The sequence below is a fragment of the Corythoichthys intestinalis genome, chromosome 18 (genome assembly GCF_030265065.1).
Source record: "Corythoichthys intestinalis isolate RoL2023-P3 chromosome 18, ASM3026506v1, whole genome shotgun sequence".
NCBI classification, from domain to species: domain Eukaryota; kingdom Metazoa; phylum Chordata; class Actinopteri; order Syngnathiformes; family Syngnathidae; genus Corythoichthys; species Corythoichthys intestinalis.
This window is the reverse complement of record NC_080412.1, coordinates 11047064-11191242: the sequence shown is the minus strand read 5'-3', so window position 1 is coordinate 11191242 and position 144179 is coordinate 11047064. Positions and strand designations below refer to the sequence as shown.

General features: G+C 40.2%; 9 protein-coding genes across 12 annotated transcripts in view; 1 reads left to right on the top strand and 8 right to left on the bottom strand.

The window, feature by feature from the left end:
• The window catches only part of LOC130906999 (transcriptional coactivator YAP1-like), a 24596-nt gene extending 10554 nt beyond the window's left edge, over positions 1–14042 (bottom strand). For both annotated transcript variants that reach the window (XM_057821795.1, XM_057821796.1), the window contains exons 1-3: positions 13839–14042; positions 13314–13574; positions 3394–3614 (exon numbers count right to left, since the gene is read on the bottom strand). In XM_057821795.1, the coding sequence (XP_057677778.1) occupies positions 3394–3614; positions 13314–13529 (437 nt within the window). In that variant the 5' untranslated portion in view covers positions 13530–13574; positions 13839–14042. The remainder of the gene's footprint in view (positions 1–3393; positions 3615–13313; positions 13575–13838) is intronic.
• A 15723-nt stretch (positions 14043–29765) lies between these two features.
• trpc6a (transient receptor potential cation channel, subfamily C, member 6a) lies at positions 29766–38532 on the top strand. Its single transcript, XM_057821928.1, has 14 exons — positions 29766–29910; positions 30029–30345; positions 31523–31655; positions 31802–32102; positions 32614–32799; positions 32870–33034; positions 33106–33349; positions 34886–35244; positions 35328–35464; positions 35551–35746; positions 37527–37727; positions 37794–37850; positions 37915–37990; positions 38064–38532. The coding sequence occupies exons 1-14, from the start codon at positions 29792–29794 to the stop codon at positions 38186–38188; spliced, it is 2616 nt and encodes an 871-aa protein (XP_057677911.1). The 5' UTR covers positions 29766–29791; the 3' UTR covers positions 38189–38532.
• Positions 38533–40056: 1524 nt separating this feature from the next.
• LOC130906598 (E3 SUMO-protein ligase ZBED1-like) lies at positions 40057–47667 on the bottom strand. 2 transcript variants are annotated; one of them, XM_057821083.1, is made up of 3 exons: positions 47647–47667; positions 46349–47279; positions 40057–42041 (listed from the first exon to the last, which is right to left on the bottom strand). In XM_057821083.1, exons 2-3 carry the CDS (start codon positions 47220–47222, stop codon positions 41035–41037), a joined length of 1881 nt encoding a protein of 626 aa, XP_057677066.1. In that variant the 5' UTR covers positions 47223–47279; positions 47647–47667; the 3' UTR covers positions 40057–41034. The 2 variants fall into 2 exon arrangements, with proteins under 2 accessions (XP_057677066.1, XP_057677067.1); XM_057821084.1 differs by lacking the exon at positions 47647–47667 and having other exon boundaries at positions 46349–47044; positions 47113–47372.
• Positions 47668–52870: 5203 nt separating this feature from the next.
• Positions 52871–85709, bottom strand: arhgap42a (Rho GTPase activating protein 42a). The gene is made up of 24 exons (XM_057821535.1): positions 85171–85709; positions 82210–82305; positions 80813–80874; positions 71925–71996; positions 69384–69485; positions 69200–69310; positions 66992–67096; positions 66659–66788; positions 66489–66589; positions 66293–66402; positions 63300–63378; positions 63184–63223; positions 63024–63086; positions 62855–62929; positions 62687–62771; positions 62492–62550; positions 60771–60873; positions 60272–60431; positions 60060–60210; positions 57411–58016; positions 53800–53947; positions 53485–53565; positions 53333–53412; positions 52871–53251 (listed from the first exon to the last, which is right to left on the bottom strand). Exons 1-24 carry the CDS (start codon positions 85322–85324, stop codon positions 53163–53165), a joined length of 2862 nt encoding a protein of 953 aa, XP_057677518.1. The 5' UTR covers positions 85325–85709; the 3' UTR covers positions 52871–53162.
• An 8670-nt stretch (positions 85710–94379) lies between these two features.
• Positions 94380–96096, bottom strand: snrnp35 (small nuclear ribonucleoprotein 35 (U11/U12)). Its single transcript, XM_057821181.1, has one exon. It carries the CDS (start codon positions 95966–95968, stop codon positions 95288–95290), a length of 681 nt encoding a protein of 226 aa, XP_057677164.1. The 5' UTR covers positions 95969–96096; the 3' UTR covers positions 94380–95287.
• A 569-nt stretch (positions 96097–96665) lies between these two features.
• On the bottom strand, positions 96666–101911 carry bud13 (BUD13 homolog). 2 transcript variants are annotated; one of them, XM_057820999.1, is made up of 9 exons: positions 101654–101911; positions 101432–101519; positions 98644–98728; positions 97964–98562; positions 97679–97787; positions 97471–97609; positions 97144–97328; positions 96992–97073; positions 96666–96837 (listed from the first exon to the last, which is right to left on the bottom strand). In XM_057820999.1, the coding sequence occupies exons 1-9, from the start codon at positions 101833–101835 to the stop codon at positions 96744–96746; spliced, it is 1563 nt and encodes a 520-aa protein (XP_057676982.1). In that variant the 5' UTR covers positions 101836–101911; the 3' UTR covers positions 96666–96743. The 2 variants fall into 2 exon arrangements, with proteins under 2 accessions (XP_057676982.1, XP_057676981.1); XM_057820998.1 differs by having other exon boundaries at positions 96667–96837; positions 97949–98562; positions 101654–101905.
• Positions 101912–103593: 1682 nt separating this feature from the next.
• Positions 103594–105959, bottom strand: LOC130906916 (thy-1 membrane glycoprotein-like). The gene is made up of 4 exons (XM_057821639.1): positions 105714–105959; positions 104509–104565; positions 104107–104433; positions 103594–104047 (listed from the first exon to the last, which is right to left on the bottom strand). Exons 2-4 carry the CDS (start codon positions 104543–104545, stop codon positions 103953–103955), a joined length of 459 nt encoding a protein of 152 aa, XP_057677622.1. The 5' UTR covers positions 104546–104565; positions 105714–105959; the 3' UTR covers positions 103594–103952.
• A 4882-nt stretch (positions 105960–110841) lies between these two features.
• LOC130907093 (integrin-linked protein kinase-like) lies at positions 110842–126985 on the bottom strand. The gene is made up of 13 exons (XM_057821971.1): positions 126924–126985; positions 126713–126826; positions 118969–119134; positions 118796–118891; positions 117348–117444; positions 117143–117226; positions 116975–117057; positions 114232–114341; positions 113913–114040; positions 113710–113831; positions 113437–113536; positions 111890–112020; positions 110842–111800 (listed from the first exon to the last, which is right to left on the bottom strand). Exons 2-13 carry the CDS (start codon positions 126799–126801, stop codon positions 111651–111653), a joined length of 1356 nt encoding a protein of 451 aa, XP_057677954.1. The 5' UTR covers positions 126802–126826; positions 126924–126985; the 3' UTR covers positions 110842–111650.
• Positions 126986–127221: 236 nt separating this feature from the next.
• On the bottom strand, positions 127222–132635 carry LOC130906621 (trichohyalin-like). Its single transcript, XM_057821121.1, has one exon. It carries the CDS (start codon positions 132500–132502, stop codon positions 128111–128113), a length of 4392 nt encoding a protein of 1463 aa, XP_057677104.1. The 5' UTR covers positions 132503–132635; the 3' UTR covers positions 127222–128110.
• Positions 132636–144179: the final 11544 nt, after the last annotated feature.

Genomic DNA, 144179 nt, shown 5'->3' with positions numbered 1-144179 from the left:
ATTATGTGCGGACCTCAGCCATAGGGAGGCTGTATGGCATTTTGCAGAGAAGCCCTGACATTAATAGAAGAAGAGCGTAGTAGAAGAATAAAACTTTGTTACAATAATTTGTTTTTTGGCTGTGTCTAAGAACGTTTGAGAATAAATATTCATTGTTTTGAGGGTTGGAATACCACGATGAGATACCATAATTTTCAAACTATAAGCCGGTACTTTTTTCCTTCATTTTGAATGCTGCGGCTTATAGTCCAGCGGCTTATTTGTTGATTTATTTGGGTTAACAGGTAATACTTTATTCATATGTCATAAGACCGTCATAATTATTACATGACACTATCAGGGGCGTTACTGAATGCTTATGTCATTAAGTGTCATCCGGCAAATTATGTCACTAACTCCATTTATGTCCAGCTCGGATCTTTTACATCCATTCAAAAGTGAGATCATTTGCCAGATAACACTAAATGACATCTGTTATAAGCATTCATTAATGCTCATAACTGTGTCATGCCATAATTATGATTGTCTATTGACAGTCGTATGGCTCCACTGTCAAATAATGTGTTCCCAAATACCATAACTAGCAGTGGATGAAACAACTGGATAAGTAACTGAAGAAATAATTAGCACAGAACATGAATTTGTATTGTTATTTACATCTGTAGCGCTGCTATGCATGCTAGGAGGCATGTTGGACAACAACAGTGTTGACAGCAGGAGGCGGCATAGGTTGACTGTCTCCCCCAAGGGAGCAGTGATGGCCAAATGAAGCAATGAAGCATTGCAGCCAATTGGTTGAAAGTTTCACTGTGGTTCATTTGGTCTTATGACAGTCATATGATGCCACTGTCAAATAAAGTGTTACCGTATAATATCTTTTGGTGTAAATATCGCATAGTAAAGAGAAAACGGCTGCGACTTATAGGCCAGTGCGGCTTACCTATGAACAAGTGTCGTTTTCTTGTCAAATTTGGTGGGTGGCAGTTTATAGTCAGGTGTGCCTTATAGTGCGAAAATTACGGCACTAATTTTTGTTCACGCGATTTTTCTAAAACAGAGGGCCAAGAAGGGGCCACATGTAACCCTCAGGGGCCAAGTGTCGCTACCATCTTTGTTCAGTGTTTGTTTGGTCAACAAGGCAATACACAGATTATCCTGCATGTGGTAGTAAAACCATCTTTTCTTGACAGTGCCAAGCAAAGATGAACCAGTAAAGTTTGTAATAATTCAAATTTAATCATACTGCATGCTGTTGTAAGGATTGTAAGGATACAATACATGGAACAGTAATTTTAATCACTTTTTTCAAAAGCAATTTCAAACACGAAAACCAGCATTAATATTTAACATACTTTATAAACAACATTATTTGATTTTCTCTCACTTCAGAAAAGTAGGATTTGCCGATTGCCATGCTTTGTGCTAAAACGGGAACACTTTGGGGCCATTCAAATAAGAGGTGTAGCCAGTGCTCCCACCGCCACTGTTAACGCATCACTGGCATCTTCCATTATATATTAGCGTGACGCTAACAGGTTTTTGAGAACAAATGAATTTATGTTTCAATGCACAGAATAGTGCTGTACGATACGAAAATATACTGTATATCTTAAAAAATTGAGTATATCGTCATGATCGCCATAAATAGACCTGTTTCTGCAATCTGCGTTTTGGCCAGCGGATGGCACCCAATTTGCAGTGACTTGCTCCATTAATAGGACTGCATATGCCATATCAGTACCACCAATCGGCCTAAAAATATCCTCGTTTTCACTCAATAGTTACCCAATTGGATCCCCCCTGGAAACTACTCAAATAATGCACGCAAGACAAATGAAAATAGCAACGTACATAATCCACACAAACAACACAATGCGTTCCAACATGAATGTTAATTAGTTTACTATTAATTATTTTATGCTAACTTAACAGCCGTCTTGAAAGTCAAAACCACTCGTCACACGTAATAGTAAATAATAAGATATATTTACTTTTTATCAAAAATACGCATACTACTGTGCTGCTTATGTTAACTCTAGAAAGTTGAAGGTAGTAGCACAGCTTGATATGTTTAACTTGTTCATTTTATTAAAACGTATTTAATCCGTGTAATGTCTGTTTAATGTCAATTCAAAAACAAAGTCAATGGGGAAAAAGCTGTCATAATTGTTGTGAAATTTTTCACTGGATGTCTTATATTGTGGCATAGACTTCACTATCAGTTGGAGACAGTTCCTACAAACATTGGGCCACGACTTTCTGTAGGGGGCCAGGCCCGGCAGAGCGTCGGATTTAGGTGGAAACAGGACGAAAGTTTTTGTGCATACAAGCAGGCAGAAGTGTCTTAAGAGTGATTTGGTCGAGGATTTAAGGTAGTTGTTATATAAGCATAAGCAAGTATATAGCACCATGCATGCTCTTTAAAACGTGAAATAAAATTAAATGAATGGAAAAAATTAGTGCAACTTTAGCTCGAAAAAATTACGTAAAATGAATGATAACTGCCCATTTTTTTCTTTTAACCAAGGATCTAGACTCTTTTACGTTCATATCTATAAAACTTCCAGGATTTACGCATTTATTTAAAAGAATTTTCAACTTAAAAAGCTCTGTTTTGTGATGGCCGTCATGTTGGCTTTTGTATCCATACACAATAACATTACATTCAAATAATCAGGTAATTTTCAGCCAACTGCCAGCTTTTTTTGTCAAAAAACTAGTAATTTAGACATTTCTGTGTGAATACAAAGAAAAGATAAAACACGTAAAAGGCAAATTTATGTAACAATTCAACCTAAAAACGACGAGAGCCAGATAGCCAGAATCAGAATTTAAACTAAATAAATTGTTATTGTATATAGAAAAATACAAAATTTGCTTTTGTTGAGTAAAATAAAGATTATTCTGCATGCTTTCCTCAAATATTAAGTTTCTGATGTGAAAATGTAGTGATTTACTAGCTGTTGCAAACATTTCAAAATTGCGCTAAATAAAAATAAAAAAATTAGTTGCTATTTCGGGCAAAAACTGAATTGTTAAATATTGCTATTGATCCTGAAAATAAAAGGTGATTATCTCTGCATCTGGTGATTTTTGTGCATCAAGCGTAATGTCTGAGAATTTTATAGGAATTTTAAGTTCTGTTATACTTATATAAAAAATAATAAGGATTTTATAAGGGAGCTGTATGTTTAGGTTTTAGGTCACTAGTGGCTTTGGTTTTGAAAATATTTAAATGTTTTTGAAAATAGGCCCCAACAGAGCGGACCCGTACCCCGTTTCCTGTCAACTGGTAGTGAAGTCTATGACTGTGGTATATCTGTGATCTCGATAATAAAATTGTCCAGGCCTAATTTCGAGGCTGTGTTGGGGTAACCTCACTGCCGCTCTTACTTGAGGAAGTAACGTTGCCCAGCGGGCGTCTTGGCCATCTCCCAGCCGTGCGGAAGCGGCACATCGTCTGGTATGAAAGGCGCGGTAGCTGCCGCTGTGGCTGCCGCCGCAGCAGCTGCAACCACCGCATCAGGCATGTTGACTGGCAGAGAGGCCGGTGAGGAGTGGGCACGCACGTGGTGAGGGGTGAGGGATGCACACACACCGCCGTCCGAACTAGCCTGATAGAGTTAAAAAAAAAAAAAAAAAAATCAGTACCATTGACGGTGATAGATGTGCAATCATGTGGCATCCAATCATCCTTTTGCTGTGAATTTAAATCAGTTTATCACTAGCAGATGTCCGATCCATTTGAAGTGGGGGGTGGCGGGGGGGGGGGGGGGGGGTGGTAACGAATGAACGAATTAACTGCTAACCTTACCTTAAATCGATTGGACATTAATTGTTGTCATTAGATTACATGGTTTTAAGTAGTGGTGGGAGCCTCAAGGCTCACGATAACAATTATCGATACATGGGCCAGAAAATGAATCCATGATATTTTATTACGCAAATGACGAGCAACACTAGGTAACTTTTCAGTTTTGGTCGATTTTAGTGACGCCGGTGGACAAAGGCAGTCGTGTTTTGCCTTCCTTCTAGCCAAGTGTATCACATTTGATACACTCAGAATTTCATTATTTTGAGACTAATTTAGAATTTTGAAATAAAAAAATTAAAAAATGATGGATGCAAGTCAAAACATGCATCTGCAGGTTCCATGAGAAAAAAAAACTGGATTTAGCTAGGGTTATAGATATTAGAGCGCCTATTACACATACAGTATTCATTTTGATTTTTCTTTTTCTACAAATTTGAAAAAAGTATCATTAGGACCTTATTTTTTAAGTTTTGGGATTCTCTGACAATTGCTTCATGTTGCAGGCATTAAGGGGTTAAGGAAGACTGCGTTTCCCATGAGGACCAATGCACACCCGCACAGTGTCATAAAATCATGATCTCCCAGTCGCCTGCAGATCGGTTAAACGACATTTCTGTTTCCAGCAGCTGTGTAAAGGATGAATAGTAATAAGGTAATGAATCCAGTTGTGGCTAAACAATAGTATATGACCGTTAGCAACAGTGCGGCTTAGTGTGGCTAACCCCACCACCCAACCCGAACTCGTCAGCGCTGACGAGTTCGGTTGGTTTTGGTGAATTTTAGTGATGCCGGTGGACAAAAGCGGCAGTGTTTTGCCTTAAGTAAGACTGCGTTTCCCATGAGGACCAGCGCACACCCGCACAGTGCTGTAAAATCATGATCGCCCAGTCGCCTGCAGATGGATTAAACAACATTTATGTTTCCAGCGGCTGTGTGAAGGGTGAATAGAAAAAGGTAATGAATCCAGTTGTGGCTAAACCAAAGCATATGACGGTTAGCGACCGTGTGCCTTAGTGTGGCTAACCCCACGGTTGGGGGGGTGTCAAACCAGCGACTGAAAGCCGAGCTAATTTTTATTTTTGAGTATTCTTTTACCCCTAGTTGCCATCGACTTCCGTCTTTACAATGAAAGGTGGAAGTGACATATGCCGTACAACAGTCAGAACATTTGTAGGTTTTTTGTGTTGCAGGGTTCCTGCCACCCTCCTCAAAGTTAATTAGAGCCGGTGAAAGCAATACAGACCCCATATATACAGTACATATAAAAGAGGTGTCATTCAACTAGTTGTCAGCCGACATATAACAAATCTTATGAGAATATTTTATAGAGGTTGAAAAGTTACCTAGTGTTGCTTTTAAAAGAAAAATTAGCTATTTCATTAACAATGTTTTTTTTTCATTGTCTTCCTCACAGACTATAGTATATGACAATATTTTAATGCAACATTTTTGTAAATGAATACATGAACACTATTGCAACATTCTTGTGAAGAAATGAGAGCTGTAATGCATTGCTTGCCACTGGCAACAATAGATGTCCAATTCATTTCAGCTGAGAGGACTGGTTTATGTTGTTTGAGTGCTATTGACAGCGCTAAAGGTCCAATTCATTTTGCTGAGAGGGGGCGAATGCCAATGAGTTATTATAGACCCTATTCTAGGGGAAATTCTTCGTAGCGACATTTTGGTTCCCTATTTAAATGGTTCCACGGATAGAAAGACTTGTAGTTCTTAAAAGATAAACATTATGAGTTTTAAAAAATTGATATTGAAACCCCTCTTGATGTTTTCATTTTTATACAATTTGTAATATTAGTTTAACTAGCAGTAGTGCTGCAACGATTAATCGAATAACTCGAGTATCCGATTAGAAGAAAAGATTCTAATTAAATTATGCTCCTTTAAGTATTTGTTTAATTAAAGTGGCGTTGCAATGGTAAATTTTAAAGTGTTTGTATTTAGTTTTATTGATTTGGGTGGATACACTGCCCTCTAGTCTGTCTCATTTCATATGGCTGAATCCAGCTGCTCCATGTTAAGACCAACATAAGCCAAGTTTTTGTTTGAGCTAATGTTTTTTTAATACATTCGTTATTTAGTCTATAGGTATATTTAGCCGTTTTTTTTTGTAGGAATATGTGTCTAAACCATTAGTTAAGAGCATTGGAAAAAAAATTAGCGTTTTATAGCATTTAAGCTAGTAAACTTTTGCTATGTAAGTTAGCCAATTGTTCTTTTGTTGTACATAGATCCTTATTTATTTAATTTTCTTATACCGTTTGAGGCTCAGCTCAGGTATTTTAACTTTTCATGTTGCTCATCCGATTACTCGATTATTCGAACTAACTAGTTCATCGATAAATCGACTACTGAAATAATTGATAGCTGCAGCCCTAACTAGTAGGTCCCGATTGTTGTTGACGTCGCAGGGCGGTGACATCACATGGTTACGCTACCCGGGCTTCCAGAGTATGACTTTAGCAACATAAGCTTGTCATCTGTTCAACCCTTTCAATCTGAACCCGAGAGGAACATTAATGAGCATGACAACACTGTCGATATTTCACAAAACGAGAGCCAAAGCAAAATGAACAGGAAAGACGGGATGAGACGAGACGAGAGTAGGAAAAAAACTGTGTTCCACCAAAATGTGTTACAATGGCATGCTACGTATCTTACAAGAGGCGAATTTGACACCCAAAGTACTACCATACGCTTTCAACTTGTTTTGTTTATTTGCGTACAGAAAGAACATACTAAAGATGCCTTAAGATAATACTTAAATGTAGTAATATCAAATAAATGTGGTTTAAATACTCTAATGTGGTCAGCAGATCAACAATCTGCTACCACAACACAATGCTTAAAACTATGAGAGGGAAACACATGCAAAAAAGATTTTGAGGTAATGAAAAGGTAATAAAAGACTCAATAAAAACACAAATAGTAAGAACTCGCCGCTTTTAACTAGGCATGTGCTGGTTACCGGTTTCAAGGTTTGCCGTGGTATGAAAACGTCACGGTTTCAAAAACACTAAAATTTTCCATCATACCGTAGTTACGGTATTAGCTATTTTTGAGGTCCCAAAAATGTAGCAAGAAATCCTTAATTTGGAGCGGCAGGGCTCACCCATCCCCTTTCGGGTTGTTGCTCTGTGTGTGTCAGTGACACTACACCTTAGCTTTTCCTCCCGCAAATATAAACATAAGTCGCCAGTATGGGAGTACTTCGGCAACTGAAAAGAGACAGACGGCCGCGTCTTAGAGGAGGAAGGACAGCCGACATTCAGGCAACACCTCCAACATGATTTCACATTTACATGATCATCGTCCGTCACTTGACACAAAATTTATGGTAAGTAAACGTTGTCATGAACGTTTCCCACCAGCTACGAGAGTTCACTCAAGCTGGTTTAGTGTGTCTAGCAATGGTAAAACAAATACTATAACGTAAGCTTGTTAACATGGCAGATAACGTGGCTATTTACATGCCAAGACGGCTAACAAATTTTCTCTCTACCGTTAGAATACTCTTGCATAGTATTCCGCCATTGTAAACATTTGCCAATTTGCAAATATATTGGGGGGAAAAAAATCCTGTTCAATGGAATTAAAAAAATTTTTTTTTTAAACCCATACATGTCAAAATAACACATTTTAGAGCTATAATCGCAATACCGTGAAACCTCGGTATTTTTGCTTAAAGTGCATATAACACCAAAAAGAATGTTTATTTCATATTTCACGCGGTATTTTATGCTCCTGAATGAAATGGACCGCTTGGATGTGTGTGGAAGCAACCGTTTTAGTTCTTCAATTTTTTGAATCCCGCCCATTATAATGAATAACGTCCTGTTTTGAGGAGGAATGCGAATGTGACGTCACCCGGGTCAGCATCTCACACTACAGCATTGCTTTATAGCATGCAGATGGACTGCTAATTCAGCTGATTTTGCGGATTAATTCGTTTATTTTTCGCATCACGCCAGCCAAATGTGCTGCAGGGTTTTGTTGCTGCACCAGGGAGGGTGTGAGCCTTTTTGGGTTTCAAAAGGTTCCCATTCACCGCGGATATTGGCCAAAACAAGCCCTACTACTTTGGGACTGTTGGACTTATGAGGAAGTGAGTAAAAATCGTATTTTGTATGATGTCAAATACTGGGATCATGGCACACATTTTATTACGGAGGTGGCTTGCATTTTGTAGCTGATTGTCCACCGAGAATGCAACTCGCCCGACGACCGGCGGCTTGTCGCACACCCCCCTCGGTTCTTCGTGTGCCCGCCAGGAGAGCGCTATACTCGGCTTATTGCCCTCTTTGTGTGCCCGGTGTTATGTCAAATTTTCAACCCCATAAGTTTGTATTAAAAATGGCCACGAATACAGCAATTACAAAGTAAACACTACAAACTTTCTTTAAATAAAGGACTATTTACTTACATTTGATCATGGATGGACATGTATAAAGTTCTCCTCAGACACATCCTGCCATGTTAGCTGCACAAGAACTGCACACCGCTCTCTCACAGTTTACGTCTTCGCTGTGTGGTAAAGCATTATTTTACGCCATATTCGTGTTGACCATGTGGCAGCTACGAGTTTCTCCGACGTCGGACGGTTTGTCCAGCTGCTTCCCCGGCAAACGAGCTCCCCTGCCCGCAGCAGGGGAACGAGTCCGACAAGCTGTAACTTGCTCGCCGCCGGGCAGGTTGCCGATCAATCGACAACCCCGCCACTGTGACATGATCCTGGGTAGTTTTGTGTGATTTTTCACTTCGAAAGCCAAGAATAAGACTTTAAAACATCACTCGGTTCGGGTTAGCATGTCGGCTACCTGTTACACCTTCTGGTTTGTTTACACTCTCCGAAGCCGGGGCAGGGAAATGACAAATGCCGGACTAACTCCGGTGGCATAAAATATAGTTTGGGAGGTGCAAGAAGTGTACAGTTTTGACCATTATGAGTAATTTTTCCATATCGTACTGAATGAATTCTTATATTTCATATTCCATTTAGCACAAGGCTGTTATTTGCCATGACCATACCATTTATTTAGTAATTGGAGAGAAATACTTCGATAAAAAGAATATCCTGTAAAAATATTGGAGTAGAGAGACTGAAACAATAACATTTTGCAGCTCTCTTCGTCGCATTTTCCTCGCTATAAATAATTCCCCCTAGATGGGCTGAATTCTAAATCAGATGAAACCATGACCCTGCCGACGTCATCCTCCTGTTGGGGATGCTAGAGCCCTATAATGGTAGCCATGGCTAAACAGCAGATTAAAAGACTAATTTCTCGTCACCTGCACTTTGCCAAATTGATGTATATAGTCGAATCGTCTCAAAATATGATTCTAATTCACATAATAATGTTATTTAAGACTTTTTTTTATCCTGTCGTAGGCACTTTAAGGTTATCCATACACTTCATTAGCTATTGACGTGACACTTCGTCATTCTTTGCCTAACGCCTTATCAGAGGGGGCCGAGCTTCATTTAGTAATAGCCGAAGACGGCATGCACTCATGTCGGATTTAAGCTTGGATTTTTGAAGAACTACGAAAGCTGTACCGCATACAAACATGAAGGATTGTCTCCAGAGTGATTTGTCCAAGGATTCAAGGTAAATATTATATTTTTCGTACCATGCATGCGTGATTGAAGCATTTATTTGAAGGAATTTGCTTCTTTGTTTACACATGTAGGCGGCTAATTTTCGTAACTGACTAGCCTCATAGTTGGCAATATTTACACGAAATAAATGCTACCTGCACGTTTTGTTTTGCTTTTAACCAAGAATCGAGACTGGGTTACGTCGATATCTATGACGAATTCGGGGATTTAAGCATTTAGTCACAAGAATTTTCGCAAGAAAAGCTCCTGTTAACGCCAGGCGGCCGCTAGCCTCATTCGCTAACAGAGTAGCATTGTAATTCAACAATATACGTAAAATAAATGCTAACTGCACGGTTTATTTGCTTTTAGGCAAGAATCAAGACTGTTTTACATCCATATATATGAAGAATTCGGGGATTTAAGCATTTATTCACAAGAATTTTCGCCAGAAAAGCTCTGTTTACATTAGGGGGCCGCTAGCCTCATTCGCTGACAGAGTAGCATTGTACAGTATATAGTGTATAATGATTATAATGGACTATTCTATTCTATAATAAGTCGTGATTGTATATAAAAATTTATTAATAATCTATTTACATATTATTCATAATTGATTCTGCATGTTTTCTTCAAGTATTAAATTTCTGATTTTAAATTGATTTATTAGCTGTTGAAAACTTGCAGTAAAGAAAAAAAAACTTATATGTTAAATATTGCTATTGATGCTGAAAATATAGATGGTTTTCTCTGCATTTGGTGATTTTTGTGCATGTAGAGTAAAATCTGAGACTTTTATAGCCATTTTAAGTTGTGTTATACTTATATAAAAAAAATAAACGGGATTTTATAAGGGAACGGCTTTGAATTTTTCGATGCTCATGGAGACTCATATATGGCTAAGGTAGGTGCCTGCTTTGGTTTTAGGTTGGTAGCAGCTTTGGTTTTGAAAATATTTGAATTTGAAGTTTTTGAAAATAGGCCCCTTACGAATTGGCCAAGTTTCCCTTGTCATTTTAATAGATTATGAAGTCTATGGGTTATCATACAGTCAAAATCTCATACCGGCACATGCCTACTTTTAACCGATGAGCACATGTGTTTGACGTCTCACCGCCTAGAAAGAATTGCAGTTACCCGGTAGTCAGTGGCGGACTTGGCAATTTTGGGGCCTAAGGCGAACATATCCAGGGGCCCTCTTCATGGGTCAGGGGTTAAAGGGTGAGAAGGGTGTGGAGGAAATATATTCTGGTACACTAGGGCTGTCCTAAACGACAAATTTTCTCCTGATTAGTCAGCCGACTAGTTTTACGATTAATCGACTAATCTAATAATTTTCTTTTTTTTTTTTTCAACTAATTTAGCAATTAAATTTTTGTTGACGCTTATTAATTCACAAAACTATTTTGGAACACTTAAATTCTTTATTAAAGTACAAATAATCACGTAAATAACAATAATTAATCACAAATAAACAATGAAGTTAAATGCAGATAGCATTTACTAGTGCAAAAGAATGGAAAGTAAACAGATTCAGAACACTGACTTTGCCTTTCCAACATTATTCAAAAAAATTCTTTAAAAAAATTCTAGCAATGTTATTATAGTATATTACAATATATAATAGAATTATATAATAATTCTAATAATTATTCATTGCCAATCATATTTGTCATGAAGAGTGTCATTTGTAAGCTATTCTTAGTGTAGAATCTGTATTATGTAGTATTTACTCAACATATTATAATATTAATTCTGAAGTATGTGGGATTAACTCCAGAAATCATTATTTATATGACGAACATGACGTGCTTTTGCTGTTAACCAGCTGTTGAGTGTTATTGTATGACTGATTGGAACTGTACTACATCGTTTCGCCACAGGGTGTGCTGTCGTGTATTTTATGTTCCTTGTGAAGAAGAAGAAGAAACTTAAAAGCGGCATTAGAGGCCTGTTCTCAACTTCTCCCTCACTGCACATTGGCTCTCATGGAGAGCACGTTCGCTCATGTGTTCGAAATAAACGATAGCAGACGTGCAAAATAGCAAGTGAGCTGTAAAAATAGCGAGCTTAGTGGCGTGAAAACCGCGGGAGAGCTTAGTAAAGCTAACGAACAGCTAAGCGGAGCTAAGCGATGCTAAACGGCGCTAAATGAAGCTAAGCGACTGATACTCTGTCCGTCGTCGTGGTGCGTGTGTGGGGGGTGGGGGGGATAATATAAATGCAGCAATCAAATTTCTTTCTTTTTTGTTTTGTTATTTGTTTGTTTGGTATGCTGACATAATTATACATGACGAATAGTTGGGGGTGCTGCTGGCTCCGGTGGCCCAAGCAGTTGCTCGTTGGGGCAAGGGCAGCTGGTTTGGGGCCCCCTACTGGTTGGGGGCCTAAGGCGATCGTCTACTTCGCCTGAATAGTAGATCCGCCTATGCCGGTGTTCAGCCATTCCTTACTACGCAGCGAAACATCCTACACAATGCTCAGCACGCTTGCGCATGCATACACACGCATGCGCACATCGGTTAGAAGCAGCGAGTACTCACCATTTTTGTTTTTATTTAGTTATTTAGAACCTTTTCACTGTCTCAAAGATACTTTTTGCATGTATTACCCTCTCATACTTTTAACCATTGTGTTTTTTTGTGTTAGCTTTGAAGCAGTTGACCACATTGGGCACGTAGGCACATTTAAGTATTTTCTGCAGGCATTTTTTTAGGACGTTATTCCTGTATGCATCTAAACAAAAAAAGTTTAGAGCGCACGGTAGTACTTTGGGTGTCAAATTAATGTAGCACGTTTCGCCGATGTAGCAGATTTTGGCAGAACACCGGTAGTATTCGTCAAGTGACAGCGACAATCTACGTCAGACATGTCCAAAGTCCGGCCCGGGGGCCAAATGCGGCCCTTGGTCAAATTTCATCCGGCCCCCAGCCTCTGTCATAAAATCAATAACGTCTGGCCCGCACATACACTTAATAAATTGGTCAGCAGTACTGCTACCAGCATATGAAGTAGTTACACACTAAATGCTGCTCCTCATTTACCCACTAAAAGGCAGCATCTATCAAAGCAACATTACCCCGTGTGACCCTTTACTCCCAATTTAAAATCTAAAATGGCGACAATCAACAAAAAAAGTTGACCGCGACGGCCGACGATTCAAGGATTGGTGGAAATTGGACTATTTCTTTACTAAAATACGCAACAACTGTGTCTGCCTCATTTGCAAAGAGACAGTCGCTGTTTTAAAGAGTTCAATGTGAGGCGATATTACCAAACAAGACACGCTGACATGTACGACAAGATTACAGGGAAGATACATAGCGAGAAATTAAAGCAACTTGAAGCTAACGGTAGTTTAATTTTACAGCAGCAGTATTTTGCAACAGCCCGAGAGTCGAAAGAGAACGACACAAAGGCTAGTTGCGAAATTGTTGAAATTATTACATAAAAACATAATAATAAAGCAAATGTGACACACGGAATGGCTTGCTAAAATTTGCTTAAATATTTTGTTCTACGTAGAGCACGTCAGCCAAGGTCGGCCCCCTACATTTTTACCACACCAAATCTGGCCCCCTTTGCAAAAAGTTTGGACACCATTGACCTACGTCCATTGCGCGCTTAAAATAAGGCGCCCCCATAGGTCAAAACATGTACTAAATAATACAGCTTTTTAAATCAATGGCAATATTTTATGTGTTTCTCATAACATATTTTAGTAAAAGAGAAGAATGGTGGCTAATTAGAGCCTACAAGTCATTAAGTCTGAGGCTGCCTTTAAACAGTGACATCTTTCTTGGCGAGAGCATATCGATAACCTATTGGGATACATTATTATCGCGATATATCACCATCACAATATATTGTGCATTTCCCGACCTGTCTGGAGTGCGTGCGAGGGTCCGGCGGTTTGAAGAAGGAGTCGGGCAGCTTTCGCAACCTCATGGGCACCGATGCGGGCTGCTGGGCGGCCTTGCCGGGGTTCATGACCGCACTGAAAAGGGCATCCAGCTCGCTCTGGGAGTCGCCGCGGACGTGCACCACTTGCTGACCGACCGGGGGCGCGCTGCCGCCGCCGCCTCGGTGCGCGTCCATGTGGGGCAAAGGGGTGTCACACGCTTGACAAATAATACAAAAAACCTGTATAAAAACAAAAAATAATTCCAATTTTACGAATTGAAAGTCATGCTGGGAGGGGGTTGTGTGACAATGCGTGACGTGTTATGTGATCGGATTGTTTACACTACTCCCCCATTTTTCTCGTCTCCAAACAACCCACGCTGAACTTTATCGGAACTTCTTTAAAGAATTCTTTGAAAAGACGCAATCAACACGCGAGAAAGTTTGCGTGCGCGTGTGGAAAAAACAAATAGAAAAAGTGAGCGCAACGTGCCTCCCACATACCTTAACGCAGACAGTCGTTCTCCCCCACTCTTCGTCAAGACCTACGCTCAAAATGTAATAAAAGCCACAACAACCGAATCCCGCCGCTCCAAGAAGAAGAAATCCACACGCGCGTGAAGTGGAACAAAGTGCGTGGAAGAAATCACGACGAGTAGTCCAAACTTTTGTGTGCGTGCGTGCGCGCGCGTGCACATCCACGTTCTTGCGATAGTGCGCATGGGCGGGGTTGCAGCCTTTAAAGCCGCCGTTGCGCCAAATTTGCGCAGATTTTTCGCAAGGAAAACAGCCAATTTCGTCACGATTGTGCAAAAAACACCCGAGCTCAGAGTTAAGAGGACAAATCGGGGGACATTTATGGCAGAAAACGCATGGAAACGAATTCAAAAGTTGACAAATGTGATTCCCAATCGTCACTGTAACTACGTTTGAGTCTTTTTTTTTTCGAACCTGGGTTGCCCTGTGACATTCTGGCTAAATAGTACTAAAAGAACATATCCTCTCTGTTTAGGGGACCAGAGACAAATTGCGCCCCCAGGTGGAAAACATGCTTAATGCGCAATGAAAAAAACAAACATTTCAGACCCACGTTAATACGTTAACATGTATTTTCGTAATTCATTTATAATTTTCATTTTTTTTTAAATCGACATATTTTTTTTATTCCACCTGCCTCTAGAACTCACTGCCTGCCATTGACAGTGATAGACGTGAAATCCATTTGAACGTATGGTTGGCATTGAATAATCATGTTTTAGTGCAAATAATGGCGCTATATGTCAAATCCATTTTGACAGGTAGGAGCGAATGAACAGTCCAAATGGATTGGACGTCTAGAGCCGTCAATGGCAACCAAGGAGTTAAATTAAAAAACAAACAAACAAATAAATTAGTTGTAATTATGGTTTTTGCCTATGTTTTGTTTAATGTGTTTATGCATGAGGAAACAATTATGAATGGATATTAGTTTTGGGGAAATTTATTTTTGGTTTCCACACCCAAAAAAATCTTCAAAGAAAATGTGTTTTTCTTAAAAAATAAATAAATAAATAAAACATACATCACCTCACTGGCTGCCTCTCCTTAGTCCCGGTTCAAATCGATTGGACGTCTATTGTCGTCAATCAGGGGCGTAGGTTTGCATAGGGACGGTAGGGACATAAAACTACCAACTTTTCAGGATGCTGAAATTGTCCCCACCAACTTTTAAGCAACCTTATTTGCATTATATAATGACTTCAGTTATATAGGTCATTTAGATTGTCTTCCCATATGTTATAAGGATATACTGTAATTGACTCGACCATTATTAAGTGAATTACAGTAATTTCATTATGTTCGGACATAGACTTCATAACTCTAGATTATGAAGTCTATGGTTCAGCCTTAGATTTACCTCTTTTCACTTGCGGAATGTGCCAGTCAGGGGTCGCGTTTACCGAATATTTTTCCGTCGTTGACCGATTTTTTAAAACGGTGGCGGAAAAAACTGAAGTCCATCCGTCATTTTGACCGGTTGCAATTCACACCCCAGACCACAGGGTGGCGAGTGAGCTTATTAATTAGCTATTGTCTCTCTTGATGCATGAAGTCGTTGGCCATACTCTGAAAAAATGTCAAGGCAACTGAGTGTCCGAAGTTTCTTCAAAAAGCCCCAAAACGACGATGGTGTTGATAAAAGAGGTGAAAAAACAGGGACTGCACAAGCGGGCACGCAATTCAAGTCCATGCGCACCAGGAGGAAAGTGTGAGACTACGTTCAGGCCACAGCAGGTGAACTGTTAATTTCATTGTTCCATATGCTATATGATTATACAACTTTAACATTTGTTAAGAATACGCTCTGTGTGTAGTATCATCCATCGCTTTTCCTTTTTAAATGGGCACTTATAAGCGAACGCAAAAAGTAACAACGGGAACATTTTTAAACAGGCATTTCACGGGAGAGCATTTCGACTCTTCGGCCAATCATATAGCGAGAGCGAGTGGATAGTGAGGGGACCGCGCGCGGCTCTTAAGTGTCTCTGTCACGTGACTGTCGTAGCCGGTGTAGGCGCTTGAACCTACACCGGTAACGCGCTCGGCCAAATGGACACACAAGTAAGGAAGGTGAACTATGCCAAACAAAGGGTCACCACAATGTCATTATGATCATTTTAAAAATTTAAGTGACTGATAAAAATAAATTATGACCGGATTTTTATGACGCTGTCAGTCAAAATGACAGACAACGAAAAAGTCTAGCACAACCTCTGGCAGTCCATTTTTTCCCCCTGAAACGCACGTTTGATTGGCTGATGACTTGACCCCCCGCCCACACACACGCATTCATAGCCCGACAGGTATACAACATGCCGCCTCGTCCGCCCCTTCAAAGACAAGGGATATTAGTTTTTTTTCTAGCAGCAGCCACTGTACGTAATGTAAAAAGACGTCAATGTTGCGGAGGCGGGGAACACACCACTAATTTATCAATTGAAAGTCTGTTCTGCATCAGAGTTAGCATCAGTGTTGTTAATAACGGTGTTACTAACGGTGTTATTTTTTTCAGTAGTGAGTAATCTAATTATTTACTTTTCTCATCTTGGCAACGCCGTTAGCGTTACTGAGGATGGAAAGGCGTGCGTTACTTACTTGAATGATGCGAGAAAAGTCTGAGGGAGACGGACTCACCGAGACGACAGAGCAGAGCAAGAGTGGGGAGGGGGCAAAAAAGTTGTACGCCGAGCAAACGCGATGCTAGCTGGCTCCAATAATACCCGACTGTAGCCGATAGCCTACAAACTACGCACATGACATGGTAGACATGGTAGATATCACATACATATAGAAATAGATGCGAAATGACACGGCAGCGTTAGCAACAAGTAGGAACTAGATGCGTTAGTAAACAGCCACCATTTTAAAGCAGTAGACTTTTTAGGAAGGCTCTGTTGTAGAGAACCTTCCTAGCGAACCTAAGTTACTTTTTATTGAAAATACTCCTAAATCGGCAAAAAATGGGAGCAATTTTAACAACTTTTAACAGTTGATTCAGGGTAAAGGGTAAATTAGGGTAAAGGATTGGGCTAGGGCCAATTGTCCCAAAAACCTGTTAAACTTCACATAGTGTGACCTATGTTTTTTTTGGGGGAGGAAAAAAAAATAAAACATGAAAATTATCACCAGTTACTTTGCCAAGTAACTAATTACTCTTTCATTCAGGTAACTGAGTTACTAACGTAATTACTTTTTGGGAGAAGTCATTTGTAAATATAATTTTTTTTTTTTTTTAAAGTAAGATTAACCACACTGGTTAACATAACATTAATCTGTGTGAATTTCTCGAACTTGAGAAGGCAGCTGCATTGATATATCCTCCTGTATGTTTTCTATTGTTGATGTTAATTAAACTGTAAGAAATGTAGCGAACTAAGGCTTGCCCCCTTATAGTTAATTGATGATTAACAAGTTTGAATTTCTTGTGTATGTTCATGTAATTTGTGTTCAAATATTGCAACTTAAATTGGCTAATAAAATCCAGCACATCCAATACATTTATTCTGGGAGTTTTCAAAATGTTTCTTTAGTAATTTTTGAAAACAAAGATTTGAATCGAACGGTGTATCACCTGAACCAATACACATGAAATTTAGTTTAAGTCAATACAGATTTATTTTGCATTGATCATTCAGCTTATTCATTAATTAGGTTCATATTGGTGTGAAAGGTGGCCCTGACCCCCGTTCACCCGGTCTTTTTGGCCTTATAAATGTCCCGTCCCCAGCAAAAAGTGTACATGCAGATTATGCTGTTATATCGTCCCTACCAATGTTGAGACCAAACCTATGCCCTTGTCGTCAATGGAACTGAATGTGTTAATTAAAAAACAAAACTGAATGTGTTACTAAAAAAAAAAAAAAAAAAAAAAAGAATGCTATAAATGAACTTAACATAAGACGCATTTGGTCGTGTACCCCCCAGTGTGTTGGGTGGGAGGGCCCCGAGGCACTGTGGCCCCCGTCAACTGCTTTGCACATTCCACAGCGTTCCCCATCTTTCATTCAGTTGTTTTCTTTTCCGAGGAGGTGAGTGTCTCCATCTGGACTCCAGAATGTTCTCCCGCTTCCCGCTTTAATGGCCCAGTTAACTGGAGAAATTGGTCTGACCCTCCAGGAGGCGTTTTTCCGTCACATTGAGGAAACGTGACGCGTTTTGGGGACGCTAGGATGAGAGAGAGAATGAGGAAGGGGTGGGGGGTTGTGTCAAGATCCGACCTCCGTATTTCCCTCGCACATCTGGTTTCCATGAGCAGGAATCACGTCTCGCTCCCGGCGAAAGTGCAGATCGGCACAAATTGTCTGCGGCCTCTTATTCAGAGACGAAGAGGCTTTCTAGGGAATGCCATCAATCTAACACAAAACCCAAACCAAAACATCCTACAATATAAAATAAATAAAATAACAATAATAAATGGAAGATGCAATTTCTGGAGAATTTTCGTAGGGATGATTTGCTCTATTGGTTGGTGAGTTTACCCCACAATTATAATAATACTTTAAAGGGAACCTCGTATACGTAAAGACTTGTAAGTTCTAATAAACCACAATTGTCCTCTTTTACTAAGATATGTTATTAGAAAGACATAGACAACCCATAGCAAAAAGTATGGAATCACCAGTCTCGGACGAGCTCTCACTCAGAAATTTTATCATGTAGAACAAAGTCAGATAAAAAGCTTGAAAAATAATGAATTAGTTCAAAAGTGCAACTCTTTATCATTCAGAAACACTAAAACAAATGAATAAAAAACATTGTGGTGGTCAGTAAATGTTAATTTTAAAGCGTAAGTGCAGGGAAATATACAGTGCCTTGCAAAAGTATTCGACCCCCTTGAATCTTGCAACCGTTCGCCACATTTCAGGCTTCAAACATAAAGATATGAAATTTAATTTTTTTGTCAAGAATCAACAACAAGTGGGACACAATTGTGAAGTGGAACAACATTTATTGGATAATTGAAACTTTTTTAACAAATAAAAAACTGAAAAGTAGGGCGTGCAATATTATTCGGCCCCTTTACTTTCAGTGCAGCAAACTCACTCCAGAAGTTCAGTGAGGATCTCTGAATGATCCAATGTTGTCCTACATGACCGATGATGATAAATAGAATCCCCCTGTGTGTAATCAAGTCTCCGTATAAATGCACCTGCTCTGTGATAGTCTCAGGGTTCTGTTTAAAGTGCAGAGAGCATTATGAAAACCAAGGAACACACCAGGCAGGTCCGAGATACTGTTGTGGAGAAGTTTAAAGCCGGATTTGGATACAAAAATTTCCCAAGCTTTAAACATCTCAAGGAGCACTGTGCAAGCCATCATATTGAAATGGAAGGAGCATCAGACCACTGCAAATCTACCAAGACCCGGCCGTCCTTCCAAACTTTCTTCTCAAACAAGGAGAAAACTGATCAGAGATGCAGCCAAGAGGCCCATGATCACTCTGGATGAACTGCAGAGATCTACAGCTGAGGTGGGAGAGTCTGTCCATAGGACAACAATCAGTCGTACACTGCACAAATCTGGCCTTTATGGAAGAGTGGCAAGAAGAAAGCCATTTCTCAAAGATATCCATAAAAAGTCTCGTTTAAAGTTTGCCACAAGCCACCTGGGAGACACACCAAACATGTGGAAGAAGGTGCTCTGGTCAGATGAAACCAAATTTGAACTTTTTAGCCACAATGCAAAACGATATGTTTGGCGTAAAAGCAACACAGCTCATCACCCTGAACACACCATCCCTACTGTCAAACATGGTGGTGGCAGCATCATGGTTTGGGCCTGCTTTTCTTCAGCGGGGACAGGGAAGATGGTTAAAATTGACGGGAAGATGGATGCAGCCAAATACAGGAACATTCTGGAAGAAAACCTGTTGGTATCTGCACATGACCTGAGACTGGGACGGAGATTCATCTTCCAACAGGACAATGATCCAAAACATAAAGCCAAATCTACAATGGAATGGTTAAAAAATAAACGTATCCAGGTGTTAGAATGGCCAAGTCAAAGTCCAGACCTGAATCCAATCGAGAATCTGTGGAAAGAGCTGAAGACTGCTGTTCACAAACACTCTCCATCCAACCTCACTGAGCTCGAGCTGTTTTGCAAGGAAGAATGGGTAAGAATGTCAGTCTCTCGATGTGCAAAACTGATAGAAACATACCCCAAGCGACTTGCAGCTGTAATTGGAGCAAAAGGTGGCGCTACAAAGTATTAACGCAAGGGGGCCGAATAATATTGCACGCCCCACTTTTCAGTTTTTTATGTGTTAAAAAAGTTTAAATTATCCAATAAATTTTGTTCCACTTCACGATTGTGTCCCTCTTGTTGTTGATTCTTGACAAAAAATTAAAATTTTATATCTTTATGTTTGAAGCCTGAAATGTGGTGAAAGGTTGCAAGGTTCAAGGGGGCCGAATACTTTTGCAAGGCACTGTATATGGAATCACTCCATTCTGAGGAAAAAAATATGGAATCATCAGAAACAAACAATGAAATAACAATCAACAAACATCTCTAGTATTTAGTAGCACCACCTCTGGCTTTTATGACAGCTTGCAGTCTCTGAGGCCTGGACTTGATGAGTATTCTTCATCAATTTGGTGACAACTCTGCACTTGCTCTATAAAAGTAACATTTACTGGCCACCGCAATGTTTTTTATTCATTTCTTTTAGTGTTTCTGAATGCTAAAGAGTTGCACTTTTGAACTAATTTATTATTTTTTCAAGCTTTTTATCTGAGTTTGTTCTACATAGTAAAATGTCTGAGTGAGTGCTTGTCCGAGACTGGTGATTCCATACCTTTTTCTCGGGGTTGTATTCTTGCCATTGATTTAAAAATCTAGATATTTAGTACATGTTTTGACCTACGGAGGGCGCCATGTTTTATGCGCTCAATGCACGCTTGGGGTGATGACACGGTTGTGCTGGACTGGAAGAATAGCTGCGCGAGCTAGCAAGCGAAGCTAGTATGGCGACTGACATGATTTTGTCACATTCTGCTGCTGGTCAGAGTGTTTTGTTACAGAGATGTGGGATTAGTTCCCAATGTCGTTCCTGCATCCAATTCCAGCTCATCAGTTGTGTCTTCAAACCGATCTTAGGCGGCTTGCCGAGATATTGACTTGCTGGCATTTGACAATTTGTATATCCCTTTGTTGCTAGTTGCATCATTGCCTTGTTTTTTTCATTTGTCGGCCTCTCACTGCGGTTTTCCCTCGTTTTTTTTTTTTTAACTGATCCCGACCTACTGTCTTGGACCCTTTTTGGGTCTCCCTTTTTGCAATTGCGTGTTTTTTTGTGTGTGTGTTCAACAAACCCTTTTACACAATCCCTATGTTATTGTTGTCTGCTTGCTGTCAGAAGTGAGCCGCATTTTCTAATTCTGTGGTCAAGCCAGCCACACTTTCTTTTCAGTTGCGTTTTCCTTCCAGGTTTTACCAACAATGCATGTGGGTAGGGATTGCTCTGAAAGGAAAATCATGACTCTTACGTCACGCAAAAGTATATTCCTGTGGTGTCGCATGGGAATCGCAGGTTCGAATCCTGCTGGGGACCTTCATTTAATTGCTCCTGCTGCTCGTTTTGTGAAATACCGACAGTGCTGTCCTGCTCATCACTTTTCTGCTGGGGTTCAAATTAGAAGGGCAGAACCGACGACATGATCATGTAGCTAACGAGTGACACTGTGGAAGTACGGCAGCGCTGCCCAGTGACGCCACTGCCCAGAGTGCATTGCGTCGTCAACAACAATGACGACCTATTCGCTAAACTAATTTTTCAAATTTTATGCAAAAGAAAACATTAAGAGGGGTTTGAATATCAAATTATTATAACTCATACTAACATTTATCTTTTAAGAACTACAACGATGATGGTTCTGCCACAAACTTGATATTTTCTGTGGTCTTTAGTTCTCCAAGCAAGCATATGGCGGAAAACACTTAGTGTATAATACGTTTTTATACAACTTAAAAACATTTTTGAAAATTCCACTTATTTTTAATTTATGGCGGAAATCACTCAGGTGACTTGAAGCTCTGCTCTGAGACCCTCAATTTGGTCAAATTTTAAAATTGTCCGATATGCATGTGTGATACATCATTGGAAAGCTTAAAATCTCAATTTTTTGAGGGAAGAAAAAATTTGAACAGGAGGGATTCAAAAAAAAAAATTTTTTTTTTCAACAGCAAACTCTATCTGGAGGTGAGAGGACGCGAGAGCAGAATTACAGACGGCATGACTTTACGAGATATTATCGCGTACTTACTTTGTTTCGATCCAAAACTCCATGTAGCATGTATCACCAAGTGTCAAGACACAGCTGTGAATGGCCACAGTTGGATTTTTTGGGGATTTTATGGGTGAAACATGGTAATATAAAAAAGGTCGCGATGCAGAAATCGCAGACATCTAGGAGTGGTTGAGATTTTCTTCTTCAAATATTTACTCTTTTAAACGTTGTTTTTTTTTTTTTTTAAATTTTCTTTGTTTGGACCGATTATTTATCAAATAACATATCGGAGAAAATGCGACAGTTACAAAAAACAAATAAATAAAAATTAAGCGATAGTTATGAGGTAGATATCCGTGACTTTTTTTTAGAGACACCATTTTTTTCCTTGTGATGTAATGTGTTTAAAAGTTTAAAATATGCGAGTGAATAATTTTATAAAGTTGTTTTTTTTTTTAACTAAATATTAGACATCAATTAATTATTCTAAGCTAAAAATGACAGACATTTTGAATAAATATAATTAATTACATTCGTTTTATGGCTAGGTTGAAACAAAAGCGGTTGCGTGACATCTGTAAAAAGGGAGTTTCAGGGTAAAACGGACAAATTAAAAATAGTTTGGGGGCTTATTGCGCCATGAATCTGCTATGGCAGCATATAGACATATTGTTCTATCAAACACAACAGTTGTTTTGGCTTAAAATACAGCAGTTTATTTTAAAGAGGAGTGCAAGAGCAGAAACTGCTTTTTCAGTCTTGTCTGTGTTTTCCACCATATATATTTTGGAATTCCTCATTTCGCTTGAACTTTGTTTATTATTAATCCTTCCCACCCTTAACCTAAGACATCATAACCCTATAGCCCTGAGTAAGCAAATTGCTGCCCATTCACTGCTTAGCTCTGTCCAGGGAATGGCGTAATGGGAATTTACAAGGGGAGGAAAAAGAAAAAAAGAAAAGGGGGACGGGTGTGCAAGGATGAATCAGGAATGAGAGGAAAACTTAACTCATTGGATGCAATTGACGGCGATAGACGCCTAATCCATTTTGACTGGGAGGGGGTGAATGAACGTTCACTAATTTTGCCCTCTCCCAAACAAAAAAGTTTTTGCACAGATTTGTAATAAAACATAAGAAATGGCTTGAGGCTCGTCTCAATATTTTTGTCGAAAAAACAGCAGGTGGTGCTGTTTAACTTGCAGCGACAAACCAAATGGTCTCAGAATTCATAATTAATACTGGTTTATGCTTATTATATAAAATGCAATCTCTGAAGAAATTGCGTGGGTAGCTTTGCTGTACTGGTCAATAAACTTCTAATACAAGTACACACAGGTACAAAAATGTTTTGTACAAGTACACGTAAGTAAATGTACTTGTAGTACAAGTACATGCAAGTACACATACTTGCAGTACAAGTACACATAATTATTTTCTAAGTACACGCATGTGCACATTCTTGTCGTTTACAGGTACTTGTAATCAGGACCGGCCCAGCCTATACGCAGACTATGCAGCTGCTTAGGGCCCCTGACCACTAGGGGGCCCAGATATGGGGCAATCTGGCAATTGTTTAATTTATATTCTATTTTGTTTACTATAGTTTGCTTTTTTTGACTTATGTGAGTTTTGATACTTGATTACAAGCTTAAATAAATAAAAGTTCTTCCTTAACTTCTTTTTTTCCTGTTTTAGAAAAAGGTTTGGCGTTATCTACTGTAAGTACTGACAATCATTTAGGGTGAGAAGTTTGAAGAATGCAGTGCAACAAAATCTGATTAATATACAAAATATGGACATATAGGTTGGATTGCATGTATGGGTTTCACAGTACACTGTGACGAAATGGTGGGCCAAAAATATGGGTCCCTTGGCATTATTTTGCTTAGGGCCCCCAAATGGCCTGGGCCGGCCCTGCTTGTAATATAAGTACACGCGAATAGACATACTTGTAGTACAAGTACACAAAAGTACACATTCAGTGGTATGGAAAAGTATCTGAACCTTTTGGAATTTCTCACAGTTCTGCATAAAATCACCATCAAATGTGATCTGATCTTTGTCAAAATCACACAGATGAAAATACAGTGTCTTATTTAACTAAAACCACCCAAACATTTATAGGTTTTCATATTTTAACGAGGATAGCATGCAAACAATGACAGAAGGGGGAGAAATAAGTAAGTGAACCCCTCTGCCTAAGGAGACTTATAGAGCAATTGAAACCAAACATTTTAAGTCAGGTGTGTGCCCATTCACTGATGAGTGTCTTAAAGCTGCTCTACCCACTATATAACACACACCGGTTAAGAATTGTCTTGATGAGAAACATTGTCTGATGTGCATCATGGCTCGGTTAAAACAGCTGTCTGAAGACCTGCGATCAAGGATTGTTGATTTCTATAAAGCTGGGAAATGATACAAAACCATCTCTAAAAGTCTGGGTGTTTGTCAATCAACAGTCAGAGAAGTTGTCCACAAATGGAGAGGGCTTGGCACTGTTGCTTCTCTCCCAAGGAGTGGGTGTCCACCAAAAATGACGCTAAGAGTTCAGCACAGAATACTCAGAGAGGTAAAAAAGAACCCTAGAGTGTCTACTAAAGACTTACAGAAATCACTGGCAAAGTCCAATATCTCTGTGCACACATCAACTATATGTAAAACTATGGCCAAGAATGGTGTTCATGGGAGGACTCCACGGAGGAAGCCACTGCTGTCTAAAAAAAAAACATTGTTGCTCGTTTAATGTTTGCAAAAATGGACTTAGACACTCCCCAAAAGTTTTGGCAAAATATTTTGTGGACTGATGAAACCAAAGTTGAAAATTTGGGAGTAACGTCAATTGTGGAGGAAAAATGGAACCGCTCACTAACATCAACACCTCATCCCCATCGTGAAGCATGGTGGGGGAAGCATCATGATTTGGGGCTGTTTTGCTCCCTCAGAGCCTGGACAACTTGCAATCATTAAAGGAGGAATGGATTCAAAAGTTCATCAGGATGTTTTGCAGGAAAACCTGAAGCCGTCTGTCAGAAAGTGGAAGCTAAAAAGGGGATGGATGCTGACAATGATCCAAAGACTATGATCCAAAACACAGAAGGAAATCAACTTCAGAATGGTTTCAGAAGAACAAAATACACGTTCTGGAGTGGCTAAGTCAAAGTCCAGACTTGAACCCCATTGAGATGCTGTGGCATGACCGAGACACAGTGATTCATGTCAGACATCCCAGAAAACTAACTGAACTACAGCAGTTTTGTAGAGAAGAATATGCCAAAATTAGTCCTGATCGATGCGCTAGGCGGCTAGACTGATCTGCAGCTACAGGAAGTGTCTGGTTGAAGTTATAGCCGCCAAAGGGGGGCGCACAAAATATTAAATGTGATGATTCACTTATTTCTTTCTATATGAAAACCTATAAATGTTTGGGTGGTTTTAGTTCAAGCAGGCATTGTTTTTTTCATCTGTGCGATTTTGACAAAGCTCAGATCACATTTGATGGTGAGTTTATGCAGAAACGTGAGAAATTCCAAAAGGTTCAGATACTTTTTCATACCACTGTACTTTTCTGCACAAGTGTCATGAAAGCACAATTTCTTGTTGTACAAGTACACACAAGTCGATGTACTTGTAGTAAATATATCCACAAGTGCATGTAATTTTGTGTGAGTACACAAAATGTCCCAAAATTAATAGGAAGTGAAAGCAACCCAACGCAATTTCTCCAGAAATTGTATTTTCTAGTTATACATTAGTACTAGATTACTAATTCGTTTGGGCTGATAGCACGATTGCATTAAATTAAATTACATGCGTCAAGTTACTTTATTATATGAAGCTATGTTACATTAAGTTACAATATATATGAACTTATATTAAGCTACATTATATTACTTCTCAATTACCGCTGTTAGATTGTTACACTATTTTCAGTAGCCTTACAGTACATAAATTAGCCAGCTGGGCGATGAAACCGTAAAGACCTTAACCTCTTGTCAAGTGCTGACACATTCCACTCGACCCTCCAGGTGTTTGCCCGCACATAAACAATGTATACACTTGACTTTTACAGTGCTTACATTTACAAGGGGCATACGATACTCACACAGTTAACAAAAACTCACGCCATTGACGTTTATCGATGTTTGCCACCTTTAACTCCCAACTCCTTTCTTCAACACACCACTCCTCAAATAAAGCTTGATGCCATAAAAAGCCTAAAGCGTGCAATCTTCACCAATCAGGTCCTTAAAAGGCAACCTGGTGCTGCAATCTGTGCATCAGAGGCCTTATCAGATAACTTCATGTTGATGCCATGAGACATTTCTAATACTGTATTCTCAATAAATATTTATTGTGAAAAAAAAAAAGGTAATGAACACACTCCATTACCTGAAGAAAGCAGAGATTTCAAGTTAATGTTTAAGTATGTCTATAGTGCAAAGTGGGAAACAGTTTTCCCACAGTGGACTAGGATTTGTGCAGGGTGGGAGGACACAGGAAGCAAAGTCTGCTGGGAATTTGGACCCCAAGGAATCTCATCTGCTGTTCATCAGCCATCAGTCAACCGAACGCACACACAAACACACGCGTACGTACGTACATACATGCACGCACACACACGAACACACGTACAAACTGGAGTGGAGTTTAAAATAGCTGCACAATGTCTGAACAAAAAAAGAAAATTTACGAAGGGGGAATTTTTGGCCAATTGACATGTTTTCATCAATCTCACTATTAGCTAAGAATAGCAGAGAGGAATATGCACAATAGAAGATAATAGGATAGGATAAAATGCAATTTTATGCATCACTGCAAATTTATGATGGGTAGACTAGACATAACATGAATATTCAGGTTGTGTTATTGAATTATGATACAACCCCTAGCAAAAAGTATGGAATCAACCATCTCGGACGAGCACTCACTCAGACATTTTATCATGTAGAACAAACTCAGATAAAAATCTTGAAAGAATAATAAATTACGGGTAGTTCAAAAGTGCAAATCTTTAGCATTCAGAAACACTAAAAGAAATGAATAGAAACATTGTGGTGGTCGGCGAATGTTAATTTTATAGAGCAAGTGCAGGCAAATATATGTGGAATCTCTCCATTCTGAGGAAAAAAATATGGAATCATGAGAAACAAACAATGAAATAACAATCAAAAGACATCTCTAGTATTTAGTAGCACCACCTCTGGCTTTTATGACAGCATATATATATATATATATACTGTATATGTCAGAAAACACTCAGGTGAATTGGAGTTCTGCTCTGAGACCCTCAATTTGGCCAACTTTCAAAATTGTCCGAAATGCATGTGTGATACATCACTGGAAAGCTTATAATCTCAATTTTCTGGGGGAACAAAAATTTAGAACAGGACGGCATTTAAACAAAAAACAAAAAAAATTAAACAGCAAAACCCTAATTGGAGGCAAGAACACGTGAGAGCAGAATTAAAGACGCCACGATTTTAACGAGATATTATCGCGTACTTACCTTGTTTCGGTCCAAAAATTCCATGTAGCATGTATCACTGAGTGTCAAGACACAGCTGTGAATGGCCACAGACGGATTTTTATTTTATTTTATGGGTGAAACATGGTGATATAACAAGGGTCGCGATGCAGAAATCGCAGACAACAAGGAGTGTTTGAAATTTTCTTTTTCATATAGTTACCGATTTAAACGTTATTTTTCAATTTTTTTTTGTTTGGATCGATTATTTATCATCTAACATATCGGGGAAAATGCGACAGTAACAAAAAAAAAATACAATTCAGTGATAGTTGTGAGGTAGATATCTGTGACTTTTTTTTACAGAAGCCAAATTTTTCATTGTGACGTACAGGACTGTCTCAAAAAATTAGAATATTGTGTATTCTAATTTCCTGAGACAGTCCAGTATATATATATAAAAGCTGTCATAAAAGCCAGAGGTGGTGCTACTAAATACTAGAGATGTCTTTTGATTGTTATATATATATATATATATATTTATATGTGGTATCGGAATGGTATCGGCCGATACTGCACAGCTAGGTATCGATATCGGGGCCGAAAAATGGAATCGGTGCAACACTACAGGTATATATGGTAAAATACTGGAAGCTGTGGTTGCCAGAATGTTATCATTAAAAATATATGAAACTCGCAAAATACACACACACACACACACACATACACACACGCACACACGCACGCACGCACACACACACACACAAAAAGGCCAATTTTACAGTAGATTTTTGTATAAAAATTTTAACTGAAAATTATAGAATAAATAGATTTTTTAATTTTTATTTAATTGTTGTGCGTGTAGAACAGGGGTCAGCAACCTTGGATACTCAAAGACCCGTTTTGAGTGTCTTTCACCCAAGATAAAATACCAGGAGTCACAAAAGCCCTTTGACATCTAGGATTTAATGAACTGCAACAAGAAAAAAGAATGGAGTTTATCCATAGTTTGCCTGTTGGGGGGCAACTACTTAATTTTATTGATTGTATTAGAACACCATCTTCGAATTTAGAATTAGATTTAAAAAATGTACAATCTAATTGAATTTCAAATCAAATATTTGTTCACTCATTGGTTGCCATTGACAGCTATAGATGGATTGGAGGTCTACTAGTGATATTCATTTAAATTCATGGCAGAAGCATGAAGATATCTATTATCACACCTACCAACATAGCCTCAGGGCAGCCATGTTGGTAGGGGTGACATTCCCATCAAAATCAATACATTGACATTAAAATGAAGTTGTTACTAGCTTTATTTCTCAACTGATTATTTTATCAATGTCAAAACAGCTGCGATTTACTCAGTGCCTGCCATTGATGACAGTAGACGTCCAATCCATTTGAAGTTGGAGGGTGGCAGCAAATGAACGTTCATTCCCGTCTACTATTGATAAACTTGAAATTCACAGCGGAGAGATGATTGGGCGTCTATCATCGTCAATGGCACTGAAAAAGTTAATTGCCACAGTCAGAAAGAGCCACAGCAAAATAATCAAAGAGCCACATGTGGCTCTAGAGCGGCAGGTTGCACACCCCTGGTGTAAAACAACAACAACAACAGTAAAAATGTAGTTATTTCCCCCCCCAATTTTTTTAACGGTATAATTGACCATAACTGTGATTGTTTTTTTTTTCCCAGTGTAAAATTGCTCTACATGAATTTGCTCCCCATGAAGTTACTTTACATTATTTTACACCAAGTTTCATGATGTGACTTTAAGATACGTGCTTTTACTTGACGATACATTCAATTAGATGATTAGATTCTCATTGTTAGAGCCTGTTCATTTTGTATGATAATTTATGATACATTAACTTCAGTAATTGGCTCCATTGATGGTGATAGGCGTCCAATCCATTTGAACTGGGAGGGCGGGAATGGATGTCTACTAGTGACGAGCTCATTGAAATTCACAGCACGTTTATTTTAGGATACTTTCAATGTTTGTCTGTTGTTGTGGAATGTAAAGATCCTTAGGGCAATCCACATAAAAGTACAGCAGAATCTTAAAAGAAGCATTTTTCTCAAGGAGTCCAATGAAGAGGAGGGAGGGAGGGATAAAAGGATGTAGAGAGGGAGGGCAAAAAAAAAAGACTTACTATACTCTCACTGGTGGTGATTCGCTTAGTCTGTCTGATCTTCTCCCAGGATGAACCACAGGCAGTCGGTGGCAACGTCAACCACTCCTAGCCCGGACAGCCCACGGGCCAGAAGCCGGGACAACCTGCTGGCATATGATGACTTCCCTGAGGATAACAGATGGATTGGGTGAGTTCAGATTCATTTTAAGGCTTTTTGGAATGAAATTTAGCAGCTGGTTGGTGTCCTGTGTGTTTACAAGTCAAATGTGGCCAATAGATATGGCATGTTTATAACTTTGTGGCAGCCACAGCCAACTCCTGGCTCGTCTCAGCGCCGTCAAGCGCCGGCAGGCCCTGCGGGGCCCAGTTCACATGTTCACTGAACCGTCCGTTGGCCCGTCTGAGGTGGAGCAGCGCTTCCTGGAGGCAGCCGAGTATGGCAACATCCCCGAGGTGCGCCGCATGCTTCTACACGTCCCCCACCTGAATGTCAATACAGTCAACTACATGGGCCAGAACGCCCTGCAGCTGGCCGTGGCCAACGAGCACTTGGAGGTGACGGAGCTGCTGCTGGGGAGGCCAGACCTGGCGCGGGTGGGAGATGCCCTCCTATTAGCCATTAGTAAGATAAGTGTTCTAACCTCAAAGCTTGAGAACCTAGTCCTAAATTTTAATCTTAAACCATAGACTTCATGATATATTGACAGGACACAGAGCACGTGGCCGATTAATACGAGGCCTATCTCCGTCGAAGCTGACCGAGTGGAAACACAGACAAAGAGCTTTTTACGTTGAAAATTCTTGTGAATAAATGCTTGAATCTCTGAATTCTTCATACTAGATATGGATGTAAAACAGTCTCGATTCTTGGTTAAAAGAGCAAAGAACCGGGCAGTTAGCATTTATTTTAAGTAAATATGTCAAATGTGATGCTAGTCTTTAAGCGACTGTGGCGTCGCCGTATCACTACAAGGAGCTTTTTACGTTGAAAATTCTTGTAAGAAAATGCTTAAATCCCTGAATTTTTTATAGATATGAGCGTGAAACAGTCTTGATTCTTGGTTAAAAGCAAAAAAAAAAAGGGCAGTTAGCATTTATTTTACGTAAATATGTCGAATGTGATGCTAGTCTTTAAGCGACTGTAGTGCCGCCTTATCAGCACAAAGAGCTTTTTACCTTGAAAATTCTTGTGAATAAATGCTTAAATCCCTGAATTCTTTATAGATATGAACGTAAAACAGTCTCGATTTTTGGTTAAAAGCAAAAAAAAAAAAAAACGGACAGTTAGCATTTATTTTACGTAAGTATTGGGAATTATGACGCCAATGCCGTAGCGGTTAATTTCTCCCACTGGATTTTTAAAAAATGCATGCATTACATGAAAAATTTAATAATTACCTTGAATCCTGCAACAAATCACTCCAGAGACAATCCATCCTGTTTGTATGCGATACAGCTTTCGTAGATTTTCAACCTAAATCCGGTGTTGGATCCCTGCATGTGTTTGAAAATAGTAAGTTATGGCTGCCCAATAACACTGAAGTTGATTTTTTTCATATTATTCAACTCATTGCCTGCTATTGACAAGAACGCATGTCCAAGTCATTTAAACTGGGAGGAATAGCTGTGAAAGCGTGAATGCCATTTTTAGTGACACTGATGGCACTCGACGTCCTAGTGCCGTCAATGGCAACGAATGAGTTCCCTATTAAGGATTAAATTTCCTTCAGCTTTTTCTTTGTCAATCTTGCCTGTGCCACTTTAGATATTACAATTAAATGATTTCGTGGTTATTGTAGGTAAGGGCTACATCCGCATCACTGAGGCCCTGCTTGCGCACCCTTCGTTCCGAGATGCCCATCGTCTGACAGCCAGTCCTGCTCAAGTGGACATGCTAGATGACTTCTATGCCTACGACGAGGACGGGACGAGGTAGGATACATAACAGGGAAAGTCCTGGGTTGGACCAAGTTTTTTTCTGATTGTTGTTCTGAGTTCCTATCTTCCTCTGTCTTGAAAACTGATTTGTGGCCTCAGTCCAGTGAGAATTTCTTGTCTTGGCTTTTAACACACTCCAGGTTCTCCCACGATGTGACACCAGTAATCCTGGCGGCGCACTGCCAAGAGTATGAGATCGTTCACACTTTGTTGAGTAAAGGGGCTCGGATCGACCCACCCCATGACTACTTCTGCGGGTGCAACTCGTGCAACTACCAGCAGCAGTTTGACTCCTTCAGCCACTCGCGCTCCCGTATCAACGCTTACCGAGGGCTGGCTAGTCCGGCTTACCTGTCCCTGTCCAGTGAGGATCCAGTGCTAGCTGCCCTGGAACTCAGCAATGAGCTGGCCATGCTGGCCAACATTGAGAAGGAGTTTAAGGTGCTTTTCAAGTTATTTTGTGGTCCACCAAACGAGCCTTCTGTTTTTATTTTGGGAGAACTGCAAGAACAGCAACCGATAACTCTAAAAGGTTTCCATAGGTTTAACATGCTTCAAGAGGTTGACATAAGTTTAAAGTGTCTGGAAGGGGTAAAGCATTATATTTAAAAAGTTACTTTAATTGAAATGGTTTCGGTACTCCTATTTTCACCCATCACGGTTGGGTCTGGAATGTATCGACAGCAATAACATTGAGTTCACTATAGTACAAATTCCATTCAAATTGGCTCATCCTCAAGATTATAAACATAGAAAAAATGTTACGTTGTGCTCCCAAACTGACTGCCAGCTAAAGATGTGAGTACACGCAGGACATTTTATGAGGCAGACGAGGGCCATAAACAAATACCACGGCTCGATTTTATCTCAAGAGTAATGTTTGCTTAATGTATACGTGTAAGGAAATTCTTTGAGTGTTTAAACTTGTCATCTATTGCGGTGTCTTGCGTAGAACGACTATTGCCGCTTGTCCAGCCAGTGTAAGGACTTCGTGGTGGGCCTCTTAGACCTGTGCCGTAGCACTGAGGAAGTGGAGGCCATACTGAATGGGGAAACCAATTGTGAAGACAGCTACGATCCACCCGGTCGCCCTTCCCTCACACGCCTCAAATTAGCCATCAAATATGAATTGAAAAAGGTTGGATTGGAACAGACCCTGTGTGTTTGTCTCTTGCTATGCAACAATGCTCACGGTCATCATTTTTCAGTTTGTAGCCCATCCCAACTGCCAGCAGCAGCTACTAAGTATCTGGTATGAGAACCTACCAGGTCTTAGGCAGCAAACTACAGCTATCAAACTACTGGTTGTCCTGGCGGTGTCCATGGGGCTGCCTGGGTTGGCTTTGGCCTATTGGATCGCACCATGCAGTAGAGTAAGTTCCCTGAATCATCTAAAAAATCCAGTAGTCCAAATCCCTTTTTGACTGTTGTCTTTGTGGAGCAGGTGGGTCGGGTTATGCGCAGCCCCTTCATGAAATTCGTGGCTCATGCTTCATCTTTCACAATCTTCCTGGGCCTGCTGATCCTTAACGCTGCAGACCGTTTCGCAGGAACCGCTGTGTTGCCCAACATGACCCACCAACATGTGCCAGGCGCATCCCGACTGGGCACAGACCCCATGCTGCTCTACCGAATGACCACAACACCCTTCACCTGGATGGAGATTCTAATTGTCTCGTGGGTCATGGGTAAGATTATGACCATATAGAATAAAGATATGTTTAGCAGATTAGGGCTCCAATTCTAGCTCTGTCCTTCCGGTGTATAGTTTTATGTTCTCCACATCTTTGTGTGTGTGTTTTCTGATTTTTAAAGAATTTATTTGCAAATCATGGTGGAAAATAAGTATTTGGTCAATACCAAAAGTTCATCTCAATACTTTGTTATGTACCCTTTGTTGGCAATAACGGAGGCCAAATGTTTTCTGTATCTCTTCACAAGCTTTTCACACACTGTTGCTGGAATTTTGGCCCATTCCTCCATGCAGATCTCCTCTAGAGCAGTGATGTTTTGGGGCTGTTGTTCGGCAACACGGACTTTCAACTCCCTCCTCACCCCGTGGCGTCAAAATGATAACAAGAACGGTGAGCAAAAATCCCAGAACCACACGGGGGTACAGAGTGAATGACCTACAGAGAGCTGGGACAACCGTAACAAAGGCTACTATCAGTAACACAATGCGCCGCCAGGGACTCAAATCCTGCACTGCCAGACGTGTCCCCCTGCTGAAGAAAGTACACGTCCTGGCCCGTCTGTGGTTCGCTAGAGAGCATTTGGATGATCCAGAAGAGGACTGGGAGAATGTGTTATGGTCAGATGAAACCAAAATAGAACTTTTTGGGAGAAACACAGGTTCTTGTGTTTGGAGGAAAAAGAATACTGAATTGCACCATACCCACTGTGAAGCATGGGGGTGGAAACATCATGGTTTGGGGCTGGTTTTCTGCAAAGGGACCAGGATGACTGATCTGTGTAAAGGAAAGAATGAATGGGGCCATGTGTCGAGAGATTTTGAGTGAAAATCTCCTTCCATCAGCCAGGGCATTGAAGATGAGACGTGGCCGGGCCTTTTAGCATGACAATGATCCCAAACACACAGCCAGGGCAACAAAGGAGTGGCTTCGTAAGAAGCATTTCAAGGTGCTGGAGTGGCCTAGCCAGTCTCCAGATCTCAAACCCATAGAAAATCTGTGGAGGAAGTTGAAAGTCCGTGTCGCCCAACGACAGCTCCAAAACATCACTGCTCTAGAGGAGATCTGCATGGAGGAATGGGCCAAAATACCAGCAACAGTGTGTGAAAAGCTTATGAAGAGTTACAGAAAACGTTTGGCCTCCGTTATTGCCAACAAAGGGTACATAACAAAGTATTCAGATGAACTTTTGGTATTGACCAAATACTTATTTTCCACCATGATTTGCAAATAAGTTCTTTAAAAATCAAACAATGTGATTTTCAGGTTTTTTTTTCACATTCTGTCTCTCATGGTTGAGGTTTACCCATGTTGACAATTACAGGCCTCTCTAATATTTTCAAGTGGGAGAACTTGCACAATTGGTTGACACAATACTTATTTGCCCCACTGTATGTCCTTTGATTGGCTGGTGACCGGTCCACGTACTGCTTAAAGTCAGCTGGGATTGGCTCACGGTCTTTCAAGACTATAGTAGTATAGAAAATTGACAGATGGATGGAGCTGGATCGTCAGTTTTTGTTTGTGTTACAGGAATGATCTGGACCGAGGTCAAAGAGATCTGGAGTCTGGGGCCTGGGGAGTACCTGGTGGAACCATGGAACTTTCTGGATTTTGGGATGCTTGCGATCTTCCTGGCGTCGTTCAGTTGCCGCTTCTCCGCTCTTAGACACGCCAGTTTTGCTCAGACTTACGTAGACACGCATTACACCAACCTGACAAATGTCACACTGCCTCCTGAGATACTCTACTTCACGTTGGGTGACCGCGGTCTAACGTCTTTTCTGGCCAGCCAGGTATGCAGCCTTCCGGTATTGCAACACAATATCCTATCCTGTTTTTGGCAGCGAGGATCCACTGGTTGCCATCGGATCCCCAGCTGGTCTCCGAAGGTCTGTACGCGGTGGCAGTAGTGCTAAGCTTCTCTCGGATTGCGTACATCCTCCCGGCCAATGAGAGCTTCGGGCCTCTGCAGATCTCGCTGGGCAGGACGGTGAAGGATATTTTCAAATTCATGGTTATCTTCCTTCTGGTTTTTCTGGCTTTCATGATTGGCATGTTCAACCTGTACTCCTATTACCTGGGAGTCAAGCAGAACGACGCCTTCACCACGTGAGACTCTTGCATATACATGTCCTATGCCTGACAATCATAACCATAAAAATTGTCATTGCTTCGGTGATTTGTCTACACAACAGCCTGGAGGAGAGCTTCAAGACACTCTTCTGGGCCATATTTGGCTTGTCTGAGGTCCGTTCAGTTGTGATAAACAACGGGCACAAGTTCATCGAGAACATTGGCTACGTGCTCTATGGCGTTTACAACGTGACCATGGTCATAGTGTTGCTCAATATGCTTATCGCCATGATCAACAGCTCGTTCCAGGAGATCGAGGTATGACGATCAGACACCAAAACATGGGGGCGCATCACTTTTACTAATATTTAGACTAAGGAGAAGTAATAGAATTCATACTAAGAGAAAAAATGAGGACAAAACACATTCTTGTCATAACTCAAAGTTGTTATGGCATTTGGGATAAAGCATTTCCAAAAATGTCAGATTGGGGATAGGTTTATATTAGACCAGCGGTCTCCAAACTATTCCACATAGGGCCGCAGTGGGTGTAGGATTTCATTCCAACAAAACAAGACAACGCCTATGCACCAATTTGGTGTTTTACAACTGTAATCCAGGTGTTGCTTGTTTTAGCAGAAACTTCATTGGTTAAAATATCGGTACTCGATCGGTTAGAACAAAAACCAGGACCCACAGCGGCCCTTGAGGACCGGTTTGGAGACCCCTGTCTTAGACAGTTCAAGTCGATTGTTTTATGTACAGTCATTTGAAAAAATTAGGACACCCCATTAAATATTCAGTTTTTTATTAAGAAATGTTCCCATACTGATCTGATCTTGTTTTTCTTTATCTCTGGAAAAGAAAGTGATTTAATTGCAGGTAAAGAGATCTGGGCTTTGACTTGACCATTCCAGGACTCTCCATTTCTTTTCAGCCAGTCCTTGGTGAATTTACTGGTATGTTTTGGGTCATTGTCATGTTGCAGGTCCAGTTTCGCTTCAGCTTGAATTTTTTTACGGATGATCTTACATGTTCCTCAAGCACCCTCTGATACACGATAGAATTCATGGTGGATTCTATGATGGTGGGCTGGCTAGGTCCTGCTGCAGCAAAGCATCCCCAAACCATGACACTTCCACCTCTATGCTCCACAGTTGGTATGAGGTTCTTTTCTTGGGATGCTGTATTGGGTTTACACAAACATGTCCTCTTTTCTGGTGTCCAAATAATTCAATTTTAGAGTCATTTGTTCACAGAATATTATTCCAGAAGACCTGGTGTTTGTCTACATTCACTCAGGCAAACTTCAGTCTGGCCTTCATGTTCTACTTGCAGAGCAAAGGTTTCATCCTTGCACACCTCCCACGAAGGTTAAACTTGTGAAGTCTCTTTCTGATTGTAGAGGCATGCACTTTCACATCAACAGTAGCAAGAGCCTGCTGTAGGTCCCGTAATGACATTTTAGGGTTTTTGGAGACCTCTTTTAGCATCTTGCGGTCCACTCTTGGGGTGAACTTGATTGGATGGCCGGACCTGGGCATGTTGGCAGTTGTTTAGAATGTCCTCCACTCGTAGACTATTTTACGGACAGTGGAATGGCTGATCTAAAATTTTTTTTAGATTTTTTGAAATCCCTTACCAGACTCATAAACGTCAACAATCTTCTTTCTGAAGCCCTAATAAAAGTCCGTTGATCTCACCATGGTGTTCTCTCTCACTTCAACTTGAAACTTGAAAATATTCTGCTTTGAGGAATGGGGCAAACTTTCTTCAGCCCGATGTAAAATGGCTACAAAAAGCGTCTCACTGAAGTTAAAGGGGTAACACTAGCTATTAGGTGGTAGGGTGCCCTAACTTTTTCCTCAGTTAGAATACGCATTCTTGTTGATATTTTTGGTTTAATGAGTAAAACAATGTTAATTTTTGTTGTTTACCTGCAACTAAATCACTTTCTTATCCAGAAATAAAGAAAAACAAGATCAGACATTGACATGTGAACATTTCTTAATAAAGAACTAAATATTTAACGGGGTGTTCTAATTTTTTCACATGACTGTATTAATGTTTGGCCACCAACTTATCATTGCTCCACTAGGACGATGCCGATGTAGAGTGGAAGTTTGCACGAGCCAAACTCTGGTTCTCCTACTTTGAGGAAGGGCGAACCCTACCAGTGCCTTTCAACCTTGTTCCAAGTCCCAAGTCAATGCTGGGCCTTTCCAAAGGTGTCAAATCTCTGGTTCTGCAGTACATAAGAGGACATAATGAGGAAAAACATGAGACACAACTTGACAAGGTGACAGTTTCCTGTTCAAGAAGCCAACTTTCTCTTCCAAGTAATTTTGAATTATTTTGTCTTTAGATGGGAGAAGGGAAAAAGCCAGCATTCAGCGGTTCCACAAACCCGTCCAGATATCAGGTACCAACATCATAACTCTTTTGACTGGATGATTTTATAATAGTTACATTTAATATTATTGCAGAAGATAATGAAGCGCCTCATCAAGCGTTACATCATCAAAGCACGAGCCGACCGGGAAAGTGATGAGATTACTGAAGGTGAGTTCTCATATACAAGTACTGTAAAAGATGCTAAGACATTTCAATATTTTACAATTTATTGTTTGATTAGGTGAGTTGAAGGAAATCAAGCAAGACATATCCAGCCTCCGCTACGAGCTTTTAGAAGAGAAGTCGCAGAATACGGAGACGCTGGATGAGCTGATGAGAAGACTCGGGGACATTGCAACATCCTGAGCATACTTTATTATAAATTGTGTCATAGCTTGCTTCTAAAGATTTGTATAACTCTGCAGTCCAGCGGCTGATTCTGCACAAAGATTCAAATGGCCCTCATTTTGTATTCGTAAAATATAAAAGTGAACTAGTGTTGCACCGATTCCATGTTTTCTAGCTCCCATACCTGGCTGTGTGGTATCGGCTGATGCCGATACTATTCTGATTTTTTGAATTTGTGCCTTTTAATACTAAATTAGAATAGCCTGAATTGACTGTAACATAATTGTTATCATGGCTTTGTCAGACACTACTTCACTCATTTTCTGGCATTGACGCACTAGATGTCCAATCCATTTAAAGCAGGAGAGCTGACAGCGAATGTCTGAAGGTAAAATTGGAAATTTTAATATCCCTCGTTAGTCAGAATGCAAAGATGCAGTCAAAACACTCAACTTTTACTACGCAATAATAGACCACATAATTATATTGACGGGTCACATCCGTCACACACTGTGCCATGCCTTCAAGTAGGGGGCCTGCCCACATCAAGAGGAGTTATTCTCAAACACACGCATGCAGCAATCTAACGCTGGATTTAGGTTGAAAACGTCTGGAAGCTGTACCGCATACAAACAGGAGGGATTGTCGCAGGAGTGATTTGTTCGAGGATTCAAGGTCATTATTATATTTTTCATAGGATGCATGCATTTTGAAACTTTATGAACAAATCAATGAGAGAAATTAGCTGCAACAGCATTGGCGTTATACTTTGTAATATTTACGTAAAATAACTGCCAATTTTTTGGGCTCTTGACCAAGAATTGAGATTGTTTTAGGTCCATCTCTCTAAAGAATTCGGGTATTTAAGCATTTATTCACAAGAATTTTCAACGCAAAAAGCTCTTTGTTGTACTAAGGAGGCCGCCACATTGGCTAACAGACTGGCAGCACATTCGACATATTTACGTAAAATAAAAGCTAACTGCCCGTTTTTTTTTTTTCTTTTAACCAAGAATCATGACTGTTTTATGTCCATATCTATAAAGAATTCAAGGATTTATTCACACATATAAAAGCTCTTTGTTTTGACAAGGCAGCGCCATTATGACTTAAAGACAGCAGCACATTTGACATATTTACGTAAAATAAATGCTAACTGCCCGTTTTTTTGCTTTTAACCAAGAATTGAGACTGTTTTACATCCATGTCTATTAAGAATTCAGGGATTTAAGCATTTATTCACAAGAATTTCAATGTAAATTAAGCATTTATTCACAAGAATTTCAACGTAAAGAGCTCCTTGTGGTGACGAAGCGGCGCCACAGTGACTTAAAGACTAGCAGCACATTCGACATATTTACGTAAAATAAATGTTTTTTTTGCTTTCAACCATGAATCGAGACTGTTTTACGTCCATATCTATAAACAATTCAGGGATTTAAGCATTTATTCACAATAATTTTCAACACAAAAAGCTCTTTGTTGTACTAAGGGGGCCACCACATTGGCTAAAAGACTAGCAGCACATTCGACATATTTACGTAAAATAAATGCTAACTATCCGGTTTTTTTTTGTTTTTTGTTTTTTTTTTGCTTTTAACCAAGAATTGACTGTTTTATGCCCATATCTATAAAGAATTCAGGGATTTAAGCATTTATTCACAAGAATTTTATCGTAAAAAGCTCTTTGTTGTGACAAGGCAGCGCCATAATGACTTGAAGACTAACAGCATATTTGACATGTTTACGTAAATAAATGCTAACTGCCCATTTTTTTGCTTTTAACCAAGAATCAAGACTGTTTTACTTCCACATCTATAAAGAATTTAGGGATTTAAGCATTTATTCACAAAAAAAAAAATCAATGTAAATTAAGCTTTTATTCACAAGAATTTCAACGTAAAAAGCTCTTTATGGTGAAATTGCGGCACCACAGTGACTTAAAGACTATCAGCACATTTGACATAGCCACATAAAATAAATGTGAACCGTTTTTTTTTTTTTGCTTTCAACCAAGAATCAAGACGAATTTTCAACGTAAAAGGCTCTTTGTCTTGTTTCCACTCAGTCAGCTTTGACGGAGATAGGCCCCCTATTAATCGGCCCCGCGCTCTGTCAATATCATTATGATAAGTCTATGACACAGTTTTCCCAAACCTGTTTAATAAACCAACACAGAAAGGAGTGAAACAAACAAAACTTTCATAGGAAATAGTTTTTATAGAAAAAGTTTTAACTTACTTCAAGTTGTATACTGTATATACTGTACACATATTTAAAAAAAAAGTGAAAATAATAATGCAAACTACATTATTACTTCCTTTGAAAGTACTGCTTTGCAATCAGTAGTGAACATCTACCAAAACATTATAAAGTACATAAAACACATCAAAATTGCCTCAAACGTCCTTATTTTTACATTTAGGAATAAATGTACTGAGACATGATACTTTTTAAAAATGGCTTCAAGTGTCGCAGAGCTAATACAACAAACCACATCAAAACAATACACATTATGAATGAGAGAGGAAAATATTTTATGTACTGACTGTATAATACTGCCCCTCAGTGGTCAGGATGGACACACCAGCAGGAGCAGCACAACCACAGTGCAGCAAAAAACTGCTCTTCTGCTGTGAATTTAAATGAGTTTATCACTACTAGACGTCCAATCCATTTGAAGTACGAGGGCGGCTACGAATGAACGGCTGTTCAATCGCTGCCAACCCGTCCACTTCCAATGGATTAGACGACTATTGCTGTCAATGAATAAATTAACTCTTATTTATTAAAACTGTTTTGTTAAAAGCCTAACAAATATGATATTGCACAGCACTTGAAGGGTGCTACTTCATGGGTCATGTTTACAAATTTTGAGCCAGGAAAACCAGGCGATCCACAGCATCTGGTTTGAGTGCGGCCCTTTGACAAGGGACGACATTGCCGTCGGTGCTGAACACTCGCTCTGACGGAGCGCTGGTGGCGGGGATGCATAAGTACTGCCGCGCCAGCTTGGCAACGCGAGGGAAATTTGTCTGATGGCATCTCCACCAGTCCAAAGGGTCGGCGTCACTCTCCACCTCGGTGGTTTGTAGGTAGACAGTCAGCTCCTTCCTGGCGCTTTCCTCTTCTGACATTGTGCTGCTCTGTTTTTTGAAAAAGCTGGCCAATGTCTTTTTTCTTTTCACTTTCGGAGGTGGATCGGGTTCTTGTTCTGCTTCGGCACCAACCGCGCCTGGGAAAGTGTCCTGTTCGGTCTTCATTAGTGACACCATCTCTTCGACCGCTCTCGACAGAACCCGCTCCACCTTTTCTTCATCTGTATACTTGGTTCTAAAGCGTGGATCCAGAAGAGATGCCAGGTCAAGCAGTTCATCCGTGACCGGGTCCGAATAACTATCGTTCAAATCGGCAAGGATGTTTCTCTTCACGTCTTTTGTCAGCTGTGTGTCGCTCTCGTCCTCGGCAAGAATTGATGTGTTGAAGAGATTGAGCACCGGCTTGAGGTAGGAGACGCTGACGTACTGCTCTCCCGATAAAGCGTCCGTGAAGTCCTGAAGCGGGCTCAACACCTTGTTGACGGCCTCGAGAATGTCCACGTCTTGCCATCCCGGGACCAAGTGCCTTGATTTCTTGTCGTCTTTCAGAACGTGACTAATGGCCCTCTCTTGCTCGAGCACTCTTTGCATCATCATCTGGCGTGAGCCCCACCTGGTAGGCGTCTCTGTTGTCAGACCGTGGTTAGGAAGCCCCAGATAGTTCTGAACAATGGCCAGGTCCCTCTTTTTTTTACTTGAGCATGAGAAGGCTGACACTATTTTTTTGCACACGCCGATGGCACATTGTATGCTGTCGTCTTTTAAACCTCTCTCTGCAAGAATAACAAGCAATTGTATTAGTTTACTTTTGACCACACTGTTTTTTAAATTACAACCCACTACTTTTTTCACCAACCTTTTAAGTGGACAACTTTAATAATAAAACAGCTAATTTATGGATTTCTAAAAGTGTTGCACTGATACCATTTTTTGGCCCCCAAAACAGATTCTGATACCAGGATGTCTGGTATCGGCCAATCCTGATACTGTATCAATACCACGTTTTTTAAAAAATCCTGTTAATAGTAAATTACAGCATACTTACTTGAATATAAAATAGTTGCTATCATGGCATGGTCAGACACTGCTGAACACATTGTCTGCTATTGACGGCGCTAGACGTCTAATCTATTTGAAGTGGTTGCTACCACCTAGACATGTGCCGATTACCAGTTTGAAGGTATACCGTGGTATGAAAATGTCATCATGCAAAAATTTTCCGTCATACCGTCCCTACGCTATTAGCTATTTTTTATGTCCCAGAAAATGCAGGGAGGAATTCCTCACTTGCAGCAGCAAGGCTTAACCCTCCTCCACCGGTTGTTGCTCAGTGTCAGTGTGCTACACGAACACGATGGCTGGAGGACGTGAAACTACTGAACTTATTCCCCACAACAAAGAAAAACGAAATCGCTGGTATGGGAATACTTCGGCAACGGAGGAGGGCCAACCGACATGTAAAACATGTTTGCGGAGGAGGCAATACCTCCGATATGATTTTGCATTCATACAGAATAGGATAGTTAACACTACAGTGATCCCTAAGATCCACTATGAGGCTGACCCCCACACCTCTTCAATCTCTGCAGCAATGCTGACAGCACTCCTGTAACGAGTCACATGACATTTTGGAGGGAAAGTGACAAGCAGTACTCAATTTGGACATTTAGGGATGTACGTAGTTCCCATGCAGTGTACCCACTTTTGTTGCCAGGGGTTTAGATATTAATGGCTATATTTTAAGGGGAAAATAAATTGACTCTATTATAAAAGCTGTACACAGACTACTTTTCATTGTGTCAAAGTGTCATTTTGTCAGTGTTGTCCCGTGAAAAGATATACTTAGATATCTGCAGAAATGCGAGGGGTATACTCACTTTTGTGATACACTGAAGGTATCTCTTTCCAATGACAGATCTGAATACTTCGCGGTTTTGCATTTATCGCGGCGAGTTCTGGTCCCTATTAAAAACGAGGGATCACTGTATCATGAATGTTTCTCACTTGCTACTAGAGTTAACTCCAGTGTGTTTAGTGTGTCTAGCGATGGGAAAACGTGGTTTTTTTTTCTCTGGCAACTGTCTGTGTTGAGAAAGAGTGAGTGTAAAATGTAAAAATTATAATAGTCATGCACACGTGCTTTTTATGGAAAATAATTCAATATTTTTGTTCTGATGGTAATAATGTTGAGCTGTGCGGGCACCAACCCAGGGCCGTGGCCCTGGGTTGGTGCCCGCGCGGTCTCTCCGCCCGTCTGCGTGGCTGTCGCGCGCCCGGTGGGGCTTGCGTGCTGCTGGATGTGGTAGGGCATGCTCGGGTTGGGGGTTCCGGTGCCGGGATTGGCGATGCGGCGGCGTAGGGTTGGTCACCAACGGGCTTTCACTCATAAGAGATTCACACGATTACTGGGTTCTAGATCACAGAACTGATTTGTGTACACTCTACCCCTTTCAATCACTTAGTTTATAGTCTTATAGACACCCCCACCCCCATTCTCCTCTTTCACTGGCCAATAGGCCCCCACATGGTGTAAACCGGAAATACATCTCGCTGACGATAGCACCAGCATATTAGTAACTAGTTTAGATGTTCAATGTATTTCTTGTTGTTGTTTGTGTATGTGTTTCTTTTCTTTCTTCTCTTGTATTTCTTTTCTTCTGTCCCCCCATAATCCCTTCCTGTTCGCTGCTTTGTCATAATAAAACAGGTATTTTGAATGATCACAATGGGAGTATGTCAGACTCTCAATGTGAAACATTAAAACTGTTCAGAATCCGGGCACTTAGACTTCCATTCTCTGTGTCAAACAGCTGAACAGGACAGGTTTAAAAAAAAAACCAAAAAAAAAAATAATAATAATAATGTTGAGCTGTGGCTGTGGGTTTACGCTCACCTAAATGACCGCATTTATTTTATTTAGGGTATTTTTTTTTTTTTTTAAATTATTTTAACTTAACATTACACTTATGTTCCAATTTGCTAATATGTTTTGAAAAATAAAAATCCCGTTCAATGGAAAACATGTTTTAACCCAGATATCTCAAAGTAACACATTTTAGAGCTGTAATTGTAACCGTGATATTTTTGCTTAGGGTTATCATACCCTCAGAATGTCATACCGGCACATGCCTATTAGTACCCCCTAAAATGGATTGGACGTCTATTGCCGTCAATGGCAGCCAATGAGTTGAGATTGCAGTGATTTATACAGTGTATCACAAAAGTGAGTACGTCCCTCACATTTCTGCAGATATTTAAGTATATCTTTGACTTTGACTGACAAAATGACACTTTACACAATGAAAAGTAGTCTGTGTGCAGCTTATATAATAGAGTTAATTTATTTTCCCCTTAAAATATAGCCATTAATATCCAAACCCCTGGCAACAAAAGTGAGTACAACCCTTAGAAACTACGTAATCCCTAAATGTCCAAATTGAGTACTGCTTGCCATTTTCCCTCCAAAATGTCATGTGACTCGTTACAGGAATGTTGTCAGCATTGCTGCAGAGATTGAAGAGGTGGGGGGTCAGCCTGTTAGTGCTCAGACCATACACCATACTCTACATCAAATTGGTGTGCATGAGTGTCACCCCAGGAGGAAGCCTCTTCTGAAGACGGTACACAAGAAAGCCTGTAATCAGTTTGCTGAAGACATGTCAACAAAGCACATGGATTACTGGTAGTATGTCCTATGGTCTGATGAGACGAAAATTAATTTGTTTGGTTCCGATGGTCTCAAGCATGTGTGGCGGCGACCAGGTGAGGAGTACAAAGATAAGTGTGTCATGCCTACAGTCAAGCATGGTGGTGGGAATGACCCGGACCCGTGCCACCCATAAGGCGAGCTAGGCAAATGCCGAAGGGCACAGCAGCGTCCAAAAGGGCGTCAAGAAAAATATTCAAATAATATTTGATGATAGCAGTATTCGAAAAATTATACAAAACAATAATACAAAAGAACAACAAAACCGTTCATAATAAGTATTTATATAATAATGAAATCATTTTTCTAGTGTGACTTTTTGCCCGTTTCACTTTTTCCTGTGATGCGACAATTTCACCACAGACCCTAGTCTCACCACCCAGCAGACCAGCGAGCTACCTGAAGGTGCCATTTTCAGCCTCCGCAATTGAGCGACGTTACGGTGACAAGTCAACTTCATGAAAAGACAAAAGCCCTCCGGGTCAGAAGAAAAAGAAAGAAGAGAGCATAAACGTGAAGAAAAACAGAGGTTTGTTGTGTTTTTTTTTCAACAGCATAAGCACGTATACTTACATACACTTACATATACTTGCATGTATACTGTTGTTTTAGAAATATTTTCAGTATTAAGCCAGCTGTGGATTAGTTTCAGTTAAATTTACTCCCCCTCCCATTTTAGAGAAATTTGGACAAAGTGTATGGGGGACTAAAATTGTCTTGCTTATTTTCATGTGATGTGAACCACTTTTACCTTGTGTTAAATATTACTTTTCAAATAAATTTGCCTTGCGTAAAAGTGCCAAGGGTAATAAATATATCTTTAAATATGCAATGAATAATTTCAAAGTTCTGTGGTATGGGGGACTTAAAGTGCCACGGATTTAAATGCAAACATTTGTTATTAAAAGTGTCATTAATTCATTAAAATGGCGATCATGTTCATGTAAAAAAATATTCTATTTGTTTATTTTTCTATCATATGTTATGAGCACTAAGAGGCTGACCCCCACACCTCTTCAATCTGTGCAGCAATGCTGACAGCACTCCTGGAACGAGTCACATGACATTTTGGAAGGAAAATGACAAGCAGTACTCAATTTGGACATTTAGGGATGTACGTAGTTCCCATGCGGTGTACTCACTTATGTTGCCAGGGGTTTAAATATTAATGGCTATATTTTGAGGGGAAAATAAATTAACTGTAGGGATTATATAAGCTGTACATAGACTACTTTTCATTGTGTCAAAGTGTCATTTTGTCAGTCTTGTCCCATGAAAAGATATACTTAAATATCTGCAAAAATGCAAGGGGTGTACTCACTTTGTGATACACTGTAGGTATGGTGGAATGTTAGTAACAGAAACCTTGCTCACCTATAGCTAGTTGAAGTCTGTGACCAAAGCACTGGAGTCCCAACCAGCCATTCAATTGCACAGCTTTCTTAATATTGTCTCCATTATCTGTGGTGATGGCCATGAGCTTCTTGTCTGACAGCCCCCAGGAATCAAGCGCCTCCTGCAGTCCCGCTGCAAGTATCTCTTCCGTATGGTCGTCCGGGAAATAACTGGTTTGCAGACAATGGCTTTGTAATACCCAGTCATCAGTTATAAAGTGAACTGCAACGCTGAAGTAAGGCTCGGTAGTGCGACTGAACCAAGCATCGGTCGTTGCTGCGAAGAGGCGAACGCTCGCCAGGTCGCTCTCCAGCTTAGCTCGGTGCTTCTGGTACAGGTTGGGGAGTGCGACTTGGCTGAAGTACTTTCTGCTCGGTACTTCGTACCTAGCATCCAGCGTCTTCATCAAATGTTTGAAACCTTCTTTTTCCACCGTATCAAGCGGAAGCATGTCTTTCGCAAAGTGGTGGGTAATAGCGTTTGTGATGTCGAGCCAGCGTTTGCTTTTTCTGTCGTAGGCGTTCAACCTAGCGAAGGAGTCTTGGGGGGATTTGGGGCTCGCCGCTACCGACGTGGAGGGCGCCGACCTTAACTTCAAGCATTCTTCATATTCCGAGACGTGCTTTCGGCTCAAGTGGTGGAGCAAATTGCTCGTGTTGCCACCTCCTGCGACCACTTTAGAAAGGCAAATCTTGCATAAAATGGTTGTTTGGTCCAAGTCGGATTTTTTGAAACCGAAATACCTCCAAACAACAGACACCGCTCCTCTTCTTGGCACAAGTTCCTCGGGGTCCTGTTGTTCTACTTTTTCTGGAACCTCCATGTGGACGATACTCATGTTAAAAGTTTCCATTTTCACCGTGAATGTTGACGTTCGCCCCGCTGTACCGCCTCTCGTTCACAGTGTTTACTATGTGTAACGTTGAAAAAGGTCTTGATTGAAACATTGGCGCACAGTGCAGTGTTCCACACAAATACAACGTCACTGTAAATTTTTAAAATTTTTTCATATAAACCTCTGTTTCTCAAAAAATGTAAATGATTTTATTGAGTCTACTTTTTGCACTGTTAAAAATGCATATGGCGGACAGTGTTGTTAATAACGGCGTAACAATATAACGGCGTTACTAACGGCGTTATTTTTTTCAGTAGTGAGTAATCTAATTAATTACTTTTCTCATCTTGGCAACACCGTTACCGTTACTGAGGCGGGAAAGGCGTGCGTTACTATGCGTTACTAAGTTGGTTGAATAAAAAAAAGTCAGAGACGAACTCACGGAGACGAGAGAGCAGAGCAGGAGTGGGGAAGACGCCGTTGCAGACGCGATGCTAGGTGGCTCCAAAAATACCTGACTGTAGCCTACAAACTACGCCCACATGATACGGTAGATATCACATATTATAGAACTAGATGCAAATGACAGACAAGACTGCATTGGCAACATGTTTAAGGACTACATGCGTCAGTAAACAGCCGCCATCTTAAAGCAGTAGACCTCTCAGGAAGGCTCTTGTAGAGATCCTTCCTAGCGAACCTATTTTTTTTTTTTTTTTTTAAATCTAAAATGGTCCTAAATCGGCAAAATCTTGACTTAAATCTATCTTTAAATGATGAAACAGTTTTAAAACTTACACATGGTGAAAGTAGACAGAAGGGAACTAATGCAATAGCGGGAGCAATTTTAACAACTTTAACGGTTGTTTCACAACTTTAAATGACTTCCACACATACTGTAGCAAAGGTTACGATCTAGTTATCGCAATACCCTTGTGTCTAGTTAAGTGGAGGGTAAAGAATTGGGCTAGGGCCAATTGTCCCAAAAACCCTTTAAACTTCACATTGTGTGACCTTTTTTTTTTTTTTTTTTTTTTCCTGAGAAAAAGAAGAAGAAAAAAAAAGAAAATTATCACTAGTTACTTTGCCAAGTAACTAATTACTCTTAGATTCAGGTAACTGAGTTACTAACGCAATTACTTTTTAGGAGAAGTAATTTGTAACTGTAATTAATTACTTTTTTAAAGTAAAATTAACAACACTGATGGCGGACAACACAGACGAGACTGAAAAAGCAGTTTCTGCTCTTGCACCCGTCTTTAAAATAAACTGCTGTATTTTAACCCAAAAGAACTGTTGTGTTTGATAAAACAATATGTCCATATGCTGCCTTAGCAGTTTCATGGGGCATTAAGCCCCCAAACTATTTTTAATTTGTCCGGTTTACCCTGGAAACCCCCGTTTACAGACGTCGTGCAACCGCTTTTGTTTTTTCAACCCGGCCACAAAAAGAAGGTATGTAATTATATATATTATTCAAAATGTCTGTCATTTTTAGCTTAGAATCATTAATTGATGTCTAATATTTCGTTTAAAAAAATAAAACGACTTGAAAAAAATTATTCACTCGCATATTTTAATCTTTTAAACAAATGACGTCACAATGAAAAAAATGGTGTTTGTAAATAAGTCACAGATATGTACCTCATAACTATGGTTTGATTTTATTTTATTTTTTGTTACTGTCGCATTTTCCCCAATATGTTAGATGATATATAATCAATCCAAACAAAGAAAAATTTAAAAAAAATAACATTTAAATGGGTAAACATATGAAAAAGAACATCTCGACCACTCCTAGGTGTCTGCGATTTTTGCATCGCAACCCTTGTTATATTAACATGTATCACCCATAAAATCCCCCCAAAATCAGGCTGTGGCCATTCTCATCTGTGTTTTGACACTCGTTGATACATGCTACATGGAGTTTTTGGATGGAAACAAGGTAAGTACGGGATAATATCTCGCTAAAATCATGGCATCTTTAATTATGGTCTTGTATGCTCTCACCTCCAGTTAGGGTTTTGCTGTCTAAAAAATATGTATATATGGTGGAAAACACAGACAAGACTGAAAAAGCAGTTTCTGCTCTTGCACCCTTCTTTAAAATAAACTGCTGTATTATAAGCCAAAAGAACTGTTGTGTTTGATAGAACAATATGTCTATATGCTGCCTTAGCAGATTCATGGTGCATTAAGCCCCAGAACTATTTTTAATTTGTCCGTTTTACCTTAGAAACCCTGTTTACGAACGTCGCGCAACCGCTTTTGTTTCAACCCAGCCACGAAAATGTAATTATATTTATTATTCATAATGTCTGTCATTTTGAGTTTATAATCATTAATTGATGTCTAATATTTTGTTTAAAAAAACACACACATATTTTAAAAAGAAGAAAGATGAAAAAGATCATCTCGACCACTCCTCGATGTCTGCGATTTCTGCATTGCGACCCTTGTTATATTACCATGTTTAACCCTTAAAATCCCCCCAAAATCCGGCTGTGGCCATTCACATCTGTGTCTTGCCACTCGATGATACATGGTACATGGAGTTTTTGGATCGAAACAAGGTAAGTACGCGATAATATCGCGCTAAAGTCATAGCATCTTTAATTATGCTCTCGCATGCTCTGACCTCCAGTTAGGGTTTTGCTGTTTAAAAATGCCCTCCTGTTCATAAAATTTTCTTCCCCCAGAAAAAGGCTTTCCAATGATGTATCAGTATCACACATACAGTGCTGCTCAAAAGTTTGTGAACCCCCTCAACATTTTGGAATTTTCTATTATTTCAACCTGATTTCCTAATCAATCAATTCAGTAGTTTTTTTTGTTTTTTTAACAGTTGTGTTGTCGAGACTAAATTAAAAAGAGTTTTCATCAACTGATGTAGGTGCAAAATTGAACTGTTTGGTCACAACCAAAACCGCCATGTCTGGCGAAAAGTCAACACTGCATACCACCAAAAGAACCTTCTCCCAACAGTGAAGCATGGAGGTGGGAATGTCAAGATCTGGGCTTGCTTTTCATCCTCAGGACCTGGACAACTCCACATAGTCCAGGGAATCATGAATTCTGAGGAATATTGTCAAATCCTAGAACATAACCTGACGCCATCTGTTTTGAAGTTAAAGCTTGGCAGAAGGTGGATCATGCAACATGATAATGATCCAAAGCATTCCAGCAATACAACCAAGGAATGGCTGAAAAAGAAGAAGATTCGTGTTCTGGACTGGCCCAGTCAAAGTCCTGACCTAAATCCCATTGAAATGCTGTGGCGGGACCTGAAGCGAGCAGTTCATGCCAGACGCCCATCAAACCTCTCTCAACTGACTGCGTTCTGCAAGGAAGAATGGGCAAAAATCCCCCAAAGTAGATGTGAGAGGCTGATTAGGCACTACAGAAACCGTTTGGTTGAGGTAATCTCTGCAAAAGGAGGCGCAATATCCTATTAACTGAAGGGGTTCACATACTTTTGCACACATGATATCTGAGTTTTTCTTAAATCAACCACTTTTGTTAAATAAAGAATGACAATATAACTATTTCTTTTGTTTCAGTCCATTATTTGGAATGTCAGTATTGTGGATTTGGGTATAACTTAACATTTAATAAGGTTATTTTAGTTTTTTTTACAAAAAATCTGACCATCGCTGTGGGGTTCACAAACTTTCGAGCAGCACTGTACATACAGTATGGGACAATTTTGAAATTTGGCCAAATTGGGGGTCTCAGAGCGGAACTTCAAATTACCTGAGTGTTTTCTGCCATGTATTTGTCGTTGAATTAAAATTAAACGATTCATTTGTGTTCTGTTTCCTTTGTTTAATTAATTTTAATAATGCAAGTAGTGCTTTCAGAAAGTATTGGCTGAATATGCTTTCATGAACATAAAAACATACTGAAGTTGAATATTGAAAATGTAATTTGCAATTTCTTAAAATTTTGTATATTTCAATAATTGTGCTGTTAAAACATTTTTTTTTTTGCTAAATGTGAACAAATTACAAATAACTACATGATAAAATCAGGTTTGTGTAACGTAAAATTCAAAGGTGAGGTAAAAAGTAAGTATCTATTATGGTGTAACATGATTTTGTCGTGTGGAATATTCATGTTGGCATACCGTGATTTTATCGTGTGCAACCGATATCCATACTTAAAAAAAAAAAAATGTAAATCTAACTAATGTTTTTTTCAGTGCAGATCTAAATCCACATGAGCCTCTGTCGAACAAACTAAATAAAGTATGCCGTCTGAAAAAGCACCCGTCAAATCTGAGAGAATTGGAGCAGTTGCTCACGGAAATGAAGCCAAGATACACGATGAAAGGTGCAGAAGTCTTATTGAAAACTAAAAAAAAAAAAAATTCTAAGTGTTTTCATAATTATCTGATTCAATGATATTCCCAGCAGCAACAGATATCAAATCTATTTTAACTGAGATGGCTACGCCCACATACGTAGGCATCACATTTTAGGTCACGTCTAAAGAGGTAGATTTGTGCCTTTATTATTCAATAAAAAAGTTGCTTCAATCAAGAAAAAGTTGTTCAATCAAAATATATATTTTAAATAAAAAAAAAATCACTACCATAAGAAAAAAATGTGAATGCATTTTTTTTTTCTTGAAGTGAAGTTTTTTTTTTTTTTTTTGGATTAAATCAACTTTTTTGATTGAATTAATGTTGTTTTACGTTTGGGCCACATTTTGGCGAAGACATTTGTGTTTTTATTATTCAATCCCCCCCAAAAAAATGTTTAAATAATATTTTCAACAGAAAAATCACTTCAATAAAAAAAAAAAAATCAATCATAGAAAAAAAGTTCTTGAAAGCGAAAAAAATATTTGAGTCTAAAAAATGTTGTATTTGAACATTTCTCATTGAAAAATTGATTTCATTGAAAGATTTAATCTTTTTTGTGTTTGGGCCATATTATAGGTGGGAAATTTGTGTCTAAATCATCTAATCCCCCAAAAAGTTGTTTCAGTCAAAAAATATATATATATTTTCAATCAATGAACAAAATCATTTGCAAAAAAAAAGTTTCCCTCCCCTAATTTTTTTTTTTTTTTGCAAAAGTGTTCTTATTTGAAAATATTAATTTTTTGATTCAAGTGCAAAAGGTTTTGAACTCACTTTTTTTAAGTGCAAAAAGTTTTGAACTTCCTTCAATAAAAAAAAAGTTGTTTCAACCCCCCTAAAAAACACTTCAATAAAAAAAAAAAAAAAAAATTCAAATGCTTCTTTGAGTCTCAAATTTATTTTTGCATCCAAACACATTTTTTTATTGAAGTGACTTTTTATGTAATATATATTTTGATTGAAGCGACTTTATTTTGATTGCAGCAACTTTTTTTGGGATTGATTAATAAAGACACAAATCTTTCTTCCTACATGTCGTCCACAATATTAACACTTTGGTATACAAGTTTGGCCACGCTAGGTTAATGCTCATGTTTCAAGGGCCATTGACTATAGCCGGGTTTTTATAGAGCCGAATATTCCATTTACAATCGGATTATAAAACCAAACCAAACAAAACAATCTGAATAAACAAGCCACATCATGATGAAATTTCATTCCAATTCACAGTGGTGGAATAATCCTTTTCCCCGAACCAATTATAAGTATGTGCAAATGAAATAAACAGAAATGGGTAACAATAATGGAGAGTCGTGCTCGGGAATGTAAGTCCTTTATTAGGACATAAAGACACATAAGAAGACAACACAAGAGTTCACATTCACATATCCCACATGTGTGAACACTAAGACAGTTGATTTGACCCAGAGAAGCCACTTAAATTAAGCCAAAAAACAAAACACTGCTGTGGAACGAATACAGTAAAATGGATGAGAATCAGTCAAGATGCACTGTTCAGTGATTTCTGCTACACAGTATACTTTTTATGGATGTTTTCAAGTGAGGCAGCGGAGTGATGACATCACATACGTTCAGGTGTATGCGATGTAGTTCTCGGGTATGAGGCCCGTCTTGCCCTGGTAGGTCGCTTGGAGCCAGCCTGGTTCAACCGACGGGTGAACTGAAGACAGACAAAAAACAAATATGAAAATGACAATTATAATACCGGTACTCCTTTCAGGTATTAGTTGTCTTTTCTTACCATTTGAAAAGAGCGCTCCCTGCGGAAAACTGAGCTCATGGCTGTGCTCGGCCTCGCAGGAATACAAAGCTTTCGCTTCCCTGCGAGTTGAAAATAATTGTTTTTATGTATCTGCTAATGTACTATAATCTCCTATTTATGATTCCACAAACCTTCCAGAAGCACAAATATCCAAAGCTGAGGAGAACACGGAGCTTTCACGTTGTTGTTGGTTCTGTGCCTGGACTGATAACCTGAAACACACAAAAAAATGTGAAAATAAAAACCTTGTCACCATGACCAGCGTTGCCATTTTAACACTACTTCTATATACACTCTACGAGTATACCCCACTGATACTATTTTTTGGCTCCCAATACCAATTCCGACAACCAGCTGTGTGGTATCGGCCGATACTTCGTTTTGTTTTGTGTATGGGTACCGATACCCATACTAATATCAACAAAAATGTCAGATAGGATACCTACACTAATCCAGGCCTTTTGTAGCCGTTGGTCGGCAGTGCGTGGGAGGTCAGGTTGTTGATGTCTCGTCTTAAGTGGGAGATCTTCCGTGTAGCCTCTTGCGGGTCCAGCGACGCTAAACTCTGCACGGAACCATGGCAGCTTCTGTAGTCTGGAACACGAAACCATGACACGTGAGTTAAAGACTACTTTGTATTCTTCCGCACTTTAAATAAAAATTTAGGAAACCCGTACACATAGAATTCATAAGACTGTATATACAACACCTATTAAAAAGTATGGAATCACCAGTCTCGGACGAGCACTCACTCTAGACATTTTATCATGTAGAACAAACTCGGATAAAAAGCTTGAAAAAATAATGAATTAGTTCAAAAGTGCAACTCTTTAGAATTCAGAAACACTAAAAGAAATGAATAAAAAACATTGTAGTGATCAGTAAATGTTACTTTTATAGAGCAAGTGCAGGGAAATATATATGGAATGACTCCATTCTGAGGAAAAAAAATATGGAATTGGAAAAAACAAAGACTGCAGATTCTTGACTCATGACACCTTGTCCAACGCAAATTCTTGACTCTTGACAAGGTGATGGTGCTGGAACTTTGGTTTAGTGCTGTTCCAGTGAGATTTACAAAGATGACTGCCTGAAGAATACATCAAAATTCCTTCAGTCCTTGATGATTTGGGGCTGGATGTCCGGCAAAGGCACTGGAGAGATGGCTGTGGTTAAATCTTCAATAAATACACAAGTTTACACTGAAATTTTAGACAGCTTTCTTATCCCTTCAAATGAAAATATGTCATTTTCCAAGACGACAATGCATCATGCCAGAGAGCTAAAACTATTAAAGCATTCCTTGGAGAAAGACTCATTCAGTCAATGTCAAGGCCTGCAAATAACCCAGATCTCAACCCTACTGAAAACCTGTGGTGGAAATTGAAAAACATGGTCCACGGCAAGGCTCCGACCTGCAAGGATGATTTGGCAATTGCAATCAAAGAGAGTTGACACAAAATTGATGAAGAATACCATATTGGCCCGAATATAAGACGGCCCTGATTATAAGACGACCTGCTCTTTTTCAAGACTCAAGTTCGAAAAAAACTTTTTGAACACAAAATTATTTTTTACACAGAAAATAATGACAGTACATCTGAAACAAATGATTGTAACAATATATTTGAGAGAAAAAGCATGTTATTTTGCCTCATTCAAATCTTAATATCTGAACATTTAAATATGTAAACTAAAGTGCAATCACATTCGTAAATATATGGCCTCTGGTTTTTGAAATGTAAATATGGTAAACCAATCTATTGTGATAAAACAACAAAATTGCAATAACTGCATTAACCATTTAGTGAAGTCTAACTGTAACTGTAGTCTTGAAAAAAATCTGAATAAGGAAAAACAATGCAATTAAATAATGCAAACTGGTTAAACTGGAGAGTAGCTTAGATCTGTCATGACAGAACATCACTTCAATGATATCTGGCGCTATATAGCGTCGTGAATGGGTTTAATGTCTAGACCGCGCATATAAGACGACCCCCTCTTTTTCAGTCTTATTTCAATGCAAAAAACACCGTCTTATATTTGGGCCAATACAGTATTCATCGAGTCCATGCCTCAGAGATTGCAAGCTGTCATGGAAGCCAGCGGCGGTGCTACTAAATACTAGGGCTGTCCCAAACGACTAATTTTCTCCCGATTAGTCAGCCGACTATTTTTACGATTAGTCGACTAATCTTATAATTAAAATTTTTTTAAAAATTATTTACTAATGTAGCAATGAAATTTCTGTTGACGCTTATCAATTCAAAAAACATATTGGAACACGTAAATTATTTATTTAAGTACAAATAAACACGTAAATAACAATAATAAATCAAAAAATAAACGAGTTCAAATGCTGATAGAATTAACTAGTGCAAAAAAATGGCATGTAAACAGATTCAGAACACTGACTTCCTTTCCAACATGATTCAAAACAATTCTTAAAAAAACACCTCGCATTAATATTATAGTACAGTACTATATATAATAGTATTATGATAATTATAATTATTCATTGCCAATCAGATTTTTCATAAAGAGTGTCATTTTAAAAGTATTTTTAGTGTAGAATCTGAATTTTGAAGTATGTGGGATTAACTCCAGAAATCGCTAATTATATGAAGAACATGACGTGCTTTTATTTGGAAATGTTTACCGGAAGTACGTTCGCTAAACCGCTAACTTCAGCTTTACACTCAGCAAAAAAGCACTTTTTGTAATTGCAAGTAGTGTCAGTAATAGATTTTTTTGGGGTCATTTTTTTCGTTTGCAAATGTTGTTAACCAGCCATTTTTCCTGTTTGAAGTGTCACCTTTTAAACCGCAAGTTTGCTTTCACGAGACAACTGCCAATGTTTTAAAGCAGGCTAAAGTAAGTTGCCTTTTCCCCCCATTCACCTCAGTGTAGCAGTGCTAACGTTACAGTGTTTAATATGGATGGGTTTTCTTATTTTGTATGTCTGAACTTTAATTCTACAGCGTGTTGATAAGAGAAAGGAACTGGAGCCATCAGCACGCACGCACCAATGTATGCACGCACGCACGCACGCACGCAGCGATAAAAGGCAGCCGTGAAAATTACCGGCCTCATTTTTATTTGCCCTGCGATAATTGGACTCATTGCATATCGTGACAGGCTTAGCAACTTCAATAAAACATGTCGTTAGTTAGTTAGATGGACTTACAAACTGGTTGACGGCGCTTTAGGTGTTCATTCTCGGCCGACGTGCAGCCAAGCTTGGCATTGAAGAGACAGGACAAAACAGTGTACCCTCCTTTGTTTCTTTGAAATAAGTCAATGTTTTGGACACTCTGGTGCGCTTTTTTGTCTTTGTGCCGCTTTCCCCGCTTGCATACAGAGCGTCCGACATTCTGAACTTTCCACGCATATATTTTTTTAACCCTTCATTAACCGTCGACGGGATGTTTTGCTCGTCGACGGATTTACGTCATCGATGACGTCGACTATGTCGACTAGTCGGGACAGCTCTACTAAATACTAGAGATGTGTTTTGATTGTTATTTCTTTGTTTGTTTCTGACGATTCCATATTTTTTTCCTCAGAAAGGAGTGATTCCATATATATTTCCCTGCACTTGCTCTACAAGAGTAACATTTACTGACCACCACAATGTTTTTTATTCTTTTAGTGTTTCTGAATACTGGTACTAAAGAGTTGCACTTTTGAACTAATTCCTTATTTTTTCAAGCTTTTTATCTGAGTTTGTTGTACATGATAAAATGTCTGAGTGAGTGCTCGTCTGAGACATACTGTACATAAATATATACAGTACTGTGCAAAAGTTTTAGGCAGGACACCTGCCTAAAACTTTTGCACAGTACTGTATATATATATATGTATATATATGTATATATATATATATATATATATATATATATTTTTTTTTTTTTTATAACCAAAAATAGGCACTTGCCCTAAACCTTTCTTGAATGACGTATATATATATACTGTATATATATATATATATATATATATATATATATATATATATTTTCATCAACATTTTGAAGTGCGAGTGTATGATGTGGTGTACCTTCTGAGATGTGCAAGGAGGTGAGGGAGGACGAAGTGGACAGCGGGTATGGGAACAAGGATGAGGAGGAAGACGACGACGAGGAGGCCGTCTGGTACGCTGCTGTCCGGTGCTGCTGATGAGGTGACGAATACACCTTTGTGTCTTTGGTGCTTTTCAGGGACGAAACTGATGGCACTCTGAGGACTGAACGTGTCTCTCTGGCTGGCGACCCCGAGGTGGAGAGCTGCACGGTGGACGAAGAGGAATGAGATTTGGACTCCTTAGCGGAGGAGAGGGACAAGGTGGAGTCAGTCTGTTCAGCCGCAGATCTCAGAGACACCACGGATGATGCAACGGACGACGCAATGGACGACGCCACGGACACCGCAACAACTTGGGTCTCCTTGTCCATCATACATTTTTTTTCATCGCCATTGGAGGAACAGGAAGGAGTCGGCTGGACTTCAGCGGAGTGAGGTGATGCTGTGGAGGAGATGGGTTGGGCGGGAGGCGAGGATGGAGGTGACGATTGTTGTGCGGCGTTCTTCTCTGAAGAATGAGAAGACAGTGATTCCTGGCTGCCCATAGGTGTAGTGCCCGGGCTACCGCTGCTGAAGGTATCGCCTAGAGCCATAAGAACAAATATTTACACTAGAGATGTACCCAAAACTCAATGGCGGAAAATTTTCAGCTGAAATGTGGTTTCTGTTGTGGTCCGAAATGCTTTTTTCGCTAAAGTAACAACTGAATCTGCAAGTTGCAGCACCAGTGACATTCACTTCATAATTTCAGATCTTTCTTCTTCTTGCAGCTAAAAATGGGGCCACCAGGTTGTCTTTCCAGCTTTGGAAACATTTCTTTTGATCTTATTTCCAAGTGGGGGTAAGCTCTCTTTTCTCTCGGTGACTCGACCACAAGCACAACTAGAGTGCAAACAATAGCCCGGGGGTCAGCAACCTGTGGCTCTAAATCCACATGTGGCTCTTTAGCGCTGCCCTAGTGGCTCCCTGGAGCGCTTTCAAAAATGTTTGAAAATGGCAAAAGATGGGGGAGGGAAATATATTTTTAGTTCTAGTATGGTTTCTAGTGTGACACAAACATTATTCTAATTTGTTAATACTGTAATGAAGTTAAACTGCAGGGAAAATACACATGTACCGTATTTTCCGCGCTATAAGATGCATCGGAGTATAAAGCGTACCTTCAATGAACGACCTATTTTAAAACCTTTTTCAACTTTTCATGTATAGGGCACACTGCATTATAAGGCGCAGTAGTAGTAGTCGTAGTCGCAGTAGTTGGCTTTGTGTTATGAATCCACAAGATGGAGCTGAGCTAAATGGAATGACATGATTAACCAATATTGAGCCATGTATGAGGCACATCCATCCGTCCGTCCGTCCGTCCCTCCCTCCCTCCCTCCTTCCCTCCCTCCCTCAATCTGGGGTCGGGTAGCGGGGGCAGAAGCTTTACTAGGCTAATATAGATACATACAGAATGTGTTGCCTTCATTATAATGCTTATATAAGGCTTTCAATTTTTTTGTGGGTCCAGACATATTCTTTTTTTTTTTCTCCAGTATTGCTCTTTCAACATTTTGGGTTGCTGACCCCTGCAATAGCCACTCCGAGGAAGTTTAAAAATGATCCTTTCTTATCCCTAATTATGAAAAAAATAAACGCATACTTCAAATTTTCAATGTTTTCCTGGTCAATGATCACGACATTCGCCCAGATCTGCAGTGTATCACAAAAGTGAGTACACCCCTCGCATTTTTGCAGATATTTAAGTATATCTTTTCATGGGACAACACTGACAAAATGACACTTTGACACAGTGAAAAGTAGTCTATGTGCAGCTTATATAATAGAGTTAATTTATTTCCCCTCAAAATAACTCAAAATATAGCTATTATTATCTAAACCCCTGGCAACAAAAGTGTGTACACCCCTTAGAAACTACGTACATCCCTAAATGTCCAAATTGATTATTGCTTGTCATTTTTCCTCCAAAATGCCATGTGACTCATTACAGGAGTGCTGTCAGTATTGCTGCAGAGATTGAAGAGGTGGGGTGTCAGCCTGTTAGTGCTCAGACCATACGCCGCACTCTACATCAAATGAAGAAAGCCCGCAAACAGTTTGCTGAAGGCATGTCAACAAAGCAGATGGTGTACTGGAACCATGTCTTAAGGTCTGATGAGACGGGCGGGCTTACTTGTGTACCGTCTTCAGAAGAGGCTTCCTCCTGGGGTGACAGCCATGCACACCGATTTGATGTAGAGTGCGCCGTATGGTCTGAATACTAACAGGCTGACCACCCACCACTTCAATCTCTGCAGCAATGCTGACAGCACTCATGTAACGAGTAACATGACATTTTGGAGGGAAAATGAGAAGCAGTACTCAATTTGGACATTTAGAGATGTACATCGTTTCTGAGGGGTGTACTCACTTTTGTTGCCAGGGGTTTAGATATTAATGGCTATATTTAGAGTTATTTTGAGGGGAAAAATTGCCTCTATTATATAAGCTGCACACAGACAACTTTTCATTGTGTCAAAGTGTCCTTTTGTCAGTGTTGTCCCATGAAAAGATATACTTAAATATCTGCAGAAATGCGAGGGGTGTACTCACTTTTGTGATACACTGTATGTAAAGCACTCACTATCATTGTCTGCTAGGCAGAGAGTAGGTGGGTAGAGGCGGGCCTTTCTCTTCCCCGACGACAAACAGATGGCCTTGCTCCGTCGGGGCGTCGCCCGAGAAGACTGCGCCGGAGGTAACGGTAGTGTCAGGTCAGGACTCTCGCCAAATATCTGACAGCCAAAGCGTAACGTGTTAACGCATGTGTTTACTTTACTATGTGCATTTGCATACTTTGTCATGGTTCTCAATGATAATCTCCACCACGATATTCTGGAACTTGATGTTCATCATGGCGGCCACCGTCTCCTCCTGTGACCTCATCAGCGTGGGACCGAAGATCATGCCCAGGTTGGACACCGTCATCAGGTTCTGGGCGCAGTGGGATGACACTCTGCATACAAAAAAACAAATGCTTACCAATGACCTTTCCAGTCAAAATGGATTTGGATGTCAATCTATTGAACTCAATGGCTGCCATTGACAGCGCTAGATGTCCAATTCATTTTGACAAAGAGGGGGCAAATGAACAAATGTTCATAGCCAGTCCTCCCATTGTAAATCAATTGCACGTCAATTCTTTTCAATGGCAGGCAGTTACCATGAACTTTAACAAAAAATTTGAATCATTTTTTTAGTGTAGAATAAAGATGCAATAAAAAAACTCGAATTAATTCACAACATCGAGTTATTGCCCAAGCCTCCATAAAGGCACGTGTTCCTGTGTACAAACTTGAGAAGATGATTCGTCAGGAGGTCCAGCATGATCCGGTTCTTCTCCGGGAGCTTGTGGACCAGTGCATGGATCGCCTTCACGCGATATTGGTCGTCATACTCTGCAAAAAACAAAATATTTTATTCATTTGATACATTTGTAATAAGATTTTAAGAAGTGTTGCACCGATACTGATAACATCGGTACCAATACGGCGCTAAAATGATGTCATGGTATCAAGGAATGCTTAGATGCAATGCTAAGTACAATTTGAGATCTAGTTTCCAACCGCTAGTCACCCTATCCAAGATGATCGCTATCCTAGCACGCATCTGTAAAAAAGGAGCATTAGCCATAGACTTCATAATGATATTGACGGGACACATTCCCCAGACACTGCGCCACTCCTTCAAGTAGGGGGCGTCCCTCACTCCGCTTGAGTCGGTCGAAGTCCGTCTCAGATATTCTCAAACACATGCAGCGATCCAACGCCAGATTTAGGTTGAAAAAGTACAAAAGCTGTACGGCATACAAACAGGAAGGATTGTCTCAGTAGTAATTATTGTATTTTTCGTATCATGCATGCATTTTGAAACGTTGTGAAAAAAATCAATGGGAGAAATTAACCGCTACGGCATTGGTGTCATAATTCGCAATATTTACGTAAGATGCTAACTCCACGTTTTTTTAGTTTTAACCAAGAATCGAGATTGTTTTACGTTCATATCTATGAAGAATTCAGGGATTTACACATTTATTCACAAGAATTTTCGACATATAAAGCTCTTTGTGGTGATAAGGCACAATGGCTAAAGACTAGCAGCACATTCGACATATTTACGTAAAATAAATGCTAACTGCCTGACTTTTTTGCTTTCAACCAAGAATCGAGACAGGGATTTAAGCATTTATTCACAAGAATTTTCAACGTAAAAAGCTCTTTGTTGTACTAAGGGGGCCGCCAAATTGGCTAACAGACTGGCAGCACATTCGACATATTTACGTAAAATAAATGCTAACTGCTTGGTTTTTGTTTTTGTTTTTTTTGCTTTTAACCAAGAATCGAGACTGTTTTACGTCCATATCTCCAAAGAATTCAGGGATTTAAGCATTTATTCACAAGAATTTTCAACGTAAAAAGCTCTTTGTGGTGATAAGGTGGCGCCACAGTGGCTTAAAGACTAGCAGCACATTCAACATATTTACGTAAAATAAATGCTAACTGCCCGTTTTTTTTTTTTTTTTTGCTTTAACCAAGAATCAAGACTGTTTTACATCCATATCTATAAAGAATTCAGGGATTTAAGCATTTATTCACAAGAATTTTCAATGTAAAAAGCTCTTTGTCTGTGTTTCCACTCGGTCAGCTTTGACAGAGATAGGCCCCCTAATAATTGGCCCCGCGCCCCGCGTCCTTTCAATATATTATGAAGTCTATGCCCTTTTGCCCTTCCCAGATGATGATAGACATCCAAAGGTGTGGTGTCCAATGATCCTTCTGCAGTGGTTTCAAATGAGAGTATCACTAATAGATGTCCAATCCATTTGAAGCAGATTCCATTTCAAATGGATTGGACGTCTAGCACTGTCAATGGCAGCCAATGAGTTCAGTCAGTGCCTGATCAAGCCATGATAGAAATTACCTTACAATCTTGTGAGTATGCCGTAATCTAGTATTTATAAAATGAACAAAAAAACGTGGTATCATAGATGTTGGAATCGGTAAGAGGCCATCTTACTTGCAGCTTTGATGAATTCCTTGTGCAGTCTGTAGGTCAGCACAGGTTCTGCCAAGCACCTGTGTGCATTATTCAGACATTTAAACACATTAAACTAGAAGGGGCTGTCAGTGCTAAATCGTTCCCGGTCCAAATGGATTGGACCTCTAGTGCATTCAATGGGAGCCAATGTGCTCTATCAAGTGTGCACGTTACCTAAAATAATTCTTCAGTCCGCTGGTGATGGTCTTGTTGTCCCAAGCGTCTGCATCTAGATGCACGTCGCAAGCAGAAGTGGAGGCTGCAGGGAAGCAGATGTGCTTTCAGAATGATTCATCAGCCATTACCAGAAGAGGGGGAAATGAAGTCAGACCCAGTTCTTACAAAACACGCTTGTCATCAGTCGCTGAACTTTAGAGTTGACTCCCCCGGTCCGGTAAAGACCAAGAGTGGTGAGGCCTGTGCACATATTTGGATACAATTCAGCACATAGGGCGAAATGTACAGTACATTTGGAATATTTAACCGTCCTGAAGTTTTCATCGTTATCTACCTCTCGTTTCTACCAGCTCAATACAGCTCTTCACAAAGCTAAAGCCTGTCTCGTTGAGGAACGCTGTAAAACAAAAAAACAAACAAACAAAAAAAAAACACTTATGAAGCAAAAATCACATTAATCGGCAGCTCTTGAATTGAGAAATCTGGATTCTTACTTTCTTCCTTCTTGCTGAGTAGCGACGGAAGAGTGTAGATCTGAGCAGAGACCAAAATGTCAACACAAAATCACTCCAGAGAAGAAAAAAAATAAAAACGAAAATATGGCCCATACAGGTTCTTTCCCGTCCATGGCTTCCATCCAGAGTCGCCTGTTGGCCTCAGAGAGTGCTTGCAGAGTGATAACACCGTGTCTGTGAAAATGGAAAAAGGACAATTTAATCCGCTACATCGCCAACATAACATTTATGCAAAACTTCTGCAGTCCAAAAACTGCGAATGAATTAACGAACATTCATTCGCCCCTCCCAGTCAAAATGGATTGGACGTCTCGCGCCGTCAGTGGCAGCCAAATAAGTTACAAGTTTGACACCCCTGCACTTAGGCATGTGCCGGTTACCGGTTTCCAGGTTTACCGTGGTATGAAAACGACAAGGTTTCAAAACCACTAAAATTTTCCCTCATACCATCATACGGTATTCGCTATTTTTATGTCCCAAAAATGCAGCAAGAAATGGCTTGGAGTGGCAGCGCTCATCCCTCCCCATCCGGTTGTTGCTCTGTCCTGTGTGTCGGTGACACTACTGTTGGTGTCAAAACTACACCTGAGCGTTTTCAAAACTCCCTCAAAAAAGTCTAGTTTAGTATGGGAGTATTTCGGCTACTGAAAACAAATGGTCGCAGCTTAGAGGAGGAAGGACAGCCAACCTCCAGGCAACACCTCCAACATGATTTCACATTTACGTGACCATCATCCGTCACTTTACACAAAATTTAAGCTAAATAAACGCTGTCATGAACGTTTCCCACCAGCTACGAGAGTTCACTCCAGCGTGTTTTGTGTGTCTACCAATTTTAAATCAAATACTATAACATAAACTTGTTAATGAGGCTTTTAACGTGGCTAGTTAGCGTGGCAAGACGGCAAGTTGTTTTTTTTCTCTAGTAGCTTGCTTTTGTAAAGTCTTCCGCCATTGTAAACATCTGTACAAAATAACATTTTCTTAATACAGCCTTTGGTGTTTTTTTTCTCTCTAGCGACTTTCTGTGTCTAGAGAGGGTGGGTTTGTGTGTATAATGTGTAAATAATGATACGAGTCATACACATGCGCTGTCTCTTGCTCCTACTCTCCATTAACATTCAAGTAATTCATATTAATAGTAGTAGTGGTATGATAACCTCACATTCCTGCATCATAAGTTGGACTGAGTGAGAAATATGTACAAAATGGGCAAGTCTCTAAAACTCATACCTGTAAAGTTGTATGGTTTCGGCGTAATTTGTACAAGTGAGCACTGATTTTTAAATGTGTACGCCGTCCGTTCAAAATCTGTACGCTTTTCGTGCATTACGTTTTTTTTTCTCCGTTCGGATTTTGTCATCGTTTCGGCAACAAGACAATGTGCGTTACTATGCGTTACTACGTTGGTTGAAAGACGCAAGAAAAGTCAGAGACACGGAGAGAAAAGAGTGTTTGTTGTGACGCTGTAGCAAACGCGATGCTAGGCTAGTTGGCTCCAATATTTCCTGACTGTAGCCGACAGCCTACAATCTACGCCTAGATATCACATGCATATAGAACTACATGCGAAATGACAGACTCGGCGGCGTTAGTTAATGGCCGCCATTTTAAAGCTGTAGACTTCTCAGAAAGGCTCTGTTGTAGTGAACCTTCCAAACAAACCTAAATAACTCTTTATCTAAAATACTCCTAAATCGGCAAAACCTTGACTTGAATCTATCTTTAAATGATGAAACAGCTTTAAAACTTTCACATGTCAAAAGTAGACAGAAAGGAACTAATGCAAAAATGGGAGCAATTTTAACAACTGTAACAGTTGATTCACAACATTAAATGACTTCCAAACATAGCAAAGGTTACTATGTTTTTTGTTGATAAAAAACAAACAAACAAACAAACAAACAAACAAACAAACAAACAAACAAACAAACAAAACCATCAAAGGTAACACGAGTTACTTTGCCAAGTAACTAACTACTCTTACATTCAAGTAACAATTACTACCTCAATTACTTTTTGGGAGAAGTAATTTGTAACTGTAATTAATTACTTTTTAAAAGTAAGATTAACAACACTGGTCATAAAGATGACGTCTGCAGACTGAAAAGTGACGAAAGCAGAGATTTGATTCTGCCAATTTGTTGCCGAACACAATTTGCCCGCAACTATTACAGATCACTTCTCAGAATTAGCAAAAGAAATGTTCCCTGATTCAAAATTGAATCGGAAAGTTAATTTTATCAATTGACCTATTTAATTTATAATTGGACACACTAACGAACTACCTTCAAGTCAAACTGAATTGCGAGCTGAAGTGTCATGAAGTGCAGCCATCAAAAGACATAATAGAAATTGCCAAAAGTGCTACATACAATTATAACAAAAGTCGCTGTTAAATTTTAGTAATCATGATGTAGCTGAAGATATTGATTGTTCTTTGATTGCACCAGGTTATACATTACATTATTACCAATAAATTCATATTTTAAAAAATGAGTTTTATTTGTTTCATATTGCACGCTATACAAAACGTTGTAAGATTAGTCACCAATTTGTAAGGGCATACCTCACTATTTGTAAGATTGCCAACGGCCTCGGGTTGACAGGTATGAAAACTGTTGAGATGGAGCTTCAAAGTCAGTAAAGTGCCTGCAATATATATATTTATATATATATTTAAAATTTTATTTAGAAGTGTTTTTACTTTTTTATGGAAAATAATTATTTTTGTTTTAGCAACTTGAGATGTGGCTGTGGGTCTATAAGCTATATTTACTTATAATATTTAATTTTATTTAAAATAACTGTTATTTATTTTTTATTTTATTTATTTTAACATTATATTCATGTTGATTTTCCAATTTGCAAATATGTTGGTAATTAAAAAAAAAAAATCCTGTTCAAATATGAAACTTTTTTTAACCTATATATCTCAAAATAACACATTTTAGAGCTATATTTGCAATACCGTGATAGCGTGAAACCGCGGTATTTTTGCTTAAGGTTATCATACTGTCAAAATCTCATACATGCACATGCCTACCCGCACTACATAATCACTATCTAATAGTACACGTTCTATTACCTCTCCACCACTTCGATGTCGAAGCAGAAGCGCTTATCGATGGAGTCTGTCTTCCTTCGCACGCACGAGCGAAGCCGCAACATTTCCGGCGTCCCGTTGGGCACGCCGTTCTGTTAAAACGGAGGACAGCTCGTAACGTGAAAACACGGACATTAGGTCAATCATATCTCAAGGCAAGATAGTGATATGATTTTACCTGTCGGTTGGGTGGTCGCACCTCCGTGTTGCTCATGCTGAACATCTTGGAGCTCTTCTCATACGTGCAGTAGTATCTGGTCCACACGCTGCCCAGCGGACCTGAAGTAGAACAAGAGCACGCGCAGCAATGAGGATGACATATAATCAGCACTGTTTGATTAGACTTACGTTTCTCCTGTATGTACAGGTAGCCCTCCATTGTGAAGCAGCCAGGAGCTTTGAAGTCCTCCTCGGCCGATCGGATTCTCTTCATCAACCGTTCCACTTCAGCTCGGGTGCTTTCAAAGTTGTTCCTGGCCTAAAAGTGAATCATAAATCATGCATAATGGAACTTGAAGCAGGTATATTTTTGTGACTTCTACAAGGATGTGTAGACATATGGAAAGTACTTTTCATCATGTCAGGTTTTTTAGTGTTCAAACTATAAAAATAAGGAATAATATACACAGATTCTCTCTTTCATGAGCTTCACAGTGAAGAACAGACAGGTGTTCAACTTACATTCTGCAGGTTGAATTGCAGCTGCTGTTTGTAGGGTTCAAACTCGCTGGCCAGTTCGTAGCCTTCATGGTAGAAGGTGAGCAAACCTTGCAGGAAGGCCAGCAACTGAAGAGCAAAACAATCACAAAAGCAAATTGACAATCACAGCAGCAAAAAAAGAGCCATCAGGCTGCTGTTTGGATCACTGTTCTTGTTTACGTTCACAACAAAGCTCTCTCCACTCGGCCGGCGGAATTAGTTCTCCGCACAGGAAGCGGCGCGGCCGAAACAGGAAGCGGCCTTCATAGATACATATCATTAAAACATGTTTATCACCAGACAAACAGAGTGTTTGGCGGCTGCTTTTTAGAGGGGCCCTTTCTTGTGATCATCATGACGCTCATGTTCATAAGCGATGTGACGCAGTGACATTTTGAAAGTCGTTACATGAGAAAAAGATAAAGAAATTTCTAATTGGTCCCAAGAGGGAACATTCAGTTTACAATCTTTTCATGCTACGTTCACACGGTCAAATTGTACAAACAAGTCATGCTATGTACAGGATGGAAGTTGGTATCTTGCCCTTCCAGTCAAAATGGATTGGACGGCGATTGAACTGAAAGCTCCAAACTTAAAAAACAACAACGGTGTGTATGTTTTGTGGGGTTGTGAAAAGTATTGATAATGAAATGTTGTATCCATATACAAGAGGGATGTCCTGATCGCCTGTTTTTGCACCCGAGTCCTGGTCACCTGATTTTGATAATCTGCTGATACAGAGTCCCAATCCGATACAGAAAAGTTTTTTTGTTTTTGTTTTGAAAAAATGTTTTAAACATCTTACTGTCCAACCGTGCCGCTTTCATAATGTGAACTATCTTTAAACAAGAATAACGTAGAAAAATGCTTGTCTTTATTAAATGCTTCACTGAGTGAGTCTACTCAAATCCACTCATTGCTGAGAACAGCCTCTCACTTACACATTAAGTTGCCACAGCCCTTACAGCTACTGTGTAACAATCTAAACGATGATTGACACATTTGTGCCTTTGATCGTAGCGTTATCAAGCTTCTCTGGCAAGATCAAAGCTACAAACCTGTCAATTATCAAGAAATTTAAGTAGCAAACTCCGGTGCACTGCTGACCAAGAAAAGCAGCAGGGGGGAGAGTGAGAGGCTGTACGAACATGAAGCAGAAAAACAAATATATTTCTAAAATTAAAAACCCGATTCCAACTAGGGCAGCAGCTATTGGTTATTTTAGTAGTCGATTAATCGATGATCTAGTTAGTTCGAATAATTGAGTAATCGGATAAGGAACATACAAAATTTAAATACCTGAGCTGAGCCTCAAACGGTATAAAAAAAAATAAATAAATGAGGATCTAAGTACAACAAAAGAACAATTGGCTAACTTACATAGCAAAAGTCTGCTACCTTAAATGCTATAATAAAATGCTAACTTTTTTTTACAATGCTCTTAACAAATGGTTCAAACACATACTCCCACAAAAAAACAGCTAAATATACTGTACATATAAACTAAAATACGAATTGCATTAAAAACCATTAGCTTAAACAAAAACTTGGCCTATGTTGGTCTTAACAGGGAGCAGGTAGATTCAGCCATTTGAAATGAGTTATGTAATATTCACTGTTGCCACTAGAGAGCAGTGTATCCACCCAAATCTATGAAATTAAATGCAAACACTTTCGAAACAAACCATTACAACGCCATTTTAATTAAACGAATACTCTTAGCATAAAAATTTAATTCTAGTCTTTTTTCTAATCGAATTACTTGAGTTAATCGATTAATCGTTACAGCACTAATTCTGATCCTCTGAAAAATGGCGCGATCGGCCTGATTTCCGATCATGTGATAGTATACAAAATTTTATTGCGCAAGTTTCTATACTCATTATCAGTCATTTGTTTTTGCTCTACTGCAGGTCACCAGAAATTTGTTGTCATTGTTTTGCACTACTCTTGATAGTAATGGAGGATATTTTTGCATATTTTCCTTGTTAACTCATACACTGCCATTGATGATGCGAGGGTTAGGTCCAATCCATTTGAAGTGGTAGGGTGTACATCATCAGTCTTACTGAAAGAGTCCATCAAAAATTAACATTTAATTTCATCGTTTTTGTTTTTTTAATACGTATACGCGTTGAAAATTTTAGTATTGTGACTACAGTAATGTTTTGTGTATTTGTGTGAGCTTACCGGCTCCACAAACTCAAACTTTTTCCTCTCCTGCACTTCCTGGATTTTGAAAACATACTGCAGCGACGCGTCGTTGAAAACCTGCCGGTCTTTGCTCATCTGTGAGTCAGCCTGAGATGACAAGAACAATACAATTAGAATCTGTGAGTTTGCATGTTAGGAAGTCTGCGTTTGTTTATGTTACCTCATTTAGCTGTGATTCCTTCTTTCTGGAGGAAAGACTGAGATGTTTCTCCAGGACAGAGTAGTACCGTTCCGTCTCTTTGTCGAACTGCTTTTTTCCTTCCTGAGTGTGACAAATGGATAAGCTACAAAAATTCACTTTTGCTAACTGTAGTGACAAGACTGAGATGTTTGACTCCAGTTGCAACTCGCACAGTGCTGCTACATTCTACAAGCAGTAGCCATGACTGTTTTTTGCATTCAGCCCTCATGGCCACACATTATTACAGCACACTATCTTCAGTGTTGTTTTTTTCAAATCCTAGCAATAACACTATCTATTTTTAAATGGCACCTAACATGAGATGGCTTTGGTAATTATGGGTCAAAAACTAGCTGTACAGTTTCACGGTTTACTAATATTTTTAGGGTTAGCATTACAGAAGAACAAGTTAAGGCTAGCGATGAGTGGTTTATGACAGAAAGACGAATAGAGATCCACACTATGGTAAAGCTGTTATGTTTGGGCTAGCGCTGACAGCTGTTAGGCCAGTGTTTATAACTTGCAGACGTCCAATCCATTTGAAGTGGAAGGGATGGCAGCGAATGAACATTCGTTTATTCGCTGCCAACCCTCCCACTTCAATTGGATTGAACGTCTATCCCTGTCAATGGCAGCCACGGAGTTAGCTTGTGCTTTAGCTTCTCTATTTTGGAATTAAGCTTGTGCTTAAAGAAGCTATCTGAGGTAAAAGGTCAGGTTGGAAAGTGTTTAGCTCAATTTGGCTGTTTCTGGCAACAGTTTATTCAAACTCTGGTAGATTATTGTTCTATATCTAAGCAAGGCCCCGAGGGGTTGTCATATTCAGTGATTGCAAGTCATCTGCGGGCTGAAAAGCAGATAACGTGAATCAGAGGACACCGGCTGAAACCAGACACCGGCCATGTTTACGCTGCCTCGCTTCAAGTCAGTGACGCGTCCCCCAGCGTCCGTTCCCATGACCTCCGTCCTGATACGTCTATGGTTTATCTGAACAGGCCACACATTCAAAATTGGGACTGAGCCTCTGTGGGACTGCCTCAAGACATTGGAAATAACATCAGAAAATAAAAATTGGGCAATTATTTTAACTTAATCTTAAGTTAATTATTATTAATGTTAATGTTAATTATGTTAATTATTAATAACTCCCGGCCATACTCTAACCATAAGCGGATTTTAAGGGGGCCGAAAAGTGTCACTGCATGTAATTGACTTTCCTATATACATAAAAGTTGTAAATCAATAAAACTGCAAAAAAAAAAATTAAGGAAATGAGCATAAAAATATATTTTTGTAATGGGTCAAAATTATTTTTCAAGCACCTTGGGCAGTCATTTGCTTTGCATATAATTTTCAACAAAAAAAAAAAATTGGAAAAAAATGTTTTTTAATTATTTTTTTCTTTGATTGAAAAAATATATTTTTGGGGGGATTGAATGATTTAGACACAAATGTTGTACCCATAATTTGGCCCCAACACGAAAAGGATTGTTTCAATCAAAGAAAACTTTTTCAATGAATGCAACTTTTTCAATCTCAAATATTTTTTCGCATTCAGAAACTTTTTCTATGATTGAAATTTTTCTTTTTTTTTGATCGAAGTGAATTTTTCTTTTTGAAAATATACATATTTTTTGAAGCAACTTATTTTTTGATTGAATAATAATAAGACAAAAACGTCCTAGCCAAAATGTGGCTCAAACAAAAACCAACATTACTTCAATCAAAAAAAGAATCAAAGAAAAATTGCTTTCACATGCATTTTTTTGAGTTTTTTTAATTTCAAATTTATTTTTGCATTTAAACACTTTTTTTTTTTTTTTTGATTTAAGTGCCTTTTTTTGGTTGAAAATATACTGTATATTTTGAATGAAGCAACTTTTTTTTTTTTCATTGAAGCAACTATTTTTTGACTGAATAATAAAAACACAAATCTACCTCCATATTGATCCGACCAGGGGATACAATTTTTTACATGGGTAACTACATTGGCATGACACCGGCGGGCGTACCATATTCAATGGATGACGATCTTGGCGAAGAGTATTGCCTAAACAGCCTGATTTAGAATTTCCCTCAAGAATGATGGGAAACAAAAAAACGCTCATTGTCAACTTATTATAAATATTTTTGTAAGTTAATTTTATTGCTGACACTGCGTTTCGGGATCATCAACATGTTGTGCCCCCCCGCCCCAAAAGTCAAACTCCGCCTATGACCCTAATCCTATTGCTGTTTATCACAGACCTTCCATTTAACTCATTGGCTGCCATTAACGTCGATACAAACGAAAGTTCATTCGCTGCACACCGTCCCAGTTCAAATGGATTGGACGTCTACTAGTGATTGAATTCACAGCAGACGGATGAAAGTATATTTGACATATATTGCACTCAATGTCAGCGACTGAGTTAACTGCAGAAAAAAATCTGTTCGCTCTGGCTTTAAACCAAAATTGCTGACTTCCTGTTCATTTTCAGGCATTTCTGAGGACGTTTTTTCAAGAAATAGCACTTGTACCTTCACTGCGCCGATCTGCTCCTTGCGAAACCTTTCCAGCGGCGAGATTAGCACATCGTCAGCATTTTGGATCTGCGGGAGAATAAAAAAAAAAGCCCCACCGGTGAGCGTGTTGCAACTTAGATGAAGTAACATGTCGCCGTCATTGGTGACACGCCTCATTCCCGCGAAACTGATGTTTCTTCTGATGAACAAACACTGGAAGTATAATGATGTTTCTCAAATGATTGTTCAGCCCACCCTGTCAAAATGGATTAGACATCTAGCGTCGTCAATGGCAGCCAGTGACTTCAGGCCTAGTCGGTTGAATCGACATTATTTTGCGGTTTTGTTGACCTCAGTTGTCTAAATATTCTTTTTGTCTCTTTATAGAAATCTTATAAATAAATCTTAAATCTTATAAATGTTTATATACGGGGTGTTCCAAAATGTTTGACCCCATTTCGTAGGCCAATAATTTTGACAATTTTTGTTGGAATGACCTCAAATTTTCAAAGCTTGTGTAGAAACGTTTCAAGTTTTTGCGTGCAACGTTTGGCATTTTTATCTTTTCAGGTTAAGAAATGCCGTTCACTTAAAAAAAATGGCATTTTGCGTGTTAGAGTATGCTCGGACTCAGTCCCCGAAGACAGTGCAGCCTGCCTTCTTCACAAATTTTGCAAAGAAGGCACCAACTAAACAATAAAACAGAATTACAGCTGCACTGGAAACTGTTACCGAAGACATGCTACAGCGAGTTTGGCACGAGCTTGAATAACGACTCGACGTGTGCAGAGTCACAGGCGGCGCTCATATTGAACATTTATGAAAATCTGTCATAGAACCAACAGATATTTGTACTTTTCTTTGTTAATTTAACCAATAAAATGTATGACCTTCAACATTAAGTGTATTTAGTTTCATTAAGATCCATCAAGTAATTTTTGGGTCAACCATTGGGTCAACCATGTTGGAACACCCTATATTTTTTAAATATATTTTAATTAACATTTTTTTAATTAATAAAGGACGAATAGTAAAATGCAAAATACAGTGGTATGAAAAAGTATCTGAATCTTTTGGATTTTCTCACATTTCTGCATAAAATCACCATCAAATGTGACCTGATCTTTGTCAAAATCACACAGATGAAAAAACAGTGTCTGCTTTAAAGGGCAACTGAAGAGCTTTTCAGATTTCGCTTTTAAGTGTTTTACACAGTTGAATTGTATTAAATGCGTCATTCGCTCTCTCAAAAAGTCACATAAAAAAAAAAAAAAAAAAATTGACGACGTAGTTTTTGAGTTATGGCCATAGCAACACCATAGCAACGAGGGACGCGCCGTCCTGCCGACCCCTACCTCATGACGTAACTTCCAGGAAGCCTCGCCACCACTCTGAACACGGAAATATAGCACCACGCTATCCTTGCCATATATTGCAAACATTTTCTGGGTTTTACTCGCGGGAGTCGTCATGCCATCTCGAAGTGTAGCGATTAATTACTCACAGGAAGACTCGAGATTCTAGGAGTGGTCCAAAAAAAACTTCTCCTGCAAAGGTTTGGACCGTTTTTGTTAACATGCATACAGGTCCCCAATTGACTCATTGTTTTCATCATTTCAGCCACGACAGCTTTGAAAACCTACAACAATGCAACTTTGGTTTTACAAAGACGTAAGTAGAACATTAATGGCTTTTTTTTTGATAAGCGAGGGGGACTCCTACTGCCTGTTTGTTGAAGTGCGACATTTTTTTTTTTTTTTGCTGTTGGCCTGTCATAAGTAGATAGGTTGGCTGACATGTCGTCTACTCATGTGATTTTATTACTATATCAGTAGGTGTTATGTAAATTCAAATGTCCCCAGCACCAAATAGGTCCTTGGCTCGTTGTTTTTTTATACTTCAACATCAAGGTCTGCCTATTTGAAGAGGGAACAATAGCATCAAATAGATGCTGCTATGACTGGGGCATTATTATTTGATCACCAAGAAATTATTATTAAATTAAAATTAGGATTCATCCAATATTTTCATGCTGCTGTGATTTTTTTTTCCTCCAGGAAGCCAAACATAAAAAATTAAGTGGCGGAAACCCTCAACACGATGAAAAAAGCGTTGCAAGTCAGTTGCCACCCAGTTTCCCAAAATCAAGAGAGTGGGTCGAGTCATATGATGACCCAAGTGATGTGGTGTCCAGCGATGACGACTGAAGAGATCCTATGAGGCCTGCCAGATGCTGAATTTCTTCCGTCTGCGACATCAGATGACGATGACTTAGGAGAAATAAATGTAGCAAATTTTGATGACATGAAATCATAAACTAGTCATATATACACATTTTTTTAAAGAAAAATCTAGTTACCTTCATATTTTAATGATAATGCATTATCTTTGTATAGAGAACACTTCATGCTACAGAAAAGAGTAAATACATATTTCCCACTGCCATTATCATTTTTCAATGTTGCGCTAGTCCGTTGCTATCCTAACTTTGTGTTGCTTACTAAAATTATGCTCTTTGATGTGTGCCATTGTCTGCTTGGTATAACATATGTTGTGTCACAATCTGACAACGAAAGCTAATGCTGATTCATCATAAATCTGGTATCATTTATTATTGTGGCCTATTGAATATTTTTTCAGAATGTAATACAATTACAATATATTATATACCAATAGAATACATTAAACAGTCAACAAAATGTGTCAATGTTGTTAACAATTTATGGTTTTATTATTTTAAATGTAATTCATGCCCCTGTCAGTGCTTCAGCCTCCTCAAGTTTGGCTCTCACGTCTGGGATCTCCTGATGACAAAGGCATACTCTTGGAAGGGTAATTACCTGACGGTTTACAGCAACACCTGGAAAATAAAATGGTTTTGTCATTTATTTTGAAATATCAATAACATATCATTCATTTAGCCACATTTGGGCTAGCTTTATCATATTTAGATCGGTAGGAGCTGTCCCATTACCTAATATCCAGTTTTAGCTATTTGTAGAGCATGGAAAAATATACAACCATGTAATCGCATTCTAATAAAAAAATCTGGATGCTGGACTTACCACTCACTCTCCCGTTCGTGAAGTGTCGAGCTGTCAATTGGCGTCATGACGCCATCTGCTGTGTCAAGTAAATCGCCGTCATCTGACGCCTCAGGTTCAAACATGTAGGGATTAATTGTAGTTCATCTTTCCTGGGAGCCTTTGCCATCGGTAGCGTCACATAGGAGCGATCCTGAATGGTTACCTTTGGTGGAAATATCACTGACGTCGTTGTTGCTGCTATGCTAGCTGTGGGTAGTCTTCTGTTGCCTACGTCACACTTCCGGGTTTGCGACGGGACCATTAACGGAGTGCAAAAAAACTAAAAAAACGCAAATTATCCTTACAATTATGTGTTGGTAATGTCATGGTTGTTTTGACGAACTCGTCCAAAGTTTATATTCATAAAATTACACCAAAATCCGGAAAGGTCTTCAGTTGCCCTTTAACTAAAACCACCCAAACATTTATAAGTTTTCGTATTTTGATGAGGATAGTATGCAAACAATGACAAAGGGGAAAATAAATAAGTGAACCATCACATTTAATATTTTGTGCTCCCTCCCCCCGACAGCAATAACTTCAACCAGAGGCTTCCTGTAGCTGCAGATCAGTATGGTACATCGATCAGGACTAATCTTGGCCCATTCTTCTCTACAAAACAGCTGTAGTTCAGATTCCTGGGATGTCTGGCACGAATTGCTGTCTTTAGGTCATGCCACAGCATCTCAATGGGGTTCAAGTCTGGACTTTGACTTGGCCACTCCAGAACGTGTATTTTGTTCTTCTGAAAGCATTCTGAAGTTGATTTGCTTCTGTGTTTTGGATCATTGTCTTCTTGCAGCATCCATCGTCTTTTTAGCTTCAACTGTCTGACAGACGGCCTCAGGTTTTCCTGCAAAACATCCCGATGAACTTTTGTATTCATTCTTCCATTAATGATTGCAAGTTGTCCAGGCCCTGAGGCAGCAAAACGGCAACAAATCATGATGCTCCCTCCAACATGCTTCACAAGGGGATGAGGTGTGTTGATGTTGGTGAGCTGTTCCGTTTTTCCTCTACACATGATGTTGTGTGTTACTCCTAAACAGTTCAGCTTTTGTTTCATCAGTCCAAAAATTATTTGGCCAAAACTTCTGTTAAGTGTCCAAGTGCCTTCTTGCGAACATTAAACGAGCAACAATTTTTTTCAGACAGTGGCTTCCTCTGTAGAGTCATTCCATGAATACCATTCGTTGTCATAGTTTTACATATAGTTGATATGTGCACAGAGATATTGGACTGTGTCAGTGATTTCTGTAAGTCTTTAGCAGACACTCTAGGGTTCTTTTTTACTTCTCTGAGTATTATGCGCTGAACTCTTGGCGTCATCTTTGGTGGACGGTCACTCCTTGGGAGAAAAGCAAAAGTGCCAAACTCTCTCCATTTGTAGACAACTTCTCTGACTGTCGATTGTTGAACATCCAGACTTTAAGAGATGGTTTTGTATCATTTCGCAGCTTTATACAAATCAACAATCTTTGATCGCAGGTCTTCAGACAGCTCTTTTAACCGAGCCATGATGCACATCAGACAATGTTTCTCTTCAAGGCAATTCCTACCAGGTGTGTGTTTTATAGTGGCAGGGCAGCTTTAAACCACTCATCAGTGATTGGGCACACACCTGACTTAAATTGTTTGGTAAAAATTGGTTTTCAATTGCTCTTAAAGTCTCCTTAGGCGGGGGGTTCACATACTTATTTTCCCCACTTCTGTAATTGTTTGCACGCTATCCTCATTAAAATATGCTAACCTATAACTGTTTGGGTTGTTTTAGTTAGAGCAGACACTGTTTTTTCCTCTGTGTGGTTTTGACAAAGATCAGATCACATTTGATGGTGATTTTATGCAGAAATGTGAGAAATTCCAAGAGGTTCAGATACTTTTTCATACCACTGTATAAACGTCTTTACAAACGGAATTTTCATGTTACGACACCAGTCAACGGAAAAATATTGCAACCGCGTGGCTTTGTGTGGCTGAACCCCCCCACCCCACCCGAACTTGTCAGCGCTGAAGAACTTGGGGGGTGGGTGGGGCTGGGTTTTTCACGCCAGCTAGTGGAAGCCAGGCCAATGTTTATTCTGTACATCCTGTTAAGACTCCCTTTTTTCCCTCCCCAGACAAAACTTTTTGTCTCTGTTGCTCTGCCATCTTTGCAGAATACGCGCACAAGCATTAGCATTAGCATAAACTTCAGTCTTTATAACGAATGGATACAGGGGGAAGTGACGTGTGCCGTAGAGCAGTCAGCACATTTGTAGTTCTTTTTGTGTGGCAGGGTTCCTGCCACCCTCCTCCAAGTTAATTAGTTCTGGTGAAAATGATACAGACCCCCTCAAGATATAAAAGAGGTGTAATTCAACTAGTTGTCAGTTAACATGACAATCACAAATGTTATGAAATTATTTTATAAAGGTTGAAAAATTACCTAGTTTTGCTTTACATATATAGCAATTTGTTGCTGAATCATTTCAGATACAGCATTTGGAAACCATTTTGAAAAAAATATTGATATTAAAGATGTTGCGCGATCCAGCGATCTTATTGATCCTTAGACAAAAAAATCGATGTATAGCTACATCCAAAGCCATGTAGGAAGAGAGCTGCGACACTCTGTTTTCACCGCGGGTGGTCACGTGGTTCACGTAAGCCTGAGTAGTTCAAAGCACAAGCAGTACTGTAGTGGTTTTCGATGGTACTTACAGTGGTAATTGCGACATTTATGTTAAATTTGATAAAATCACATATAAGTACTTGCTCCTATTGGAGTCTCGCAACACTCCTTCTACATAGTTCTGGCTACAGCCATAAGATAAGTACTGCCTGTTGATTCCAAACAGCGAACTGCCTGGTCATGAGTAGAATAATTAAGATTACATGCCTGACACTTTGGACTCCTCTGACCCAACACAGCTGATAACATAATAAAAACCATTAAAAAAATTCTGCGTGCCTGAGCCACATGCGCTTTGTGATAAAAGCAGTTGCTGTCAACATCGACTCTTATGCTCTCCGGTCACATGCTGCCACTTTGCTTTCACATCATGAGGTCATCTGTGTGAAAAAAAACACATTCTTTGTGTTGTTGTACTATTTTGTACAACAGTCACCGTGAAACTGGAGACCACGAGACTAAATGTGGTTACAGTAGTTACTTGCTTGGGGCTAACTCTGACAGTGCTTGTGTTAAAAATACTATTTTTAACTCATTCAACTGCTATTGATGATAATACACTTCTGAACCATTTCAATACACTTGTATTTACAGTGGTATGAAAAAGTATTTGAACCTTTTGGAATTTCTCACATTTATGCACAAAATCACCATCAAATGTAATCTGGTCTTTGTCAAAATCACGCAGATGGAAAAACAGTGTCTGATTTAACTAAAACCACCCAAACATTTATGGGTTTTCATATTTTAAAGATAGCATGCAAACAATGACAGAAGGTGGAAAAATAAGTTAACCCTCTGCCTAAAGAGATTTAAAGAGCAATTGAAACCAATTTTTACCAAACAATTTAAGTCAGGTGTGTGCCTAATCACTGATGAGTGGTTTAAAGCTGCCCTGCCCGCTATAAAACACACACCTGGTAGGAATTGTCTTGATGAAAAGGAGCTGTCTGAAGACCTGCGATCAAGGATTGTTGATTTGTATAAAGCTGGGAAAGGATACACAACCATCTCTAAAAGTCTGAATGTTCATCAATCGACAGTTCGAGAAGTTGTCTACTAATGGAGAGAGTTTGGCACTGTTACTTCTCTCCCAAAGAGTGGCCGTCCATCAAAGATGACGCCAAGAGTTCAGCGTAGAATACTCAAAAAGGTAATAAAAGAACTCTAGAGTGTATGCTAATGACTTACAGAAATCACTGGCACATTCCAATATCTCTGTGCATACATCAACTATATGCAAAACTATGGCGAAGAATGTTGTTCATGGGAGGATTCCATGGATGAAGCCACTGCTGTCTAAAAAAACATTGTTGTTCGTTTTATGTTCACCAAGTTTTGGCAAAATATTTTGTGGACTGATGAAACCAAAGTTGAATTGTTTGGGAGTAACACATAATGTCAAGTGTGGAGAAAAACTGGAACAGCTCACCAACATCAACACCTCATCCCCACCGTGAAGCATAGTGGAGGGAGCATCATGATTTGGGGCTGTTTTGCTGCCTCAGGGCCTGGACAACTTGCAATCATTAATGAAAGAATGACTTCAAAAGTTTATCAGGATGTTTAGCAGGAAAACCTGAGGCGGTCTGTCAGACAGTTGAAGCTAAAAAGAGGATGGATGCTGCAACAAGACAATGATCCAAAACAAAGAAGTAAAACAACTTCAGAATGGTTTCAGAAGAACAAAATACACGTTCTGGAGTAGCCATGTCAAAGTCCAGACTTGAACCCCATTGAGATGCTGTGGCATGCCCTAAAGACAGCGATTCATGCCAGACATCCCAGGAATCTGACTGAACTACAGCAGTTTTGTAGAGAAGAATGGGCCAAGATGAGTCCTAATCGATGTGCCAGACTGATCTGCAGCTACAGGAAGCGTCTGGTTGAAGTTATTGCTGCCAAAGAGGGGCCACAAAATATTAAATGTGATGGTTCACTTACTTATTTTCCCCCTTCTGTCATTGTTTGCATACTATCCTCATTAAAATATGAAAACCTATAAATGTTTTGGTGGTTTTAGATAAAGCACGTTTTTTTTCATCTGTGTGATTTTGACAAAGATCAGATCACATTAGATGTTGATTTTATGCAGAAATGTAAAAAAATTCAAAAGATTCAGATACTTTTTATACCACTCTATCTCATTGGCTGCCATTGACGGCACTGGATGTCTAATCCATCTTGACTGGGAAGGGACGAATGAACGTTTAGTCTAAATGGATTGGACGCCCAGGGCCGTCAATGGCAGCCAATGAGTTAAAGGAGTGCTCTATAAAGGGTTGCTTTTCCTTTTTTTTTCCCACTTAGTTTTTGGATTTGAAGTTAGGGTTTCACACAATGTATTTATATATTTTAATTTTAGGTTTAAGGTTTCAAACAAGGGTTCGGGTTCTTTTTTAGTCTTTTCACTTACAGTTAAAACAAGAATTGGTGTTTTATTCAATTCAATTCACTTAATTGATCCCTTGGGACAGTTCCCTCAGGGAAATTAGCTCCAGTACACGCAACAGCAAAGCAGCAAAGGTACAAGTATAAAGTGCAAGTTAGTAAAAGAGTGCTAGAGTAAAAGGATTAAAAGAATAAAAGAACCCAACATTTTTCAGACATAAGAGGAATCCAGAAAGCTAAAATACAAGTTCACAGAGAACATGCAAACAGGTACCAATAGGATGGATGTGAACCCAAGACATCTGAACTGAGAGGCAGATATGCTCACCACTAGGCCATTACGCTGCCCACAACTGACGTTAGTGGTGGAAAATGCAGAGAAAGTGGTGACACGCACGCACGCACACACACACATAGGAGTCTTTTATGGACTTTCCCAGGCAGCGAGGGGCTCGGCTCTCGCTGGGGAATAGTCGGAATAGGTTCCACATGGTTCCTCGACCAGTAGACCATGCACACTTTCACAAAGGCACGCGCACACACAAAGGGGGAGCCTGTAAAGAAGGTAGCACACTAAAACACACATCCCCGACAGGACGTTGATGAAGTGTGTCTGAGTCAGACTTGGGTCTTGTACGTGTGTGGGGAACTCGAGCGAGCAGTCGCGATTCCAGACAAAAACTTTCAAACAGGAAGTCCGGCTTCAGACACAACAGGTGGAGGAAAATGAATGAAGTGAGTCGCGTACTCACCAGACGCTTTCTCTCCTCCTCCATGGTGCTCAGCAGCTGCGAGAACTCCTTCAGGGACTGAGCTGCAAACATAGTGCACGTACCAATCAGAGTCATGGTGTCGCTATGGAAATGATGCTACTTAAAATGTTTATTCTGAGACACTGCTGCGCTTTTGAATGCTTTGAAAAGTGTCAACATTTTGACATATACAGTAGTACTATTTACACGATACTATGTCAAGTGTCATCAATGGCAGCCAAATGGTAATGGTAAATGGTGTTATACTTATATATAATTAAAATCCGCATTTGTTGCTGTTCCTTCCGTGCAGCTGACAGCGCTAGACGTCCTATCCATTTGGACAGGGAGAGGGGCAATGAACAAATGTTCATTGACCTCTAGCGCCGTCAATTGTAGCCAATATATTAAACGAATACCCTGTAACGATTGAAAAAAAATTCTTGCATCAAAGGGTTAATATGAAATTCTTTCAAAGCAAGGGCCTAGGTTTGGTCTCAATATTGGTAGGGACAATAACCCTAACCCTAACAAACCAAAATGGAGGCTTCCTTCACGTAAAACACAACTGCTTTTGTCCACAAGCACAGCCAAACTCAACCAAAAAATGAAAGCTCCTTTGGGCTCCTTAAAGACTACGTAAATAAAATAAAAATGAAAACTGGGGAAAAGGAGGTAAACCTTGGTACACTACATTTCTTACAGTTTAATTGACATTAACAGTAGAAAACATACAGAGGGATATTGCTCTCAAAGCAGCTTCCTCCTAGAGTTCGAGAAATTCATATGTATTAATGTTATGCTAAGTCTGATACAGGTCGGACTTTCAGTAGCAAAATTAGTGGTGTGTTCCCCACATCCACAACATTGACGTCTTTTTATATAACTTACAGTGGGTGCTGCTGGCGGAAAAAAACTTCTAATATCCGTTGTCTTCGAAGGGGACAGAGGAAGGGGCATGTTGTATATCTGTTGGGGCTGTGAATGCGTGTGTGTGTGTGTGTGGGGGGGGGGGGGGTCAAGTCATCAGCCTTTCAAACATGTGTTAAAGGGGAAAACATTCATCAAGTGAAAAGGGGTCAATGTAAGTCTGAACATAATGACAGTACTGTAATTCACTTAATATAGTAAGGTCAATTCCATCCTTATAACATATGGGAAGGCAATCTAAATGACCTATATACCTGAAGTCATGATATAATGCAAATTAGATTGCTTAAAAGTTGGTGGGGACAATTTCAACATCCTGAAAAGTTGCTAGTGTTATGTCTCTACTGTCCCTATGCAAACCAACACCCTTGTTTAAAAGTGAACCGCGGTTAACACGCATCCTACTGAGCAATTGTAGTGTCTGTTAAGATGATGAAATGAACGCACACCATGCTCTTAAGACTCACCAATGTTAATCTCGTCGTCGGTCTCGGCATCTCCGATGCATTCGAACTGGAAATCCTGTAGTGACTGAGAGAAACGCTGCACTGCCTGAGAAAGACCTGATGGTGGCATAACAAAGCCAATGTGTCAGTGGTAAACAGTTGTGTTGTACTAAAAGTTGTAAAGTATAATGCTTAATAATTCTATCAAATTAATATTACACAGTTCTGGACATTAAAAACGAGGTTTTGCAGTTTACTTAATGTTTTGTATGTGAATATTTTGTAATATGAAGAATAATAATTATAGTAAAGGTTCTACCAAAAGTAGTACTGAAAGTGCTAGTGTTATTGTTCGGCAATACACAGTAGTTATTGTAAAAGTTGCAATTTTAGTTACACTCTTAGTATTTGTATTACCTGTTCTACTAAAAACAGTAGTAGTAATTGTAGAACTGAAAGTCGTAGTAATAATGACGATAATAATGCATTGGATTAATATAAGGCTTTTAGGACGGTCAAATAGAATTTTGGAAATATTACTGGTGTACTATCCAAATCGTAGTGTGCTACATAGTAGTAGCATACACGGAGATTAAGGAGGGGGCGGAGGGGTGTCACAGCCCCTCTTGGTGGCTGAAAATGTCATCTCATGTAATTGACTTACCCATATATGAATTTCAAAAATAAGACTTTGCCGGTAGCATTGTGTCTATAAAAGTTGCAAAGCAATTTAAAAAAAAAATGAATGAAATGAACCAAGAAATATTTTTTATAATGGGTCAAAATTATTTTTCGAAGAGATCATGTGACTAGCACCTTAGAGATGGTCGTTTGCTTTGCTTAGCCAAAACCACCTGAGAACAGAAGATGCAAGATGGATATACGTAATTTTTTCAAACCTAAGCTTTCAAAAGCAACAACAACTACTGAGCGAGAACCAAGGATTGAAGATGTGGACCATGAAACGCCGCAGAGCATCACCAAAATGTTGAGCGGAGTTTCAGTTTGCCCCACTAATGACGTTAATTGTACAACAGAGCCACCACCAGGCGTACCATATTCAATGGACGACAATATTGGCCAAGCATATCTTTCCAAAGCAGCCTGATTAAGAATTCCCCTAAAAAAAAATGATGGGAAACAAAAAAACAACGACAACAACAACAAAACACTCATTTTCAACTTATTATAATGAATATACATGGCTGAAATATTTAGTCAAATAGGATGCAGCGTCTACTTCTCCACTATGTGAGACAGAAAAACGCCAGCGCTCACACACGCACACACACACCTGGGATTCCTGTATGTACGAGTATGGGCTAAGCTACTATCTGACCATATATCTTGTAAGTTAATTTTATTGCTGACACTGCGTTTCGGGGTCACCAACTTGTTTTGTCCCCCCTCCCCCCGCCACAAAAGTCAAATTCCGTCTATGAGTATTAGTATTATTTGATGTTCCTAACTAGACATGTGCCGATTACTGAATTCAAGGTATACCAGGGTATGAAAACATCAAGATTTCAAAACTGCAACAAAAAAATTCCATCATACCGTTCCTGAGGTATTAGCTATTGTTTATTTTCCAAAAATGCATGGAGAAATCCCTCACTTGCAGCTGTTAGGCTCAACCCTCCCCCACCGGTTGTTGCTCAGTGTCAGTGAATCAGCTGTGCTACACAATGGCTGGGGGAGGTAAAACTCCTGAACGTTTCCCCCATCAAAGAATGGGAATACTTCAGCTACAGAAAAGTTACAGACGGTCGCGGCTTGGAGGAGGAAGGCAAACCAAGATGTGTAACATGTTTGCGGAGGGTGGCTGCTAAGGAGGCAATACCTCCAATATGATTTTGCATTTATTCAAAACTAAAGGTTAGTAAACACTGTCATGAACGTTTCCCACCAGCTACGAGAGTTAACTCCAGCGTGTTTAGTGTGTCAAGCGGTGGTAAAACATGTTTTTTTTTTCTCTCTGGCAAAAAGAGAAACAGTGTGTGTATGATGTAACCTTGATACGAGTCATACACACTTGTTTTTATGGAAAATAATTCAATTTTTTTTGTTCTGATGGTAAAATGTTGAGCTGTGGCTGTGGGTTTAGGCTCAACTTAATGACTGCATTTATTTTATATTTAATTTAGAATATTTAGCTATTTTTTAATATGTTTTTTTTTGTAATTAAAAAAAAAAAAATTCAATTTAACATTATACTTACATTTTGTATCCCAATAAATACCGAAAAATCCTGTTCAATAGAATTTATTTACTTTTTTTTTTTTTACCCAGATATCTCAAAGTAACACATTTTAGAGCTGTAATTGCAATACCGTGATATTTTGGCTTAAGATTATCATACCGTCAGAATATCATACCGGCACATGCCTATTCCTAACATAGTAGTATTATGAGTTTTGGTATTAAACTGTACTGGTTACGATCTAAGAAATAAGTTGTTAGTACCAAATGTAGCAGTTGTGTCAACAGTTATAGTTTTATTAAAAGCAAAATTAGCATATAAAGCAAAAGTAGTAGTATTATTTCAAGTGAAAGTATCATTTTTATATTAAAATTTGTAATGTTCCTTGTCATTCTCGTGCTTGATTGTTTAAAAGTATCAAAATCAGCTTCTGTGTAAGCGCGAAGTATTTATAGTAAAAATAGTCAAATTAAATTTGTTGTGGTATCTCAAAAAAACCATTCGCGCACCACTCAGGTGATTTTCCTGAGACCACAAGTGGCCCGCCAACAACATTTAGAAAAACTCTGCAGTCGAATAGGAGAAGGCATCACGATGATAATAATTTGATCAAAAATAATGTCTTCATAAAGTTTTACAAGACTGTAAATGTCAGGCTGTAAAACCCAGGAGAAAACCCAGAAGTGAGCATGGCCGTTGATCGCCTCAAAGGAAGCCCCTTGAACTTTGAACTATATCCACTTCTGATCCAAATCTTGTAGATTATTGCGACTAAATCTTACTTCTGAGGGCCGATATGAGCATGTTTCCATCCTTGATGAGGTCTTTGATAAACCTGTTGGTTCTTTCCAGCTCGATTTCATGGCACTGGAGCCTCTCTCGGAACTCGGGGCTGTCCACGAATGAGTCGCTGAACTCCAGTGTCGGCAGACCCATCGCGGCTGCTAAACGGACGGCGACGAAGCAGGCTTCGGGCGGGGGCAGAAATTACGCCAGAAAGGACGCCGATGGTCCGTGAGAGCGTTCGGGTGAGAGGTTTGCTCCGCTTGACTTTTTTTTCATGCCTTTCTCCACTTCTTACGTCTCCCCCCTCGCTCCGTTCGCCACTTCCGGACACTCTTAGCGGCGTTGGCAGATTTAAAGTTAAGTCTCCCTTTTTCTGGTGGAAGGGAAAGAAAACCTAGAAATAAAGTTCAGTGTGGAGACTTCTCGCTGGTTCGTCCCCGGCTGTGTGTGGGAGAGGAGTAGGATGTAACTTTGGTTCAAAATAAATCAAAGAAGACACGTCTGGCAAAGAATGTGACGCTGCTTGAGAGCGAGGCTCTTGTGAAAGGCTGGTTACTATGGGGACGAGAGACTCCTGCTGGCGCCTCTTGAAATATGAACTCAACTACCAGTTCAAACTACTACACTGATACCCAGTCATAACACTGTGACTACAGTACTAATACGAAGATTTGGTGTAGTTTTAAAAGTAGCAGTAATAGTGATTTTATATATATATATATATATATATATATATATATATATATATATATATATATATATATATATATATATATATATATATATATATACAGTGCCTTGCAAAAGTATTCGCCCCCCTTGAATCTTGCAACCTTTCGCCACATTTCAGGCTTCAAACATAAAGATATGAAATTTAATTTTTTTTGTCAAGAATCAACAACAAATGGGACACAATCGTGATGTGGAACAACATTTATTGGATAATTTAAACTTTTTTAACAAATAAAAAACTGAAAAGTGGGGCGTGCAATATTATTCGGCCCCTTTACTTTCAGTGCAGCAAACTCGCTCCAGAAGTTCAGTGAGGATCTCTGAATGATCCAATGTTGTCCTAAATGACCGATGATGATAAATAGAATCCACCTGTGTGTAATCAAGTCTCCGTATAAATGCACCTGCTCTGTGATAGTCTCAGGGTTCTGTTTAAAGTGCAGAGAGCATTATGAAAACCAAGGAAAACACCAGGCAGGTCCAAGATACTGTTGTGGAGAAGTTTAACGCCGGATTTCGATACAAAAAGATTTCCCAAACTTTAAACATCTCAAGGAGCACTGTGCAAGCCATCATATTGAAATGGAAGGAGCATCAGACCACTGCAAATCTACCAAGACCCGGCCGTCCTTCCAAACTTTCTTCTCAAACAAGGAGAAAACTGATCAGAGATGCAGCCAAGAGGCCCATGATCACTCTGGATGAACTGCAGAGATCTACAGCTGAGGTGGGAGAGTCTGTCCATAGGACAACAATCAGTCGTACACTGCACAAATCTGGCCTTTATGGAAGAGTGGCAAGAAGAAAGCCATTTCTCAAAGATATCCATAAAAAGTCTCGTTTAAAGTTTGCCACAAGCCACCTGGGAGACACACCAAACATGTGGAAGAAGGTGCTCTGGTCAGATGAAACCGAAATTGAACTTTTTGGCCACAATGCAAAACGATATGTTTGGCGTAAAAGCAACACAGCTCATCACCCTGAACACACCATCCCCACTGTCAAACATGGTGGTGGCAGCATCATGGTTTGGGCCTGCTTTTCTTCAGCAGGGACAGGGAAGATGGTTAAAATTGACGGGAAGATGGATGCAGCCAAATACAGGAACATTCTGGAAGAAAACCTGTTGGTATCTGCACAAGACCTGAGACTGGGACGGAGATTTATCTTCCAAAAGGACAATGATCCAAAACATAAAGCCAAATCTACAAAGGAATGGTTAAAAAATAAACGTATCCAGGTATTAGAATGGCCAAGTCAAAGTCCAGACCTGAATCCAATCGAGAATCTGTGGAAAGAGCTGAAGACTGCTGTTCACAAACACTCTCCATCCAACCTCGCTGTTTTGCAAGGAAGAATGGGCAAGAATGTCAGTCTCTCGATGTGCAAAACTGATAGACACATACCCCAAGCGACTTGCAGCTGTAATTGGAGCAAAAGGTGGCGCTACAAAGTATTAACGCAAGGGGGCCGGATAATATTGCACGCCCCACTTTTCAGTTTTTTATTTGTTAAAAAAGTTTAAATTCATTCATTCATTCATTTTCCATGCCGCTAATTCCTCACGAGGGTCGCGGAGGTGCTGGAGCCTATCCCAGCTAACTTCGGGCAGTAGGCAGGGGACACCCTGAATTGGTTGCCAGCCAATCGCAGGGCACAAGGAGACACACAACCATTCACGCACACACTCACACCTATGGACAATTTAGAGTGTTCAATCAGCCTACCATGCATGTTTTTGGGATGTGGGAGGAAACCGGAGTTCCCGGAGGAAACCCACGCAGGCACGGGGAGAACATGCAAACTCCACACAGGAAGGCCAAAGCCCGGGATTGAACCCTTGATCTCAGAACTGTGAGGCAGACGTGCTAACCACTCAGCCACCGTGCCGCCTAAAGTTTAAATTATCCAATAAATTTTGTTCCACTTCAGGATTGTGTCCCACTTGTTGTTGATTCTTGACAAAAAATTAAAATTTTATATCTTTATGTTTGAAGCCTGAAATGTGGCGAAAGGTTGCAAGGTTCAAGGGGGCCGAATACTTTTGCAAGGCACTGTATATATATATATATATATATATATATATATATGGCGGGAAACAAAGACAAGACTGAAAAAGCAGTTTCTGCTCTTGCACCCCTCTTTAAAATAAACTGCTGTATTTTAAGCAAAAACGACTGTTGTGCTTGACAGAACAATATGTCTATATGCTGCCATAGCAGATTCATGGTGCAGTAAGCCTCTGAGCTATTTTTAATTTGTCCGTTTTACCCTGAAAACCCCTGTTTACAGACGTCGCGCAACCGCTTTTGTTTCAACCTAGCCATAAAAAGAAGGTAAGTAATTGTATTTATTATAAAAAAAATGTCTGTCCTTTTTAGCTTAGAATCATTGATTGATGTCTAAATTTTAGTAAAAAAAAAAAAAAAAAAAAAAAAACGACTTGAAAAAATTATTCACTCGCATATTTGTGGCGTCTGTAAAAAAAGTCACAGATATCTACCTCATAACTATCGCTTAATTGCATTTTTTTGTTACTGTCGCATTTTCCCCGATATGTTAGATGATAAATAATCTATCCAAACAAAAAATTTTTTGAAAAATAACGTTAAAAAGGGTAACTATATGAAAAAGAAAATCTCAACCACTCTTTGTTGTCTGCGATTTCTGCATCGCGACCCTTGTTATATCACCATGTTTCACCCATAAAATAGAATAAAAATCCTGCTGTGGACATTCACAGCTGTGTCTTGACACTCGGTGATACATGCTACATGGAGTTTTTGGATCGAAACAAGGTGAGTACACGATAATATCTCGTTAAAATCGTGGCGTCTTTAATTCTGCTCTCGCGTGTTCTTGCCTCCAATTAGGATTTTGCTGTTTAAAAAAAAAATTTTTTTTTTTTAATGCCTTCCGGTTCCAAATTTTATTTCCCCCAGAAAATTGAGGTTTTAAGCTTTCCAATGATGTATCACCCATGCATTTTGGACAATTTTGAAAGCTGGCCAAATTGACGGTCTCAGAGCGGAACTTCAAGTCACTTGAGTGTTTTCCGCCATATATATATATATATATATACAGGGTGACCCAAAAAAAAGTTTACACTGCCATAATACAACTTAAATGCCATGTTTATTCATCTTAGAATTAGAATTTAATCACAAATTATACATTATTGTAAAGAACATGTACAGTACTCTATTTTTCAATGTGTCCTCCCTTAAGTGTCACAACAGCCTCCAGGCGCCTGCGGAACGCTTGACAGGTCTTCTTTATGTAGGATGCTGTCATCTTTTCCCAAGATCTAACAATGGACCTCTCCAAGGCTGCCACAGAAGTTTGTGGCTTCTTACAGGCACTGTCCTCCACAGTTGCCCATATGCTATAATCCAGGGGATTGAGATCTGGACTCTGGGGTGGCCACATATCACCCTGTCAATCAACTTTTTGGTCCGCACAGATCGGTACTTCCAGACCCAGGTTCCGGAGGCTGTTCCAGTATCTTTCAGCTTCTTTTTAACTTTGTAGACTGCACATCTGGATATTCTCAGATTTGCTGCAATCTCAGTAGGTGTCAGACCGGCACGCAGCAATTCAGGTACAGCTAAAGTTTTCTTCATTTTCAGCAGAAGCACAGGAATTGTAGAGACGAGAGATTACCAGCTGCATTGAGTGACTTTAATGAATCACTTAAGCATGACAACCTATTTAGATATGTTTCAATGGCTTTTAAATAAGCAGTCAACTGAGTGTAAACTTTTTTTTGGGTCACCCTGTATATATTGGGGGTGTCAAACAATTAAATTTTTTATTCGAGTTCATTACAGCTTCAAAATTAATTAATCGTAATTAATCGCAATTCAAACCATCTATAAAATATGCCATATTTTTCTGTAAATTATTGTTGGAATGGAAAGATAAGACACAAGATGGATATATCCATTCAACATACGGTACATAAGTACTGTATTTCTTTATTATTACAATAAATCAACAAGATGGCATTACCATTATTAACATTCTGTTAAAGCGATCCATGGATAGAAAGACTTGTAGTTCTTAAAAGATAACTGTTAGTACAAGTTATAGAAATTTTATATTAAAACCCCTCTTCATGTTTTTGTTTTAATAAAATTTGTAAAATTTTCATTCAAAAAATAAACTAGTAGCCCGCCATTGTTGATGTCAATAATTACTTACACAATGCTCATGGGTGCTGAAACCTATAAAATTAGTCGCACCCAAGTGCCAGCAGAGGGAGCCAAAACTCCGAAAAACACAAGTACACGTTTTACTGTGCTGTCATTGGTAAATCTGCTTGAGCGGGGCATTTGTGCATTAATTGCATCAAATATTTTAACGTGATTAATTAAAAAAATTAACGCCCGTTAACGCGATAATTTTGACAGCCATATATATATATATATATATATATATATATATATATATATATTAGGGCTGTCAAAATTATGATATGACACTGTCATGAGCATTAATGATGTCATATATTGTCATCCGGCAAATTATCTCACTTTTGAATGGATGTAACCAGGGCCGGCCCAGGCCATTTGGGGGCCCTAAGCAAAATAGTGCAAAGGGGCCCATATTTTTGGCCCACCATTTCGTCACAGTGTACTGTGAAACCCATACATGCAATCCAACCCATACGTCCATATTTTGTATATTAATCAGATTTTGTTGCACTGCATACTTCAAACTTCTCACCCCAAATGATTGTCAGTACTTACAATAGATAGCGGCAAACCTTTTTCTAAAAGAGGAAAGAAAGAAGTTAAGGAAGAACTTTTATTTTTTTAAGCTTGTAATCAAGTATCAAAACTCACAAAAGTCAAATAAAGCAAACTGTAGTAAACAAAATAGAATATAAATTAAACAATTGCCCGATTGGGGGCCCCCTAGAGGTCAGGGGCCCTAAGCAACTGCATAGTCTGCGTATAGGCTGGGCCGGCCCTGGATGTAACAGATCCAAGCTGGACATAAATGGAGTTAGCGACATAATTTGCCGGATGACACTTAATGACATCTGTCACAAGCATTCAGTAATGCCCATGGTAGTGTCATGTCATAATTATGATGGTCTTATGACACCACTGTCAAATGATATGTTACTTATTAACCAAAATTAATCAGTAAATAAGCCACACTGAACTATAAGCTGCAGGATTCAAAAATGAAGGGAAAAAAGCGTCTTATAGTCTGAAAATTACGGTAAATTAGTTTTTGTTGATTTTTTGTTTTTAAGGTCTTTCCATTATTTTGTCCAACCCCTTTATATATATAACTATAAACAAATATTTTATTAATGCTTACATAGTGTTTGAACGCCAGATCGCAATTATATTATTGCATTTTTTATATTTTTTAATAAATAGATTTATAAACAAATACAATTTGAATAATAACAAAATTAATAAGATTAAAATTAATAAAAACAGAAATACACTGTTTATGGGCCGTAACAACACCCTAAAGTTGATTTTTTATTTATTTTTTTAAACTCTTCATTGCCTCAACAGTGATGGACGTCCAATTCACTCGAATAGGTAGGTCTGGAGTGAATGCACGTTTCAGTGATTCGTTCATTTGCCTCTCCCAGTCAAAATGGAATGGACGTCTACAGAAGTCAATGGCAGCCACTGAGTTAAAATAGATCGAGTGTTTAAAAAAATTTTTTTTTTAAAAAAAATTATATTTCATGCAGGCAGTTTTTTTTCTTCTTCTTTTGGTCTCTTTCGTTTCCCATTAAAAACCACAAATGTGTCAACTCACTTTCCGGTGTGACATCAAATTACATCAATGGCAGCCAATGAGTTAAGAATGATTAATGTGTATAAAAACCCAGTTTTGTGTTTGAGCCGTTTCTGTTTTCTTTCAATACGGCATCAGGGAATTCATTGGAATATGGGCCAAAGGGCACTTCACACATAACACTAACATGTACACTGTCATTGTATAAACTACAGTATAAGGACACAAGTCATTTTGTGGACACACAAAAAAATATGTGTAAAAACTAATCAGATGTTTCCTGGAGACGTGTTACAGGTCTTGTGCATCAAGACCAATGCCAGCTGCTCAGAGGAAAAGAAAGACGCGTTACTGGCGGATAGAAAAAGGCTCCAAGGAAACCACAAAATGCTTTTCTGTCTTGTAGTAACACTCTACTGTCTGTCCTATGTTGAATGTAAAACCACACTACAGTGGCAGTAGCAATGACAAAGCAGCTTCATTGTCTTACTCAATCTGCTACGCCATGACGACTGCAGTAAACACTACTTTAGATGCTCTATTAATACCCAAGTGTAGGGAACTGGGATCATAATTTACGGCTCAGTAGTCTGATACTCTAACTCACAGGATCTGTGGTATGGATCAATCCGACAAAATTTTCATAGAAAACCGGCAATACTCGAAGCATCACCTCAACTTCTTTCTGCGGGCTCGACCATACAGGGGGGAACTTCCCACAGTGGCAGGTCTTGTACTGGATTATTTTAAAAAAGTTAAGAGATTCTTGTTCAACTAGTCAACCGTAATATCTGTGTGATTTAATGAAGATAGTTACTTGACCATCTTGTGTCAAGTATCAAGTTTGTCAAATTGGCAGAGTTCAAGTATATGTGAGCCATCTTGTGTCAAACTCATTTCCAAGCACTACCAGTCTTGCCCTCTGCAGAACAACTATAACGGAATATCTGACAATCAGAACTGTTAAAGCACAATTCAACAATCTCATTATTGTCAATTTATCTTTGATGGTGACCGAGAATTGGAGCCTATTAGTTGGGCATACCTGTGCTGTATTTTGTTCGATGTCATTTACGTGAACCAGTAACATTCTTTTTCAACTGTCATACAATGGAGACATTCAAAAAAGGATTGCCTAAAAACTAAAACCGGTAAAGCAGACCTGTGGAAAGTTCCAAGTTAGGTTTGATAAAGACTGCTTAAGAATTGGAAACCAGCTGGTTATTTGGACTGCGTCATTCAAAACCAGTAAAATTCTCGGACAGCTGTGGCTCGATAATCATGGAAACTTACAACAGAGTTGTCTGTCAAATGTACAGTAAGTGGCAAAGTGAAACGTGATAGTTGTGCAGTCCTGGAAGTACAGGGGAGGAATGGAAATGGTAGCGCATCCCCCAAAATTGAATGCGACTGATTTGCTAGTCCGAAACAAACGAGTTAGAGCAACAATTTCTTGAGTTAAAAGATTATAAAATGCAAATGTGTGACATAAAAAGTTTCTTTGTAAATTCTGGGTTTCTGAACTAAAATGGGTTTTTAAAAAAACAAAAAAGTAGAGAAAGAAATCCAAAATAGAGGGAAGAGCATTACCTGACTCAACCTCTTTCATTTCTGCAGGTTTCCTCCTCTACCCAGACACCCCTACCAAAATGGAGACCACATCAAGGGAAGCCTTCTGCTTCAAGACCATCTTTCCGCAAGACAGTGGGAAAAGTCCTGTTTCCGGTGCAGCTGTACAGAACCTACATCATGAGACACGCTGTTCCCATCCAGTTTCCTTGAGACAGACAGGAAGTGGAAATAATCGACATCTAGAGGTGGTCAAGCAAGAGGACCTGTGTGATCCAAAGATGATGTCTCAATACCAGAAAGACTTCCCTCCACCGTCTTCCTGGCGCAGGAGGAGAACCCCTGCCCTGCCTCAGCCAGACAACATCGGCATCAACCCTGCTTTCAGGTGAGTAACGCTGTCAAAGGTTAGGAGACACTTGACCATGCAGACATGTCTCTCAAACCTTTTCCTTGGTGCAGAATTGACTTCGGGTCTGTCCACAGAGACATACCGCAACTGGCCCAACCCTGAGACGAGAGGGGCAAAAAGCTCATTCTGTAGGACCAGTAAGACAGTTACAGTGTACACAAGAAAGCCCGCCCGTCTAATCAGACCATGGGACATGATTCCAGTAATCCATGTGCTTTGTTGACATGTCTTCAGCAAACTGTTTGCAGGTTTTCTTGTGTACCGTCTTCAGAAGAGGCTTCCTCTTGGGGTGAGAGCCATGCTCACCAATTTGATGTAGAGTATGGCGTATGGTCTGAGCACTAACAGGCTGACCCCCCACCTCTTCAATCTCTGCAGCAATGCTGACAGCACCTCTGTAACAAGTCACATGACATTTGAGGGAAAATGACAAGCAGTACTCAATTTGGATATTTAGGAATGTATGTAGTTTCTAAGGGGTGTACTCACATTTGTTGCCAGGGGTTTCGATTTTAATGGCTGTATTTTGAGGGGAAAATAAATTAACTCTATTACATAAGCTGCACACAGACTAATTTTCATTGTGTCAAAGTGTTATTTTGTCAGTGTTGTCCCATGAAAATATATACTTAAATATCTGCAGAAATGCGAGGGGTGTACTCACTTTTGTGATGCACTGTAAATAAGTATAAAAATTCTTCAAAAATGATCATTCTTAAGAGTTTAATAATCTGTTGTGTGATAATTTTGTCAACTACCCAGATAGCAGACCGACATTGAATAAACGTTGATTTTCCATCAAAATCATCAGAATGGTTGACATCGAAATTTTCGACGTTGTGACGTTGAAATGACGTTTTTCTATGGTATGTCAGGCGATGGTTGGGTTAACATTGTTTTATAGTTGATGAACTAATGTTGACAAATAGTTGATTGATTGAAAAGTCATTGAATTATGGATGAGCAGGCGTTTTGGTCGAAAACATAACATTGGTTCTGCGTTGTTCCAATATTATTAATAATCGAAATGACGTTTAGGTTTAGTAAGGATTTCAAAGTTGAAACAACATTAATTGAGGGTGCAAAAGTGCCGTTGATTCAACGATATAAGATCGACAGCGGAATGTTGATCCAACATCTTTTCAACGTCGGTCTGCTATCTGGGTAAAATGATTGAAAACATTTTATAACTTTACTTTACAATGCCAATGCATAAAAACCACAAACATCTTGTATGATTCAGTTACTGTTTTACTCAGGAACTGGTGAACATTATTTTCCAAAGTGAAAGCAGTGCGAATGTCTTTAGATTAACTAATTGAGCGCCACTGACAGATAGACGTCTGGCATCGTTCGATCGCTGCCATCCCCCCACTCAAATTTGAATTGGACGTCTATCGCTGTAAATGGCAGCGAAATATGGTCAGTAAAAGCCTTCCTTCCCAGTTCAGAAGAATTTTGTTTTATGATGAGGACAACAGGAATAGGAGAATATTTACTGTTGAGAGGCTGAAAGTGAGTGAATTTGGACTTGGTGGGGTGGAGGTGATTGATAATTTCAGCCAATCAAACTATAAGAGTCTTAAATATCAATAATAAAGGCACCACACGTCCAGTCTTTAGAGATGTCATCGTCTGTCTCTGTATCTACTCCTTTCTTGATAGCGGTTGTCCTCCCGTCCTCTATAAGGCCTGTCGTCTCGGCCTCGGTCCCGTTTATCCCGATCGTCTCGGTCTCTTCCCCCGGGTCTTTCCCACTCCCTGCGTCCTCCACTCGTCCATTCCTGGTGGGACGGTCCGACCACGAGGTTAATGGGCTTCCTGAAGGGTCTATCCCTGCCGCCGAAGCGCAATTGCCCGGACTCTTTCTTGCCTCCCAGCCCGCCGCCGAGCCGCCTAGGTATCCAACCTTTGAGGGTTCTCTCCAACTCGAAGTCGACAAACAATTCCTGCTGGTCCACCACCAACTTGTTGGCGTCCCGGCGAGCTCGCACCACCGCCCGCTCCTCCTTATACTCAACGAAAGCGTAGCGCTTGGAGAAGCCCGTGACCACGTCGCGAACCAAGCGAAGTCGTTTAATATCGCCGAATTTGGAGAAAACCTGGTGGAGTTTCTCCTCGGTGGTCAGCGGGTTGAGTCGGGCCACGAAAAGGGTGAGTAGCGGGTCCCCCACGACACCTTTGTTGGGCTTGTATCGGGCACACATCGCCCTCCACACGGCCCGGTCGTGGGGCTCCACGTCAGTGCCGTCAATGCTCCCAGCTTTGAGCGGGTCATAAACTTTAGCGATGGGGCTCCAGTCCACCATTTCGTTGCGTTTCGTGTGCTCCTGCCTCCTTAAATAAAAAAAATATGATCCAATTTGTAGAACATCCGCGTACACGTTTTCGGTTCCACTATAGTGTGTATCCTCAAAAACAATCCGACGGGGAACGTTCCGCCTGAAGTTACTGTAGATATCACATTTTATAGCACTAGATGCGCAACACGCGCTGTGAGCCAACCGGGACAGGCGGTACTACTTGTCGGCCATTTTGTGTCAGTGCCATCTGACGATCAAAAAATGATTAATAGCTGTCAATTGCTCAATTTTCAGTCGATTTTTAAACAACTTTTCATAAATGTTTTGTATAGGTGATGACAATGGAGGTTTTCCCTGAGCGCAACACAATTAACCATTTAATTATAAGGCAAGTGATTATTTTGACTAATTAAAAAAATATATTTAGTAATGCATTTGTATAGTTCTTTTTTTAAATTAATACATTCATAAAAATGCTAAAAATTACTAGTAGATTTAAAAAAGTGGTTATGGCCCCCAATAACTAAAGCTGATTTTTTCCCTTTTTAAAATCATAAAATTGTAAGTTTCTCATTTAATTAGTAATACCCATTGAAGTCTTTCAAATGGAAATGTAACTTGTTACTGCTGATTTATTTATCATGTCAAATTAATGAAACACAAGACAATTCTTTACAAATTCAAATGATTTAATCAATGAAAACATCAAAAAATATCTGCGCACAATGAGTATTTACTATTTACAACATGAGTTCTTTAGTCAATCCTAACATATTTATGTCTACATGTCCTCTACACTCCACTTATAAGCTTCCTCCTGGAGTGCTTTTTTGTCCGCAATCCTCGTGTAGCGCTTCTCCTCGAAACCGTTGGACCTGCACAACACACATATAAATAAATATGAGTTGACATGACTCGATTATCAAAAAAATGTAGATTAAGCGCTCTCGTAGTTAATCGATAATTAATTTTACTAATAGTTCTGGTACATTAACACATTGGCTGCAATTTTTTTCCCATAAATTGTACCTGTTGACTCCATCCCATCGATATCCTGGTAAAATGTTGAATCTGTTGAGTGGTGGCGGAGGGCCTTTGTATTGAGGTTTTTCTGGGAGAGCGGAAAAAATATTTTTAGAAATCACATACAGGAAATCAATGATGAATCTCTGCGGTGTTACCTTTAGCGCCTTGTGTCTTGCGCTCCTTCTTGCGCTGCAACATAGCCGCCATAGGATCTCCCTCCCTCACCTGCTCCCTCAGCATGCGGTCGAGGTCCTCGTCATCGTAATTACGCGCCAGCGGCTTCTGGGCCTCGTGCACGGCATCCTCCAGACGCTGCTGCTCCATCTGGCCTTGAGCCAGCCTGCCAGCCGTTTCGAGATTTAATCACCGTTTCAAATTAAGAAAATAATGCTTTAAAATAATGCTTAGGGTTTTAAAGATAGGATTAGGAAGGATTTCAAACTTTAGGGCTTCATTTTAGGTTTTAAAGCCCCGTCACGTACCCTTTCCCCCACTGGGCGTATTTCTCGTCCTTCGCTGCCTTTTCTCCGGCTTTCCTTTTCTGTTCTTCCCGTTCTGATTCTAAGTCTCGCTTTTTGCCACTCTTATCTCGAAACACTGTCTGAGCATGGCGGGATGCATCTGGGAACACACGTGTATATATTGTGTTATTATGTTTCTATATGATAAACACCATAGATGTTTGCTCACTTTCAAGGTCCCGGTTGTTTCCATCCCTGCGTCGTGCCTCCTCCTTCTCATTTCGAAGAACATCTGAGGAAATCAGGCCCGCCTTTCCACCTGACAGCATACTGTTGCCCTGGAAGAAACAAGAACAATCAAACCATGTTCATGATAGCAAGAAAATGTGATTGATGGAGTGAGGATTTGGAGCCACGGTTGGATACTTTAGTTATGCATTCCAGCCTGAGGTGGTTCTTGTTTTTGACACTGGATGATAAACGTAAACCAGAGCTTCACCTCTGTCCGGCCCACCTTGCGAGGAGGCGACAGGTCATCATCAGACTCTTTTCCTCTTCGCTTCGCCCGTCTGGGCAACGACTGGTCCGAATCAGAATCTCGTCTTCCCTTCTGCTGCTTCTTCCTTGGAGGTGATTGGTCGGAATCTGAATCTCGTCTACAGGAGGCGCTCTGTGCTTTTGTCGACTTCCCCGAACGGTGCCTGGGTGGCGACATGTCTGGAGAATCGTGCCGTTTCCTCCTGGGTGGCGACATGTCAGGAGAATCTTGGCGTTTTTTTCTGGGTGGTGACATGTCGGGAGAATCGTGCCGTTTCCTCCTGGGTGGCGACATGTCAGGAGAATCCTGGCGTTTCTTCCTGGGTGGCGACATGTCAGGTGAATCGTGGCGTTTCCTCCTGGGTGATGACATGTCAGGAGAATGATGGCGTTTTTTCTTGGGTGGCGACGTGTTGGGAGAATCGTGGCGTTTCTTTCTGGGTGGCGACATGTCGGGAGAATCGTGCCGAGCCCTCCTCGGAGGGGAGGCATCTGGAGAGTCGTGTCTGGCTTTTCTGCGAGATGACTTCTCAGTTAAAGGTTCTGGTTGGATGTCTTCCTCTTTGTTTTCGTCTTCTACAAGTGTAACAAAACAATCATAATCAGATGTATACTTACAGTAAACTTGTATATTGATGGCATCACAAAAAGGCTAACCTCCAATAGCCTTCCATCTGGAGCTGCTTCTGAAGATTTCCATCATCCTCACGTCATCTGGGCGTTCATCAATCACTTCAGCGATCTGATTGGACGACAACAACCAGTGGGCTTGTCAATTCAAATGTCACAACATCGACATCATCAGTATATGGCGGAAAACACTCAGGTGACTTGAAGTTGCGCTCTGAGACCCTCAATTTGGCCAACTTTCAAAATTGTCGGAAATGCATGTGTGATACATCATTGGAAAGCTTAAAATCTCAATTTTCTGGGGGAACCAAAATTGGAACAGGAAGACATTTAAAAAAAAAAAAAAAAAAAAAAAAATTAAACAGCAAAACCCTAATTGGAGGCGAGAACACGCGAGAGCAGAATTAAACACGCCACGATTTTAACGGGATATTATCGCGTACTTACCTTGTTTCGATCCAAAAACTCCATTTAGCATGTATCACCGAGTGTCAAGACACAGCTGTGAATAGCCAAAGCCAGTTTTTTATTTTATATTATGGGTGAAACATGGTTTCACCCATAATATAAAAAAAGAAACATGGTTTCACCCATAAATATAAATTCATTTATAGAGGGATCACACTCCTCAGCCTCCCCGGTAAAGTCTACTCAGGGGTGCTGGAGAGGAGGGTCCGTCGGGAAGTCGAATCTCGGATTCAGGAGGACCAGTGTGGTTTTCGTCCCGGCCGTGGAACAGTGGACCAGCTCTACACCCTCGGCAGGGTCCTCGAGGGTGCATGGGAGTTCGCCCATCCAGTCTACATGTGTTTTGTGGATTTGGAGAAGGCGTTCGACAGTGTGCCTAGGGGAGTCTTGTGGAGGGTCCTCCGGGAGTACGGGGTACCGAGCCCCTTGGTAAGGGCTGTTCGGTCCCTGTACGACCGGTGTCAGAGTCTGGTCCGCATTGCCGGCAGTAAGTCGAATTCGTTCCCAGTGAGGATTGGACTCTGCCAAGGCTGCCCTTTGTCACCGATTCTGTTCATAATTTTTATGGACAGGATTTCTAGGCGCAGCTGAAGCGTTGAGGGTGTCCGGTTTGGTGGCCTCAGCATTGCATTGCATCTCTGCTTTTTGTAGATGATGTGGTGCTGTTGGCTTCATCAAGCCGTGACCTCATACTCTCACTGGGGCGGTTCGCAGCAGAGTGTGAAGCGGTTGGGATGAAGATCCGCACCTCCAAATCTGAGACCATGGTCCTCAGCCGGAAAAGGGTGGCATGCCCTCTCCGGGTCGGGGATGAGATCCTGCCCCAAGTGGAGGAGTTCAAGTATCTTGGGGTTTTGTTCACGAGTGAGGGTAGGAGGGAGCGGGAGATTGACAGGCGGATAGGTGCAGCGTCTGCAGTGATGCGGACTCTGCACCGGTCCGTTGTGGTGAAGAAGCAACTGAGCCAAAAGGCGAAGCTCTCGATTTACCGGTCGATCTACGTTCCTACCCTCACCTATGGTCACAAGCTGTGAGTCGTGACCAAAAGAACAAGATCCCGGATACAAGCGACTGAAATGAGTTTTCTCCGCAGGGTGTCCGGGCTCTCCCTTAGAGATAGGGTGAGAAGCCCGGTCATCCGGGAGGGGCTTGGTGTCGAGCCGCTACTCCTCCGCGTTGAGAGGAGCCAGTTGAGGTGGCTCGGGCATCTGGTTCGGATGCCTCCTGGACGCCTCCCTGGAGAGGTGTTCTGGGCACGTCCCACCGGCGGGAGGCCCCGGGGTCGACCCAGGTCACGCTGGAGAGACTATGTCACTCGGCTGTCCTGGGAACGCCTTGGAATCCCTCCGGAGGAGCTGGCTGAAGTGGCTGGGGAGAGGGAAGTCTGGGCTTCTCTGCTAAAGCTGCTGCCCCCGCGACCCGACCCCGGACTAAGCGGAAGATAATGGATGGATGAAACATGGTGATACAACAAGGGTCGCAATGCAGAAATCACAGACAACAAGGAGTGGTTGAGATTTTCTTTTTCATATAGTTACCTTTTTAAACGTTATTTTTCAATTGTTTTTTGTTTGGATCGATTATTTATCATCTAACATATCGGGGGAAAATGTGACAGTAACAAAAAAAATACAATTAAGCGATAGTTATGAGGTAGACATCCGTGACTTTTTTACAGACGCCAAATTTTTCATTGTGATGTAATTCGTTTAAAAGTTTAAATTTGCGAGTGAATAATTTTTAAAGTTTTTTTTTTTTTTTCAAACTAAAATTTAGACATCAAATAATGATTCTAAGCTCAAAATGACAGACATTTTGAATAATAAATATAATTACTTACCTTCTTTTTATGACTAGGTTGAAACAAAAGCAGTTGCGCGACATCTGTAAATGGGGGTTTTCAGGGTAAAACGGACACATTAAAAATAATCCGGAGGCTTCGTGCACCATGAATCTGCTATGGCAACATATAGACATATTATTCTATCAAGCACAACAGTGATTTTGGCTTAAAATACAACAGTTTATTTTAAAGAGGGGTGCAAGAGTAGAAACTGCTTTTTCAGTCTTGTCTGTGTTTTCCGCCATATGCCGGTTGAACGGTATTAAAAACATATTTCTACATGTTATTAGTGTATCTCATAATTGTGTTTAAATTGTGTGGTGCATTTTCACATAATTTGTTGAACATTTAACACAGATTTTCAATAATGCCTCATACTAGGGTGGTCAATATGTCTTTTTAAAGATGTGTGACGCGAAAGAATGTTTTTATTTGACATAAATGATTTAAAAAAAAACATCAATAATAACAAGGCGTATGACCAAACAGACTTTGACTCCTTACCACGGGAGCTTCCTCATCGTCGTCTTCCGCATCATTTTCTTCGGCCACTGTCTGTCTCCAATCTACATCATCGTCAACGATTTTAAGTCTTGGATGAGAGAGAAAAGGGGGTTAGAAGCCAAAACATCTCATTCTTGATAATACAATGACCGATCACGGCTAACGATGTTAGCAACAAGTTACATACATAATTGGGGAAAAAAAATCAAAATGGAATCTCACCCTTTACCCGTAACCTTGCGCCGCTTCTTTTTAAGTTTTCCTTTAGACTTTTTAGCGTCATCGTCGTTAGATAAATAGCGTTTTAGATATTCCGCTTTGGACAATTCGCCTACTTTAACGCTAGTAACGGAGGCAGCCATCTTGATATGGGCCACTACGGGGGCTGCGAAGGGACATAACATCTGTCAATTACTTAAAAAAAAAAAAAAATCACACAAGTTCAACTTTGTCCAGTTACAAAGTCACGAAGATCATGTTTTTCTGTACCAAAATTAACCAATAGAACACTAATTCCAAAATAATTTCGAAAGTGGCCCGCATGTATCTGAACCTTTTGGGATTTCTCATATTTCTGTATAAAATAACCCTCAAATGCGATCTTATCTTCGTCAAAATCGCACAGATGAAAATAAAGTGTCTGCTTTAACTAAAACCACCCAAACATTTATAGGTTTTCATATTATAATGAGGATATCATGCAAACAACAACAGAAGGTGGAAAATAAGTAAGTGAACCCTCTGCCTAAGGAGACTTAAAGAGAAATTCAAACTAATTTTTACCAAACATTTTAAGTTATGTGTGTGCCCAATCACTGATGAGTGGTTTAAAGCTGCCCTGCCCACTATAAAACACAATCTTGGTATTAAGTGTGTTGATGAGAAGCATTGTCTGATGTGCATCATGGCTCGATCAAAAGAGCTGGCTGAAAACCTGTGATCAAGGATTTTTTATTTGTATAAAGCTAGGAAAGGATACAAAACCATCTCTAAAAGTCTGGATGTAGATCAATCGACAGTCAGAGATGTTGTCTACAGATGGAGAGAGTTTGACACTGTTGCTTCTCTCCCAAGGAGTGGCTGTCCACCAAAGATGTTGCCAAGAGGTCAGCGTAGAATACTCAGAAAGGTAAAAAAAGAACCCTAGAGTGATTTACAGAAATCACTGGCACAGTCATATATCTGTGTGCACACATTAACTATATGTGAAACTGTGGCCAAGAATAGTGTTTATGGGAGGACTCCACGGAGGAAGCCACTGCTGTCTAAAAAAAACATTGTTGCTCGTTTAATGTTCGCAAGAAGGCACTTGGACACTTCACAGAAGCTTTGGCAAAATATTTTGTGGACTGATGAAACCAAAGTTGAATTGTTTGGAAGTAACACACAATGTCATGTGTGGAGGAAAAATGGAACAGCTCACCAAGATCAAGACCTCATCCCCACCGTGAAACATGGTCGAGGGAGCATCATGATTTGGGGCTGTTTTGCTACCTCGGGGCCTGGACAACTCGCAACCATTAATGGAAGAATGAATTCAAAAGTTTAGCAGGATGTTTTGCAGGAAAACCTGAGGCCGACAGTTGAAGCTAAAAAGAGGATGGATGATGCAAACAAGACAATGATCCAAAACACAGAAGTAAATCAACTTCAGAATGGTTTCAGAGGGGCAAAATACACGTTCTGGAGTGGGCAAGTCAAAGTCCAGACTTGAACCCCATTGAGATGCTGTGGCATGACCTAAAGACAATGGTTCGTGCCAGATATCCCAGGAATCTGACTGAGCTACAGCAGTTTTGTAGAGAAGAATGGGACAAGACTTGTCCTGATCGATGTGCCAGACTGCTCTGCAGCTATAGGAAGCATCTGGTTTGGGGGGGACAAAATATTAAATGTGATAGTTCACTCACTTATTTTTCCCCCTTCTGTCATTGTTTGCATACTATCATCGTTACGATATGAAAACCTATAAATGTTTGGGGGGATTTTAGTTAAAGCAGACACTGTTTTTTAATCTGTGGGACTTTGACAAATATCAGATCACATTTGATGGTGATTTTATGGAGAAATGTCAGAAATTCCAATAGATTCAGATAATTTTTCATACCACTGTATGCATACATATACATACAGTATGCACATACATGAAAACTAGACAGTCAAATGTTAAATATTTCTTTATTAGCTTGATTTAAAACATTTAGGGCAGCTTCCAAACTCATGTCTTCATGGAAACACCAGCAAACGTCTTAACAATTCTGTAAATACTGCATAACTCAGTGCTGTGAATTCTCTTGTGCCTGTAAAGATATAAGAAGCATGCAGCTGGTGCAATGTTATTGTATGGAATTTTATGCTTTTAAGAAGATCCTTTGCTTGTTTTGTAACAGGGTTTAAAGTTAAATACAACTAAAGTGCACTGCATGAAATATGTTTCACCACTGTAACGGTAGACAGTAAAGTTGATTTCAGCGATCCTTATGCATAAAGCACGTGTACCACACTTTTGAGAATTGGTGACTTAAGTCAATGCATGTAATTGGAGAAAAACCAGCATGGCGAATATCCAGGAGCGCTTCAGAAGCACGCTGACAGCTCCGCATGGAACAAGATGATCTGTAGGAGAAAATGAAGATGAAGAAACTCGAATCAAATGTTCCTTTCTCTCCACTCACCTCTCTCCACGTTAATGCTGGCTCCCTCTCCAGTTATCTTGCACATATAGGTGGTGTTGTGCGGCAGTTTATCCCGATAACCACTCAACGTCAATCTGTAGCCGTGCGGCTCCACCTCCGTCACGTGACTCACTTTTCTGAACTCTGCCTCAGCCGCCAGGCCGGACACATTGGCGTTGATGAGAGCTTGCTTGGAACCTGATGACCACGAAAACTCATAACTGCTGATTTTGTTGGGCTCGGCCTTGACCAGGCAGTCCACCCGCAGGTCGCCGTCGTCTTCCTCACACACTGTGATGCTGTCGCACCACACCGGCCTCAGCAGCACTGACACACGCACGCACACACACAATTAATTGTTTATTTTGTATTTACTCACCCTTCTGGAAATATTTTCCTCACCTCCAAGAACGCTGAACAGAAACAGATGCTGGAGCATGACAGAAAGTGCTGTTCCAACTGGAGAACAGAAAAAAAAGAAATACCTTAGAATGATCACAAGATTGATACAGTCTGCACCCAAAGAAGTCCAAAAGAGTTTTACAGTATGACATTGTCCACCTATCGGAGACTTAGTTTTAAATACCGTAATTTTCGGACTATAAGGTGCACATGACTATAAGCTGCCACCCACCAAATTTGACATGAAAAGGACATTTGTTCATATATAAGCCGCACTGGACTAGAAGCCACAGCTGTCCTGAATTATATTATGGGATATTTACGATACGAGATATTAACCGGTAACATTTTATTTGACAGTGGCATCATTAGACTGTCATATGACCAAATGAACCACCATGAAGCTTTGAACCAAATGGCTGCAAAGCTTCATTGCTTCAAAAAGCTTCATTAGGCCAACACTGCTCCCTTATGGGAGACAGTCAACTTCTGCTGACACCTGCTGTCAACACTGTTGTCATCCAACATGCCTCCTAGCATGCATTGCAGCACTACAGATGTAAATAACAATCAACATTCATGTTCTATGCTAATTATTTCTTCAGTTACTGTTCCAGTGGTTTCAATAATTTCTAGTTTTGGTACTTGGTAACACTTTAATTGACAGTGGCACCATAAAATTGTCATATGACAATCATAATTATGAAATGACACTGTCATGAGCATTAATTAATGCTGATAACAGATGTCATTTAGTGTCATCCGGCAAATTATTTAAGTTTTGAATGGATGTAAAAGATGACGTTACTGACATAATTTGCCGGATGACACCTCATGACATCAGTCATAGCATTCAGTAATGCAAATGATAGTGTCGTGTCATAATTATGACCGTCTTATGACAGTCTTATGACGCCACAGGAGCAGTTTGGTGACAAGCCCTGGAGTGATCAGCAGGAATGTGTTCTTGAGAAAAAAATCATTTTCAAGGTTGAATCTTCAAAAATGACCACCTGAACTTTTATGTCATCAACCTTCAGAATATTTTGCAGCAGTTATTAAAATTATTTTTGGAGGAATGACATCGCAGTAATTTGTTATTGTCGCAACTAATAAACATTAGGGAATTATTAAGTATTTATTATTCTCAACATTATCTCTTAGAAAGGTCAACTCAAACAAAACATTTTTTTCGGGAGCCCTACCTGTGCTTCGGTGCAGGATGATGAAGCAAGTCTCAGCACTGCAGAGCAAAACACTGGGTGGAGAGGGTGTGTGTGTGAGAGAGCCGAGGATGGATGGGTGCTGATGAAGGTCATGTGGTAAATTGTACTTGCCACTATTACTGTATAACGTGCCAACACTTATCCTTTATTTTTAACCTAGATAACAATCACACTATGAATAACGGACTACATAAATCTCACAAAATTATACATCAAATACGAGACTTTTGTTGATGTTGCGTCATCGTTATGTGAATGGGCTTCTTCATTGGCTGGTGGATTTTCTAATACGTCATCGTTAGGCAATATGCGAACGCGTAAGCAAGAAAACTAATAAACATCCATTGTTTTCATTATTTTTATATAATATTTGATTACGTAATGAAAATGAAGTAAAAAAAAAACTTTTATTCATTCATTTATTTCCCCCTCACGTCTGTTCTTTGTGTGACCATATAAAAAGTCCGTGTGAAACAAAGTGTCAAACTTTACACAATTAAAACCATCCGTTATTTTGGCGACAAATAACAGTGTCACAGTATGATTCCGTGCCCCTAAAACAAATCAAATTATGATACGTGACTGATAACGAAACACATATAATAATTTGCCAAGGAATAAAAGTGAAAAAACAATTATGGAGACAATCCAGGCAAATATCCACGTTTTATCCCTTGTCTTGACAACGACGGAATATGGTTGAGGTAAGAGCTTTAAAATCATTATATATTTGTCTTTTTTCTATTTAGTTTTCCAAGTTGTGTGAGTTTGTGTTTGAAGCACAAGTTAGAGCAGGAACTTTGTTTTGTAAGTTTTTGTGTCATGTCGGAATCGGTCTTTGTCAGTCACGTGCCCAAACTAGCGGACACGCCCCCAGACGCCATTTTGGGTGTACCGCGGACGTAAACATACTAAACAAACCAGAACAGGAGTAGCCGGTGAAGAAGTGAGTTTTTAAACAGTTTTAAAACTTTTTGCTCAGTCGCCAGTCTGGAGAGGAATAAGAAGGATGAGAGGATACCGTACAGGGACAAACTTATCAAGGAGGCCAGGCCAATCAATAATATAGACCCTACGACCTCCCTACAAAAAAAAAAAGACTGGAGCTCAGTGGCGTCACCAGGGGGTGGCCAGGGGTAGCCACGGCCACCCCTATAAATTGGTTGGCCACCCCACTGGCCACCCCTCTTGCCAGTATATCGTTAGATTGTTGTAGCATCAGTTATGCATTTCATCCCAAATGAATGCATTTATTTTGTTTTGTTAAATGTAGGGCTGTCAAATTTATCGCGTTAACGGGCGGTAATTAATTTGTCAATTAATCACGTGAAAATATTTATCGCCACTAACGCATTTGCAGTACGACTCATTCACGCATTGCCGCAAACAGCCTACAATGGCGCCGTTTTACTTATATACAGAGGTAAGAGGCAGAGTGGAGTAGATACAAGCATTCATTGGGGCCGTGATTTTAATTGGCAAAAGCTTTATCATCTCTCCCACAGCAACTATAAATATTGTGGGAAGCGACGTGTGGAAGAATGACAGGAGTTGATCTTTTTACTTAACACCCTGTAGTGTACCCAACGCAGAGAAGATATATCAATTCATACCAGTACGCACAGTCATGGTTGCACTTCCCATCATGCATTTGGGCAGAACAGTTAAGTCGCTACAGTATCATTTACTGAAAGCTCAACAAATACACTAGATGGCAATATTTAGTCACAATATACAAACTCACATTCATCCTTTAAGAATTACAAGTGTTTCTGTCCGTGGATCCCTTTCACAGAAAGAATGTTAATAATGTTAATGCCATCTTGTGGATTTATTGTTATAATAAACAAATACAGTACTTATGTACAGTATGTTGAATGTATATATCTGTCTTATCTTTCCATTCCAACAATAATTTACAGAAAAATATGGCATATTTTAGAGATGGTTTGAATTGCGATGAATTACGATTAATTACTTTTTTTTTTTTTTGTACACCTTATGCCTAATATATAAATAACGCAATAAAACAGAATTGTTGTGGAACTCAAAATGTTGACTGGACAGTTATGGACTATGCACATTAAATCATTAGTAACATCAAATATTACACAATACACCAAAGTATATCAGTAGCCGTGTCCTTAAGTCTTTCTGATAGTTTTCCCCTGACCTTTTTACTGCAATAATATAATGAAAACCTGAAATCATGGCTTTTAGTTTTGGTGTGCCACCCCAAGATTTTGTGGCCCCATCTGGCCACCCCTATGCAAAATTTCTGGAGGCGCCACTGCTGGAGCTCCGACGCCACATTAGTGCCTCCAACTTCATCGGTGGATATAACAAACTACCTCGTTTGCGGTATCAGCGCTTACACATATAAACAGTTTAAAAACTATAAATCTTTCGAAACTGATGGCTCACGAATGGCTGGGTGCAGGATCTCTTCGCATTTCGACCGCAGGACTGCGACAACACAGACCGCTAAAGAAGACTTTTGGATCAGCTCTCGTTGCTCCTCTCAGAAACATGATACAGCTCTTGAACATTGTTGAACTTGAATTGTACCTTGAATATCATCTTAAACATCACATGACTAAAACAGGTGAAGGAACTGTCATAACGACATGCAAACGGCGAACCGCACGCATGCTATTTTTAGACCGTGACGTCACATCGTAAAGCGGAAGTAAAGCAGAAGTGGGACATTATAGACCCGCCCTCGCATAGAAACAATGTTAATTCTGCTACTTTTCCCCGGTAATCTTTCACACATTGCTTTTTTGGAACTTGTAGAAAAGACTCTAGACATTACGACATATGAAGGATGTTTTCTTCATACGTTTCCCGAAACCAAAAACTCGTGAGGAAAAAATGTGAAGAATGAATCAACTTGCGGTGACTTTTAACAGCAGCGCTGTGAATCCATTCACATTTCATGATATGCTGTAAACATTTTGTTGGGTTGGCATGGTCTTTCAGAGGACAAAGAGGTAAAGGTGTTGATAAAATAGCTAAGGCTATGCTAAGGTCGGCTCGTTTTTTTTCGTCTTTTTGAGCCCTCGACACTCAAGCCGTCTCTTTAACTGAACATTTTTATGTACAGTACTTCCACATTTTTGCAAGTGAATTTGGCACAAGGGACATCATTTTCGGAGAGAATTGGTAGGTTTAGCTTTGTAAACATCTTCGTACACGATTTTCATTCATTTCCTATAGACCCCAATCACGTGACGTCACAACTCCGCCCCCCTGGCTGGTGCCGCCATATTGTCCATCAGCTCATCGTGTTTACATATTACCGCTTCGTACATTCCTCCTATTACTGCGTGTTGTTCTGCTTGTCAGAAGAATCACCGTCTAGTAAACGAACCCAAAAACCTTCCTGACAATCGTTAACATTGATTAATCAAAATGGTGAAGGCATGTGTGGCGGTTGGTTGCAGTAACAGAGAAGATAAACGGTCATTTTAGTAGTTGCTGTGTGCCCATTGTTAAAAGGGCAAATCTCTAAAGCAGCACGGTTTGTTTATCTCTGTCCGGGATGCGTTTGTGTCGACAGCCGTTAGACAGCAGCGAAAACATCAATATGATGCTGACACGATCGCAGACATCTTCAGACGGAGACTACAAAGCTCGTCGCCACGGTCGCGCAGCAAGAAGGTGAGCGCAACAACAGGTGTTGTGCCGAAAAATAGCCGCCCTGCGTGAAATGTCTCCCCTGACGGGAGCGCCCACACGGAAACTACTTTTTTGTACCGTGAATATGTATTACTCTGCTTGAACTAATAAATGTCATACCTGTCTGATTGTCATTGGGATATGGTTGTGAAAACCTGTAGATTAATACATTTCTGTTCAAAGGTGGTTATGTGGTCCAGTCCACGATTTGTTACTAAAATACAGTACTAAAATTTTGTATAATTTAATTATTTAAAACTGATCCTACAGTCGTATATCCATTACTGTAATGCGTCCATGAAAACATTTGATGTTTTCACGTCAATAAAGCGTTATAAATAAGCGCTCCCGTTAGGGGGGACATTTCAGCGGGGCAGCTATTTTTCGGCACACACCGGCCCGTCGTCGAACCGCCGATCAGGTTTCATTTTACAATGGTGACAACGGTGACGCTCAGCTTCCCAAATGTTGGTTTATATTCGGGCCGGTGCCAATTTTGGGTACCCGACTCCTCATCGTGAGATTAACTGGAGTATGACTGGAAATGTTGTGGTCTCAGGACGAGCTCTGACGCATGGGACAGGACCGGACGGGAGGAAACATCGATTTGGGCATCAAATATGGATCTGGCGACTGGATCGACCAAAGCTTTTCCAAATGACGGCTTTTATGCAACTCATCCAATGAGTTTACAGCATCTGAAAGCACCGGGGCTTCCATAATTTGCAAGTGATGCCACCTTTAGAAACTACGATCGTTGACAATACGGACACACAATGACGGACAATATGGCGGCACAATACAGCGATCACGTGATTTAATGATTTTGTGACGTTGGTGATTGGGGTCTAATGGGGACAAACGGTGCGTGTCGTCCCTTAGCAACAGTAGCTAACGTCATGAATATTAATGAGCGGAAGTGACGTGTTGCTTGCGGTACGCCATTCATGTATATTGCACAATATATTGTTTCATTGTTGACATTGCCATGCAAAGATGTGCACTTCTCTCAATGCAGGACTTGTGAAGTGGGACAAATTTACTTGAACACGTTATTCTGCAACCAGTGTTATTTATTTTACTTCGTATGCACATATTTTATATTTCCTTGCATTGCTATTTTCTGTTTACCATTGTGCCGCTGCTGTGTTTTGATATGAGAATTTTAGTAAAAATTTATAAATCTAAAAAAGTAAAACTGTCAAGCTTCTCGTTTTTTAGCACACCTCGTATTTCCTATTCAGTGTTTATCTCCCCAAAATTGTTTGAATGTAATTAGTAAAGAAAAGTACTTTTCATTATCAAAACCAACTCTAGTTCTTTATGTACGTGAGAGGTAAAGAGTCAAGAAGACTTCAAAATTGTCATTGACATACTTTATTAAACAGGTTTAAGTCATCTAAAAATGTCTAAAAAACTTTGCTTGCACAAATACTACGAAAAGCAAACTAATTGTACTAAACTATTGTTGGGCAGTGGTTTGTCAGGGCACAGCACACAGTGACAACCTTGTCCAACATTGTGGCTTCTTCACCTTCACATTGAAGAATCATGTTTATGGTTATAGTTCCTGTTAAGATCGTACACTTCTGACAACAGATATGGTGTCGAAAGTGATGCCCTTCCGTCTCACCGCTGCGACCCAGGCCATCCGACGCCGCTTCTTTAGTTCCTCAACCTGCTGTCCATAACCTCTTTTCCAAGTGGGAAAACGAAAAAATCTTAGGTCGTGGTCAACTTTGCTGCCATTTTTGTCGTGTGATTTAGTATGGCAGCCTTTCACACAACACGAGTGTCCCATTTTATCAAAGACAACGATGAAAGCAAAGACGATTCTCACTGTTCAGTTGTTTACAATAGATGACCCTACCAAAATGGCGATTCGACCCACAATGCGCCGCAGCTGTTGCATGTGTTACGTCACCTGACAAAGACCAATTGTTGGGGAACCATCACAATTCCACCTAAATTGACACTAAATGGAGACAGAATGTCCAAGAAAGGTGTTTTCCATAAATATTTATATATATTTAATTGAATATTGGTGAAATGACGGCGTTATTGTTGTTGACATTAATTGCTTTGAATAAAAAAGCAGACATTTTGGTGACCTCTTGCAATAAAAAAGCAAAAGCTTACATCTCAAACAGAAAAGACAAGTAACAGACTCATTTACTGAAAAAATGCGTGGCTTAATTTACATAACGTACAGCTACTGAGCAGATAAAGTACAGTTCACTTGTCTCGCATTTTTTCCAAGATGGGAACGATCATGTCAAACTTGGGCCTCTTAGCAGGGTCCTCGTTCATGCAAAGTCTCATCAGCTTGCAGATGTGAGGCGAGATGCCCGGCGGGATGGTCGGTCGCAGGCCTTCCAGAGCCACCTGAGAATAGGCCACACTGTTACCACAAGTATTGAAAACACGTTGGTGGTAATCATTTTTTTCTTCCTTCTCGCAGTAAACGTGCTCGCCTTCATGCCTATCTCCATGGGTGAAAGGTGGGCGAAGGGCACCTCCCTGGTGACCAGCTCCCACAGGAGCACGGCGAAGCTCCACATATCAGCTGATCTTCTGTTGATGTCCTCAGAGCGCTTCTGCAGTGCTGAAATGCCACAAGAAGATAATGTAGGTGTTTAAATGTGCTATCCTATATTTACTAGTCCTTCTAAAAAAAATTTGCATTTTATGATAAAGTTAATTATTTTCTGTAATGTACTGATAAACATTAGACTCATATGTTTTAGATTCATTACACACAACTGAAGTAGTTCAAGCCTTTTTTTGTTTTAATATTGATGATTTTGGTTAAAAAGTCAAGAAAAAACAAAAATCCCTATCTCAAAAAATTTGCATATTTCATCCGACCAATACAAAAAAGTGTTTTTTAATACAAAAAAGTCAACCTTCAATTAATCATATCAGCTACACACTCAATACTTGGTCGGGAGTCCTTCTGCAGAAATAACTGCTTCAATGCGGCGTGGCATGGAGGCAATCACAATATCCCACAGATTCTCTATGGGGTTCAGGTAAGGAGAGTTGGGAGGGCAATTGAGCTCCGTAATGCCATGTTCAGTAAACCACTTACCAGTGGTTTTGGCACTGTGAGCAGATGCCAGGTCGTGCTGAAAAATGAAATCTTCATCTCCATAAAGCTTTTCAGCAGATGGAAGTATGAAGTGCTCCAAAATCTTCTGATAGCTAGCTGCATTGACCCTGCCCTTGATAAAACACAGTAAACCACCACCAGCAGCTAATATGGCACCCCAGACCATCACTGATTGTAGGTACTTGACATTGGACTTCAGGCATTTTGGCATTTCCTTCGCCCCAGTCTTCCTCCAAACTCTGGCACCTTGATTTCCGAATGACATGCAAAATTTGCTTTCATCTGAATAAAGTACTTTGGACCACTGAGCAACAGTCTAGTGCTGCTTCTCTGTAGCCCAGGTCAGGCGCTTCTGCCGCTGTTTCAGGTTCAAAAGTGGCTTGACCTGGGGAATGCAGCACCTGTAGCCCATTTCCAGCGCACGCGTTTGCACGGTGGCTCTGGATGTTCCTCCTCCAGACTCAGTCCACTGTTTCTGCAGGTCCCCCAAGGTCTGGAATCGGCCCTTCTCCGCAATCTTTCTCAGGGTGCGGTCCACTCTTCTGATTGTGTAGCGTTTCCTGGCACACTTTTTCCTTCCCACAGACTTCCCACTGAGGTGCCTTGATACAGCACTCTGGGAACAGCCTATTCGCTCAGAAATTTCTTTTTGTGTCTTAGCCTCTTGCTTGAGGGTGCCTTTTCATTATATGCAAATTTTTTGAGATGGGGATTTTTGGTTTTTCTTGACTTTTTTGCCAAAATCATCAATATTAAAACAATAAAAGGCTTGAACTACTTCAGTTGTGTGTAATGAATCTAAAATATATGAAAGTCTGAAGTTTACATTCCAGAAAATAATGAACTTTATCACAATATGCTAATTTTTTGAGAGGGACTAGTAATTTTGGTAGAAAAACATACTATTACCTTCTGGGGCCATCCAGGCCGGAGAGTACATGCGTCCAGCACACTGGAATGAGAACTTTGCGTCCGCCATGCTTATCCTGGCCGTCATGTCCTCATCAATCTGCCAGTTGATATTAACAGCAACGTGGATTTTTTTCAAGTAAACGACATTTTGCGGTGTTTAGCCAAACTTTCATTACCTAACTTTCATTATAATTATCCTGTGCTCCCTTCAAATTATTTTTTTAGAAACACATACTTAAAGTATCCTCATGACTTGCTTGAATACCTCACCATGATGTGTTTACTGTTGAGGTACAGTCGCGCCACCATGGGGTCCAGCGTATGTAGGAAGGTCATGGCGCTGGCCACGTCTGATGCGAACTTAATTGCTTGGCTTTGGTCCACCACGAGAGCTGAAGACCATGCGGAAAAGATGCACAAATAGTCTTTGCTGCGTTCTTTTTTTCATAAAACACAGGAGAGGGAAAACTCACTGGTGCCCTCATGGAGGAGGTTGTACAGGGATCCGTTTGGCATATAAGGTGTGATGATGATTGGGTGTGGGGCCGGCGGGGACTGACATGCTCCAAGAACTGGGAGGATGTTGGGGTGAGAGAAGATCCTGCACCAAAAAGCTAACAGATTAGCAACCTACAGTGAACTTTCGCCACTGTTAATTTTTGAAAATGCCTTTTGTTCCTTTTGGGTCATCGCAGTGTCCTTTTTTCCTTTCTGATTATTACTGTGCTTTATATCTTTTACCCATTTTTGTAAATTAAACATGAATACAGGCAGTAGAGCTCAATAATTTACCGTAGTTTGGGATGCTCCTCGCTGAAGTCTCTGCTCTTCCTGGTGCTCCACTCCCTCACCTGCAACACTTTCACCACCACGTCATCACCCTGCCAGCGACCCTGCCAACTCTACACAATACATATACCTACAATGTAACACAACTATGAACAACACTTGCACAACAGTAACTTGGACCAACACACACGGGTACACTGCTGGCCAAAAGTATTGGCACCCCTGCAATCAATCAATCAATCCATCCATCCATCCATCCATCCATCCATCCATCCATCCATCCATCCATCCATCCATCCATCCATCTATCCTTCCATCCTTCCATCCTTCCTTCCTTCCTTCCTTCCATCCATCCATCCATCCATCCATCCATCCATCCATCCATCCATCCATCCATCCATCCATCCATCCATCCATCCATCCATCCATCCATCCATCCATCCATCCATCCATCCATCCATCCATCCATCCATCCATCCATCTTCCACTTATTCCGGGGTCTGGTCGCGGGGGCAGCAGCTTTAGCAGGGAAGCCCAGACTTCCCTCTCCCCAGCCACTTCAGCCAGCTCCTCCGGCGGGATTCCAAGGCGTTCCCAGGCCAGCCGAGCGACATAATCTCTCCAGCGTGTCCTGGGTCGACCCCGGGGCCTCCCGCCGGTAGGGACACGCCCGGAACACCTCTCCAGGGAGGCGTCCAGGAGGCATCCGAACCAGATGCCTGAGCCACCTCAACTGGCTCCTCTCAACGCGGAGGAGTAGCGGCTCGACACCAAGCCCCTCCCGGATGACCGAGCTTCTCACCCTATCTCTAAGGGAGAGCCCGGACACCCTGCGGAGGAAACTCATTTCGGCCGCTTGTATCCGGGATCTTGTTCTTTCGGTCACGACCCACAGCTCGTGTCCATAGGTGAGGGTAGGAACGTAGATCGACCGGTAAATCGAGAGCTTTGCTTTTTGGCTCAGCTCCTTCTTCACCACAACGGACCGGTGCAGAGTCCGCATCACTGCAGACGCTGCGCTGATCCGCCTATCAATCTCCCACTCCCTCCTACCCTCACTCGTGAACAAGACCCCAAGATACTTAAATTCCTCCACTTGGGGCAGGATCTCATCCCCGACCCGGAGAGGGCATGCCACCCTTTTCCGGCGCAATTCTGTCAGATAATGCTCAATTTCTCCCAGGAAATGATTGCAATTACAAATGCTTTGGTAGTAATATCTTCATCCATTTTGCTTGCAATGAAAAAACACAAAAGAGAATAAAAAAAAATTAAATCATTATCATTTTACGCAAAACTTCAAAAATGGGCCGGACAAAAGTATTGGCACCCTCAGCCTAATAGCCTAATACCTAACGTAACTGCGAACAACCGCTTCCGGTATCCATCAATGAGTTTCTTACAATGCTCTGCTGAAATTTTAGACCATTCGTCTTTGGCCAACTGCTCCAGGTCTCAAAGATTTGAAGGGTGCCTTCTCCAAACTGCCATTTTCAGATCTCTCCAGAGGTGTTGTATGGGATTCAGGTCTGGACTAATTGCTGGCCACTTTAGACGTCTACAGTGCTTTCTCTCAAACCATTTTCTAGTGCTTTTTGAAGTGTGTTTTGGGTTGTTGCCCTGCTGGAAGACCCATGACCTCTGAGGGAGACCTAGCTTGCTCTCACTGGGCCCTACATTATGCTGCAAAATTTGTTGGTAGTCTTCAGACTTCATAATGCTATGCACACTGCCAAGCAGTCCAGTGCGAGAGGCAGCAAAGCAACCCCAAAACATCAGGGAACCTCCGCTATGTTTGACTGTGAGGACCGTGTTCTTTTCTTTGAAGGCCTTGTTTTTTTTCCTGTAAACTCTATGTTGATGCCTTTTCCCAAAAAGCTCTACTTTTGTCTTATTTGACCAGAGAACATTTTTCCAAAATGTTTTTGGCTTTCTCAGGTAAGTTTTGGAAAACTCCAGCCTGGCTTTTTTATGTCTCTGGGTCAGAAGTGGGGCCTTCCTGGGTATCCTACCATAGAATCCCTTTCATTCAGATGCCGACTGTTGTACCCATGGACTGCAGGACAGCTTGAACTTGTTTGGATATTAGTCGAGGTTCTTTATCCACCATCCGCACAATCTTTCGTTGAAATCGCTCGTAAATTTTTCTTTTCCGTCCACATCTAGGGAGGTTAGCCACGGTGCCATGGGCTTTACACTTATTGATAACACTGCGCACGGTAGACACAAGAACATTCAGGTCTTTGGAGATGGACTTGTAGCCTTGAGATTGCCCATGCTTCCTCGTAATTTTGCTTCTCAAGTCCTCCGACAGTTCTTTGGTCTTCTTTCCTTTCTCCATGCTCAATGTGGTACACACAAGGACACAGGACAGAAGTTGAGTCAACTTTAATCCATTTTAACTGGGTGCAGGTGTGATTTAGTCATTGCCACCACCTGTTATGTGCCACAGGTAAGTAACAGGTGTTGTTAATTACACAAATTAGAGAGGCATCACATGACTTTTTAAAGGGTGCCAATACTTTTTTCCGACTCATTTTTGGAGTATTGTGTAATATGATAATGATCAATTTTTTTTTCTCATTCTCTTTTGTGTTTTTTCATTGCAAGCAAAATAAATGAAGATATTACTACCACAGCATTTGTAATTGCAATCATTTTCTGGGAGAAATTGAGCATTATCTGACAGAACTGCAGCGGTGCCAATATTTTGGGCCAGTAGTGTATATGGTCAGGTGACACAAACCTCTCCTGAGTGGTTTTCATTGATTTTTGCAAGTAGTGAAAGTTGCTTGTAATCAATTTCGGTCTTGTTGAGCGTGCCATTACCTGAAAGCAAATTAAAAAAATACAAAAACATATTAAATTATAATCAAGGAACATGTGTGTATGTATAAATTTTGCGCTGACTGACGAGGTTTGGTCCTCATGGTGCCCTTCCAGAAGGTTTCTTTGTAAGGAACTTTGGTCAAACTCTGGCCCAGTTTTTCGGCCCTCTCTGAATGAATGAAGCACACAAGCCTTGTCAATACTTCATTATACTGATCTATAATCGTACGAATATTTGAAAAGTAGTTGGCTGGCATTAACGTCAATGAGTTCATGATTCCGCTGCGTACCTTGAAGCAGTTGCCTGAGGTGAGGCTTGGCCTTGTCTAGAGGAGTCTGTCCGTACCTGTTGCACACACACACCTGAGCACCGCTCACCACCAGATCCTAAACACACATTAATTTGGAATTTTAGCCAAAAAATGTCATGTACTGTATATCGTGAACATTCCTTTTATTTTTTCAACCGAAAACCAAAAAATACCCTCTAATTAATTATACAAGCAGAGTGATTTAAAGGGATCCACGGATTGAAAGACTTGTAGTTCTTAGAAGTTAAACGTAATTATGAGTTAAAATAATTTGATATTGAAACCCGTCTTGATGTATTCGTTTTTATACAGTTTGTGTAAAATTAGTTGGTCGCCATTCTTGTTGATGTCGCAGGGCGGTGACGTCACATGGTTACGCTGCCGGGCTTCCAGAGTATAACTTTAGTGACATAAACATGTCATCTGTTCAACTCTTTCACTTTGAACTCGAGAGGAACATTAATGAGCATGATGACAGCACTGTTGATATTTCACCAAACGAGCAACAAGAGAAAAATGAACAGGAAAGACGGGATGAGACAAGACAAGTCGGACAAAAAACAAAACAAAAACGTTCTACCAAAATGAGCTACATGTGCGAAAAGTTCTACAAGAGGTGAATTTGACACCTAAAGTACTACCGTGCGCTTTCAGCTTGTTTTGTTTAGATGCAAACAGACAAAACATACTAAAGATGCCTTAAGAAAATACTTAAATCTAGTAATACCAAATAAGGGTGGTTTAAATATGCTACGTGACTATTGTGGTCAACAGATCAACAAATCTGCTTTAAAGCTCTCTCAAGAAAACACAATGCTTAAAAGTATGAGGGAAGCACATGCAAAAAGTATTTTGAAGCAATGAATAGGTGATAAAAGACTCAATAAAAACATAAATAGTAAGTACTCGCCGCGTAGAAGGAACTGCAGTAACCCCGGTAGTGTTCATCTAGTGACAGTGACAAACTATGTCAACACTCCGAGCGTCCATTGCGCGCATAAAACATGGCGCCCTCCTTAGGTAAAAACATGTACTAAATATCGATTTTTAAATCAATGGAAATATTTTATGTTTCTAATAACATATTTTGGTAAAAGAGAACAATTGTGGTTTATTAGAGCCCATAAGTCTTTAAGTCCGAGGTTCCCTTTAATGTAAAAATTATATACTGTATAATAAAATTATATTTATATGTATTAGGCCAGTGCGAGGAATCGATTTTAATGAACTGATTAGGTTTTTTTTTGTTTTTTTGTTTTTTTTTGTGGAAGAAAAATATTGATTTTCAGCAATAGTATCAAGGAATAGTGATAAGACTGGTAAATGTTTTTATTGCAACAAATCAAAAGTGTAATGCCATTTTTCTTCAGAAGGGGACATGTAAACTCTCAAAAAGTGTAAAAATTCATACTGGGATTGTTTTGTACCTGTGCAGCAGCCTCTTGCCCCCAAAAGCACGCGTAGTGCAATGGTGTGTTCCCATGTTCGTTGACCGTGTTGGGATCGGCCTTGCACTGAATCAACTACACACGAGGTGAACATGATGACATCACACCATCACTTGTGACAACATCGAACTTGGCACGTGACAATTGCGTACCTTAGCCACAATATCCACGTGGCCATGACTGGACGCTAGGTGCAAGGGGGTGTCATCCCCACGGTTCATGACGTTGACCCGGGCGCCCCTCATGATGAGCATGTCCACTACGCCGCCACGTCCCTCCCGGCACGCCCAATGCAGCGGGCTGAAGCCGTGGTCATCCCTGGTGAGATACTGTGTACTGTCAAGCCTCTTTGACGTCGCCCTTTCAAGTGGTTTTTATTTCTTAAAGCTGGAAAAACCGAGACCTGTTTTGCGGAATCTCTGAAAGGGGCTATCTGTGACAATTTGGCCGGGTTGCTGTGTAAAAGAAGATTGTTGCGGCAGTTTTTGAAGAATCAGAGAAAGGGAATCTTGGAACATCGTGACATTTAACAGCCACGTCCTTTGCTGTCTGTGCCACTTGCCACGTTTACATGGAGCCAAATATTCCAATTACAATCGGAATATTTGTTCAAACCGAATAAATGTGTTCCATATAAAGACCTCATTCGGAATGAACAGGCCCAAACCGAATGGAATTTCATTCCAATTCACAGGGGTGGAATATTCCTTTTCCCAAACCGATTAGAAGTAAAATTATATCATGTAAACAGGGAAGCGGAATGGTGTCTGGTTGCGTTCTTTCTGCGCATACTCCGTACTGACGTGGTGACGTCACTTGGTGACGTAAGTAACGTCACTTGCAACATGGCTGCCAAGCACACGCACAGCGCACCCACACAACTTTTTAAATGAACGGCGTATCATTCTGAAGTTTTGTTTCAGACGGCAGTTGTCAAACGTCCTTTCGGAATAAAGGCAGTCACAAGTAAACGCTGGATCGGAATAGATGAAGTGACATGTAAACAGCTGATGTGAAATTTCCATTCGGAATGATTTGAATCGGTATGAATAAAAGCATGTAAACGTGGATAGTGTGTCAGCCTTGTTTGCAAAGGCGTAAGTTTGCATAGGGACGGTAGGGACATAACACTACCAACTTTTCAGGATGCTCGTATTGTCCCCACCAACTTTCAAGCAACCTTATTTGAATTTTATAATGAGTTCAGTTATATAGGTCATTTAGATTGCCTTCCCATATGTTGTAAGGATACAATTGACCCTCCAATTTTAAGGGAATTATTTTTATTATGTTCACACTTATATTTACCCATTCTTCACTTGCTGAATGTGCTAGTCCATTTTTTCCCCTTCAAACTCACGTTTGATTGGCTGATGACTTGATCCCCCCCCCCCCCCCCCCACACACACACACAAACTCACTGACCCGACGAAAATACAACATGCCGCCTCATCCGCCCCCTTCAAAGAGGAGGGATATTAAAAAAAAAAAAAAAAATTATGCCAGCAGCAGCCACTGTAAGTAATGTAAAAAGATGTCAACGTTATGGAGGTGGGGAACACACCACTAATTTTGCTACTGAAATTTTGCTAAAACCTGCATCAGAGTTTGCATAACATTAAACCAGTGTTTTTCAACCGGTGTGGTGTGAGAGATTGTCAGGTGTGCAGCAAGAAATGATCCAATTTCGCATTTTTAACGTCGTCGGGCGGAGTTGCAGAAGGAAGGAAGGACTAGGTAGAAGATTTCGGTTGTATGTAAATGAGGGAGGTACTGCTCGTGTCACATTCAAGAACTGCTCGGATTTCTGGCCACCTTGCTGTCCGCGGCAATGTGGACACCAGGACGTCTACTGTAAATCATTGGATTACCCAGCACGTCTATTGTAAATCATTGGATTAGACTCGTCAAGTGTCGATATACAAGAAAGTGTTCTTTCTATTTTATCCATATGTGACGACCGTAAATCCTCCTCCTGTGTTTTATTCCAACACATTGTCAAGGACAGAAAGGTGGCTGCTGGCTAGAAATCAGAGCAGTTCTTGAATGCGACACGGGCAGCTATCCAACAGCGCCATTGTGCCAAACAAGCTTAAACGTCGTCTCCAAACGAAACACCTGTCGCTTCAAAACAAGTCGATGTGAAAACAGAGTTTTTTGAGAAAAACTCCAAAAGTAAATGAAAAAGCCCTCAAAGCCAGTTACCTTGTTGCTTAACTTGTTGCTAAATTAAAAAAGTCCCACATTGTGGCAGAGAAATGAATACTACCTGCCTGCAAAGCAGGGGCGGACTGGGACTAAAAAGCAGCCCTGGACTTTGACTCGGCCCAGCCCACAAGAATCGCTATATGAAGGGAAACACAGACCCCCTAGGGCAGGCATGTCCAAAGTCAGGCCCGGGGGCCAAATGTGGCCCGTGGACAAATTTAATCCGGCCCCCAGCCTCTGTCATAAAATCAATAACGTCTGGCCCACACGCAGACTTAATAAATTGGTCAGCAGCACTGCTACCAGCATATGAAGTAGCTTACACACTAAATGCTGCTCCTCATTTACCCACTAAAAGGCAGCGGCACTCCACGCAACATTACCCTGTTTGACCCTTTACTCCCAATTTTCTAAAATGGCGACAATCAACAAAAAAAAGAGAGTTGATTGCGATGGCCGATGCTTCAAGGATAGGTGGAAATTGGACTATTTTTTCTCTAAAATACACAACAACTGTGTCTGCCTCATTTGCAAAGAGACAGTCGCTGCTTTTAAAGAGTTCAATGTGAGGCGATATTACCAAACAAGACAGGCTGACATGTATGACAAGATTACAGGGAAGATACATAGCGAAAAACTGAAGCAACTTGAAGCTAGTTTAATTTCACAGCAGCAGTATTTCGCAAGAGCCCGAGATTTGAAAGAGTAAGCCACAAAGGCTGGTTTTGAGATTGTTGAAATGATAAATTTAAAAAAAATAATAAAGCAAATGTGACACACACAGTGGCTTGCTAAAATTTGCTTAAATATATTGTTCTACGTAAAGGACGTCAGCCAAGGTCGGCCCCCCACATTTTTAACACACCAAATCTGGCCCCCTTTGCAAAAAGTTTGGACACCCCTGCCCTAGGGGGTCCAAGGGCATGCCCCCCCCCCCCCCCCCCCGAGACCTTTTTATTATCATTTTTTTTTTACATTTTATTGTAAAATGCATCAATTTCGTGCACTTTGAGAGAAAATGAAGAAAATGTGTCTAGACTGTGACTGTCTGACTTGGGGCGCTCAAAGTATTGCAAGGCTTCATTTTCTGTACTAGCTCTATGATCAACCTGAAAAAATAAATGAAAGAATTTATTTTTCAAAGCAAGTTTTATGTATCCAATTGATTACAATATATCTCTATATATCTCTGTCTATAAAATGATTTCATTGTTTATGCCATAATTCAGTGGTCTCCAAACCATTCCACATAGGGCCGCAGAGGGCGCAGGATTTTATTCCAACAAAACAAGACGACACCTATGCACCAATCTGGTGTCTTACAGGTGTAATCAGTTGATTGCAGTCAGGTGCTGCTTGTTTTAGCAGAAACTTCATTGGTTGAACTGTCGGTACTCGATCGGTTGAAACAAAAACCAGGCCCCACAGCGGCCCTTGAGGACCGGTTTGTAGACCCCTGCCATAATTAATCTTGCCATACAAATAATAAATTTCAGTGAAAATACAATAAACATTTCAAGAAAAATCCTGGATACATAACCTTCATTGGAAAGTATTAATCAGAAAACAAAACGATATATACATGATTAAAAATATATATCATATCAATTTAACTAACTAAACTTTAAAGTAAAATCATTCATTTTATTAATATTTTGTTATATTTCTTCTGAATTAATATTGCTGTTGCGTGTGCATACGTTGTTTTACAGCTAAAATATTTTTCCTTGGGAGAGTGATAGTAGGACTAGCATAGTGTAACTTGACACGATTGCAAACGGACTAGCTGGCACTAACCCTTTAATTGTCATTTATTTCATTTAAAATGTAGCTAACTGGTGGATAACAATTGCCAGTATACCGAGCAGGTGACCCTCTTTTTCCCTTTTTACCTGCCCTGCGCTTGTCTGGGGAACTTCCACCAGCTTATCATTACACCCTCCCTCTTCTTTTCTCTCTCCCTGCACCGGCTGTACGTCAGAGCGGCTCCCGCTCCCCCTCTCACCATCGCCGGGGGCTGAGCTGCTGTTACCCGACGTGGCCGTTGTATGGACTGCTGCTTGCGAAAATATTTGTCAACTTATGACATTTTATTGCTTGGCTCTCCTGTTTCTTTATTTTTTTCTCCCTAACCTTCTCCGCGCCACCCTTCTCTTTTCTGTTTTTTGCCACCACCATCCATATTGTGCATTGACGCTCGTCGCTAGTTTGCTTCCACAAAGAACCAATAAAGGCTACTTTGTGCTTTCTTCGTTCTTCTATCAGACTGGTGATGAACAGCAGGCGCATTGCTGCCACCTGTCGGATTGGATGCAAACTGTAGATAATCAGAGGCTAGGGCAGTACTTCTCAAATAGTGGGGCGCGCCCCCCTGGGGGGGCGCAGAGCAATGCCGGGGGGGGCGCATGTGACCTCGGGGAACATGTTTTTTTTTTTTTTTTTTTTTTGCCGTACTGGAATAAAGTGTACTTGCACATCCACTCAGTAGGTGGCAGTGGCGCTCTCATTTTCAGAGTGCGCGCAGTATTTTTGAACTAAGGAAGAGCACTCAGCACACACAGACAACAGATATGAATAGCAGTGTGCCACCGCCGTTTTCGAAAGCCGTTTTCCGACCGGACTCACTCACGCAGCGACCCACTGTTTTGTCCGGTTCTCATGTCGCCGCCTGAGAAGTGCCATTTTCGGCTTGGGATCGTCACGACGACTGCCCTCACCTATGGTTCTACCTCGGCCGCCGTTAATGCGCTTTTTTCGTGCCGTTTGCCTTTTAGCTTTGACTTTTAATACAGTGGGTGATGATGAAAGACCACTGTTTACTGTGTCTAAAAATAATTATAGCAGACAGCAAGAAGCCAAATCAATTAAGACGCCACTTAAAGACATTAGACCCCAATCTCATTGTTAAGCCGCTTGATTTTTTCAGTGAAAACGTGCCGAATATTGCCAACAATCGTCCTGCTTTGTCAGTGTTATATCAGTAAGCCAGTGAGCATTGTTAGCCTGCTAATTGCAAAATAACTCCACACCATTGCAAAGGAGGTAAATACTGTGAGCAGCAAAAATAAAAACTGTCCTGTCCAAGGACACTTTTTTTCCCGTTTTATTCAGATTTGTTTTTTCGGTCAAATTTTTTGGCACATTGTCCTCATGAGTGAATGTTTCTAATCAATTTTAATTTGGTATTATTTACTGATTTTATTACATTTTATTTTTCTGTATCAAATGGTCAAAAATGTACCTTGAGTGTATTTTTTAGTTTGGATGTGAATTTTTTTTTTTTTTAAATTCAGGTAAATTGATGTACGTCAAGTATTCTCTGTTACAAACAAAACAATGTTAATAAAGTTATACTTTATTATAAGTTGATCTGTGTTACTTTTTTTTTTATTAGAAAAAAAGGACACAATGTTAGGCAGATGCGTATTTATAATAGTAATTTTATAGACAAATGATAATATTTACAGTGGCGGCAGAGAGTTTGGGGGGGCGCGAAACATTTACGTCTTCCTTGGGGGGGCGTGACAGAAAATAATTGAGAAGCACTGGGCTAGGGGGATAAAAACAGTGATGTATAATGAATGGCGGCCGCCGGGTGTTCTGTCAAAATTTGCTCCCTCATAAAATTTTGCTCCCAAAGCTTTTGTGGCACTGAAAAAGCCCTCTTTTACATGCAATTGGACTCTCAATGTTATCCAAAGGTGCTAACTAAACTAGATACATCATAAACATACATGTGCAACGCGAAAATGGCGTAAATTAATACTTAATGACACGGCGAAGTCGTTAACAGTGAGAGCGTGGGGTGCAGTTGCTGTGTGCAGCTAACATGGTAGGATGTGTCTGAGAACCTTTGTACATGTCTTTACATGTTCAAACTTAAGTAAATATTCCTTTCTTTAAAGAAAGTTTGTAGTGTTTACTTTGGAATCGCTGCATTCGCGGCCATTTTTAACGTTACGCGCATGCGCAAAACCGCAAGGTAGCAATTTTTGATGGGTTGCAAAATTTGTCAGAACACCAGCCGTTGAGGGCAACGGCCGTTCTGTGATCCTCCAGAACCCACGGATTACCAGTCCGCCCCTGCAGTGCAAAGTCATTGCCAGTGAGATGCTCGGCCCTGATGCGGTTAAAGACATTGCTAAAGTCCCTGTCTGATAAGTCTGAGCTTTTCAAGCCTAACTGCAATAAAAAAAAAAAAAAACCGGAGACAACGAGCTGTTGAAGAGCTTCGTGTGAGTCTTTCTTCAATTCCAGCCAGGATTTCAGCTTTGCGTTCATCTAAACAGGCTCAAGTCACACTTAGTTAGAATAAATATTGAGGAATTATTGGATAGTTAAATATACTGTACATGATGTAATTTTGGAACATTTTAGGTTTGTGGTGTGCCGCGACATTTTTTCCTATGTAAAAACATGCCGTGACTCAGAAAAGGCTGAAAAACACTGCATTAAACTGTGTGAATTTGCTGACCTGCAAAACCCGAGTACGAAGCTGCTTAGAGAGAAGTGTCCGTCACTTTTGTATGTGTTTTCTGATGTTAACGTTAATTAAACTGTGAGAAATGTAGTGAACCGAGGTTTACCCCCTTCTACCCAATTTTCATTGTTGTTCTGTTACTGTGGTCTTAAAGCAACACTTGGTAACTTTTCAGTTTTGGTCGATTTTAGCGACGCTGGTGGACAAAAGCGGTAGTTTTTTGAAGGCTGCATTTCCCGTGAGGACCAGCGCATGAGCGCATAGTGTCTTCCTATGAGGGGCGTAACAGAAAATAATTGAGAAGCACTGGTATAACTCAATACAGATTTGTTTTGGAATGATCAGTTAGCCTATCAATTACTTATATTCATATTCATAAAAATGTAGCCCTGACCCCCGTTTACCCAATCTGTTTGGTCTTATTATTGTCCCATCCCCAGCAAAAAATGTACCGGTACATGTATGTTATGCTGTCACATCGTCCCTACCAATGTTGAGCCCAAACCTACACCCTTGCTTTTTTTGGAATTATGTGTGAAACGCAAAGGCTGATAGATGCTTATGTTCCTCTTATGCCAATCTTTATTTAGACTGCAGTGTATGCTTCCCCATTCCACGGGTGGTCGTAATCCTACCGGACGCCTGTGCGCTGATAAACAACGTCTGCGTGCGGAAAAGGGGAATGCCTGTCACTCTTTTTTACGCACAGTGGACAACTGCCGGCAGAATCAGCATTTTATAGCCCTGTAGACATTTCTGTTGTTGTCATCTCTGGGTTTCCCATTACACCTTGAATCCGACGCATGACTCGCACCACCAGTCTGGGGATCCCTGCTGCAAAGTGACGTCACACTGTCTGTGAATTTATGAGTTATAAAAAGAATCTCGGAGCAGTTGAGAAAGAGGAGGGGGCGAAATATTCCCAAGCAGCTCATCAAGAGCATTCCACTTGCAGTGATGGCAAACATGGGAACAGTGAGCCCTCCTCTATGTGTTGACGTGACCCCGCCTACACAGGATATGAGGGCTGTCAACATACATATATGGCCTGGCTCGGGAATGAGCTTCCTTTCTGGGAATGCTGCTGTTTATTGAACACTCGATTGTATGAAGGTGACGTCATTAAACCTGTCAATCCATATTTTTTACCGAAATGGAAACTATTTGATAGCACACTTCCCTCCCCCCTTTTAGTTCTGTCCACTCACCCTAAATTGAGGTCATTCTCCGTGTTGTCTAGCCACAGGCGAACCGCCACAGAGTTGCCCTCTCGACAGAGTGTGAAGATATCATCCATGTCTATTTGGAGTATGATGTGCGGCCTGAAAAAAAATAATTAAAATTTTGATTGAAATGTAGCTAAAGTTGGGGAAATTTTTGAAAGAACAAGTCGCAAAGAAATGAATTAAAAGAACCTACCGTTACTCCTTCGTTTCCCCACCCAGTCTTTAAAAAGTTCTACCCCATAAATGAGGAAAGGCTGCGGGCGCGAGACATCGCCCCGCCCCGGTGGTTGGGGGTGATATCCAGGGAGCGCCCAGTGGATGGGACGGTCCGCAGTGATGGAGCTCGGACACCCCCTGCTGCACAAATTATAGCGGTGCAGCCTCCTTGCTGGCACTGACATTGTTATCATTACGTCATATACCCAATAATTTCCTTAAATGGAATTGTTAAAAGTGCTATTTATGATGGCTCATATTTTTTTTAACCTGTCCTGTTCAGCTGTTTGACACAGAGAATGGAAGTCTAAGTGCCCGGGTTGTCTGAACAGTTTTAATGTTTCACATTGAGAGTCTGATATACTCCCATTGTGATCATTCAAAATACCTTTTTATTATGACAAAGCAGCGAACAGGAAGGGATTATGGGGGGACAGAAGAAAAGCAACACAAGAGAAGAAAGAAAAGAAACACATACACAAACAACAACAAGAAATACATAGAACATCTAGACTAATTATTAATATGCTGGTGCCATCGTCAGCGAGATGTATTTCCGGTTTACACCATGTGGGGGCCTATTGGCCAGTGAAAGAGGTGTCTATAAGCTAAGTGATTGAAAGAGGTAGAGTGTACACAAATCAGTTCTGTGATCTAGAACCCAGTAATTATGTGAATCTCTTATGAATGTAAGCCCGTTGGCGACCAACCCTACGCCGCCCCATCGCCAATCCCGGCACCAGGACCCCCAACCCGAGCATGCCCTACCGCAAAATTGTTACAAGTGCTATTTATGATGGCTCATATTTGGTCAAAAGTATTTATTGTTTGTTTTGATACATTATTCTGCAAAGGTAATAGAAACATGAAAAACATTGGCAAGCAAGGTGATTGTCATGCAATTAAATCTTTCAGTGCTATTGTTGATGATCATGTGGACCCTTTCATATTTCTTTTGTGAATTTCAATGAGTTTATCATTAGTAGACGTCCAATCCATTTAAAGTAGGCGCATTCACCTCCCTCTTCAAATTGATTTGGACTTCTATTGCCGTCCATGGCAACTAATGAGTTAATATACACACGCACAAACACACACTTATAACACCAGGCTTTGGCAATCTTCTCCTGTAGTTTCTCCTCGGCTTCTTCACACACCTTCTCGTCATAGCAATTCTTCATTTTGCGACACCACTCCACCCGCTGCCTGACTGGTGTTTGGGCTCTGTGCCCCTCTGCTGGCTCTCCTCCTTATGGCAATCAGACTCCTCTTGGCTTTGGTCCTCCTCTTGGTGGTCATCCAGCGCCTCCTCATTGCTCTGTACCTCCTGCCTCTCATGACCACCCAGCGCCTCCCGTGTTCTCTCCTCGTCCTATTCCACCTTTCCACCCATAGCCTCCTCACCGCTTCGTTCCACCGTCCCTCCGGCACCTCGTTGAAATCGTCCTCGTTGTCGCAGTCTCCCATTGCCTTGGTGTTGCTCTCCCCTTCCTCATGCTCAACATAACCATCTTCGACTTCCATGGCCTCCTCAACCTCTTCTTGCGGCTGGTTGGCTCTCTCATTTTCTTTATTTTCCTCCTCGCGGACGCTGTCTTCCTCCTCGGGGACACTGTCTTCCTCCTCGCGGACACTGTCTTCCTCCTCGCAGACACTGTCTGCCTCCTCGCGGATACTGTCTTCCTCTTCGCTGTCACCGTCACTTTCATCTTCACTGTCACACTCGTCATCATCTTCCTCTTCATAATCGGTCTCTCCTTCATGTTCACCATCTTCCTCGTCCTCTGACCTTTCGCTATCCTGGTCCTTCTCCTCCTCGTTGTCTCTTTCTTGATTCTGCTCATCATCAGCGTTGCCCCCATCGTCCTTCTCCTGTTTGGACTCCTCATCTTCGTTACCCCCTTCCTGGTTACTCTCCTTGTTTTGGTCACTGTCTTGCTCATCCTTCTCCTGCATGCTACTCTCCACGGCATCACTCTTTTTTTCCTTTTGATCCTGGTCCTTCTCATTGGAGTCCGAGTGTCTCTCCACATCTTGTTCATGCTGTTTTTCCATCTGGTAGCCCGTTACTTTCCCCTTGAAACACTCTTTTTCCACCTCTTTCCCATGCGCTTTTACATTTTCCTCTTCTTCTTGGTCGTTCTTTTTCTCAATCTCTTCACTGTAACACATTATTTCCTTCTTCTCCTGGTCAGTTTTTTTGTCATGGTCCTGGTTATCATGCATTTTTTCCTCCTTCACCTGGTTGTTGATCTTGGATTCATCACTTTCTTTCTCCTTGTTCTCCTGACTGCTATTATTCTCTTCATGATTATTTCGGTTGTCCACCTTCATCAACTCAACATCCTCTTTTTGGGCATTCTGGACTTCCTCCTCAATGCAGCTTCGGTTCTTTTCCTCCTCTTCAAAAGCACTCACATACTCTTCCTGCCCTTTCTCCTTGTTCTCCTCTTCTTCTTGGGCATTCTTCTCATTGTAGCCCATTTTCCTTTCCTTTTCCAGGTCAGGTTTTTCCTCCTCCTCATCTTGGTCACACTCATTCTCACAATACATTATTGCCTCCTTCTCCTGGATGTTTATCTTGACATCTTTATTACTTTTTTCCTCAACCTTCTTCTGTCTGCTTGTATTCTCGTCTTCATAGTTATTCTCCTCTATCAAATTAACATCCTCTTTCAGGTCATTTTGTTTCCTTCCCTCATTGAACCCCCTGTTCATCTCTTCATTTTCATAATTGTTCACTTTCTCCTCTCTTCTTTCCTCCTCGTCAGACATGTTCTCTCGTTTATGTTTTTTCTTCTCATCATGGTGGCCATTTGTTCCCTCATCTTCCTCCTTTTCTTTGATCACCTTGTTCTTTCCATCCTCTCCTACATAATTGTTCACTTCCCTTTCCTGCCCCTCATCCTGGTTAGCCATGTGCTCCTCCTCTTCTTTTTGGTCAACGTTTTCCTCCTCGTTATTGTAGTCCATTTTTTCCTCCTCCTTTTTATGGTCACACTCCTTCTCACATGACATTTTCCCCTCCTCCACCTGGATGTTTATCATGAGATCTTCATTACTTTCTTCCGCCTCCTCTTCCTGGATGCTCTTTTTCTCCTCCTCAAAGTTATTCTTCTGCTCCATCAAATTAACATCCTCTTTTTGGTCATTTTGTTCCTCTCCCTCATTAAACCTCCTGTTGTTTTCGTCATTTTCATAATTGTTCACTTTCTCCTCTCGTCCCTTCTCCTGGACAGCCATGTTCTTTTCTTTTTGGTTTTTCATCTCGTCATGGTAGCCAATTTTTCCCTTACCTTCCTCCTTTTCGCACTTGTCCTCATAACACAGTTTTTCTTCCTCCTTCTTGTTCTTGTTTTCATCATTTTCTTTCTCCTCCTGGTTGCTCTTGTTCTCCTTATTATAATTACTATTTTTCTCTTCTTCTATCCAATCAGTGTCCTCTTTTTGGTCATTCTGTTTTTCCTCCTCATTGTTCCTTTTATTTCCCGAGTCTTCTTTGCAACTACTTACTCTCTTCTCATTCCCCCCCTCCTTAGTAGCCATGTCTGCCTCCTGAACACGATCAGTTTCTGTCTCCTCGTCCACCCAATCAGTGGTTTCCTCATGCTTATTCTGTTTTTCCTCCTCCTCATCGCAACTTATTTTCTCCTCTTGCTGAGCAGTCTTCCCCTCGTCAACGTGATCACTTTCTTTATCCTGTTTCATCATGGCAGTCTCACTATCCTTCTTGCCATTCATCTCATCTTCATTACCACCCCCCTTTTCCTCCTCCTTGACGTGCTTGATCTTCTGCTCTTCCTGGTCACCCTTTTCATCGCGATCTTTGATTTTACCCTCTTCCACATCCTCCTGGATGATGTTTTTCTGCTTCTCTTCATAATCATCATCATCCATGTTCTCTTTCTCCTTGTCAGCTTTTTCCTCCCCTTCATGATTACTCATTTCCTCATCATTTCTCTTTTCGTTCATCTCCTCTTGGTCATACTTTTTGGCCTCCTCCTCGTTACTCTTGATGTCCATCTCCTCCTCCTGGTCACTCTTCTCATCGTAATCATTGATTTTGTCCTTTACCCCCTCCTCCTTGTTGCTGTTTTTCTCCTCTTCATAGTCCTCCTCATCCTTCTCCTTGCCAGACGTTTCCTCCCCTATTTCATTATCATCCCTTTCCTCATCATTTCTCTGGTTGGTCATCTCATACTTTTTCTCCTCCTTCTCATTAATCCTGGTTTCCTCCTCCTGTGCCTGTTTACACTTCTTGTCATGATCATTGATTTTGTCCTCTTCCTCCTCCTGCTGGTTGCCGGTTTTCTCCTCTTCTTCACCATCATTTGTGTTCTCCTTGTCAGGATTTTCCTCTTCATGATCATGTCTTTCGTCCTCATTACTCTGTTCATTCATCTCCTCTAGATAATATTTTTTCTCATTACTACTGGTTTCCTCCTCCTTTTCCTCCTTCTGGTCATGCTTTTCATCTTGACCTTTGACTTTGTCCTTTTCTCCATCATCCATGTTTTCTTTGTTAGGCTTTTCCTCCTCTTCTTCATGATCATATCTTTCCTCATCATTTCTCTGATTGTTCTTCTCCCCTAGGTCATACTTTTTCTCCTCCTCCTTCTCATTATTCCTTGTTTCGTGCTGCTTCTCACCCTTCTTGTCGTGATCTTTGATTTTGTCTTCTTCCTCCTCCTCGACAAGGTTTCTTTTCTCCTCCTCCTCATGATCAATAGTGCTATACTTCTCCTGGTCAACATCTTTCTTCTCCTCATTATCACTTCTCTTTTGCCGTTGTGTGTTCATATCTTTCTCCTCATGATTACTCTCCTCCTTCCCTCTCTCACTGTCACTCACTTTCTCCTCGTCAGCCTTTTTCTCCTCATCATTTTCACTCCTTCCCTCCTTCTTCTCTTCACCCTCTTTCTCCTCCTGCTTCTCCGGTTCATCTCCTTTCTCCTCGCTGTCAGACTTTATTTGCTTCTTTTCCTGGTTGTTCTCTTTGTCTTCTTGACTATCCTTCTCCTTTTGCTCCTCCTTCTGCTCAATCATTTTCTCATCCATTTCAGGATTGCTCCTTTTCTCTTCTTTACAACTATCACTCTCTTTTGTCTTCCACTCCTTTTCCTGGTTAATCCATTTCTCCTTCTCACTGTAATCACTTCCATACTTCTCTTTCTCCCAGTTACTCTGCTCCTTGAGGTTATTCCTTTTGTATTTCCGTTTGCTTCTAGTCTCCTCCTCTTCATGATCGCTCCCCTTTTCCTTCTTCATCCTCTCTGGCAATTCCTGTCGGCACTTTGTTTCTTTCTCACTACTCTCCTTCTCCTTGAAGTTGCAGGTCTTCTCCTTCACTTCCTCTTCCTGGGTTAGCGTCAGAGTTAGAGTCAGGGTTAGGGTTAGGGTTAACCCTCCCCCTGAGCCTTTGTCTTCCCCTTTTCCTTCCTTTGCCAACTTAATCCCCTTCTTCTCCTGATGGTTCATCTTCTTGTATTGATGACTACTTTTCCTCTTCTCCTGCTTCTCCTCCTTCTCAATACGCTCAGGCCCTTTCTCTGGCATCACATAGTCAATTTGTGCCTCAGCGTGACACACTTTGTGATCTCCCTCTTTCACTTCGTTCTTACCCGCCTTGAAATGATCACAGTCTGTCTTCTCCACTTTAGATTTTGTCTCCTCTTCATAGATTTCTGTCCTTTTCTCCTTCAGCCACTCCAACTGCTCTTGGTCTGTCCATTTCTTGTCCTCTTTGTGAACACGCCTCTTATCCTTTTTCTTCTCTTCCTGTTTACTCTCATCTTTCTCCATATAAGCACTTTGTTTCTCTTTCATACATTCATCTTCACGGCCTTGGCCATTCCTTTTCTCATTCTCCTCATGAATCTTTTCCTCATCATGATCTTTCTCTATTTTATCATCCAACTCCTTCTTGTGACTCTTTTTCTCCTCTTCAAATTCGCTCAATTTCTCCTCCCCCATGCTGCTCTTTTTCTCCTCACCATCATTATGACTTGCTTTCTTGACTTCCTTGTGGTCAGTTATTTTCTTCTCCTTATCACACACTTTCTCCTGCTTCACCTGGTCAATCTTCTCTTCTTCATTCCTTGTCTCCTTCTGGTTAGTCACCTTCTGCTGGTCTGTATGATTGCAGGCCTTCAGCTCCAGGTCACACTTTTTTCCCTCTTTATGATCTGACAGTTCGTTCTTTTGTAGTTCATTCTTTCCCCCATTTTCTTCCTCGTCATTATGTTTCTCCTCTTCATTTTTCTCCTCCACCTTCATTCGGTCAATTTCCGTCTTCCCGGCTTCCTGAGCCCACTTTTTTGCCTCTGTACCGCAGTCACCTTCATCTCGGTCATTTTGTTCCTTTTCGCCATACTTGCTAATTTTTATCTTTTCCTGGTCAGTGCTCTCCTCCTGGTTGCTTTTCTCCTTCTCATTATAGGCGCTTTCTTTCTCCTCTTTCACCAGGTCAGTCTCCTTCTCATTTCTTTTCTCCATGTCATCATTGTAACTTCTAATATCCTTCTCTTGGTCATTCCCTTTCACCTCTTTTTCAAGGTCACTCACTTTCTTCTCCTGTTGAGCTATTTTCTCTTCTTCATGAGCATGCCTTTTCTCCTCCTCTTCTTGGCCCATATCATTCTCTCTCTCAGATTCATTCTCCTCCTCCTGGTGACTGATTTTCACCTCTTCTTCCCTGGCTGACTTTTTCTCCACATTGCAATCACTCCCTTTCTCCTTCACCCTCTTATTCTCCTTGTGGTCATGTACTGTCATAACTTCCACTTGTTGCTTTGCTTTTCTCTCACTCACCTTCGCCACGCCTTCTCTTTGCAACAATTTGTCCTCCCGTCCAGCCATTCCTCGTGGTTTTGCGTACCTCAATGAATTATCTGAATTATTGGTGATTATTCTACGCTGCGCCTCTTCTGCACATGTCAGGTAGAACTCCAGCCAGCCGTCACGGATGCAAATCGCGTGATGTCGGCGTCCTCCCACCCGGTAAATCTCCCGGAAGCGTCGCGTTTGCAGACTCGACAGGCAGGAGCGTATTTGCAACTTAATTTTACTCTCCATTTGGCGTGACTCCGTCACGCTGTTGGCCGTCGTTAACGAGACTCCTTGGTCTTTTTTGACGCAATCGGGTCACTGCAATGCCTAGCTGACAGGTTGTGGTTTTATTCCGGAAAATTCTAGACTTACCTGCCTTTGTGGATAACGACATTCCTGTCTCATAAAGGACGTCAGGGCTATGATGTTCAGTGATGATCATGATGACATCGGTCGGTTGAAGTTTGACAACAGCTGCCATAGTTGTCCGAATATTTATGCCCATTTAAAAAGTTTGTTGTATGTTATGGTCTCCATGAAATTTGGCACAGGTAGGATCTAAACAGACCCAAAAGATCCATACAGAGGTCACATTAGTTCCTTTTCTGTATTAAAATTCTACAATGAAGATGCAATGTATATTATATATTAAACCAGGAATGAGAATTTGAAGATACCAACTCATTTTCTGCCAATGGCAGTTTTAGATGTCCTGTCCTATTGAATTGGGAGAGGATGGCAGCAAAAAAATATGCCAAACAGGACTTTCCGAATTCATATTGTTTCCACGCCATTAACCTGGAAAAGATTTAGATCCGGAGGATACATGGGGAAAATACCACGTATAGTGCTGAGGTGTGCATCGGTACTGCCCTCACGATTCAATTCGATTACGATTCGGAGGGCCACGATTCGATTCAATTCGATTCGATTCGATTAAGAGGGTCACGATTCGATTCGGTTCGATTCGGCAAAGCATTGCGATGCCTTAAAGCCTGGGATGCATTAAAATTCTAAAGCAAAGCATATTTTTCGTGAATCATGAGCCAACACAAGCGGTCAGACATTAAACAACTTTTTATTGGCTCTTGTGTCACTCCTGGTTGAAGTCAAATGAAAATACTTTTAGATATATATTTCTTTTAAAAAAACAAAAAACTGATCACAGCATTTAATTGGTGATTTGAATGAGACCAGGGCTTTCTCTTTTTTTTTTAAACACAGAAGCAGCCTTTCGCACAATGCAACATCTGAAGTCCTGTGCAAAATCAGTAATAGCAGTCACTGTATTTTAGTCACAACAACCCATCGATAACAATATTCAAGTAAATATTAAAGAAAGCGACAAAGAAGATATTGTAGTGCAGCAGCATCTTTATCGCAATATCCATCCAGGGATCAGTTCAGTTGCAAACAAAACATCCAACTAAATTGCAATGTAGAACAAAAGTAAAATGTAGGCCTAGCCCACTATATATGTGCAATCAACTTAGAAATGCAATTAGTAAGTACCACATAACAATAAAAAATAATGAATTAAAATGAAGTGCAGCAGCATTTTAGCAGCCATAACAATCTGTTTCAACATAAGGAAATATCATTTTTTTGCAATTGAGAGAGCAGAGAGATAGTAGAGGTTAGATGGGGCCTAAAAAATCCAGCCCGACCTGACACGGCCCGCTGGTACTGAAGCCCGACCCGGCTTGGAGTGACGCGCAAAAAAAAAAAAAAACGCAGCAGCAGCAATTTATTTTCATTTCTTCGAGATAGCAGAAAAAACGCATGTTTCTTAATGTTTAAATAGTCTACATATTTTTGTGATCATTATTATGAGGGGCCGTACAAGACATTTTTCATTCTGGCCCTCTCACACACATACATTCTCCTTTCACATACATATATATTCACTCTCACACACATACATTCTCCTCTCACATGCATACATTCTCCTTTCACATTCATACATTTTCACTCTCACATTCATACATTTTCACTCTCACATTCATACATTTTTACTTTCACATTCATACATTTTCACTCTCACATTCATACATTTTCACTCTCACATTCATACATTTTCACTCTCACATTCATACATTTTTACTTTCACATTTATACATTTTTACTTTCACATTTATACATTTTCACTCTCACATTCATACATTTTTACTTTTACATTTATACATTTTCACTCTCACATTCATACATTTTTACTTTCACATTCATACATTTTTACTTTCACATTTATACATTTTTACTTTAACGTTTATTTTTCAAAGTACTTTTATTTTGAAATAATACATCAGAATTTTATCAGAGTATTTTAGTTCAATACTTGGGGTAGTCTAGTATACCCCAGAAGTGGAACCGTCCCGGTATATCAACCAGATTTTTTAAAATCAATTTTTGAAATCAGGCGAAATGACAGCTAAAATAGGCAATTTTCAAAGTACTTTTATTTTGAAATAATGCATCAGAATTTTATCAGAGTACTTTAATTCAATACTTGGGGTAGTCTAGTATACCCCAGAAGTGGAACCGTCCCGGGATATCAGCCAGATTTTTTAAAATCAATTTTTGTAATCAGGCGAAATGACAGCTAAAATCGGCAATTTTCAAAGTACTTTTATTTTGAAATGATACATCAGAATTTTATCAGAGTACTTTAGTTCGAGTCTTGGGGTCGTCTAGTATACCTCAGAAGTGGAACCGTCCCAGGATATCAACCACATTTTTTTAAAATCAGTTTTTAAATCGGGCGAAATGACAGCAAAAATGGGCAATTTTCAAAGTACTTTTATTTTGAAATGATACATCCGAATTTTATCAGAGTACTTTAGTTCGAGTCTTAGGGTCGTCTAGTATACCTCAGAAGTGGACCCGTCCCGGGATATCAGCCAGATATTTTTAAATTAAAATTTGAAATAAGGGTAAATGACAGAAATAACTAGCAATTTTCTAAGTAGTATTACTCGGAATTCCTAAATTTTTTTTTTTTATATCATAATACTTTAGTTTGGGTCTCGGGGTGCTCGAGTGCCTCTCTCAAGTGGACCCGTTCTTGGATGGCTTCCCGTTTTTTATTTATTCATATTTATTTTTTTCAATAAAGGGACTAGCGCTGTGAAGCCACCGCGTTCCATTATGAAGCCAGCGCGTTGCAGTACCATAATGCACACAATGCAAACAATGATCCAAATGAGGGGCGGGTAGCTTGACTTCGTTTTTACGAGTGGAGGGTGGCTTGACCGCAGTAGTCTGGGAGTGGGTCATATTAGCTCCCGCTTGGACAGTTGAAGAGGTTCGAGAGTTGCGCGGTCTAAAAATGTCTCTCATCTCACTTTCAACTGCGTCATAATTACCACTGTTGGGTGCAGTTGATTGTGTCCTTTGCCGCCGCTCGAGACAGGAAGCCAAAGAAGTTAGTTTCTGGGGTCGACAAAATGTTTTGCAAAAGTCCAACTGCTTGCCGAAGTGATTGTGCGTCCTCTTCCTTGTTATTTTATGAACAGTAACCCGCGTCAGGTTCTCAGCCAATCAGAGCTTACCAGTCAGAGCTAGCCAATCAGAGCTGGCTTCCGTTTCAACTAGACTCCTTCCGTTTTCACTATACTTTCACTCATACATACATACATTCTCCTCTCACGTTCATACATACTTTCCTCACATACATATATATTCACTCTTATACACATATATTTTATTTATACAAACATACATTTCACAGACTAAAAATGTGTGAATGTGAGAGTAAACATGTATGAATATAAGAGTGAAAATGTATAAACGTGAGAGAGAAAATGTATAAACGTGAAAGTAAAAATGTATAAATGTGAAAGTAAAAATGTATGAATGTAAGAGTGAAAATGTATAAATGTAAAAGTAAAAATGTATGAATGTGAGAGTGAAAATGTATAAATGTGAAAGTAAAAATGTATGAATGTGAGAGTGAAAATGTATAAATGTAAAAGTCAAAATGTATGAATGTGAGAGTGAAAATGTATAAATGTGAAAGTAAAAATGTATAAATGTGAGAGTGAAAATGTATGCATGTGAGAGTGAAAATGTATGAATGTGAGAGTGAAAATGTATAAATGTGAAAGTGAAAATGTATGAATGTGGGAGTGAAAATGTATGAATGTGAAAGTAAAAATGTATGAATGTGAAAGTAAAAATGTATGAATGTGAAAGTAAAAATGTATGGATGTGAAAGGAGAATGTATGCATGTGAGAGGAGAATGTATGTGTGTGAGAGTGAATATATATGTATGTGAAAGGAGAATGTGTGTGAGAGGGCCAGAATGAAAAATGTCTTGTACGGCCCCTCATACATTATAGAAGCAACGCGTTAACGAAATAACGCTGGGAAAGTTTAATATTAAAAAAAAAAATCCGATTTTGCAAACACACAGAGGAGAGGATTCAAAAGGATCACATTTGTGTTGCCTTTGTGTGCATAAAAAAGTGTCTTTCGTAACGAATTCTCAGTTGGCAGAAAAAAAACGCAAGTTTTCTTAATGTTTAAACAGTCTACATATTTTTGTGATAGTTATAAAATCATTTTCACAACGAAATAACGTTGAGAAAGTTTAATATATAAAAAAAAAACGAGTTTGCAGACATACAGAGGAGAGGATTCAAAAGGATCACATTTGTGTTGCCTTTGTGTGCATAAATAAAAGTATTTCGTAACGAATTCTCAGTTGGCAGAAAAAAACGCAAGTTTTCTTAATGTTTAAATAGTCTACATATTTTTGTGATAATTATAAAATCATTTTCACAACGAAATAACGTTGGGAAAGTTTAATATATAAAAAAAAAAAAACGAGTTTGCAGACACGCAGAGGAGAGGATTTAAAAGGATCACATTTGTGTTGCCTTTGTGTGCATAAATAAAAGTGTCTTTCGTAACGAATCGCAAGCGCCACAGCGGAGGAGAAGAAGAAAAAGCGGGCAGCGCCACTGCTTCATGTGAGTGCACAAGCAAATGCACAATACAGAGAGCCTGCTCTTGGTTTTATCCCATTTTCTTTTTATTAGTCCAGCGCAGGGCGGCCCGACCCGACCCGACCCGACCCGAACGTGAATGCTTAACATTTTGGGCCCGAACCCGAACTCGGGCACAAGATCTAACCTCTAAGAGATAGGACATAACATAACAATGGCTGAAGCGGAGAAAGAGGGCGCAAGAAAGATTCTTGATGCACCTAAGACATTGAAAGCTGACATCTGGACATCTTTTGGCTTCTATGAGGTTGGTGGGAAACTTGACCAGAGTTATGCAGTGTGTAAAAAATGAAACATGACAATAATAATACAAATGGGGAAACCAAATCCATTGCATCACCGGAATTGCGCAGGGAAGATTTTTGAACGTACTTATATATTTTAAAATGCGCTGAATCGATTCGGCTTGTTGCCCGCATCAAATCGAATCGTCCATGCCCCGCATTGGGATGCATCGCCGCATCGATTATTGTTGACACCACTAGTGCTGTACAACTATATGTAACGCCACAATGATATAAAACTTTCTGTTGACATTTTACATGTCTATTGGATTTTTTTTTTTAAACCTGCCTATTCAGCTTCTTAGACATGGAAAATAGGAATCTGAGTGTCCTTACGATCTCAACAGTTTTAATGGTTGTTCATTATGTTATATATATACGTTTATGAGGAGAGAGCAAACAGGTAGGAGGTATGGGACAGAAAGGAAGGAAGCAGACAAAAGAGGGGAAGGACAAACAACAACAATACATTTTTACACGCCTATGAACATAGTGGTGCTATCGTTAGCTAATCATATTTACTAGTAGACACCTGATAACCGGGGACAAGGAGGTGAGGTGAGTCAAAGGAGTAGGGATGGGAATTGATAGGATTTTCACGATTCGGATTCCATTATCGATATTACTTAACGACTCGATTCTTTATCGATTCTCTTATCGATTCTAATTCGGGGAAAAAGAAGAACAAACGTTTTGATTGGCATCGAGTTTGTTTAGTCAGAAGTCACAACCTTACAAACTCACAACGAGGAGGCCCAAAGCCTCAATGTTAACTGTGGCAATATGTGGCAAATACACAAGAATGTGTAACATTTTACTGAAATATTTTTCTAATAGAAATAAAAAATATTGGTATATATTGGCATACTGGTCGTATTCCTGACGCAGTTATCTCCACCTTGCAATGACCAGGCATGAAAATGGGTCAGGGGTTAAAAAGGTGACAAGGGTGTGGAGGAAATATGTTCCGGTAGCGCTGTCATAAACGACTAATTTTCTCCCGATTAGTCAGCCAACTATTTTTACAATTAGTCGACTAATAAAAAAAAAAAAAAAAAAAACTAATTTTTGTTACCAATTTAGCAATGAAATTTTTGTTGACGCTTATTAATTCACGAAAACATTTTGCAACACTTAAATTCTTTATTGAAGTACAAATAAACATGTAAATAACAATCATTAATGACACATAAACAATGAGGTCAAATGCTCATAGCATTAACTAGTGCAAAAGAATGGAATGTAAACAGACTCAGAACACTGACTTCGCCTTTCCAACATTATTCTAAGCAATTCTTTAAAAAAAAAAAATCTAGCATTATTATTATAATATACTACTATATATAATTGTTTTATAGTAATTATAATATTCATTGCCAATCATATTTTTCAAAGAGGGTGTCATTTTAAAGCTATTCTTAGTGTAGAATCTGAATTCTGTAGTATTATAGTATTTACATATTATAGTATTAATTCTGAAGTATGTGGGATTAACTCCAGAAATCGTTATTTATATGAACGTGGCATGCTTTTAGTTTGAAATGTACACTGGAAGTACGTTCGCTAAACCTCTAACAGCTTCACACGCCGCAAAAAATCACTTTTCGTCATTGCTTGTGGTGTAACTGTCACTCGTAGTTTTTTTTTTTGCCAATGTTTTATAGCAGGCTAAAGTAGGTTGTCTTTTTTTCCCCATTAGTTTCAATGTAGCAATGCTAACCCTTACAGTGTTTAATATACACGTGTTTCCTTTGTTTTGTGTGTCTGAACTGTAATTCTACGGCATTTTGATTACTAATAAACATCTGTGAAATGAACTGGAGTCTAATAGTCATCTACACGCACACACAAATGTATGCATACACGCACGCGTTGATAAAACGCAGCCATGAAAATTATCGCCCTCATTTTTATTTATCTTGCGACAAATGGACTCATTTCATATCGCGACAGGCTTAGCAACTTTAATAAAACATGTCGTTAGTTAGATGGAATTAAGACCCCCCCTCTTAAAAATGTTCGCGGATCTATACAATTCAAGTATGTCACCCTCTTTGACTTCAAAATAGCGAATTTAGCCGAAAGGTAAGTGATTTTCATGCCTGAATGACTGCAAGTCGCTTTGTTGTTATTTTTCCCCGTGAAGTGAAGACACTTTCGAGCGTTTGAACCTACGTGTTGTCATTGTTATGTTTACGGCTGCAATGCTCGTGCTAAACCATCGTAACCTTTTATTTTCACCCTTTTTCCTGGTGAAGTGTAGCCAATCTTAGGAGCGAGTGGTTCTTGGCGCCATGCTAGTTTGATGCGTCCAGGATGCGTCTGGACAACAAGACGCGTCACGTCACGTGATGACGCAGTATGTGTCTTTAGGAATCGTTAAAGGGATCATTAAGGCTTTTCCATTGTGATGTTGAGGCCTCGAAACACTAGGAACCGGTTCGGAATTGGAATCAGATTTCGATTCCCATTTCTACAAAGGAGATGTTATTAGGCGGGGCGGAGCGTACACTAATCAGCAAAGTAAGGTGTGGAACCTAGTATTATGTAAATCACATGTAAGTATTTTGACTATTGTATGCTACCTCATCGCTTAACCTGGCACTGTCAATTTCTCTCATTGTGTAATTGTACCCAGTCATGCGTGAACCCACTCAGACGTGTGATAGTCCTGCAAAAAAGTAACCCTATTGGCATTATCATCATGGACCTGTTTCTGCAATGCACATTTTGGCCAGCAGATGATGCCCAGTTCACACAGACTTGCTGCATTGATGTGATTCCGTATGCAGTAGTAGTATCGTCAGTCAATATGTCCCTATCTCCACTCTATTGTTAGCCAGTTGACTTCCTCTATGTAGCCTGGTACTCCAGACTCACTGCTGTTCCAGCTATTGAGTCTGGCCACCATTAAGCGGATAAAATTTCCAGGGTGGAGCAAGTCACAGCAAACAGACAGCGGAGTGGACCAATCAGCGACAGGCAGATGTGACGTTAGAAACGCGCGACTAGGGACTTGTGCGCGGAAGTAAACATACGAGGAGAGCGGAGTTTATTCAACATGGCTAGCGCTAGACAGACTGTTGTCAATTGCCACGTTTACATGGAGCCAAATATTCCAATTACAATCGGAATATTTGTTCAAACCGAATAAATGTGTTCCATATAAACACCTCATTCGGAATGAACAAGCCCAAACCGAATGGAATTTCATTCCGATTCACAGGGGTGGAATATTCTTTTTCCCAAACCGATTAGAAGTAAAATTATATCATGTAAACAGGGAAGCGGAATGGTGTCTGGTTGCGTTCTTTCTGCACATGCTCCGTACTGACGTGGTGACGTCACTTGGTGACGTAAGTAACGTCACTTGCAACATGGCTTCCAAGCACAGCGCACCTAATTGGAGTCCGGCGGAAAGATTGTATTTAATTCAAACTTTAAAAGAATTGAATATAATTCCTCGCTTAGACGGGCGTAAAACGAGGAACAGTGAACCATTTAAAAAAGTTCACGAGAGGTTACACGAAGCCGGAATAGACCGGAGTGTTGACCAGATTAGAAACCGGTGGAAAACCGGCTACTACAAGGCAAAAGAGCAAAACAGCAGAAGCGGATACGACCCCACAAACACAACAAGTGGGTTAAAGTTAAAACAGCAGCACTCCGACGATCGATCTCCATGTTTTGCAACGTGACGCTTTGTTTTGATTAATCTGCGCATGTCAGACGGCAGTTGTCAAACGTCCTTTCGGAATAAAGGCAGTCACATGTAAACGCTGGATCGGAATAGATGAAGTGACATGTAAACAGCTGATCTGAAATTTCCATTCGGAATGATTTGAATCGGTATGAATAAAAGTCAGCATGTAAACGTGGCTAGTGACTTGTGTCGATGTGGTTTTGGTCATTTAAAACTGATTTTACCGTGGATTGGAACAAATTCTCGGCTCTCCTGTTCGCCATCTGTGTTGTTGTGGAGACGACTTCCGATGCGGAAGAGTGACGTTGCTCGTTAGGAACACGTCACGCAAATAAACGAATCTGATTTGACGATTGATTTTGTACTTGCTCGAGAGGCATTTAATGGGCTGGGTCCCAGACTATTCTCTCAGTGTTTGAAAAATACAGGGAGAACAGTCTGGCCGTGCCAGGCAACCCTCTATGAACTTTATGTGAGTAATGCATGCAAGACAATTAAAAATAGCAACCTATGCAATCTATAAAGAACACAGACAACACAATTTGTGCCAATATATAGTTTATTTTTAATGGTATTATGCTGACCTTGCATACAGTAGTCTTAAAAGTGAAAACCCCTAGTCACAAGTATTGGTAGATATTTTAATATCTAGTCATTTGAGCAAAAATATCTATGCTACTGTGCTTGATACATTTATCTGTGGCAGTGTAAATTAAAAAATGGGGTTGGGAAAAAGCTGTCATAATTGTATTATTTATCACTAAATAATTAAAATAATGGCCCAATTTGTGATCAACCCCCCTCCCCCCTCCCATATCGCATAGCACAAACTTGTAGGCATGTAAAATATTGAATATTATAGGCTAGCCATATACACTAAGCAACTGAATATGTAAAATATTTACATTTTTATGGATCTGATCTATATTACAACAGTTTTTAAGATTTGAACCATTGGATATGCAAAAAGAAAATTTTATTCAAATTGGATCAGATTTCAAAGGATTTTTATCCACTGTAGACTAGGAGTAGTTCTTTTATTAGTGGATTTCTAGATCAAACTTTCTTAACTGCTGAATAAGACATGGTCCTGTTTTTCTTTATTGTCCATCTCCTGATCAACATACTGGCCATTCAGATAGATGCCGCCCTGAGAATTGACTGATGTCACATGCCAGCGGGGGCTTTTGCGGGCGTCTGTCAACTTTAACTGGTCTCCTTGCAGCCTCTGTTGCCGTTTTGCAACGTTCAAATCCAGAGAAGCATAGTTGATCAGTGCACTCTGTGAGGACTAAACAACACATGGCATTATTCGATGTTTTTTTTTTTTTTTTTTTTTAAATTTCAGATGATTTTGCAGGTTTGTTGCCTGCCATTGACAGTAATAGTCAAACTAGATTGGATGTCTAGC

Bases quoted from the DNA above. Each gene is read 5' to 3' on its own strand.
- trpc6a (XM_057821928.1), top strand. From the start codon at position 29,792: ATGAACCACAGGCAGTCGGTGGCAACGTCAACCACTCCTAGCCCGGAC. The intron at 35,747-37,526 runs GTATGACGATCA...TTGCTCCACTAG, and splicing joins GCTCGTTCCAGGAGATCGAG to GACGATGCCGATGTAGAGTG. The intron at 37,728-37,793 runs GTGACAGTTTCC...TTTTGTCTTTAG, and splicing joins ATGAGACACAACTTGACAAG to ATGGGAGAAGGGAAAAAGCC.
- LOC130906598 (XM_057821083.1), bottom strand. From the start codon at position 47,222: ATGGAAACTTTTAACATGAGTATCGTCCACATGGAGGTTCCAGAAAAA. The intron at 42,042-46,348 runs GTGAGCAAGGTT...TTATTCTTGCAG, and splicing joins CAGACTTCAACTAGCTATAG to AGAGAGGTTTAAAAGACGAC.
- arhgap42a (XM_057821535.1), bottom strand. From the start codon at position 85,324: ATGGGTCTGCCGACACTGGAGTTCAGCGACTCATTCGTGGACAGCCCC. The intron at 82,306-85,170 runs GTAAGATTTAGT...TGCCACCATCAG, and splicing joins GCTCATATCGGCCCTCAGAA to GTCTTTCTCAGGCAGTGCAG. The intron at 60,432-60,770 runs GTTTGTACACAG...TTTTGTATGCAG, and splicing joins CTGACGAATCATCTTCTCAA to AGTGTCATCCCACTGCGCCC.
- snrnp35 (XM_057821181.1), bottom strand. From the start codon at position 95,968: ATGGTGGACTGGAGCCCCATCGCTAAAGTTTATGACCCGCTCAAAGCT.
- bud13 (XM_057820998.1), bottom strand. From the start codon at position 101,835: ATGTTATGTCCCTTCGCAGCCCCCGTAGTGGCCCATATCAAGATGGCT. The intron at 97,788-97,948 runs GTGAAGCTCTGG...TGTTTCTTCCAG, and splicing joins GCAAGGTGGGCCGGACAGAG to GGCAACAGTATGCTGTCAGG. The intron at 97,074-97,143 runs GTAACACCGCAG...CCGCTCTCCCAG, and splicing joins CAAGACACAAGGCGCTAAAG to AAAAACCTCAATACAAAGGC.
- LOC130906916 (XM_057821639.1), bottom strand. From the start codon at position 104,545: ATGCTCCAGCATCTGTTTCTGTTCAGCGTTCTTGGAG. The intron at 104,434-104,508 runs GTGAGGAAAATA...TGCGTGTGTCAG, and splicing joins TCTGTTCAGCGTTCTTGGAG to TGCTGCTGAGGCCGGTGTGG. The intron at 104,048-104,106 runs GTGAGTGGAGAG...TTTCTCCTACAG, and splicing joins CAGCATTAACGTGGAGAGAG to ATCATCTTGTTCCATGCGGA.
- LOC130907093 (XM_057821971.1), bottom strand. From the start codon at position 126,801: ATGGATGATATCTTCACACTCTGTCGAGAGGGCAACTCTGTGGCGGTT. The intron at 113,832-113,912 runs GTGAGTTTTCCC...CATGGTCTTCAG, and splicing joins CCTCCTCCATGAGGGCACCA to CTCTCGTGGTGGACCAAAGC. The intron at 112,021-113,436 runs GTAATAGTATGT...GTGGCATTTCAG, and splicing joins GGCCTGGATGGCCCCAGAAG to CACTGCAGAAGCGCTCTGAG.
- LOC130906621 (XM_057821121.1), bottom strand. From the start codon at position 132,502: ATGCCAGAGAAAGGGCCTGAGCGTATTGAGAAGGAGGAGAAGCAGGAG.